This window comes from Callorhinchus milii, unplaced genomic scaffold (assembly GCF_018977255.1).
Source record: "Callorhinchus milii isolate IMCB2004 unplaced genomic scaffold, IMCB_Cmil_1.0 Scaffold4, whole genome shotgun sequence".
NCBI classification, from domain to species: domain Eukaryota; kingdom Metazoa; phylum Chordata; class Chondrichthyes; order Chimaeriformes; family Callorhinchidae; genus Callorhinchus; species Callorhinchus milii.
In genome coordinates this window covers 79674617-79818019 of record NW_024704745.1, presented here as the reverse complement: position 1 = coordinate 79818019, position 143403 = coordinate 79674617, and the positions used below count along the sequence as shown (strand labels likewise).

Here is a 143403-nt window from a genome sequence, read left to right as displayed (position 1 = left end):
CTCCCTGTTTTCCAATCCACCCCTTGGCAAGCAATCCACACGTTGATTAATCCAGGACCTTGAATTTTCAACAGTTGTCTGTCTTCATCTCTCAGTCCTTCCATACTGAAATTGCTTGCAGTAACCAAATCAGTTCTCTCCTTACATCTTTTGAATGGCTTCCCCTTTGCCTTTCTTCAAAGGTTCTTTGATCCTGTATACCTAATTTCTCACAAACTCCTCAACAGTATCCCCAACTCCACCATTCGCAAGGTCTAACTTATCCAGACCGCCACAGTTCACACCCTCACCTGCACCAAACTCCGTACACAGTATGGCTCCCCAGGTCCTCGCCACACTCCACCGGCTCCAACACTCCCTGCGGATCAATTTCAAGCTCCTTACCCAACCTATAAATGCGTTCAGTAAACCCATGACTGTTTGTGGGACGCTGCTGGGCACAATTGGCTTCCGCATTTTGCCCACAAAATGCACAATCAAATCACTTTGCAGTGAAACGCTTTGAGACGTCTCAACAACGTGATAAGGCGCTATGCCAAATGAAAGGGTTGTTATTAGTAAAAACCTACCTCATTGACCGGGCCTATGGCCACTTCACCCTCCCATCTCCCTTTCATGAGGTCAGGGTCTCGGAGCACTGAACAGCGGTATGGTTTGATGCCGAGCTGCAAAGAGAAGGCAGCTAACCGAAGGCACGGTCAAAGAGGAACGTTTTTAGGTGAAGGTGGCCAAAGAGGGGGGCAAGCCGGAGGGATTCAGGCAGGGGACCCCAGAGCCTCGGGGAGTAGAGGATGAAAGGTGGAGTGGTGGGGATGAGGGACATGCAGAAGACCTGAGCCAGCTGAGGAAAGTGGGGGGGAGTGGGTGTTAGTGGAATGAAGTTATACAGAATGAAAGGGCAGGTTAGTCAGAGACAGCTGGCAAGGTTTGGGCAGTAGGGATTCACGGTTAATAAATCTGTGTACAAAACTCCATCACAGCAGCATCATTGACACAAGGTCTGCAGTGGGTAAAGACATGACACATCACCCCCCCCAAACCCCCACCCCACCCCAATATCGTCACTATGTTCTTAGGGGGCAGCAAGTGGAGTCCTGTAGCTCAGTGGTTAGAGCACTCGCTTTGTAAGTGAGAGACCTGAGTTCAATTCCAGGCAGAGGGCCAAACCTTGGGCAAGTTTCCTTACTCCACACAGAGCCTAATAATAATCCTCCAAAACCAAAAACAATAATAAATTGGTCATTTTCAATCCACGACTGTTTGTGGGACATTGCTGTGCGCAATTGGCTGCCGCGTTCGCCCACAAATATATAGTCAATTCACTCTACAGTGTGTTCTGTGAAGCGCTTTGGGACGTCCTCCCGACGTGAAAAGCGCTATATCAAATGCAAGGATTATTATTATTATAACAAGGAGAATGGGCAACAAACACTGACAAAATGCCACCAGTGTCTTCCTTATCTAGAGATGGTGACAGATTTAGAATATATTGGGTTCCTTTGAGGAAAGTACAGACCTGTTGATGGTGAATGTTCTTTATTCTGATGTTATAATCCTTGCGTTTGATGTAGCCCCTTATTACATTGTCCAAGCGTCTCAAAAGCGCTTCACTGGATTTCACTGTAAAGTGTGTAGTGACTGTGTATTTGGCAGGCCAACAAGGCAACCGATTCATGCACAGCAACGTCCCCACAAACAGCCATAGCGTGAGTGACTCATTTTATCTGGGGGATTGCTGGCCAGGACACCGGGAGAGAGAGAAACTCCCTTCTCTTTTTAAATAGGATCATTAAATGGCCACCTGAACAGGCAGACAGAATCTCTGCAGTTTTAGGTCTCGTCCGAAGGATGGTGCTGCTGTTTACACTGTCGTCCCACAGCACCGTTGTAAGCGCTGCATGGTTAGAGATACCGTCCTTCAGAAGAGATGATTCTCTGTCCATCTCGCTGTTAATCATCGCTCTGAAATAGTTTAGGATTTAGCACCTTCCTATCTCTGCAACCTGCTCACACCCCACTCCTCTATCTACTCCCTTTGCTCATTCAACTCAGGTCTTCTGTGTGCCCCCCAACCCCTCCACTCCACCATCAGTGACTGAGTTTTCAGTCACTATGCCCCAAAATACCACAACTCTCTGCTTCAATCCCTCCTCCTCCGAGACGAGGAAGAGAAACTACATTCTCATCTTGAGTTACAACGCAGGCCGAGTGGAGGCAGCGGGTAGTGGAGTGTGGTGGGGGGTGAGCAGCTCATAGAGGTCGGGAGGTGTCAGGGCATGAAGGGATTTGTAGATGAGTGAGAAGATCTTGAACTCGATCTGTTCTGTGATAGGGAGCCAGTGGGGCCGGGCGAGGGCTGGGGTGATGGGGTACAGGGAGTGTGTGATAGGGAGCCAGTGGGGCCGGGCGAGGGCTGGGGTGATGGGGTACAGGGGTTAGTGTGTGATAGGGAGCCAGTGGGGCCGGGCGAGGGCTGGGGTGATGGGGAACAGGGGTTAGTGTGTGTGATAGGGAGCCAGTGGGGCCGGGCGAGGGCTGGGGTGATGGGGTACAGGGGTTAGTGTTTGTGATAGGGAGGCAGTGGGGCCGGGCGAGGGCTGGGGTGATGGGGTACAGGGTTTAGTGTGTGATAGGGAGCCAGTGGGGCCGGGCGAGGGCTGGGGTGATGGGGTACAGGGTTAGTGTGTGTGATATGTAGCCAGTGGGGCCGGGCGAGGGCTGGGGTGATGGGGTACAGGGTTTAGTGTGTGTGATAGGGAGCCAGTGGGGCCGGGCGAGGGCTGGGGTGATGGGGTACAGGGGTTAGTGTGTGTGATAGGGAGCCAGTGGGGCCGGGCGAGGGCTGGGGTGATGGGGTACAGGGGTTAGTGTGTGTGATAGGGAGCCAGTGGGGCCTGGCGAGGGCTGGGGTGATGGGGTACAGGGGTTAGTGTGTGTGATAGGGAGCCAGTGGGGCCGGGCGAGGGCTGGGGTGATGGGGTACGGAGGTTAGTGTGTGTGATAGGGAGCCAGTGGGGCCTGGCGAGGGCTGGGGTGATGGGGTACAGGGGTTAGTGTGTGTGATAGGGAGCCAGTGGGGCCGGGCGAGGGCTGGGGTGATGGGGTACAGGGGTTAGTGTGTGTGATAGGGAGCCAGTGGGGCCGGGCGAGGGCTGGGGTGATGGGGTACAGGGGTTAGTGTGTGTGATAGGGAGCCAGTGGGGCCGGGCGAGGGCTGGGGTGATGGGGTACAGGGGTTAGTGTGTGTGATAGGGAGCCAGTGGGGCCGGGCGAGGGCTGGGGTGATGGGGTACAGGGGTTAGTGTGTGTGATAGGGAGCCAGTGGGGCCGGGCGAGGGCTGGGGTGATGGGGTACAGGGGTTAGTGTGTGTGATAGGGAGCCAGTGGGGCCGGGCGAGGGCTGGGGTGATGGGGTACAGGGGTTAGTGTGTGTGATAGGGAGCCAGTGGGGCCGGGCGAGGGCTGGGGTGATGGGGTACAGGGGTTAGTGTGTGTGATAGGGAGCCAGTGGGGCCGGCGAGGGCCGGGGTGATGGGGTACAGGGTTAGTGTGTGTGATAGGGAGCCAGTGGGGCCGGGCGAGGGCTGGGGTGATGGGGTACAGGGGTTAGTGTGTGTGATAGGGAGCCAGTGGGGCCGGGCGAGGGCTGGGGTGATGGGGTACAGGGGTTAGTGTGTGTGATAGGGAGCCAGTGGGGCCGGGCGAGGGCTGGGGTGATGGGGTACAGGGGTTAGTGTGTGTGATAGGGAGCCAGTGGGGCCGGGCGAGGGCTGGGGTGATGGGGTACAGGGGTTAGTGTGTGTGATAGGGAGCCAGTGGGGCCGGGCGAGGGCTGGGGTGATGGGGTACAGGGGTTAGTGTGTGTGATAGGGAGCCAGTGGGGCCGGGCGAGGGCTGGGGTGATGGGGTACAGGGGTTAGTGTGTGTGATAGGGAGCCAGTGGGGCCGGGCGAGGGCTGGGGTGATGGGGTACAGGGGTTAGTGTGTGTGATAGGGAGCCAGTGGGGCCGGGCGAGGGCTGGGGTGATGGGGTACAGGGGTTAGTGTGTGTGATAGGGAGCCAGTGGGGCCGGGCGAGGGCTGGGGTGATGGGGTACAGGGGTTAGTGTGTGTGATAGGGAGCCAGTGGGGCCGGCGAGGGCTGGGGTGATGGGGTACAGGGGTTAGTGTGTGTGATAGGGAGCCAGTGGGGCCGGGCGAGGGCTGGGGTGATGGGGTACAGGGGTTAGTGTGTGTGATAGGGAGCCAGTGGGGCCGGGCGAGGGCTGGGGTGATGGGGTACAGGGGTTAGTGTGTGTGATAGGGAGCCAGTGGGGCCGGGCGAGGGCTGGGGTGATGGGGTACAGGGGTTAGTGTGTGTGATAGGGAGCCAGTGGGGCCGGGCGAGGGCTGGGGTGATGGGGTACAGGGGTTAGTGTGTGTGATAGGGAGCCAGTGGGGCCGGGCGAGGGCTGGGGTGATGGGGTACAGGGGTTAGTGTGTGTGATAGGGAGCCAGTGGGGCCGGGCGAGGGCTGGGGTGATGGGGTACAGGGGTTAGTGTGTGTGATAGGGAGCCAGTGGGGCCGGGCGAGGGCTGGGGTGATGGGGTACAGGGGTTAGTGTGTGTGATAGGGAGCCAGTGGGGCCGGGCGAGGGCTGGGGTGATGGGGTACAGGGGTTAGTGTGTGTGATAGGGAGCCAGTGGGGCCGGGCGAGGGCTGGGGTGATGGGGTACGGAGGGTAGTGTGTGTGATAGGGAGCCAGTGGGGCCGGGCGAGGGCTGGGGTGATGGGGTACAGGGGTTAGTGTGTGTGATAGGGAGCCAGTGGGGCCGGGCGAGGGCTGGGGTGATGGGGTACAGGGGTTAGTGTGTGTGATAGGGAGCCAGTGGGGCCGGGCGAGGGCTGGGGTGATGGGGTACAGGGGTTAGTGTGTGTGATAGGGAGCCAGTGGGGCCGGGCGAGGGCTGGGGTGATGGGGTACAGGGGTTAGTGTGTGTGATAGGGAGCCAGTGGGGCCGGGCGAGGGCTGGGGTGATGGGGTACAGGGGTTAGTGTGTGTGATAGGGAGCCAGTGGGGCCGGGCGAGGGCTGGGGTGATGGGGTACAGGGGTTAGTGTGTGTGATAGGGAGCCAGTGGGGCCGGGCGAGGGCTGGGGTGATGGGGTACAGGGGTTAGTGTGTGTGATAGGGAGCCAGTGGGGCCGGGCGAGGGCTGGGGTGATGGGGTACAGGGGTTAGTGTGTGTGATAGGGAGCCAGTGGGGCCGGGCGAGGGCTGGGGTGATGGGGTACAGGGGTTAGTGTGTGTGATAGGGAGCCAGTGGGGCCGGGCGAGGGCTGGGGTGATGGGGTACAGGGGTTAGTGTGTGTGATAGGGAGCCAGTGGGGCCGGGCGAGGGCTGGGGTGATGGGGTACAGGGGTTAGTGTGTGTGATAGGGAGCCAGTGGGGCCGGGCGAGGGCTGGGGTGATGGGGTACAGGGGTTAGTGTGTGTGATAGGGAGCCAGTGGGGCCGGGCGAGGGCTGGGGTGATGGGGTACAGGGGTTAGTGTGTGTGATAGGGAGCCAGTGGGGCCGGGCGAGGGCTGGGGTGATGGGGTACAGGGGTTAGTGTGTGTGATAGGGAGCCAGTGGGGCCGGGCGAGGGCTGGGGTGATGGGGTACAGGGGTTAGTGTGTGTGATAGGGAGCCAGTGGGGCCGGGCGAGGGCTGGGGTGATGGGGTACAGGGGTTAGTGTGTGTGATAGGGAGCCAGTGGGGCCGGGCGAGGGCTGGGGTGATGGGGTACAGGGGTTAGTGTGTGTGATAGGGAGCCAGTGGGGCCGGGCGAGGGCTGGGGTGATGGGGTACAGGGGTTAGTGTGTGTGATAGGGAGCCAGTGGGGCCGGGCGAGGGCTGGGGTGATGGGGTACAGGGGTTAGTGTGTGTGATAGGGAGCCAGTGGGGCCGGGCGAGGGCTGGGGTGATGGGGTACAGGGGTTAGTGTGTGTGATAGGGAGCCAGTGGGGCCGGGCGAGGGCTGGGGTGATGGGGTACAGGGGTTAGTGTGTGTGATAGGGAGCCAGTGGGGCCGGGCGAGGGCTGGGGTGATGGGGTACAGGGGTTAGTGTGTGTGATAGGGAGCCAGTGGGGCCGGGCGAGGGCTGGGGTGATGGGGTACAGGGGTTAGTGTGTGTGATAGGGAGCCAGTGGGGCCGGGCGAGGGCTGGGGTGATGGGGTACAGGGGTTAGTGTGTGTGATAGGGAGCCAGTGGGGCCGGGCGAGGGCTGGGGTGATGGGGTACAGGGGTTAGTGTGTGTGATAGGGAGCCAGTGGGGCCGGGCGAGGGCTGGGGTGATGGGGTACAGGGGTTAGTGTGTGTGATAGGGAGCCAGTGGGGCCGGGCGAGGGCTGGGGTGATGGGGTACAGGGGTTAGTGTGTGTGATAGGGAGCCAGTGGGGCCGGGCGAGGGCTGGGGTGATGGGGTACAGGGGTTAGTGTGTGTGATAGGGAGCCAGTGGGGCCGGGCGAGGGCTGGGGTGATGGGGTACAGGGGTTAGTGTGTGTGATAGGGAGCCAGTGGGGCCGGGCGAGGGCTGGGGTGATGGGGTACAGGGGTTAGTGTGTGTGATAGGGAGCCAGTGGGGCCGGGCGAGGGCTGGGGTGATGGGGTACAGGGGATAGTGTGTGTGATAGGGAGCCAAATTGGAATAGTCCACACTTTCTTGGACAGAGCATTCCACATCTTAAAAACAAGAACATAAAAATTAGGAGCAGGAGTCGGCCATTCGGCCCCTCGAGCCTGTGCCCCGCCATTCGATAAGATCACGGCTGATCTTCAGACCTAACTCTAATTACCCGCCCTCTCCCCATATCCCCTGATCCCTCTCTCAGTCTCAGCCTTGAAGATGTTCAAGAACTGAGCATCGACAGCCTTCTGGGGGAATGAATTCCATAAATGCTTCCTGATCTCAGTCCTGAGGTGGGGCTAAGAGTGTGAGTAAAAGTTGCCTTCCTTGTTGTGTTTGTAGACTGTCATCCAATAATCCCAAGGTTTACTAAGGCACTCATGTTTGCTAAGGAATCTGACAAGGTCACAGGCATGAAAAATAACTTATTGACTTAGGGAAAAGAATAAATCATCAATAAAATGTAAGTGATATTCTCTTTTCCTCACACACATGCTCGCGCACGCACACACACACACACACACACACACACACGCGCACACACGAATACACACACGCACACACAAATGTTCCCCTTATTAACATGACCATACCCCCAAACAACAGGGATTATAGAAAATGCAACTCCAGTGACATTTAATAATACTTAGTTGGCGAGCGAGAGGGTAATCATTTAGTAATATTCCTTGGGTTTGATACAGCTCTCATCACATTGTGGAGACATCTCAAAGCGCTTCACAGAATATACTGTAAAGTGAATTGACTGCGTATTTGTGGGCAAAACGCAGCAGCCAATTGCGTACAGCAGCGTCCCACAAACAGCCGTGGATTGCGCGACCGCATTTATTTTTTGGAGTGATTATTAGGTGAGCAAGCGCGTGTGCGGACTGGGTTTTGGAGGCTGGATTTGGGAGGGAGCGAGAGAGACAGAAAGAGAAAAAAAAAATCGAAATGAAACTATGAACTTTGTGGGATGATTGGAACCATATGAGGAAGCTTTGCAGACCTAATCTATTGGCATCTGCTGCGAATTAGAAATTAAGTTATTCATTGGAGTTTTGGACAGAGATGTCAAGTCTGTGCACCAGATAACAAAGGGGAACAGTGGATAGACCTGCCAATCTCACACTCCAGACACCTGCCAGCGAAGCTTCACAATACACATGGCGTTCAGTCATAATAATAATAATCACAATTCATTAATAATCCTTGCATTTGATCTCGTGCTTACCACCTCCCCGGGCATCGCAAAGCAATGCTAAGGCAGCGACTGCATTTTGTAAGCGAAGTGAATGCCAATTTTTTCCAATTTGCGCACAGCAATGTCCTGCAAACAACCACAAAGTGAATGCCTGATTTGATACGGGGGAACGTTGGCCAGGAAACCGGGAGAGAGAGAGAAACTTCCTTCTGATTTCGAGGATCTTTCACGTTGCATGCGAATAATAATAATAATAATAATAGTAATAATAATAATAATCCTTGCATTTGGTATAGCGCCTTATCATGTCTTCAAGACATCTCAAACAACAACAACAACAACAGTATTGGTGCCTTTCATGTTGGGAGGACGCTTCAGGTACAGATGGGGATTAATGTCTCATCCGCAGGTAGGAACCTCCATACAATGCAACGTTCCCCCAACACTGCACTGAAACTTCAGCTTTGATTGCGTGAGTTCAAAGTCCCGATGTGGGGGCTTGAACCCACAACCGTCTGTCTCAGAGGCGAGAGAGAAAGGGAGACTACCGAATGACACAGAATCCTTGCATTTGATTATAGAACAAACGACAATATAATAATAATAATAATCCTTGCATTTGATATAGCGCTTTTCACGTCGGGAGGACGTCCCAAAGCGCTTCACAGAACACACTGTAAAGTGAATTGACTGTATATTTGTGGGTGAACGCGGCAGCCAATTGCGCACAGCAATGTCCCACAAACAGTCGTAGATTGAAAATGACCAATTTATTATTGTTTTTGGTTTTGTAGGGATTATTATTAGGCTCTGTGTGGAGTAAGGAAACTTGCCCAAGGTTTCGCCCTCTGCCTGGAATTGAACTCAGGTCTCTCACTTGCAAAGCGAGTGCTCTAACCACTGAGCTACAGGACTCCACAATATGGAGCCTTATTATGTCAAAATATCTCTAAATGCTCCTCAGTAAATAATAATTTGATACGATGCTTAGCACATCACCAAAGCACTTCAGGGTATTTACTGTACATTGTGTTTATCAGACAAACGAGGCCGCCAATTTGCACACAGCTGGTTATCTGAGTACGAGGTTTGAGCTGAAATTGTAATTTCATTACTCAACAAATAACAACAGCGCCTTATCACGCCTTTGAGACATCTCAAAGCGCTTCACAGAATACGCTATAAATTATATTTATACACTAATAAGACCTCCTCTCCCTTCCTTTCTTCTTTTCCTCTCTCACCTCCCCCCACCCCACTTCGACTCCTTCCCCCCCTTCCCCCGCCACTCCGTGATGTTTAATAACAGTAGTCCTTGCATTTGATATGGCTACTCATCGTGCCTTTGAAGCACCTCAGAGAGCTTCACATGATTTTACTGGAACATGATGTGAATGTGTGTGTTTTGGGGCGAAATGTTAATAATAATCCTTGCATTTGATACAGCGCTTTTCACATCTTCTCGACATCCCAAAGCGCTTCACAGAACACACTGTAAAGTGAATTGACTGTATATTTATGGGCGAACGCGGCAGCCAATTGCGCACAGCAATGTCCCACAAACAGTCGTGGATTGAAAATGACCAATTTATTATTGTTTTTGGTTTTGGAGGGATTATTATTAGGCTCTGTGTGGAGTAAGGAAACTTGCCCGAGGTTTCGCCCTCTGCCTGGAATTGAACTCAGGTCTCTCACTTGCAAAGCGAGTGCTCTAACCACTGAGCTACAGGACTCCATAAGGCCTCCATAAATAAGGGCAACCCGCATACCTGGCTCATTCCAGTCCAGCAATCTCTCTCTGGGGTTTCCATGTGTAAGTGGGATGCAGGGAATTCTCAGCTTGGTTTGAATACTCTTAAGCAACGGTGATGGGTTTTACATCCGGCTGGGTAATAAAAAAATGGCTGGAGAAACAGGCTGGATGGGCTGAATGGCCTCCTCCTGTCCCTGCGTGATTTTCCTTTCCCCAGCTGATTTATGAAAGGAGCCTATTAAAGTAAATCCCTCCACTTACCCACTACGTTAGTTTACTTTGCTGCTGTCTCTTACGCTGAGTAATGGAGCTGTTTCCTGCGACGGTGGGGGTGGGGGGTGGTGGGGGAGGGTGGGGGCAGGAGGTGGAAAGCCAAGTCCCCCACAGTAGCTAATTGGGTTACAACAGTGATAGTCAGGGAATGAACTCTGGAACTTCAATCTGACCGAGTCCAGTCTAGACACAAGATGGTAATGATTCGTTCTGTGAACTCAGAGCTGTTATTGATGGCACAAGTGAAATTGGCTTTGGCAGGTCTCATTGACAAGCAAGGTCCACAAAGCACAACAGCCCCGGGAACTCACAGATGAATTGCTCTGGGAATTCAATAAACAATAATAATCCTCGGATTTGATACAGCGCCTTTCACATCAGGAGGTCGCCTCAAAGAGCTGCACAGGATTCACGGTGACATGCAATGACTGCGTGTTTTGTGGGAGAATGCAGCAGTCAGTTTGTGCCAGCGACGTCCCCACAAACAGCCATGAAGTGAACGAACGGTTGTATTTGGGGGATTGTTGGCCATTACACCGGCAGAAACCTCCTTTGTTTTTTGAATAGTGCCATGGGATCTCTCTCTCTCACTCTTTCTTTCTCTGGATCATTAAATCCATCTGATCTACCGGGCAGTCTGTTCAGGTGAGCGTTGAAGACCCTATGGCAGGTGGGACCTCAATATGACGTCTATTCCAAAGGACGGAGAGAGAGGTGGCCATCGACTCAGGCAAATGGGTAGGTTTTAAGGTGGGATTTAAAGATAAATATAAGGCGAGAACGCAGAGGGATTGAAGTAGGTGTTAACCAAATGTTAGGGGTGTAAGTCTTAAGGCGGACTTTAAGAGGTGCGCGAGGAGATGGTGGGTGAGCAAGGCAGAGGGATTCCGAGAGTGGGGGTACAATGGCCAATCGGAGGACATGAAGCAGCCTGGTGTTTGGTGAATGGAGTCAGTAGTCAGGTCGATAGTTTTGCAAGCGATCCCAGAGGTAGAGGAGTGGTAGGGGGTGAGGCTAAGCGTGAGTAAGAGGCTGAGAAAGTCCACCCATGTTGAAACGGTCTTGTGGGGAATGGTATTACTTTTTGCTCACTCGGGTGTCCGTCCGACACACACACACACAGAAACCCATCACCGTGCTTAAGAGCATCCAAACCAAACTGAGAATTCTAAACATGACCAACACCTACACTTGGACATTTCCCAGTGTCTAGAATGGAATACACACTCTCTCCCTGGAGGGACACATCCTGCTCCTTATTTCCAGGAAGAATTAGGTACAGGTTGGCAAGAGCTAAGGCTTGGGGACCCCTGAGCGTGTGTTGGGCGTTCAACCAACTAAAACCACTGAGAGTGCCATTGATATCACTGTCTGGCAAGCTTCCCGCTGCTTGTCCAACAAGGACCACCCTCCTGTTAGGGCTTTGGCTGCAGGATCAACAGTAGCTGAATGGGATGACTCACTGCCTCCAGTGACTGGTCGGCCCTTCCTGGTCCTGCCAGGCTGCGCTGTGCTATCATCAGCACTGAGTTCCTTGGAATACTATGGACCCATCTGGCTCAGGAACCGAACTACCGAGAGAAAGAGAGAGAGAGAGAGAAAGAGAGATACAATCAGTCCGGCACAGAGGGTGCACTCAATTACAACATTTGGTTGTAAAGCATGTGATCTTGCTCCAAGGAGAGGAGACTCTGTTTACCTCCACCACCCCCACACCACCCCCAAGAAGGATATTTGTTTTTTCATCTGTTCAAAACAATGTGACTGCAACCAAACGCAATAATGTGGATGTGCAAGCGTTTGGGAGTGCAAAACAAGAGTTACAGAAGCATTAGACAAAATGAAGTGGGAGAAGATCAAACAAGAGTATAGAAATATTATTTACTGTGAAGGGAATGAGGAAGGATGTACTGTCTTCAGTGTGTGGCGGGTGGGGAGCAGAGAAGTGATTTGGCAAGAAGCAGATGACGAGGGCTTCAATAAGGAGGCCTGTAGCTCAGTGGTTAGAGCAATCATCTCACAAGCAAGAGGACTTGGGTTTGATTCCTGGGCAGGGTGAAACCTCAGGCTAGTTTCCTTACTCCACACGCCTCTGTTTCCCTAGCAGTGAGTAGGGACCCAATTGTTAGTCGATTGGCGGATCGCTTTCCAGGGGTAACAATCCCTTAAAAAAATTGGTCACGCAACCCACGACTGTTTGTGGGTATGTATGCAATTAGCTGCTGCTTACCCCCCACAAAATACACATTCATAGAAACATAGAAACTATTCAGCCCCTCGAGCCTGTTCGGAGATATTATAAGACCATGTATGATCTATAACTCAAGGCCAGTTATCCGCTCTTGCCCATATCTCTTAATACTCTAATCACCTAACAAATATATATATCTACCTAAAGTCACTCCACTTTACAGTATATCCAGTGAAGCACTCCGAGACTTCTCAATGACATGATAAAGCCCTATATCAAATGTAAGGATTATTATTCTTATTAATTTTGTGCTCAGTGCAAACATTGCTATTATTAAGGGAATGGACAAGGCAACAGGTTGATAGAGAGGATGAAATCTCATGCCTTCCTCAGCATTTTGCCTGTCTAATCTTTTGCCTGCACTAAGTGTGTAATGATTTCCCCAATTCCACAGTTACATTCCTGTCGTCTGTTGGCAAAACGCAGTTGCCTCAGGGTTGTGTGGAAATGTCCATGTTTCCCGTAACGATAATCCTTGTGTTAGATATAGCTTCTTGTCACATTGTTGGAACATCATAAAGTGCTTTGCGGGATTTACTGTAAAATGAAAGTCACTGGGTTGATTTTTCAGGTGGAATTTGCACACAGCAATCCCGTGCCCCCTCCCTGCCCCCCCCACCAAAACAATTCCTCTGACCAATTTTATCAGGGAGAATTGTTGCTGGCCAGGATCCTAGAAGAACTACTCTTCTCCATATCCCAGCTGTTTGTGGCTGTGGCTCCCAAATCCCTTTGCTTCATTCCTTCTCTCCATGTCATCAAAAGCACCACTTGCAAGCAGTCATGCTCAGCAAAGGAATGACACACTGGAGCCCCCCCCTCTGTGCCGGTCTCTAGTCCCGGTTCCTGGGCCAGGAGGGGCCGCAGTGTCCCAGGGCACTCACTGCTGATGGCAGCACAGCCCGGCCCGGCTCATCAGCAGGACCTGGAAGGGCCGACCAGTCACTGGGGGCCGGAATCCTCCCATTCACTACCTAAGCATTTTGAGACATCTTCTCGACATAGTAAGAACCTACATGAATGCAAATTGTACTGTATTCCTAACCCGGCAAGCCACAATCCTAACGGTAGGGAGGCCCTACTTGAACAAGCAGATAGTGCTCTCAGTGGTTTTAGTTGATTAAACTCCAGCAGACTCTGCGGTCACCAAACATTGGCAATAGCCAACCTGTGCTTAACTGAGTAAGCGTCCAGGGAATGAGAGAGAGCACATTCCATTCTAGACATAGGCTAAATTTTCATGTGTTGGTAATAATAATAATATTAATCCTTGCATTTGGTGAAGCACCTTATCATGTCCTGTAGCTCAGTGGTTGGAGCACTCGACTTACATTTCCTCAGATACATTGGTCACTCACGTCAAGGATATTTGTGGGACATTTGCTTTGCGCAAATTGGCCTCCACTTTCACCCACAAAATACAGTCACTACGCTTTACAGTAAAATCCCGTGCAGAGTAAAATCCTTTGTCAAATGCCATTGTTATTAGTGATATAAAGTAACCTGTCTGGTTGCTGGCCAGGACATTACAGGATGGTACCTTCCCTTTGCTAACAGTGCCACGAAATCTTTATTTTCCACCCGACCATAGACAGATCCTCGGTTTAACGTCTCATCGTAAGGATGGCACCTCTGACAATTCAGCCCCTATCGATTCCTCTGAGCTGAGAATTCCAATCAAGTGGCTTGAACTGGCGTGGAGTCCTGTAATGTATTAGTTTGAGCACTCGTTCGCAAGCGAGAGGACCTGGGTTGGATTCCCGGGCAGGGCTATAACATTAGGCAAGTTTCCTTACTCCACACGCCTCTGTTTACAAGCCGGGGAGAGGGGATAGTGACCGTAGCCACACCCGAAGAGGAAGGTATCCAGAAAATGAGGAAGGAGTGGGCAGGGCAGATGGATTCAGGGAGAGTGCTCCGGGGTTTCGTGGCGTAGTGACTGATAGCGCAGCCACTGATGGTGGAGCGGAGGGCACAAGGGACGAGTAGGTCTCAGCAATGGAAAAGTGTACTTTCCAGCTGTCAAAACTACCAAGGTGAGGAAAACTGTGTGAAGGTGAGAAGCTGTCAACAGGAAAGTGAGGGAGCTGCACGGGATTCATGGGAACAGTTGGGATATGATTTATTATTTCCCTGAGGGGATGGGGAGAGAGTTGGGGGGAGGGTGGGGGCAAGGCCATAACTCACCAATGACAACATCACAAGTTAAATATAGCCAGAGGCACCCTGGGGTAGAAATCAGATCCCAGCAGCCGTCACAATGCATCTCATTGCCCCCCTCACCAGCCCCCACCCCCTGAGTGTCAAGACCCTAGTACGTTGAAGACGTGTTCGCAGTACAGGAGCTAAACTGTAGCTCAGTGGTTAGAGCACTCGCTTTGCAAACGAGACACCTGGGATCAATTCCAGGCAGAGGGCGAAACCTTGGGCAAGTTTCCTTACCCCACACAGAGCCTAATAATAGTCCCTCCAAAACCCAAAACAATAATAAATTGGTCATTTTCAATCTACGACTGTTTGTGGGACATTGCTGTGCACAATTGGCTGCCGCGTTCGCCCACAAATATACAGTCAATTCACTTCACAGTGTGTTCTGTGAAGCGCTTTGGGACGTCCTCCCGACGTGAAAAGCGCTATATCAAATGCAAGGATTATTATTATTATTACACAAGGAAATCTCCAGAGATAGAATATTGGAATGGAATGCGCTCTCCCTTTCTTTCTCTCTCTCTCTCTCTCTCTCCTTGGAGGGACACAACCTCCTTACCGAATTCTGGAGAGTATTAAGCACAGGTTGGCAAGAGGCAAGGCTTGGGGGACCCCAGAGTGTGCGTTGAGATAACTGCTGGAGTCTCAGAGTATCCTCATCAGCTGTCTGACACTCCAATGTAGAGCTGGGGGTATAGTGCATTGTTGGAGGTGCTGTCCTTCGAATGAGACGTTGAGTTGAGATCGCATCTGCGCCTTTTCAAGGGGGATATTAACGACCTCATGGCGTTACTCAAAAGAGAGAGAGGTGTTTGAAGATTACAGATGCTGTAGCAAATGCAGAGATGATTATTACACTGCCCTCATCCACGCATTCATCACATCCAGACTTGATTACGCCAACTCCCTGCTTGTCAGCCATCCCAACTTTTTCCTCCACAAACTGCAGATTATTTTGAAGTCTGCAGCTCATGTCCTCTCCCATACTGGCTCTTTGACCCACCCCCCCACCCTCGCCAGTTTCTCTGGCTCCCTATCCACCAAGAGATACCGTTCAAACTCCTCATCCTTGCGTTCAAATCCCTCCATAGCCTTGCTCCTCCCTACCTCTGTAGCCTGCTAACCCCATATCAACCTGACCGCTCCCTCCACTCAGCCGGCTCCGGCCTGCTCCACTAGGCCCACCCCACCATCGGCGGTCAGGCTTTCAGGCTTTCTGCCCCCACCCTTTGGAACTCCACCCATAGTCCCTTCACCTCGCCCCCTCCCTTGCCTTCTTCAAGGCCAGTCTCAAGACCCTCCTCTTCAACCGCACCTTTGGCCACCCTCACCCTGGGCTATCTCATGTTAAAGGGTTAAAGGGACCCTTTTGCGGCCAACAGGAAATAATATTAATAATCCTTTCATTTGATATAGCGTCTTAGCAAGTCATTGAGACATTTTTATTACCATGATTTATTTTAATTTATTTTATTTTAATGACTGATATGTACGAGCCTGCTTATAATCACAGTTTGCTTAGATTCTCGGCCAAGTAATTTGGAACAATAAATCTGAACCAGATGCAGATATGGTGAGGGAGTGAGTGGGCGAGAGGAGGTGGGGTGTGGTGGTATGGGTTGGGGGCGAAATCAATTAACCACATTACCAAATAAAACCAATCAGTTCCAAAATAACTTTAAGAAGGAATTTGCTCAAGTCAACATTGATCAGAACCACACAAGGCTATAAAGAATTTAGAAGCCTCCATTAGCTGCACAATTTAAGCAGCAATAAACCATAGAATCCAGTAGCGTAGTGGTTAGAGCGCTCGCTTCTCAAGCGAGAGGACCCAGGTTAGATTCCCAGTCAAGCCAGAAGTTTCCTTGCTCCACACGCCTCTGTTTTCCTAGCAATAAGTGGGAACCCGGTTGTTAGTCGATTGGCGGATTGGTTTTCCGGTGGTAATAATCCCTTCAAAAAAAATTGGCCACTCAATCCACAACTGGATTTAATAATAATAATGTAATTAATAATTGGCGTTGAGATACCCAGATCAGCTATAATCCAATAGAATGGCGGAACAGGCTCAAGGGGCTGGAAGGACTACTCCTGTTCCTATGTTCCTATGACTGTTTGTGGGACACTGTGGTGCACAATTGGCTGCTGAGTTTCTCCCCAAAATACATAGTCAATCCACTTTACAGTATATTCCGTGAAGAGTTTTGAGACGTCTCGAAGATAATAATAATAATAATAATCCTTGCATAAAATGTATGTAGAGCAAGGATTTTTATTATCATTGGAGTGTCAGCCTGGATTGTGAGGTCAGAGTCCTTGATGTGAGGGCTTGAACCCTTGACAACGGGATCTTGCACAGAATTGTGAAAAGTCCGGTCTGGTTTTGCCCTTAATGATGAATTCCGCAGTTCCCAGGTGCAGGAACAAGACAGGATCGAAGAGCTGGCTTTCCAAGATCCATAAATTGTAAACCGCGTGGTCTTGAGGTTACAACCTTGGGGGGCTTACAGGATTATAGACCCCCTGCCTCAAATGCTGAGAATAGCAGACCACGGGAGCCTGCATGGACCCCATGGGCAGGCACACCAGTGGATTCCATCTTACCCCCAACACTCGACCGTAAATAAGCCAAATAAAACTGCTGTACGACACATCACAAGAGACTTGTTAAAAAAGTCTGGTTTAAATCCTCAGATTCACTGCAGACCATCTCTCTCTATCCGAAGTGTTCTTGTTCTGGATTTACCTGCCTCAGAGAAATTTACGTGACACCAAAGGAGGCCATTTGGCCCATCGTGCCATTTAGACCCTTTCGTGGAGCCCTCTTATAAGCGCTCTGAGACGCCACCCTGAGTGGAGGGCGCTGTATAAGTGCAAGTTGTTGTTGTCCTGAGCTCAGTGGTTAGAGCACTCGCCTCGCAAGCGAGAGGACCCGGGCAGGGAGAAGCCTTAGTCAAGTTTCCTTACTCCACACACCTCTGTTTACCAGCAGTGAGTAGGATCACGGTTGTTCTTCAATTGGTGGATCGCTTTCTGGGGATAATAATCTCTCCAAAAGAAAATTAAAAATTTGGTTACTCAATCTACTACTGTTTGTGGGACACTGCTGTGGGCAATTGGATCACGTGTTTCACCCACAAAACACTCAGTTATTCAACTTTACAGTGTATTCTGTGAAGCGCTTTGAGACATCTCAACGACGTGTTGAGCCATTGTATCAACTGCAAGGATGTTGTTTATTTCCCCTTACATTCCCGCTCCCCTGCTCAGGACGGTTCATCTGCAGTGAATTTCCAATATTCCTGGTTTATCTCAGCTACTTTTTCCCCCATTGCCTGTTTCCTGCTGTAAGACCCAAATTCCAGACCCCCCCCCACCCCCACTTCACCCCCCCACCACCCACCCCCCACCCCTTAGTCAACCACAGTTTCCCATAAATCTGCTTAAAGACTACATTTTTATCCACCCTCAGGTATTGCACATCGCAGGAATTTATACAATAAATCGCCCCCTTCTGTGCCACGTTTACAGCAGTTTTTATATTAACCAAACCTTTAGTGTGAGGTTCATTATCCATTAAAGGAGAGCTGCCTTAAAGAAAAAGACATCTGTTTCCAAGGGACTCAAAATTGGTCCCTCTCTCCATGGCTGTTTGTGGAACACTGCTGTGTGCAAACTGGCTGCTACATTTCACCCACAAATTGAGGTCAATTCACTTTATGGTATATCCTGTGAAGCGCTTTGAGACGTCTCAAAGACCTGATACGGCGCTGTATCAAATGCAACGATTATTATAATTATATCTTATATATTATAAATGCAGATTGCTGTAGGCTGTGGGGCTTGAACTCACAACCGTGCGTTTGCCTATACAACATACAGCCCTGAACTTCACCGTAAAGCCCTACGAAATGCTTTGAGACGTTCTCCCGACGTGAATGGCGCTGTGTCAAATGCAGGGTGTATCATTACATCAATATTATTGTTTTCTCGAGGCAGTCTGTCTCGATCGTTTTTACGAGATAACGATTTCCCTCTCTCTCTTCTGCTGAATACTCAGAAAAAAATCCAACCATTCGACATAATTTCGACTCTGCATTTCATGCGTTGACTCTGGAGTAACACAATGACCCACTGAAGTGCTTAGGAAAGCATACACTCGCCTTAACACAGACCACATGTAGCTCAGGACAAGTCAGTCACAGTACATAGCCACGAGCTACTTAACCCCACAGCAACCCTTCCTCAACTGTATCAATTTCAACATCAAGAACATGTCATTGATTTCTTCCCGACAAGCGAGTTGCCGAATGTTATTGTTCAATTGAAGTTGAGTCCCGTAGTGTAGTGGTTGAGCACTCGGCTCGCAATCTGTTTACCCAGCAGTAAGTAGGAACCCGGTGGTTAGCGATCAGCTTTCCGGGGGTAATAACGCCTCCCTATCCCCCCAAAAAAATTGGTCACTCAATGCACCACTGTTTGTGGGACGTTGCTGTGCGCAATTGGCTGCCGCGTTTCACCCACAAAGTAGACAGACAATCCACTTTACAGTATATCCTGTGAAGCACTTTGAGACGGCTCGAAGCAGTGATAAGGAGCTCTACATCAAATGCAAGGATTATTATTGTTGTGCGGTCAACCTGATTTTGAGCTTGTGTTTTTATTTGGTTGGGGAGGGGGCGAGCGAATCAGTGAGCGAGGGGATAGGCGTAAGCTCAAGGCAAGTCACTAGAAGAGCTTAGGGGTAGTTTGGAAGAAGTATGATTATTTTCGTGATAAGATCTTTCCTAAGAAAGTGGCCATTGAGACCAGAAGCATAGCGTATTAAAAGGGAATTGGGTAAAGTATTTATAATAATCCTCGCATTTGATACAGCACTTTATCAGTTCTTCTCGACGTCTCAAAGCTCTTCACAGATTATAATGTAAAGTAAATTGACTGTATATTTTGTGGGGATATTTGTACAAAGAAGGGAACGGAGAACAGAGAAGGAATCACAGTGGATCGTTTGGTTGGAGGTGACGGCGCTGTTTTGGGTTGAATTGACCTCTTCCTGTCATTGCTATAATAATGTACAAAAAATACACAACGTAATACAAATTTAGAGCACTTGCCTTGCAAACGGGGTTCGATTCCCAGGCAGCGCAAAATGATGGGCAAGTTTTGTTACTCCACACACACGCCCCTGTTTACCAGCAGTAAGTAGGAATCCGGTTGTTAGTCGATCGGCGGATCTCTTTTCCGGGGATAATAATTCCTTCAAAAAAATATTGGTCACTTCAATCCACAACTGTGTGGACACTGCTGCGCATAATTGGCTGCCGCATTTTGCCCACAAAATACACAGTCAATTCACAGTCTATTCTGTGAAGCGCTTTGAGATGCCTCGAAGATGTGATAAGGCGCTGTGTCAAATGCAAGAATTATTATTATCATATTGATATTAGGAAAGACGTCTCGTCTTCCTGTATAATACTGGGGGTGGGGGCCGAGTGGGGGAGGAGAAAGATGACTGTGTGGTGTACACAACAATACAAGGGAGCAGTAAAGCAGACGCTTGGGATACAATAAAGAGTTATTAATAATATTAATAATAATCCTTGCACTTGATAGAGCACCTTCCCACGTCTTCGAGACTTCTCAAAGCGCTACAACAATTTTACTGTAAAATGTAGTGACTGTATTTTGTGGGAGAAATGCAGCACAGAAGTGTCCCACAAACAGTCACGGATTGAGTGACCAAATTATTTTAGTTTATTTTTTGAAGGGATTATTACCCTCAGAAAAGACTAACATATGAACAGAAGAAAATGCTGGACTAAAAAAAGACCAGGGTCCATCTAATTTGCCTTCCACCTTCCTGGCGGTCACTTGCACATATGTCCCAATCTCCCTGTGTACTGTATCCCATAATCCCAAAACAACCGGGTTACTACTTACTGCAAGGTAAACAGAGGCGTGTGGAGGAAGGAAACTTTCCTAAGGTTTCATCCTGCCCGGAAATCGCACTTGCGAGGCGAGTGCTCTAACCTCTAAGATACAGGACTCCGGACAGAAATATTGTGGGAACTACAACGCCTTTCCTCATTGTGACTGGAGGCAGGAGTATTTGGTGAGAGTTATCGGCCTGGTTAGGATTACTGTATTATTAGTCATCTGAGGACAAATATTAAGAGCAGGGAATCCCTTCTGCCTCCAGCAGGGTTTAATACCTCTATAAAGTGCCTCATTTACTTCACTGAGTCCCACATGAAATGTCACACACGAGTGTGTTTCACCAAGCCTGAGTTTGTAATAAGCCTCAGACGTGCGATGAAACACACATGCGTGTGAACATGGAATCCGGTTGTCAATCCCAGAGCTCCAACAGCTCCGAGCAGTCAACAGCTCTGGTAGCTTAACCTGAGCGAGACTAGGTCAGTCCAAACCATATCTCAGGCCTGAAAATTTCCAATGGTTTAGCCATGAGACCAAACATCATCACCACCAACAACAACATTCCCCAGCTCAGCAATAGTGGTCAGGCCTTCAGCCTCTCCACCCCCATCCTCTGGAACTCCATCCCAGAACACCTCTGTCTCAACCCCTCCCTCGCCCCCTTCAAGGCACGTCTCAAGATCCTCCTCTTCAACCACGCCTTCGGTCACCTTCCTAGGTCCCCCCACCCTCTCTGCTGTTCAGCCCTCTCTAATTCTAACCCCCAGCTCAGGTGCAAGTCCTTCACTATCCAGCGCCTTGGGATGTTCTCCCTATGTGAAAGCCGCTGTGTGTTATTGTTGTTGATGGTTAAACACTGAGACACGATACAACAGCGAAGGTGAAATGAGACCTGATTAAGATCTGTGTGGTCAGCAGGTGTCAACACGTGTGGAAATGCATCATTGTACTCAAACAGATCCAGACCAGACTGAGAGTTCCATATTAACATGCAACCTAAGCATGGATCAACAAATATTGTTTCCCCTCACTTCCCCCTCACCCCGATAAACCATGTCTGCCTACAAAAACACTCAGTCACTCCACTTTATAGTGTATTCTGTGAGTCACTTTGAAACGTCTTCCCAATAATGAAAGGTGCCACATGATCACAAGATTGGTCTGGATGAAGAAGAACCTTCTGATCTGATCTCCTCCCTCCAACCATCCCTCCCCCTCTCCCCATCACAGCATCGATCTGTTTCTTAAACTAGTCCCAATGTCTTGGCCTCAACCACACTGCCTGTCAACCCTGTTCCAGTTATTAATTTCCCTTTGAGTAAAGAAATACTTCCTGGTGTCTGTCCTGATATTTCCCCCTTTACACTAAACTCTAAACCTGCGTCCTCTTGTCCTGCCGTCTCGGTGCTTCTGAAAGTATTGATCTGGGTGTTACTCTCTCAATCCTGGTTGAAATCTTATACACCCCTCTGAGGTGTCTTAATTAATTAATAGATAAATCGTAATAATCCTTCAATTTGATATAGGGCCTCATCATATCGTTGAGACAGCCCATAGCGCTTCACAGAATATATTGCAAAGTGAATTGACTGTGTAGCTTGTAAGCAAAACGTATAGCAGTGTCCCACAAACAGTCGTGGATTGAGTAACCACATTTGTTTTTGGTTTGTCTGATCATTACTCATAGGCTTAGCTCTAACACTGGGGATCCGCCTCGTTGCTCTCCTCTGCACTGTCCCTATGGCCCGAGCAGCCACCAATATATTACAGTGTCCGGAACTGCATGTAGTGTTCAAGGTGTGGCCTGACCAGAGAACCTGAGGGGTCTAAACTCCAGGGATATTATTATTTTATCATCACAAAACTCTAAGACCGGTAGCACAACAGCTGCCTGCAGAGAGACATAAAGGACGAACAGTCTACAAAGTCTATTAATATGAACCGCAAAGCACAGGGCTTGTAAAGCGCTCAGTGACTCCTTTTATGCCCAGTTTTCTCAGCCTCCTGCGTCTGCCACCGCACATTCAATTTCAAGGTCCTCACACTCACTCACGATTCACTCAGTCCCTGGCATCTTCCTACCTCTCTGACCCGCTCACACTCCACTCCTCTAACCACTCCCTCCACTCGGCCTCCTGCATGTCCCTTGTCTTCTCCGCTCCACCATCGGTGGCCGTGCTTTCAGCCACTACGCCCCCAAACTCAGGAATTTATCCCCAATTCCCTGTTGCTTGTCTTCAGATCGATCAGCATCTTTGACTGTGCCTACAGTCGCCTCAACACTCTCCCAGGCGTGGCGTTGTTCTGTTCAGCGCTTCAATATGCTACTCCACATGATGTTGTTTGCTGTTTCCCACACTCTTAGTTTTTCGAAGCATTTGGTGGGATCACGAGCGGTGAACACTGCTGTGGAGAAAAACCTTCCAAGACAATAATAATAATAATACAGAATATACTGTAAAGTGCAGCGACTGTATATTTTGTGGAAGAAATGCGGCAGCCAATTGCACACAGCAGTGTCCCACAAACAGTCATGGATTGAGTGATCATATCTTTTTTTGGGCGGGGGATTATTACCCCGGAAAAGCGATTTGCAAATCGACTAACAACCGATAACAACACAGTGAGAAAATCTGCTTTGAGTTTTGCCCTGCCCGGGAATTCAACCCGTGTCCTCCTGCTTGTGCTCTAACCGCTGAACTACAGGACTCCTGCTTTATTAGCATGTTTAGCAAGAACTTCTTCACACAAAGGGTGGTGAGAATGTGGAACTCACTAGGTATCGGATATATTTTGTCAGAAGGTTGCGGGTTCAATCCTCCACATCGGGACTTTGAGCTCACAGTCTAGTTTGACATTCTATTGCAGTCCTGGGGATGATGAGAGAGATGTATGGTCAGAGGTGCTGTCCTTCGGATGAGATGTTAAACCAAGGTCTTGCACGTGCTTATTCAGGCGGATCTTAAAGATCCAGCAGCACTGTTTGAAAAGAGAAGAGAGTTTCTCTCTCCCGCTGTCCTGGCCAACAATCCTCCAACTTAAAACTGGTGATTCACTTCATGGCTTTAGGTGGGACAATGTTATGTGCAAATTGGCTGCTGTGTTCGCCCACAAACAATATAACATCAATACAACATCGCCTTTAGTACTTTGCCAGAGATACTTGGAACAGCTTGTAGAGTAACTTCCGCCTGGTCTTAAGCCCCGAAGTTCAAAAGAAAGTCACAAAAGTGAGGCATCTGGACAAACTATTAACTGTATAAATTGTTTCAGCAAATGTCTTTAAACGTCTGTGTGCAACTTGGCTGCTGTGTCCACTTACAAATACACGGTATCTACTCATTCCACTCCAGAGACTCATTTAGTCAGTGGCACGCCAAGTCAGAAGACTGTGGATGCGAGCCCTCCGACCCCACCACCCACCCCCCACACCCCTGCCCCTCACATTAGGATTTGAACTTCCTTTAACTAAGCTGCAATGCTCTAACGCAGTGCTGGGGGAGTGCATTGCATTGCTAGAGATTTACTGAGATGTGGACAGGTGGAACACTGTATAATATTAATAATAATCCTTGCATTTGATACAGCGTCTTATCACATCATTCAGACATCTCAAATATACTTCACAGAATGAATTGACTGTATACTTTCTGGGACAAACGCAGCAGACGATTGTGCAAAGCAGCGTCCCACAAACAGTCATGGATTGAGTGACCACATTTTTGGAGGAGGAATTATTTCCCTGGAAAGCGATCCGCCAATCGACTAACAACCGGGTTCTTACTCACCGCTGGTAAACAGGGGCGTGTGGAGTAAGGAAACTTGCCTAAGGTTTTGCCCTGCCCGGGAACTGAACCCAGGTCCTCTCACTTGCACGGTGATGGGTACGCTGCGGGACATTGGAAATGCAAGTTTTTGTTTGCAACTCTAGCTATAGATTCAAGTTGCTGTTGTTGTTCTATCCCATACAGGGAGCTCGCACGTCACCTCCTATTGTGACTTTCTATATGAGTATCTTGCCAACCTCGCTAACAACCTTCCAAATAAAATCGGTTGTTCATTTCACAGCTGTTTATGGAATATGGCTGAGTGGAAACCAGGCCATGTTCGCCTACAAAATACACAGTCACTCCACTTCACAAATCCTGCAAGGAATTCTGGGATGTCCTCCCGACATGAGAGGCGCTCTTCCAAACTACAACAGCAACAAATACCATTTACACGGCGCATTTCACGTCGGGAGGACGTCCCAAGGCACTGGACTATCAAGGATTCGGACCCGAGCTGGGGGTTGGGTTCAGGAGGGGTAGGAGGGTGACCGAAGGCCGCGGTCATAGAGGAAGGTCTTGATACAGGCCTTGAAGGAGGCAAGGGAAGGCGGCGAGGCAAACGGACTGTGGGATGGAGTTCCAAAGGGTGGGGGCAGAGAGGCTGAAAGCCTGACCGCCGATGGTGGGGCAGGTCGGCCGGGGGATATGGAACAGGCCGCTGAGCGGAGGGAGCGGACAGGTCGATATGGCGAGGATTATTATTATCGATCTGCATTTGCCAGTCCGGCTCCCTGTGTAAGGGCATCGCTGGCTCCTCTGGTTCCACAGTGTGTGTAACTGAACAAAGTCAGCACTTTAACAGCACTGATGCTGGCAGTGGGTTTATCCTTTGGCCGTGTGTAGGAACACAATGTTTAGCTTGGAGCACATCACTTATCCTTCTGTGACACGGAACCAGAGAGCAGCCAGAGCTGGCAAAACCACTGTACATGGATTCTCCAAGTATCTGTAGATCCGGAAACCAGACCCACGCACAAGATAACTCAACAAACACTACAGGAAGACATGCTCCACAACCGCAGCTTAAGGCAGCCTGGCTCAGTGGGTAGCATTCCCTCCTCCGAGTCAGAAGGTTATGGGTTCAAGCTCCCCCCCACCCCCACCCACGTCGGGGCTTGGAACGCATACAGTCTAAGCTGACGCTCCAATGCAGTGCTGGGGGGAGCGTTGTGTGGTTGGAGATGTAGTTCTTCGGATGAGACGTCAAAACGAGGTTCTATCTGTGTTTGTCCGGGTGGACATTATAGATCTCATGACACCATTTGAAAAAAGGGAATTCCTCCAGGTATCCTGGCCAACAATCCCCCAAATAGAATTAGTCACTCACTCCACGACTGTTTGTGAGGCACTGCTGAGCGCAAACTGCCTGCCATGTTCGCCAATAAAATATATAGTTAAACCACTTTACAGTGCATCCTGTGAATCGCTATGGGTCGTCTCGACGACGTGATAAGGCAGTAGGTTATAAAGAAAGGGAGGAAGTTAGAGAGGAAGGAATGAGATGGGGAAAAGAGAAAGAGAGAGACATAGGAACAGGAGTAGGCAATTCAGCCCCTTGAGTCTGTACCACCATTCCATGAAACTATTTGGCTGATCTGTACCTCAACTCCAATTACCCGTCCTTGCCCCGTATCCCTTAATACCCTGATCTGACAAATATCTATTAACCTAAGTCTTGAAAATGTGAATGGACAGGGAGTGAGTGTGGGATGGGGGAGGGGAGATCGAGGGTGGGGGTGTGCAGGGAGAGCGAGGGGACTAGGGAATGTGGGGGCAGGGGGGGGACAGAGTTAGGAAAAGCAGCGTTGGCGGGCAGGCTGATATCTGATAGCTGCTCCAGGAAATGAGAGCACAGTCTCAGGAGGTGCTTTATGGGCGAAGCAGGCGATTACTGGAGGCAATTTAATATTTATTACGGAGCAGATAAAAGATGAAAAGTGCGGAGCTGGGGAGGGAACCAGCGGAGAATGAGCAGGCGGTAAGGAATGTGGCTACAAGGAGTAGAGTGAGCCGAGAGCAGATCCTCAACTCCATCTCTCACAGGCAACAAACCAAGCTCCTGTGTTATAACCACCGGCTCCCAGGGAAGCTGTGTCTGGGTTGGTTACTTCCCTCACCTTCCCCCACCTAACTCTGTCTGTCCAGCGCCTTGGGACGTCCTCCCAACGTGAAAGGCGCTGTACAAATGTAATTTTATTGTTTTTGTTGGAGCTCAGTGGTTAGAGTCCTCGCCTCACAAGCGAGAGGACCTGGGTTCAATTCCCGGACAGGACGACACGTTAGGCAACTTTCCTTACTCCACACGCCTCTGTTTACCGACAGTAAATGGGAACCCGGTTGTTAGACGACTGGGGGATCACTTTCCGGAGGTAATAATCCCTTCACAAAAAAATTGGTGACTCAATCCACGGCTGTTTGTGGGACGCTGCTGTGCGCAATTGGCTGCCGCGTTTCACCCACAAAATATACAGTCACTACACTTTACAGTGTATCCTGTGAAGCGCTTTGAGACGTTTCGAAGACGTGATAAGGCGCTGTATCAAATGCCAGGATTATTATTATTACCCATCCGCTCCCTCCCTCACCCACACACCATCACCTCCTCATCCCCCACATTCCCACTGCACCCTCACCCGTCCACCTACCCGGGACGTGAACCCAGACGGTCTAAGCTGACATCCATCTAATTGAATGTCAGTCTGGCTCAGTGGCCATCGCTCTCTCTCTCTCTCTCTCTCTCTCGCCTCTGAGTCAGCAGGTTGTGGGTCCAAGCCCCCAGCATTTGGAATCACACAGTCTAACCTGATGCCTCAGTGCAGCGCCGAGGGTGGGGGGGGGTGTTGCATTATCAGAGGAACCTCACCCCACCCCACCCCCACCTTCTGCCATTTCAGGCACATCTTATTTCCAGCAGCTTAAAAAATGTGATTATCCATCTGTCTGACAGACCAGCCTCTGGTGAACAGGCATCCACATATCTCTGATATCACCTCTTTTTCTTTCGGTGTCCACAGAACCCAAACCAGACTGAGCAGAGTTCCACATATGTACGTCAGCTGTTTGTGGAAATTTCCCAGGGTCTGCAATGGAATACAAATGCTCTCTCTCTCCCCGAAGGGATGCACCCTGCTTACCTAATTCCGGAGAGTATTAGACATAGGTTGGCCAAGACTTGGGGAAACCCCAGAGTGTGCCATGGTGGGGGTTAACTGCTCGAATTAACCCCCTAAAACTGTTGAATAATATTAAGCATTTGGTCACTCAATCCACGACTGTTTGTGGGACACTGCTGGGCATAATAGGCTGCAGCGTTTAGCCCACAAATATACGGTCAATTCAATTTGACCGTATATGGTGGACCGCTGGTGGAGTCCTGTAGCTCAGTGGTTAGAGCACTCGCTTTGCAAGTGAGAGACCTGAGTTCAATTCCCGGCAGAGGGCCAAACCTCGGGCAAGTTTCCTTACTCCACACAGAGCCTAATAATAATCCTCCAAAACCAAAAACAATAATAAATTGGTCATTTTCAATCTACGGCTGTTTGTGGGACATTGCTGTGCGCAATTGGCTGCCGCGTTCGCCCACAAATATACAGTCAATTCACTTTACAGTGTGTTCTGTGAAGCGCTTTGGGACGTCCTCCCGACGTGAAAAGCGCTATATCAAATGCAAGGATTATTATTATTATTTTGAATCTGTGACCTCGAGTCACCGACACTCCCACCAGTGGGAACAGTTTTTCCCTTTCTAACCTATCAAATCCCCTCATGATTTTGAAGGCCTCTATTAGGTCCTCGTAACCTTCTCTGCTCCAATGAGAATAATCCTAACCTCTCCAGCCTTTTCTCATCATCACGGTCCCTCATTCCTGGTACCATCCTCATAAATCTCCTCGGTGCCCTTTCCAATGCCTTAACATCCTTCCTATAGTGTGGGGCCCAGAACTGGGGCAGTATTCTAACTGAGGCCTAACCAGTGTTTATATGGGTTAATCATCACCTCCTGACTCTTGTACTCTATGCTCCTATTTATAAAGCCCAGTATCCCATATGCCCTTTTTACAGCCTTATCTCCCTGTCCTGCCACCTTCAAGGATTCAGTTACCTGCCCCCCCGGGTCTCTCTGTTCCTTCACCCCCTTAAGATTGTATTACCGCCTATATTGCCCCTCATTCTTTCTACCAAAATGCATTACCTCACATTTCTCCACATTGAAACTCCTCTGCCATGTGTCGCCCATTGTACCATTCTGTCTAATAAACTGTAAAGTGAATTGACTGTATATTTTGTGGGCGAAACGCGGCAGCCGATTGTGCACAGCAGCGTCCCACAAACAGCCGAGGATCGAGTGAACAAATTATAATTTTTTTTAAGGGATTATTACTCCTGAAAGGCGCCAATCAACTAACAACCGGGTTCCTACTCACTGTTGGTAAACAGAGCTGTGTGGAGTACGGAATCTTGCCTAAGGTTTGCCCTGTCCGGGAATCAAACCCGGGTCCGCTCACATGTGTAGCGAGTGCTGTAACCACTGAGCTACAGAACTGCACAATAAGCTTTGAATAAGCTTCGAGCAGAGAGAAGCTCAGGTTTCTGCTAAGTGCTATTGTTTCCAATATGGTACAATTTGGATCTGAACGCAGTATCATTGCGCCTGGCGGAGGTGGGGTGGGGAGAGCTGTAAAAAGGATTTACAGAGCGGAACTGCCCATCTATCATTCTGGTCTCATGCAGAACGTAATCGCAACTCAAGCATGAAACATTTCCTGACAGGATATTTATGCTCTTATCACAATGTCATCTGGTCAACTTGACGACACTCGCACAGACAGGACTGAATAAAAACACAGCACTTTGCGGGTTAACCAGACAGACACCAACCCCCGATCGTATGCATCATCCTTCAGGCGAGAAGTTAAACCGAAGCGGATGCTAAAGATCCCATGGCACTATTTCAAAAGAGAAGGAAGTTTCCCTCTCTCTCTCTCCCGGTGTCCTGGTTGACAATCCCCAGATAAAATCAGTCTCTCACTCCATGGCCATTTGTGGAACATTACTGAGCGTAAATTTGACTGTCCCCTACAAAGTACACTATCATCATTCATAATAAATAATAATAATCCTTGCATTTGATACAGCGCCTTATCACTTCTTCTAGACGTCTCAAAGCGCTTCACGGGATACACTGTAAAGTGAATTGACTATATTTGTGGGTGAAACGCGACAGCCAATTGCACACAGCAGCGTCCGCACAAACAGTCGTGGATTGAAGTGACCAATTTATTATTGTTATTTTTCCTGAGGGATTATTATCAGGGGTGTGGAGTAAGGAAACTCGCCCAAGGTTTCGCCCTGAACTGCCGGGAATCAAACCCAGGTCTCTCGCTTGCAAAGCGAGTGCTCTAACCACTGAGACACAGTACTCCACTACACCTGGTAGAAAACTCTTAATAATAATAATAGTAGTAATAATAATCCTCACATTTGATATAGCGCTTTATCATGTTGTCGAGATGTCTGGCCGACAATCCGCCAGATGAAATCAATCATTCATCTCACAGGGTTGCCTGGGGCTTTTGCCCACAAAATACACAGTCACTACACTTCACAGTAAAATGTTGAGAAGCGTTCTTGATTGCCATCTCGACGACGCGATAAGGCACCGTGTCAAACGCAAGGATTATAATTAGATTATTAATAACAATAATAATCATTGTTGTGTTTGATATGGCGTCTCATCGTGCCTTATGACGGTGTGTTATGTGGGCGAAAATTAAATGAAGCACTTGCGTTGGATCCAATGCGAGGATAATTAGTATTACTGTTATTATTTTATTATTATTAAGCTTTCGTTCAGCAAACGGATTGTGACAGAATTGCTCACGCAGATGCTTCTTAATCAATAGCAGGTCAGCTTTACGAGCAGCAAAACCGGTTACTGCTTTGCAAAATAAAGAGAGCGATGTTTCCACACTGGCCTGGATTTCAAATCAATATTCCCCATTCTTGGACTCGGAAGGGGTTTATAGCAGGGAGAGAGGGGAGGGGGGTTGTGTAGGGTGGGGAGGGGGTGGGGTGGGAGGCAAGAAAAAAAGCTCCCACATGGTTCTCCAATCATAAATTCCTGCTGTAATGTTTTGAGTCAAAGCCACCACTTTACCTGTCTCAGACAAGGACGCTCACTTGCTTGTGAGACCCCTTCTGGGAATCGCGTTATTTCCACATGATCGCTCCTGGAAAGTCCATCTGCTGCTGTATCCCAAAAGGCAAGACTCGGAGAGTGTTTATCCCGGATCCTTCAGCAACCAGAATGCCTTCCAGGAGGCGAGCAACAGGTCCAAGGTTCAGGGTAAATGGTCAGGGCAGATGCCAGGAAGTATTTCTTTACACAGAGGTGGGATGATGTGTGTGTGTGTGTGGCCACTGGGGGCGCTCTGTGTGTGTGTGTTGGGGGAAATAATAATAATCGTTGTATTTGATGCAGCGCCTTATCAAGTCATTGAGACGCCTCAAAGCGCTTCACAGAATGTACTGTAAAGTGAATTGACTGTATATTTTGTGGACGAAAATTGCACACAGCACCGTCCCACAAACAGTCGTGGATTGAGTGACCAATTTATTATTATTTATTTTTAAGGGATTACTACTCCCGGAAAGTGATCCGCCAATTGACTAACAACCGGGTTCCTACTCGCTGCTGGTAGACAGAGGTGTGTGGAGTAAGGAAACTTGGTTTTGCCCCGCCCGGGCATCAAACCCGGGTCCTCTCGCTTGCGAGGCGAGTGTCTAACCCCTGAGCTACAGGACTCCAATCAATGGTGCAATATGGGCTATTATCAGGAAGGGCATTAGATGTCAAGATATTTGATTCATCCAGCAGATGGGAGGGGGCTATTTTGGAGGGATGAGACCAAATAGGTAAACGGCCTTTTTCACCCAAATCTTGTGCTCGGGTTGTGGGGGAGAGGGTGGGGGGAGGGTGCTGCAACGTCTGTGGTGCGCTGTTCGGAGAAGAAGTTAAACCGAGGTCCTGTGTGGGACCTACTCCCCTGGAATGCTAATGATCCTGTGGCACTATTTGAAAAGGTTTCTTGTCTGGTGTCTTGGTCGACAATCCCCCAGATAGAATTGGTCACTCACTCCATGTGAGGACGTTGCTGTGTGCAAATTGGCTGCTTCATTCACCTACAAATACAGTCATTGCACTTTACGGTAAAACCCTGTGAAGCACTTTCAGACGTCCTCCCATTGGCAAAGGTTCTGTGTATTAAATGCAAGGATTTCATATCACCTGTGATCACCATATGGCACATTCTCGCTCTCTGCTGTTAGCTCTGCAGCACTGCAAATGAATTCAATTCACGAATAGCAAATGATAATAATCCTGGCATTTGATACAGCGCCTTATCACGTCTTTGAGATGTTTCAAAGCGCTTCACAGGATACGCTGTAACGTGAATCAACTATATATTTTGTGGGCGAAACATGGCAGCCAATTGCGCACAGCAGCGTCCCCCAAACAGTTGTGGACTGAGTGACCAAATTATTATTATTTTATTTTAATATGCCCGAAACAGCGATCCACAACTGGGTTCCTACTCACTGCTGGTAAACAGAGGTGTGCGGAGTAAGGAAACTTGACTAAGGTGGGGGGGGTTGGGGGGGAATAATGAGGGAGAATGAATTCAGGCAAACCAGAAAACACTCAAATTATTTCTAGCTCGGAATTTGTTTTTAAAGAAAAAATGTAAATGAATTGTTAAAATATTCCATATATTTACATTTGCCTCTCGGGTCAGGGGGATGTCTCAAAGCTCTTCACAGGATTCACTTGGACAAACGCAGCAGACAATTTGCGCTCAGCAATGTCCCCACAAACATCCAAGAAGTGAGTGACAGGGTCTGTTTAGGGGATGGTTGGCCAGGACACCAGGAGAGAGAAACTCCCTTCCCTTTTTGAATAGTGCCGTGGGATCTTTAAAGCCTCCTCCACAGGCAACTGGGACCTCAACAACAACAACAAGATTCCATTTATAGAGTGCCTTTCATGTCGGGAGGACGTCCCAAGGCGCTGTACAGTTGGGTCAGGACCCGAGCAGGGGGGAAATGGTCAGGGTGAGGGGAGGGAAGGGAGGGAGCGAGGAGGGGGTAGAGAGTCGAGAGGGGAGCTGAAGGCACGGTCAAAGAGATCTCGGTTTAACATCTCATCCAAAAGGCACCACCTCCAACAGTGCAGCTTTCCCCCAGCACTGCATTGGAGCGTCACTTTATGCAGTGCAGGGATTATTGAACCCACAACCTTCTGACTCAGAGACGAGAGAGAGGGCTACCACTGAGCCAGGCTGACACACGCAGTCGGTCACACACACGCAACAACAACAACAAGATTACATCTGTATAGCGCCTTTCACGTCGGGAGGAGGTCTCAACGCACAGGACTCTGCACAGGAAAAAAGTGTGGATAACACTCAAGGCAACTGCAAATGGAGGAGTGAATTACAGTCTGATATCACCACCCAGTGGCCAAAGATTATTAATAATCCATACATTTCATTCAGCAAAACTACATTCAATTGTCAGTTTAGACTATACCAGTGTCAAGTCTTGTCAAGGCTGTAATATAACAAGATCCAAACATCTCCTCCGGCATTCGCTCTCAAGGTTTTACTTTATTGAAATCCGCAAATTGAGTTTAAAAGTTCAAGAGAGAGAAGACACACAGACTGAAGAATCTGATGAGGTAAATTTTAACAACAATAATCCCTGCATTCAACATAGCGCCCTTACCACGTCGCTGAGACTGGGTAAAGCGTAGTGTGTATTTTGTGGGCGAAAGGTAGTGGCCCAATTGCGCACAGTGTCGCAGAAACAGTCGTGGATTGAGTGACCACATTTTTGCAATGTCCCACAAACCGCATGGAATGGGGGACCAATTTTATTTGGGGATTGTTGGTCAGGACTCCAGGAGAGAGAGAGAGAAACTCCCTTCTCTTTTTGAATAGTGCCTCGGGATCTTTAACATCCACCTCAGTTTAACGTCTAACCCAAAGGAGGGAATCTCTTAAAATTCCCCCAGCGCTGCACTGGAGCCTCAGCTGAGACTGCGTTGACTCCAAGTCTCGATGTGGGGGTTGAACCCACAACCTTCTGAGTCAGAGGCGAGAGAGAGAGAGAGAGAGAGAGAGAGAGAGAGAGAGAGAGCGACACCCACTGAGCCGGGCTGACAGATAGATAATCTAGAATACTGGGTCTCAACCTGGGGCACTGTTCTCTTTTGCGTATAGAGCCGCAGGAGCAATACAATATGGGACTCGACGTGAGATGGAGGGGCAGGAGGGGGCTATATCTTCCCCCCAATCCACTCCCACAGTCTCTGTCCCCCCCCTCCCCCCCCGTTGAGAAACGTCCATGACCCTCGTAATCCTTGCACAAAACATAAATAAGTAGATTAATAATAATAATACTGATTTGGTCACCCGGCCCACGCCTGTTTGTGGGACGCTGCTGTGCGCAATTGGCTGCCGCGTTTCGCTCACAAAATACAGTGACTGCACTTTACAGTGTATCCTGTGAAGCACTTTGAGACGTCTTGAAGTTGTGATAAGACGCTATATCAAATTCCAGGATTATTATTATTGTTATAGGCAATATTTTATCCTGATTTCCCAGTACTGTTGTCGGGTAGAGCCTGAGACCCTGATGACCGTCTCCTGATTGGCTCAGGCGGGCGGGGGGTTAGGGGGAGGGGTTGTGTGTCGCCTGTATTGCTCAGTGGATAATGAAGTGGGGAGTGGCTCGTGGGCCGGATGCGGCCCGCGGGCCGCCAATTGGACCAGGTGATGAAGTCCAGAGCAACAATGAAGCTTTCTGGTAGTTAACCTTCTGATCCAGACTCCTCGTGGCATCCACAGAATGGGAAGGTCCCACAGCAAGGCTGCAGCCAGGGCCTCCACAGGATGTTCCTCCAGGACAGTTGTTGTGGCACCGAGCTCAGGGTCCTGCGGTGCTGCTCCACGGCTGCTCCGATCTCCGCCAGGATTCCCTGGAAATCGGGCTCCGACTCGGACGACAAGGGGGACACCTCCGAGGGGTCCTTTGAGAGATCGAAGAGCAACGGCGGGCTGTGGCGGGTGACCTGGGTGCCCCAACAAGGGCACACTCCAGACTGGTGACACCCGCCCGAGCCATTGGGGCTGAACACGGGAGTGAAATAGTGGGCCTTCCACACGGAGTCACCTGGAACCTCACACACGCGCACCACACATACACGTACATACACCACACACGTGCATACACATACATACACCACACACATGCACATACATGTACATACACGTACATACACGCCACATAAACACACACAACACACACCACATATACCACACACGTGCACACCACATATATACATACACATACATACCACAGACACACACACACATATACACACACACCACATACCCACACGCACCACACATACATACACACACACACAAACACATATCCAAAATGAAAAGAAGGCAAAGGTGAGGTGGAAGAAGAGAACCTTCCTGGTCTGTGTGGACAAGCTTTCAGACCCTCTACCAACCGCCCCAACCTCCACCACCCCCCCACCCCCACACACACACTCAAATGCCTTCCCCATATTTCAAGTCTGTGTCAAGGTTTCATTGCTCGATGATGCTTTCAGTCTGTTTTCTTTTACCCCCACTATACAGACAACCCCTCCAGCTCCTACAGACACCCCCACCTCCCACCTCCCACCCCCCAGCCACATCCCCGACTCGGGCCCAGCCAGTTGTACAAAGCTTTTTGAGACATCCTCCCGACGTGTGAGTGTAATTTGTATTATACTGTAAGGAGGAAGAAAATCAAGTCTTTGAAGACTGACAGCCCAGTCTAGGAATTGGTATGTTTTTAATGGCTGTTTCTTTGTAGTCAATATTAATAATAATCTTTGCAATTCAGCTCCCGTTAACCCTCCAAGCCAAAGCCCTAACAGAAACGGGGGTCCGAGCTGGACAAGCAAGTGGGAGAGCTTGCCAGCCAATGCTCTCAATGTCAAGCTAGGCGGTTTACAACAACAACAACAACAAGATTGCATTTATAGAGCGCCTTTCACATCGGGAGGACGTCCCAAGGCACTGGACAGTTGGGTTGGGACTGATTAGCTGGTTAGACTCCAGCAAATACCCCAATACATCCCCAACCTGAGCCTAATACTCTAATACTCTCTAGGATTAGGTAAGCAGGATGAGTCCCTCTAGAGAGAGAGAGAGAGCGAGTGCACATTCCATCCCAGATATACAGGACTCTCCATGTGTGGGTGGAGAACACACGTGGGAATCTCAGTCTGCTGTGGAAACTCTTAAGAACGGCGCAACACCTGGAGAGAACTAATCCTTGCCCTGAAACTGCAGGTGGGTGGGTCGGTGACCAGGGGACATAGATTTAAGATAATTGGCAAAAGAACCAGAGGGGAGATGAAGAGAATTTTTTTTACTCAGAGAGTTGTTACGGTCTGGAACAAACGGCCTGACAGGGTCGGTGGAAACTGAAAAAGTAACAGCTTTCAAAAGGAAATTGGATCGGGACTTGAAGAGGAAAAATTTGCAAGGATGTGGGGAAAAGCAGGGGAGTGGGAGTAGTTGGTAGCTCTTCTAAAGAGCCGGCACAGGCAGGATGGGCCAAGTGGCCTCCCTCTGCGCTGTAATATTCCATGATATTACATATCATATCCTGTAGCTCAGTGGTTAGAGCACTCATCTTGCAAGCGAGAGACGTGAGTTTGATTCCCAAGCAGAGCAAGTTTCCTTACTCCCCACGCCTCTGTTTACCAGCAGTGAGTAGGAATCCGGTTGTTAGTCGATTAGCGGATTGCTTTTCTGGGGGTAATAATGCCTTAAGTAAAATATAATAATTTGGTCGCTCAAACCACGGCTGTTTGTGGGACAGACGCTGCTGTGCGCAATTGGCTGCCGCGTTTCGCCCACAAAACACACAGTCAATTCACTTTACAGTATATTCTGTGAAGCGCTTTGAGACGTCTCGAAGAAGTGATAAGGCGCTCTATCAAATGCCAGGATTCTTCTTCTTAATATTATTATTATGATTTCTATGATTTTACTCTATGATTGACTTACTTGCTCTGGGGTGCCAGCGGACAGCATGTAACTCGTTCCCACAGTAATGGAACAGGAACTCGTGCTCTGAGCGACGGACTTTGGCTTCCAAGAGTGGCATCAAGTCCCGTCCGTCTATCACCCTAGTGAGGGGCAAACAGCAACAACAACACGTTACGTTTGCAGAATGCGTTTCATTTTACATAGCGCCTTTCACATCCCAAAGGCATCCCATAGCGGGCCATGATCAGACCAATTCTAAAACAGAACCAAAACAAGGGGCATCATCTTAAAATTAGAGCTGGGCCATTTATAATAATAATAATAATCCTTCCATTTGATATAGCGCTTTTCACGTCGGGAGGACGTCCCAAAGCGCTTCACAGAACACACTGTAAAGTGAATTGACTGTATATTTGTGGGCGAACGCGGCAGTCAATTGTGCACAGCAATGTCCCCCAAACAGTCGTGGATTGAAAATGACCAATTTATTATTGTTTTTGGTTTTGGAGGATTATTATTAGGCTCTGTGTGGAGTAAGGAAACTTGCCCAAGGTTTCACCCTCTGCCTGGAATTGAACTCAGGTCTCTCACTTGCAAAGCGAGTGCTCTAACCACTGAGCTACAGGACTCCACTCCACTCCATTTAGGAGTGAAATCAGGGGCAGGTTTTCACCCAAAGGCCGGTGGGGATCTGGAACTCTCTCCCACAAAAGGCTGTGGATTCTGTGTGGATCCATTCACATTGTCCAGACTGAGGGGGAGAGATGTTTGTCAGGTCAGGGGATCAGGGGATATGGGGCAAAGGGGGTAATTGGAGTGGAGGTACAGATCAGCCGTGATCTTATAGAATGGGGGAACAGCCTCAAGGGACTGAATGGCCTCCTCCTGTCTCTATGTTTCTGAAACGAATGGCAGCCTCACTCTCCCCCCACACTCTCCACTGCAATTCACATGGAAAATCACAAATCTGCTCTGAAAATTATCCATAGAATTGAGTGGGAGGGGAAGGAGGAGTTGGATGGACAGTGACAATAAACGTAGAGGTATATTAGTTGGTAATTGAGTGGAATGGATGGAAGGAAGGAGGGATAATATTTAATAATAATAAACCTTGCATTTGATATAGCACTTTACCACGTCTTTCAAACGTCTCAATCGAATAAATTTAATAAATTTAATTCACTTCACAGCTGCTTGTTGGACATTGCTGTTGCCATGTGTATATGTATGTCTGTGTGTATGTGTGTGTGTGTGTATATGTTATTATAATAATCCTTGCACTTGATATAGTGCCTTATCATGTCTTTGAGACGTCTCAAAGTGCTTCACGGAATATAAGGTTTTGCACCTGAGAATTGAAGAGATGGAAGATGGAGGGAAGGATGGTTCGAGGGATGGAGGGAGGGAGCGAGGGAATGAGGGAGGGAAGGATGGAGGTAGGGAGGAGGGAGGGAGGGATGGGTTACAATGATCAGCGTCTGGACAAAGGGGGAGAGGTGGAAATCGAATGAAGCATGTACCTGTCCTGGGGCAGATGGGCACCAGCCAGGTTGGCCAGGGTTGGGTAGATGTCCATGAGGCTGGTGGGTTCATCAATCGTTCGACCTGCAGTGAGGACTCCTGGCCACCGGAATAACCCCGGGACCCGAATACCTCCCTCCCAGCCAGCCATCCCCTTCCCACCTGCAGTGCAGCAACATACGACACAATACTGTACAATTATACAACGCCTTTCACATCGGGAACTGGATCAATACCTAAAAAAGGACTTCCCAAAGCACGTTCACAGTCCTGGCCAGGCAGGGCGAAACCGTAGGCAACTTTCCTTACTCCACCCCACGCCTCTGTTTATCCAGCAGTGGTTGTTAGTCGATTGGGGGATCAAAACCAAATGAAATAGAATTCTGATAGAAATAATATCTGGAGGATACAGTATATAGTTTGGGTCACGACATGTCAAGCGACTGCCAGGTTGGTGGAAGGCGAACTAGATGGATCTTAGTCTTCTATTGCCAGCAAATTCTTATGTTTTTATATTGGAAAGAACAGGGAAATGCGAGTTATACTGGAAGAGAGAGCAGGAAATGGGGTTAGAGTAGAGAGCTCCAGTGGGAGCGAACACCAGCACAGATACGATGGGGGAAAAGATGGACTACACTATGCGTTACCACGTACACACGTTGCTTTGTTTGTTACGCATTGTAGTCTTGCAAAACAACAGGGCAACAACTTTCTTGATCAGTACATTTCCAGCCCAACGAGGAACGAGGAAGGAAGCAGTGCTAGATCTAGTTCTGGGGAATGCAGTAGGACAAGTGGAGCAGGTTTCAGTGGGAGAGCATCTGGGCAATAGTGATCACAACATCATTAGATTCAGAGTACATATGGAAAGAGACAAGGAACCATGTAAGGTGAAGATACTCAACTGGAAGAGGACAAATTTCAGTGACTTAAAAAGGGACCGGGCCAAGGTGGACTGGAAAGAAAGATTGGCAGGTAAAACAACTAAAGAGCAGTGGGAAGTCTTCAAGGATGAGATAGCTCAGGGACAGAATAAATACATTCCCACAAAAGGGAAAAGTAGGGCTTCCAAACCTCCGTGGATGACGAAGGTAATTGTATCTGGAATGAAGCAGAAAAAGGAGGTGTATGACAGATGTCAAACCTAAGATACAGAAGACAACCAAATAGAATATAGGAAGTGCAGAAGAGGTTTGAAAAAGGAAACAAGAGGTGAAAAAGATTATACGAGAAAGGTTAGTGGGTAACATTAAAGGGAATTCTAAAATATTTTACAAACATATCAAGAAAAAAGATTAGTCAAAGGTAGGGTGGGGCCAATTAAGGACCAAAGGGGAAATCTTATTATGGAGGCAGAGGGTATGGTTGATGTACTGAAAAGAGTCAGCCTAACGGGCAGGTAAATGGGACTGAAAGAATCACTCTTAAAAGAGCCGGAACAGACACGATAATAATAATAGCAATAATAATAATTCTTCATTTGATATAGTGCCTTATCACATCTTCGAGACGTCTCAAAGCACTTCACAGGATACACTGTAAAGTGAAGTGCTGTACATGATGGGCCGAATGGCTTTCTCTGGTTCTATGGGGGGAACGTCTCAGACGAGGATTATTGATGTTTCAGGTGAGGCTTATCGATATTGATATTATAATGATATAATAATAATAATCCTTGCAATTGTTACAGCGCCTGATCACATCTTCGAGATGTCTCAAAGCGCTTCACACAATGGAACGTATTGCCTGAAAGGGCGGTCGAGGCCGATTCGATAACAACTTTTAAAAACGCGGTGGACGGGTATTTGAGGAGGTTGGGTTTGCAGGTTATGGGGAAAGGGCCGGAGAGTGGGATTGACATTACATTGCTCTATTCAAAGAGCTGCACAGACTCGATGGGCCGAATGGCCTCTTTTTGTGCTGTACAATTATATGATTCTATGTTTGTAGATGTGGTATATTGTGCATTACAGTTTAAATGGGTCTGGAGCGAATATACCTTTGTATATCCCATTGCAGTCTCCCAGCCTCTCTCTTATCTCCTCAATGCTGCCACCGTGATCCGAGGTGAAATGGATGAGGGTCCTGTTGGCCAGCCCCAGCTCATCGATGGTGTTGACAATCTGACCTGGAGATAACATTGATAATTACTTTTAAGCATTAATCCCAGGGACTTTATCAGGAAAATGAGGGAGAGCTGATTTCGGAGCATAAAGTTTACTCTGGAACTCTCTTCGTCTATCCCTCCGTCTTGCCCTTTCTTTCCCCATCTGCAAGTCGCGTCTGAAAACCTTCCTCTTCGACCATGCTTACGGTCACCTTCTCCTCCCTCCGGCTCAGCATCATGCTCCGCCACTGACAAGCGTTATGGGTTTCTATCCCGCATGAGAGGCGCAATGTAAATGCAAATTGTTGTTGTTGTTAATCTCTACTAATGTAGATGAAATGTCTGTCTGTGTGTCTGTCCGCCAATAACACAATAACCAATTGACGTAGAGACATGATTTATACCTCATCGGCAATGTCTTGTAAGGGGGAGTGTCATGGGCACATTTTTTTTTGTGACTTAAACAAGCTCCTATCATGATCTAAACAAGCGCATCACACATATATGGACTACAACAAGGAGTCCTCCCAACCAGGAGTCCACCCATCCAGGAGTCCTCCCAACCAGGAGTCCGCCGAACCTGGTGTCCTCCCACAGGAGCCCTCCCAACAGGAGTCCTCACACAGGAGTCCTCCCAAAAGGAAGTGTGTGCAAAAATGTGAACAAGGGATGCTAACGAGTTCAACAGCACATTTTCTTAATCTTAAAGATGCCTAAGAAGCGAAATTCAAGCCTTTCAAGCGCAAATAAAAATGCCAGAGAGAGAAGGCCGATTAAATGAAACGGGTTGCAAGCATAGCTTGTATAATATAACAATAATCCTTGCATTTGACACAGCGCCTTACCACGTTGTTGAGATGTCTCGAAGAGCTTCTCAGGATATATTGTAAAGTGAATTGACTGAATATATTTTGCAGGCAAAATACTTACCTTTGCCCTCCGCATAAACACTCCCCAGGAAGGGACTGTGGTGACCTGGAATTCGAGTATTTTAGCTCCATAGCCAGTCAGTGTGGAGGAAGCGAGCAAATGTACTGTGCTCGCACACAGCGAATGGGGCCCAACAACAACAACAAGCATTTATACAGTGCCCTTCACGTGGAGTAACGTCTCTTAACAATGAATGCTTAACAATGGTGGAGCCTGATGCTGAGCCGGAGAGGGAGGGGAGGTGACCGTAGGTATGGTCAAAAGTAAGATCTTCAGATGTGATCTGAAGAAGGGCAAAGAGGGGGCAAGGCGGAGGGATTGAGGGAGAGAGTTCCAGGGTTTTGGGGCGTAGTGGCTGAAGGCACGGCCACCGATGGTGGAGCGGAGGGGACAAGGAACGTACAGGAGGCTGGAGCCAGCCCAGCTAAGGAGGCAGGTAGTGAGCAGGGTGTGAGCAGGGTTGGGGAGGTAAGGAGGTGCCAGGGTGTGAATTTGACTTTGCAAATGTGAAGATCTTGAGATTGATCCATTCTACAGTAGAGAGCCATGGAGCCTGGCGAGGACTGAGGTGATGCCTGTACATTGTAACTGCCGCCTTTAGCTGCCACGATGTTTTTAATGATTATTACAAACAAAGGTAAAGGGACTCACCCACATGCCAGTCCATCTCCTCCACATTGTCTCCGTACAAACCATTCTTGCTGTTCCCAACAAACCCCTTGGTCATAAACAGAGGCGTGTGGACGTGTAGCAGGGACACGAACAGCAGAAAGGGCTTCTTCTGGTTCCTACAATTTAAACACAAAAATTCCATAAGTATGTAAACACTCACTCACTCGTTCACTCGCTCGCTCACTCACACACCCACCCACTCACTCAGTCACTTACTCAGTCTCTCAGTCACTCACTCACTCACCCACTCACTCAATCAGTCACTCACTCCCTGAGAGCAATTTATTTTGAATTACAGAACGATAATAATCCTTGAATTTCACATCATTGGATTCACCGGTGGTGACTTTGGCGAACACACCAGCCCAATATGCGCACTGCATCATCCCACAAGCAGCATGAATCCCATGACCAATTTTATTTGGGAGGATTGTTGGCCAGGACACCGGGAAAGAGAAAAGCTCCCTTCTCTTTTTGAACAGACCCACGGGATCTTTGGCGTCCATCTGAACAGGCACAGAGGGGACCTCAGTTTAACATCTCATTCGAGTGTCAGCTAGAATGTGTGAGTGTAAAGTCTCGACGGGGCTTGAACCCACAACTATCTGACTCTAGAGTCAAGAGTGGTTATAGCTGACACCCAGGTGACAACATCGATTGTAGGGCAGAGGGGTCTGGAGACACGCAGCATGTTCAGCGCCTTTCATGTCAGGAGTACGTCCCAAGGCGCTGAAAGCCTGTGTCTGCTGAGCGAAGGGAGATGTGGGCAGTGGAGTCAGGTATGAGCAGGGGGGGGTCAGTGAGGTGCTGGGATGCAAAGGGGTTAGTACCCTGAACGTGAGGGTCTTGAGGCCGATCAGTTTGGAGAGGAGGAGGCAGTGGCCCTGTTGAGGAGCGTGGGGAGGTGGGTGTGCAGAGATTGCTGTGAGCATTATTACAGTATTAGCGATTGTTGACGTTCGTGATCGACATCACCTCTTGATGAAAGCGAGAGCCTCATGTGTCAGCCGGGTGGGGAAGCTCTCCAGCTGAATTGGCTGTTGGACGACCTTGAAGTCCCTCATGGCTATGCAGTTCCAGAGCCTTATGTAGCCGAAGACGGAGAACCAGGAGATGAAGAAGAGGAGACAGAGGATGGTCAGACACCCGATGGGCCTCCAGCCCAGGCTGGCCAGGCCGAACAGCTTCAGGGCCACCAGGCTCAGGAGTCCCAATGCCAGCGCCTGGTTGATCCTGCTCAGCACAGCTGCCACATCAACCAGTAAATTACTGCCCGCACCAGGCTTGCAGTCCAGGAAGTTGGTGAAGGGAGTACCGTAAAAATAGCCAAAGCCATGGCTGAGCGGGTGGTGGCACCAGTCCTCACGGGATTCACAGTTGACACCCAGGTGCCACTTGCCTGGTCTCAGGGAAGACAGAAAAATATTGGGTCACAACAGTGCCAAACCGTGGCCAGTGGTCCACAAGCTCTCTTATTGTAAGATTATGTCCCCCCTTCTTCTGGATTCCCCCACCCATCAAAGGAAATAGCTTCTCCGTAGCTTCTATTAGAGAAACTATTTCCTCTGTTGGGGAATCCAGAACACGGGGATCATCTTAAAATTAGAGCAGCGCCATTTAGGAGTGAAATCAGGGGCAGGTTTTCACCCAAAGGCCGGTGGGGATCTGGAACTCTCTCCCCCAAAAGGCTGTGGATTCTGTGTGGATCCATTCACATTGTCCAGACTGAGGGGGAGAGATGTTTGTCAGGTCAGGGGATCAGGGGATATGGGGCAAAGGCGGGTAATTGGGGTGGAGCTACAGATCAGCCGTGATCTTATAGAATGGGGGAACAGGCTCAAGGGGCTAAATGGCCAACTCCTGTTTCTATGTTTCTCTGTCGCTGCCTTATCAAACCCTCTTATTAATTTAAACACCTCAATCAGATCAACCTCAACCTTCTAAACTCAAGGGAATACAGACCACGTTTATGCAACTTGTCCTCGTAATTTAACCCTTTAAGGCCTGCTTTCATTCTGGTAAACCTGCATTTCACCCCCTCCAGAACCAATACATCCTTCCTGAGGTGCGGAGCCCAAAACTGAACGCAGTCTCCAGATGGCGAGGGGTGCGTAGGTTGGGGTGGGCGTGGGGTGAGGCGGGGTAATAATGAGTTGCCAGAGAATGGATGGATTTGTAGGCGAAGGTTAAGGAACTTGAAATCGATCGGCGTGGAGGGAGGGATCAGAGACAAAGGCGGAGAGAGGAGGGCGGGGGGGATGTCTCTCTCTTTTGCTTGAGAAGAACGCACCTACGATGCCGGTGGAGTATCCTTCCTGTTGCAGCAGTTTTGCGAAGGTGGTTTCGTTGGGAGGGAGACCCCCTGTACCAGCGTTAAAGAGAATAACTCGCACTCTGTGGCTGTTATCCATGCCTGAAATATGCAAACAAAAGCCAAAATGGGTCACTCACTCCTTGGCTGTCTGTGGTACGTTCCTCCGTTTGCCCACAAAATACACAGCAAATCCACTTTCTAGTATGTCCTGTGAAGTGTTTGAGATGTCTGGACAATGTGATAAGGCCCTATATCAAATGAAAGGTTCACTATTATTATTATCCAATTCAGCCAACTTTATGACAATTGCACTGCCATTGCCTGTTGCCCCCAAACCTCACTTGGCTCTCTTGAACTCCAGCCTTACCCCCCCACCCCACCCTGCCCCACCCACCAATTGCAACCCCCCCCCCCCCCCAAGTGTTCAAGGCTGGTCTCAAAACATACCTCGTTTGACCTCGCTTTTGGTCATCATTCCCTACACCCCTGTTTCTGCTCCCATCACCAGCTCAGAGGGAGGAAAGGAGGGAGAGTGGGTGGGGAAGGAGGGAGGGAGGGAAGGAGGGAGGGAGGGAGGGAGGGAGGGAAGAACAGACAGGGAGGTAAGGAGGAAGGGACATGGAGAGAGGGAGTGAGAGAGAAGGAAGGAGGGAGAGGGAGGGAAAGGGAGGAAGGGAGAGATAAGGAGGGCAGGAGGGAGATGAAGAGGGAAGGAGGGGAAGAGGAAAGGTGGAGAGGGAGAAAGCGGGAGTGAGAAGAAGAGAAGGAACATTAGAGAGAAAAGAGATGGAGCACAGCACTGATGAAAAGCTTTCACTGAGATCTTTCAGACAGTCCTTTCGGAAAGCCAGGCCCAAATAGTCCTGTCACTGTGGGTGGGCTGAAAACCTCTGACGGCTCAACACAACTATAACAACTTATATCTATACAGCGCGCCTCACACAGGGTAGCGTCCTGGAGCACACACGAAGCTGCTCTTACCAGAGCGCACGGGATACCTGCCGGTCATGAAGGCTGCCCGGCTCGGAGTGCACAAGGGGGCAGCAGCGATGTGATGTGTCAGCCTAACTCCCTCCTGTGCCAAGCGGTCAATGTTGGGAGTCCTGCGTGTACGGCAACAACAATAATTACAGAGTTATACACTGTCCATCACTGAAACAGGCCACTCGGCCCAACCAGTACCTGCCGGTGTTTATACTCCACACCAGTCTCCCCCCATTTCTTACCCCCTCCCACACCCTTCTATCCTCCCCTCCCTCATGTGAAGGTCTAGGTTCCTTTTGAATGTATCTACACTCTATGATTCAACCTGCACTTCAGGCAGCGAGTTCCACAATCTCACTGCCCTCTGTGTGAAGTGGTTCCTCCTAAATTCTCTATTAGATCCTAGTCACTATCTTATACTTGTGTCTTCAGAAGAATGGCTGGAAACTCGCCTGTGGATGGACCGGGGGCTTTTTTGGGAGAGGAAGCGGATGGGTTGCAGATGGTAGGGAACGAGGCCATGGAGGGGTTAGAATGCAGGAATCTTGCCTCAATCCACTGGTGGGGTGCGGTGGGGGTGGGGGAAGCCGGTGGAACTGGGTGAGGACAGGGGCAATGGGCTTGTGGAGTTTGATGTGGGTTCTGGAGCTCTGGGTGGTCTGTAGCTTGTGCAGGGAGGAACTCTCTCCCACTACCCTTCACTTGCCCCCTCCCTCCCCATCTTCAAAATCTGCCTAAAGACCTCCCTTTTTGATGGTGCTTACAGCCGCCTTCCCCCTCCCTCTCCCTCCGGCTCGGGGTCAGACTCCACTACTGTCAAGCGCTCCGGGACATACTCTGTGTAAATGCAAGTTGTTAAGTGAAGATATTAAGGGATGTCGTGGGAGGTTGGATCCCATAGGCTGTGGAATGCTCGATGGGCCGAATGGCCTCTCTGTGTTGCTGTCTCACTACACATCACCAATAAGTGAACCTTTTCATCAAAACACCGAGAGACTTTGCTCATCACACAGAGCCAAAGACCCCATACCTCAAGATGTCATTTCCATAGCAACCAACGTCCCCAATGCCAAGGTCGTCGGCCATGATTACCACAAAGTTCGGTTGGGATTTGGAGTCTGTGGACATCACCCGAGTCACCAACACAGAGCTGAGGCCCAGGGCATGGAGCACCAGCATCCTGTACCTAACACAGGGACAGCGCAGTGAGGAGGGGAGGAATGAGAGACACAGAGAGAGAGTGCGTAAAGTAGAGAGAAAGAGAGAAAAGGGAGAGGGAATGTGTGAAAGGGAAAGAGCTAAAGGAGAGAGAAAGAGTGAAAGGGTGAGAGAGGAAGGGAGAGACAAAGGGAGTGAGCAAGAAAGAGAGAGAATGAGAAAGGAGATGAAAGAGAGACAGCACAGGGAGAGAGGAAGGGAAAAACAAAGTAGGTGAATATTCCATTGTCAGTGTGAAACTTTCTCTGTCACCATCCTACTATATCGCTCATCAATCCCTTTTATGCCTGTGTGCACCTCAATCAGATCACACACACACACATACAAACACCCCACACAGCTCCCGCACTAAATACAGTCATTCCTTCATCCAGAGAACTGAAAGTCCACCCAGTCCTTGCCAGTAAAGACCTAAAGTCAATCCGTTGGAAGTCAGGGAGCCTGGCCAGGGTATTGGGGTGCTGGGGCGCGGAGTTCGAAGTGTGGGAGCTTGTGGGCATCAGAGTTTTGGCTTAGCTGGAAGCAGCCTGGGTCAGTTGGTATCGTTCTGTTACCCAAAAATAATAAATAATAACAATAAATTGTTCACTCAATCCACGACTGTTTGGGGGACGCTGCTGTGCGCAATTGGCTGCCACGTTTCGCCCACAAAATACACAGTTTACTTTATCCTGTGAAGCGCTTTGAGACGTCTCGAAGTCGTGATAAGGCGCGACATCGAATGCAAGGATTATTATTATTATTATTATTGCCTGAGTCAGAAGGTTGTGGGTGGATATTGAAAGATCCTGTGGGGCTACACGAAAAGAGGGGGGAGATTTTTCCAGGTTTCCTGGCCAACGATACCCCAATTAAAAATAATTGATCATTCACTTTGTGGCTGTGGATGGGATTTTGCTGTGCACAAATCAGCTGCTGTGTTTGCCTATGAAAATACACAGTCACTCCACGTTACAGCGATTCCGTGAAGCGCACCATCAAGGGAGAAGGAAAAGGTATCCATAGGCACAGACAAAAAGGTAGGTCTTAAAGTGGGCTAAAGACTGAATCAAGAATCTTCAGAAATTCTGCACTTTTTTTTCTCAGCCGGGTGTCTGACACACACGGAAACCCATCACCGTTGCTCAAGAGTCTCCAAACCAGCTGAGAATCCCGTGCATCCCACCTACACACGGAAATCCCAGAGATGGGTTGTTGGAATGGAATTCTCTCTCTCTTCCTGGAGAGTATTAGGCGCAGGTTGGCAAGAGCCAAGGCTTGGGGACACCAGAGTGTGTGTTGGGGTCTCATCAGCCTCATGGGGAAAGACTGAGTGGGTTCTCTGGACTGGTTCCAGAGGGTTGGGGCCTCTTTGCCCCCGCTCTCTGGAACTCCATCCCATAGTCCCTCGCCTTGCCCCCTCCCTTGCCTCCTTCAAAACATCTCAAGATGCTTCTCTTCGGTCACCCGCGTACCCGTACCCTCCTCCCCGCCCTCCACCCCTGCCTGATCCCAACCACCAGCTCGGGTACGGATCCCTGACTGTCCAGCACTTTGGGACGTCCTCTTGCCGTGAAAGGCGCTGCACAAATGCAATTTGTTGTTGTTGGTGGTGGTGGTGGTTGCACCAACTTTCACCCATACTCACAGCCGATTGGTGACGTCCATCTTAATTTTTTTTCTTCTACTCTTTGTTGACTGCACTTCTCTTCACAGAAGATTCTAAGTAAAAAAAACGAACCAGTGTTATCATTCTGGAGACCTGCAACTCAGTGGTTAGACACTCGCCTCACAAGCGAGAGGACCTGGGTTCAATTCCCGGGCAGGGCGAAACTTTAGGCCAGTTTCCTTACTCCACAAGTCTCTGTGTACCAGCCGTGAGTAGGAACCCGGTTGTTAGTCGATTGGCTAATAGTCACTTTTCTGGGATAATAATCCCTCAATTTTTTTAAAAATAGCTTTAAAAAATAATAATTTGGTCACTCAATCCTGGTTGTGTTTGTGGGACGCTGCTGTGCGTAATTGGCTACTGCGTTTCGCCCACAAAATATACAGTCAATTCACTTGCAATATATTCTGTGAAGCGCTTTGAGACGTCTCGAAGATGCGATGAGGCGCTATATCAAATGCAAGGATTATTATTATTATTATTAAAACCATACCCTGTAAGAACCATATAGAAATCCTACATTTTAAATTGTGTAAGTGTATTACTTAATTTCACTACATCTTAGTTACAATGCAAACTGTCAGCAGACAATGCAAAAATTCATATTTTTAAAACAAAAATATACTCTGATCAATAAATTCCAATCATCAAATCCAGAGTAAACAAATGAAAGTGAAATATATAATGAAATTAATTAGAATGCACATAACTTGATGAGCCAGGAGGACGTCCCAAGGTACTGGATAGTCAGTGCTTCGGACCCGAGCTGGGGGGATTGGGGAGGGGGGAGGGCAGGTGGGGAAGGAGGGAGATTGAAAGTACGGGCAAAGAGGAGAGTCTTGAGATGGGTCTTGAAGGAGGCAACAGAGGGGGCGAGGCGGAGGGACTGCGGGATGGAGTTCCAGAGGGGCACAGAGTGGGAGGAGCTGGCTACGGAGTGGGAAGAGCCGGGCACGGAGTGGGGGGAGCACGGGGAAACGGGGGTTGCAGGTACTGAAATCGGGCACCTGGGTCCAGAGAATAAGGGATGGATGGGGGGCATTGATAACTGGGCAGTCTGGGTAATGTGTGCGGGTGGGGGTTGGGTTGTTTTTAGGGACATCATTAAAGAAACCATGGATACTGGATGCGGAGGAAATAGGTTGTGGTCCGGATGCAATCGCCCCCCCCCCCCAGGTCATGGCCGGGATGGCGGTGCCGGAGCCAGGACATTGTTGTTGCTGTTGTTGGGTTTTTTAAAAAATGTATTTTTGTTGAGGCGAGAGCGCTACCAACTGAGCCGGACCGCCTTTGCACCACTTCCTACCCAGCGTAGTTTCTTTGTGAACGACACAAAAGGGGGAAGGGGGCCGGTGGGCGGGAGAGCGAGGAAAATAAGGAACCCGAACACGCGCAGAGGAAGCAATGAGCTTATCGCAAGCATTTTGTTCAGGAACAAAGAACTTTAAAGCGTGTTTGGCAGTCAATGTCTCTGACACATTATACCCTGCCTTCACCCCTCCCTCTCTCTCTCTCCCGCTCACATTCACTGCAAATAACTTACACAACAGCAAAACACACAGAAGCTCCAGAATGTGGGATTTTCCACATTCAAGAGGACAAGTTCCAGAGGCTAGCGTGTGTGTGTGTGGTGTGTGTGTGTGGTGTGTGTGTGTGTGTGTGGTGTGTGGTGTGTGTGGTGTGTGTTTGCAGTGTGTGTGTGTGTGGTGCGTGTGTGTGTGGTGTGTGTTTGTGGTGTGTGGTGTGTGTGGTGTGTGTTTGTGGTGTGTGTGGTGTGTGTTTGTGGTGTGTGTGTGAGTGTGGTGTGTGTTTGTGGTGTGTGTGTGTGGTGTGTGTTTGTGGTGTGTGTGTGTGGTGTGTGTTTGTGGTGTGTGTGGTGTGTGTGTGTGTGTATGTGTGGTGTGTGTGTGTGTGTGACAGAGAGAGAGCGCAAAAACGAGTCATCCCTTGTAATAGTTATCAGGAATCCTGTTAATGCCATTTCTTCTCGTTTCTCCTCTGGACTTCCCATGTAATGAAGCCGAGGCACTGAAATCTGCCCGAGTGAAACTAGACATAGGTGATCTCACCACCGCTGCAACTGTAAGTGTTGCACAAGAGAAGAACAGGAGAACTAGGTAACGGAGAGGAGCTCGGGGGAGGTTTAACTGCTGGGAAAGAGTATTTGCATAGTTATTTGTGTATTGGGAAATATTCCATGTCCCCCACCCGCCTCATCCCATCAGCGGTCAGGTCTTCAGCCTCTCTGCCCCCACCCTCTAATAATAATAATAATAATCCTTGCATTTGATATAGCGCTTTTCACGTCGGGCGGACGTCCCAAAGCGCTTCACAGAACACACTGTAAAGTGAATTGACTCTATATTTGTGGGCGAACGCGGCAGCCAATTGCGCACAGCAATGTCCCACAAACAGTTGTGGATTGAAAATGACCAATTTATTATTGTTTTGTTTTGAAGGGATTATTATTAGGCTCTGTGTGGAGTAAGGAAACTTGCCCAAGGTTTCGCCCTCTGCCTGGAATTGAACTCAGGTCTCTCGCTTACAAAGCGAGTGCTCTAACCACTGAGCTACAGGACTCCACTCTGGAACTCCATCCCAGTCTCTGTGCCTCCCTCTCTCTCCAGCTTCAAGGCCTGTCTCACAACCCTCCTCTTTGTCCGCACTTTCAGTCAACCTCTTACTCCTACCCTCCCTGCCCTCCAAATCCCTGACTGCCCAAAGCAGTGGGACGTCCTTTTGACATGAGGCGCCGTGTCAATGTCAGTTGTTTTTGTTGTTGATGATCGCAGGGAGGATAGAGGGAATTGGGGTGAAGAGAGAGAGAGAGAAGAGCGAGAGATAGAGAGGAAAGGGAAAACATTTCCTTACTCTTTGCCAAGAATAACCCGACAGCCAACATAAGGTGACTTGTGGAGTCCTGTAGCTCAGTGGTTAGAGCACTCGCTTTGCAAGTGAGAGACCTGAGTTCAATTCCAGGCAGAGGGCGAAACCTTGGGCAAGTTTCCTTACTCCACACAGAGCCTAATAATAATCCCTCCAAAACCAAAAACAATAATAAATTGGTCATTTTCAATCTGCGACTGTTTGTGGGACATTGCTGTGCGCAATTGGCTGCCGCGTTCGCCCACAAATATACAGTCAATTCACTTTACAGTGTGTTCTGTGAAGCGCTTTGGGATGTCCTTCCGACGTGAAAAGCGCTATATTAAATGCAAGGATTATTATTATTATTATTATTATGAGGAAAGGGCACTCGGAGAAAAAATAATAACAATAAAGCCACTCAATCCACGACTGTTTGTGGGGACGCTGCTGAGTGCAATAGGCTGCCAAGTTTCGGCCACAAAATATACAGTCAATTCACTTTACTATCCATCCTGTGAAATGCTTTGAGATGTCTCGAAGACGTGATGAGGCGCTGTATCGAATGCCAGGATTATTATTATCATTAATGTTAAAGTTGGAATGTGAGACGAACAGCAGGGAGCGAATACAGCCTCGAGGGCATTTAGCACTGCCATGGAGACAAAGGATCTGTTGTTCATTAAAGTCATGGGCAGTGGAAAAATACTTTAAAGCTCTCTAAGTGCCAACTGCACCTTTCGCACTCGGTCAGCACCTTTTCGAATTTTTTTTAACAGCGAAGTGAGAAGCACAAACACGTCCGCTCCTCTCTCCCTCTCTTATTTAACAATAATAATCTTTGCATTTGCTATAGCACCTTATCAGGTCGTCAAAGCACTTCACAGAAATATACTGTAAAGCGTAGTACTGTGTATTTTGTGGGCGAAAAGCGGCAGCCAATTGCGCACAGCGGCGTCCCACAAACAGTCGTGCATTGAGTGATCAAATTATTATTATTTGGATAGTTTCCTCCCAGTGTCCTGACCAAGATGGGAAATGGGGTGGGGGTGAGGGGGAAGTGGGGGCAAGGGTGAGAGCTGAGGGAGCAGCGTACGTGATAAGGGGCTCTATCAAACGCAAGGATTGTTATAACACAAGCAAAATGTTTTGTGAATCTCTTTTCTTTATGGAGTCCGTCAGCGTAGTGGTTGGAGCCCTCGCCTCACAAGCCAGAGGACCCGGGTTCGATCCCCAGGCAGGGAGAAACATTAGTCAAGTTTCCTGACTCCACACGCCTCTGTTTGCCTAGCAGTGAGGAGGAACCCGATTGTTAGTCGATTGGCTAATCAGTTTCCAGGGGGTAATAATCCCTCAAAAAAAGGGGCCACTCGATCCACGACTGTTCATGGGACGCTGCTGTGCGCAATTGGCTGCTGGATTTCGCCCACAAAATAAACAGTCAACCCATTTTACAGTGTAACCTGTGAAGCACTTTGAGATGTCTCAACGATGTGATAAAAGCGCTATATCATATGCAAGGATTATTATTATCATCATCACATATGTCTCAATTGCACTGTTTCATAGAACAACAACAACAGCTTGCATTTATAGAGTGCCCATCACGCAGGATAGGGCCCCGGAGCGCTTAGAATCATAGATTCATAGAATGATACAGCACAAAAGGAGGCCATTTGGCCCATCGGGCCTGTGCCGGCTCTTTGGAATAGCCACAGAATCAGCCCCACTCCTCCGCTCTTTCCCCAGCAATCTACGTCCTCTGGTTACTGACCCACCCACCTCCCAATGGAAGCAGTTTCTCCCTATCTACTGTATCAAAACCCCTCATAAATTGTGAAAACCTCTATTAAATCTCCCCTTCATCTTCTCTGCTCTAAGGAGAACAATCCCAGCTTCTCTAGTTTATTAGGAATATGTAATAAGTGGTCTACCTCCCACCCCCACACCCCCGCTTCTTAAACAGACTCACAAAAACTCTATTCATCCTGCATCAAAAGCCACGTTTCAGATTTTAACTCCCTTTCCCAATGCGTTTGCCTGTAAAACACACAGCAGGTACACTTTACACTACATCATCTTTGAGACATCGATCAAAACACTGGCTCTGGTGGGTCCGTAACCAGAGGACATAGATTCAAGATAATTGGCAAAACAACAACAACAAGATTTCATTTATAGAGCGCTTTTCACGTCGGGAGGACGTCCCAAGGCGCTGGACAGTTGGGTCGGGATCAGAGGGGAGATGAGGAGAGTTGCTTTACACAGAGAGTTGTTACGGTCTGGAATGCACAGCCTGACGGGGTCGGTGGAAACAGATTCAATAATAACTTTCAAAAGGGAATTGGATAGATAGTTGAAGAGGAAAAATTTGCAAGGATATGGGGAAAGAGCAGGGGAGGGGGACTGGTTGGTAGCTCTTCCAAAGAGCCGGCACAGGCACGGTGGACCAAATGGTCTCCTTCTGTGCTATAATATTCTATGATTCCATGATTCTCTTACCCCATAGCCCAGAGAGAGAGCGAGAGAGACAGCTTGTGAAATATCAGCCACTTTGATGTTGTCGAAGTCCAATGCCAGGTACCAGGCTCACTCAGCACCAGTTGCTTAATCCAATCGGCTTTACAGCAAACAAGTCTATTTACCAACTACTTGTGAAGGGCCTTAGCAAATTGACATGCCCGCTGTGAAGCTGACTCCACCTCCAGGGTGCTCAGCGACAAGTCAGTGTAGGCCGGATCCCTGTTTCCTTTCAGCCGCTTCCCTGTGTTTACCATAAATAATAATAATATAATAATAATCCTTGCATTTGATATAACGCCTTATTATGTTGTCAGGTCATCTCAAAGCGCTTCACAGGAGATAATAATCCTTCCATTTGATTTAGCACCTTATCCTGTGAAGCGCTTTGAGACGTCTCAACAATGTGATAAGGCACTATATAAAATGCAAGGAATATTGTTATCTCACCATTGAGACATCACAACGACCTGATACACTGTAAAGTGAGTTGACTGTATTTTGTGGGCGAAATGCAACAGGCAATTGCGCACAGCAGTGTCCCCACAAACAGTCATGGAGTGAGTGAACAATTTTATTTTGGTTGTGGGGGGGATCGTTGGCGAGGACATGAGAGAGAGAAACTGCCTTCTCTTTTCAAATAGGTTCTTTAACATCAACCTAAGCAGGGGCCTCGGTTTAACATCTCATTTGTTTTAGCCCTGCGGCCAAAGCCCTCAGAGGTAGGGTGGCCCGATCTGGATAAGCAGCGGGAAAGCTTGCCCCACAGTGTCATGAATGGCAAGCCCTGCAAGTTTAGCTGGTTAGACTCCAGCAGGTACCCTAACGCACACTCTGGGGTTCCCCGAAAGCCTTGGCTCTTGCCGATCTGTGCCTAATACTCTCCGGAATTAGGTAAGCAGGATGCGTTCCCTCCAGGGAGAGGGAGAGAGACAGAGAGAGAGAGAGAGCGCATTCCATTCCGACAATCTCTCTCTGGGATCTCCGTGTGTGGGTGGGATGCAGGGAATTCTCAGTTTGGTTTGGAGACTCTTAAGCGACGGTGATGGGTTTCCACGTGTGTCTGACACCCGGCCGGGCAAAAAACAAAATTCAGTGGAACAGAAGAAAGGCTTGTGAAATGCAACACCCCACAGAACTGATTCATTTCCTTCATTGCCTCTCTCTCTCCCACTATATCCCATTTATTTTCCTCCTTTCCCACCCCTCCCCCATTCTTTTCCTATGACTAAGCAAAAAAAGTTATTCTTACACACAAAATACATCCGCAGAAGTTTCTCACAGGAATGAAATATTTGTTCACGCCCAACACTTACACACACAGACACACAAACCTTCTTTCACCCACACAGACATAAGTCTCTCTCCTCTTCCAACCCCTTCGAATTCCCTCAAAGGGTCAAAGCAAATTATTCTCTCTCTCTCACATCTCCACACACAACCCTCACACAAACAGACCAAACGCTCTCTCTCTCACACACAAACAGACCAAACGCTCTCTCTCTCTCTCTCTCACACACAAACAGACCAAACACTCTCTCTCTCTCTCTCACACACGAACAGATCAAACTCTCTCTCTCTCTCTCTCACACACACGAACAGACCAAACGCTCTCTCTCTCTTTCTCTCTCACACACAAACAGACCAAACTCTCTCTCTCTCCCACACACACACACACACCTCACCTGAACAGTACAGGGAATGAGTGCGGGAATGAGAAGCAGTTAGCAGACTACTGCAAAACAAATCAAGCTTTACCTACAGCGGCATGTGAAGTGTGCGAGTGTGCTGGCCTTGACGCTGTGATGTTCTGGGCAAAGTTGTGTGAAAGGAGGAGCAAAGTGCGCCCACAGCAGGTCTGGCCAACATATGGGCAACCACCCTGAAAGGCAATACTATCCTGACCTCAGACTGAATATGCTTCTCTCTCTCTCACACACACAACACACACACCACAGAAATAAACAAACGCAGGAGGAAACAACAACTGCAAAATTACCAGTGTAAAGCGCCTTTCACCTCAGGAGGATGTCCCAAGGCGCTGGACAGACAGAGCTTCAGACCTGAGCTGGGGGTCGGGGATGGGGAGGAGTGAGGGCAGGGGGGGAAGCAGGGAGATCGAAAGTGCAGTCAAAGAGGAGGGTCTTGAGATGGGTCTCTTGAAGGTGGCGAGGGTGGGGGAGAGGCAGAGGGACTGCGGGATGGAGTTCCAGAGGGTGGGAGCCGAGTGGTGGAAGACCCGCCTGCCAATAATGGGGTGAACGAGGCGGGGGATGTGAAGCAGGCCGGAGCCCGCCGAGCGGAGATGGTAGGAGTTTAGGAGGTGGCAGAGATAGTGGGGAGCAAGGCCATGGAGGGCTTTGAAGGTGAGGACCAGAATCTTGAACTGTATCCCCTGTGTGATGGGAAGCCAGCGGAGTTGGGCGAGGATGGGGGTGATAGGGTCGCGGAGCCTGGTGCAGGAGAGGACACGGGCTGCAGAGTTAGTTCTGGATGATCTGCAGCCTGTGGAGGGAGGAGTTGGTGAGGCCGACAAGCAATGAGTTTGCATAGTCGAGCCTCGATGTAATGAAGGCGTGTATGAGGGTTTCGGCGGCCTGTGGTGTGAGACAGTGGCGGAGCCGGGTGATGTTGCGGAGGTGGGGGAAGGCAGAGTGGGTCATGGCACAGATTTGGGGTAGAAAAGATAGTTGAGGGTTAAACAAGACCCCAAGGTTCTGGACTGGCTCTGTGAGGGGGAGAGTGCAGCCATGGACGGTGATGCTGTTGGCGCCTGAGGTGAGGAGGCGCTGATGAGAGCCAATCAGGAGAGCCTCGGTCTTGTTGAGGTTCAACTGAAGAAAATGAGCTCTCATCCAGGACTTGACGCCCCCCCACAACAACAACAGGTGACTATCGGCACAGTCGAGGGATGTAGGGCGAGTGTTCTAGAGTTCCAGTGGGGTGTAGTAGCCGAACCGAGAGAACTTAGGGACAAGCAGGAGGCCAGAACTAGTTGAGCAGAGACCCCATTTACCCATTTCCTCCTCCCCACACACCACCCCACTCTCATTGGCTTTGACACACATTTCAGAGGATGACCAAATGAGTACACAGGGACAGACACTCAGGACATTTTGAATGCTTTATATAAGACCTCAGTACGAGATGTTTTGGAGACTCTTTCAGTCACAACAGTGCAGACTATTTATGACCACTGAACTCCACAACCTAGGAGCAATAGGAGGTTAGGGGAGGAGTGGGGTTCATATGTGCATGTATATATGGGGGTGGGTAGGGGGAAGGGAGAGAAAATGGGAATGCACATCAGAGAAATATATATAAATCTATGTATAAATTCGAGTACATTTGAGTGCAGCAAAATTTAAACTAAATCAGCAAGTGCACCATCAAATGTAAAAAAAACTCATGAAAAAGTACATGTTCATCTGAGATACACGTCTATGTACAGATATATTAAACGTCCCGAATTTTTAAACGAGTTTCGTCTTTAGTGTCCTTGTGAGCGAGAGAGAGAGAGAGCAAGAGAGAGAAACAGAAGCTACTGGAGAAACTGGTCCAACTTCTTCTGAATGTTTGAGAAGGCATCCTTCCCTAGGTAATCGATGTGTCCTTCTTCCCACTTGCGGCGATCCATTCCCTCTCCCCTGGTGGCCTTGGAAGTGGCCGCTGGCCGCTGTGATTGATGTAAAAACAAGACAAAATATAAATCTATAAAAAAAATTTATAAAACGCGTCATTAATAAGGATAATGAAGGGAAAGGGGGGAAGGGGATGCTAGCGTGTGGCATTTCTTTACTGGATTCTTTAACAAAATAATCCGGAGTAGTGGAAATTATTAATAATAATCCTTGCTTTTCACAAAGCTCTTTGGAAAGTCATCAAAGTGCTTCACAGGATTTTGCCGTCAAGTAGGGTGACTGTGTATTTTGCGTAGGCAGATTTGGCCCACTGTAATGCTACCAAACAGTCAGCGAATGTCAGTTTTATCCGGAGAAACTCCCTTCTCTTCTCGAATTGTGCCATTGGGAGAGCTAACTCAGTTTGGTAAAGCAAGGGACTCAATAGTAATAATAATCCCTGCATTTGATACGGCGCCTTATCACGTCTTCAAGACGTCTCAAAGCACTTCACAGAATACACTGTAAGTGAATTGACTATATTTTGTGGGCGAAACGTGGCAGCCAATTGCGCACAACCGCATCCCACAAGCAGCTGTGGATTGAGTGACCAAATTATTATTATTTGCTTACAGAGTGGAATTGCCATGGAGAATTTGGACGGAGGAAATCCCAAGTGAGATTGCCACATGTTAGACCTTCTCCCCCCCCCACTATGGACCCCTCTTCCCCAGCGTTAGTGCAATTGGTTAGTGCTAACACAATCTATTTCAGAGATACCAACATCTCCCATCAGAAAGATCTGCTAATAGTCATCTACTAAGAATAATACCAGTAATACTAAACCAATGCATCGGCTATTACTAGTCTAATACTGTCATGTTTTTGGTGAACTTTTGAGTTGCGAAAAGTGTCCCCCCTGCTCGCTCGCCCCAGCCCCCATCTCCGCGCCCTCCCCCTCACCCCGTTTACTACGCTGGAGGGCTCGCAAGTGCTGGAAAATCTGAAAAGGAAAGAGAAACACGCTGGGAATCCACAGCAGCTCAGGCCGGCACCTGGAAGAGAAAGAAAAGTTAAACGTTTCTGCCACTGACCCTCCCTCAGGGAGGGATGCCCTGGAGCGAGAGACCCCCACCCCAAACCCCCAGAGACGATCCGCCAATCAACTACCAACCAGGTTCCTACTCACTGCTAGGTAAAGGCGTGGAGTAAGGAACTTGCCCGGGTATCAAACCCAGGTCCTCTCGCTTGCGAGGCGAGTGCACTAACCACCACATTACAGGACTCCTATTAAAAGAACAGGTTAGAGGCAGCCCCAATGAGGGTGGTGTGGACACAGCTGCTACCTACAGACCAGGAGCTCCCTGTTGGAATCTCGAGCCCAGGTTGAGTTTGCTGGGCTCAGTGGGGAGTGGGTGCGGAGGCTGAATTCATCCCAGCATTCCCACGGTTAGGAGGGAAAAAACAGTCAGGCTTCCTGCTCTTTGTCCCTCTACAGCACCATCTACTGCTGGTTGGGCACGTGTGTGTGCGTGTGTGTGTATGGCGGTCTGGTGGGGAGAGGTTAGGCTCAGCTGCGACGCCCTCTACAAGCCAGTGAGCTGCTACTCACTGCCGAGGCTCCACACATCAACAACGGCCACTTAGGATGACATGGGGGCGGGGGAGGGAAGTCAGGGCAACCGACACCCCAGCGGGAGGAGGCCAGACCAGGTGCAGGGAGGGGGTGGGGCGAGAATTAGAAAAATACCTGGACACAATACGTTTATATTTCTTAAAACAAAAAGTTAATTATGTCCGGAGAACCCAGTGTTACACAGTTCAATCAGTTTAAAGTCTCAGCTGATGGATGAAACCTCAAGCAACGCAGATCTTTTTTGGAGGCTGGAGCCAGTTGAACCTGCAATGGCTAACAAGTGAGAGGACCCGGGTTCGATTCCCGGGCAGGGCAAAGCATAGGGCAAGTTTCCTTACTCTACACGCCTCTGTTTACCGAGCAGTCAGTAGGAACCCGGTTGTTAGTTGATTGGCGGATCGCTTTTCCATGGATAATAATCTCTTTAAAAAAATTTGATCACTCAGTCCACGACTGTTTGTGGGACGCTGCTGTGCTCAATTGGCTGCTGTGTTTCATCCACAAAATATACAATAAATTCACTTTACAGTATATTCTGTGAAGTGTTTTGAGACGTAATACATGATAAGGTGCTGTATCAAATGCAAGAATTATTAGTACTCTGGGGTCCTTAAGCCTTGGCTCTTGCCAACCTGCACCTAATATTCTCTGGAATAACATAAGCAGCATGCGAAAAAAAAGTGTATTTGAAGCCCTTAATGATTCCTGTAATGAAGGTATGACAAGAGAAGTACAATAGGATTAGAAACTCGTAACCTGATTTACAATTGGACTGGGAGACTGGGCGAGGAGGACGTTTCATTCAAAGTTGCTGGTTCTAAGGAGGTAATGGACCATGAACAAATGAATCAGTAATCTCAAGACTGCATCAAACTTTTAGTTCATGGTTTTCTGCCACAGTGCCTTATTTTATTTTGTGTTTTTTTTGGACCTTTTCTAACTGAATATTTTCAATACACTCTCCTGGGGAGGGAGGGAGGTAAGAGGAGTAGAGCTTTGCTGGCTCCCAGACGATGACATGTCAGAATCGAGCCCACCCTCTGTGGCCGTCTCTCTCGGTTGTCTGGTTCCTCAGCCAGTCTGCAGTACTGCTGATGACAGACGGCCCAGCCCATAAGCAGGATTTTCGGAGCAGACCGGTCACTGGGGGCAGCGATCCTCCCCACTCATCTACAAGCCAAAGCTCTAAAAGGTAGGATGGTCCTAGCTGGACAAGAGGCAGAAAGTGTTTAAGGCTCTCAATGAATGGTAAGCTATGTGGGTTTGGCTTGTTGAACATCAGCAGTTATTCTCAAGCCTTGGCTCTGGAATTAGGTTAATCAGTGTACGTCCCTCCAGGGAGAGAGAGCGCATTCCATTCCAGACATGAGGAAATTCCCAAGTATAGGTATATGGATCTCCCAGTCTCGCTTAGAGACTCTTAAAGTCCAGGGATGGGTTTCACAATCTGATCACATTGCAAGTGGAATGTGGGTTCACCCAATGGCCCAAATATCTGCCTATGAAATGCACAGTCACTACACCCAACAGTTAAAAAAGGAGGAGTTATGTGACGTTTCGACAACGTGTGATAAGGCGGAATACCAAATGCAAGGCTTATTATTAATTATTTACAAACATCACTAGATCAAAGACTTTGTTGCCAATTCTTATATTAGCACATCATAATGGTGAATTCATCATAAAATCAGATGCAGACCATTTGGTGAAACAAGTCTGCAATGGTGCTTTCCTCCACATGTGCCACCTCGTCTCTTCCTGAATTCCTGCACGCTCTTCCCCCGACCTCCCCTTTAATGTCTCTCCCCTTCAAGATTTCATTAATTTCCCCATTGTTCAGCGCTCCGAGACACTCTCTTGTACAAAGGGAGTTTCTCTCCCAGTGTCCTGGCCAATAATCCCCAAAATAATACTGGTTCTTCACTTCATAGCTGTTTGTCAGACATTGCTGTGTGCAAATGGGCTGTTGTGTTCATCTACAGTCATTACACGTGACACTAAATCCTGTGAAGCGCTTTGAGATGTCGTGCTGATATAAAAAGTGCTATACCAAATGCAAGGATTATTCTCGTTATATAAATGCAATTTTTTTTTAGTCAGCCAGCTGACCAACACACACACACTCACACTCACACTCAGCACCGTGCTCAAGAGTATCCAAACTGAACTCCACTCATCTCATCTACACATAGAGATTCCCGTGTCTGGAATAGAATGCACACTCTCTCTCTCATCACAGAGGGATGCATCCTGCTTACCTAATTCTGGAGAGTCTCGGGCACAGGTTGGCAAGAGCCAAGGTTTGGGGATTTATCTACATATTTCCCATCTAACAGAATTTGTGCCCCTCACAGTTTGCGGAGGACAATGTCACATTCCAACCACCAGGACAGGAGGGGACTGTGGCACCTCTTTTGGAGACACATTTAGGATTCTTGCGATTACTCAGGAGCGGAGAAAAGGAACTTGGAGGACTTTCCACTGCTTGTCCAGCTAGGACCACCCTACCTGTTAGGGCTTTGACTTGCAGGGTTAACAGGAGCTGAGTCGGTGGATTCCCTGTGCCTTATGGAAGCTGGTTTGATCCTTCAAGTCCTGCCAACAAGCCAGTCTGAGTTCGTCTGTCATCAGTGGTGCCCTGGAGTACTGTGAGCCTGCCTGGCACCAAGCGGACTAGAGAGAGAGGCTCCCACAGAGGGTGGGCTCAATTCTAATATTCCATTGGCAAGCAATTGAATATTAATTAATAATCTAAATATTAATAATTGTAGTTGAGGTACAGATCAGCCAGGATTTAATTGAATGGCAGATCAGGCTCGAAGGACTGAATGGCCTATTCATGTTCCTATATATAAGCACATCACCTTGGAACCAGCTCAGCTCCTAGGAGACCCCGCTTCCTCCCCTCCCCTTGCCGGAGTCAGTCAGTCAGTCAGTATTCAGACCCAAAGGAGCAGTCAATCTCATTGGTGAGACCAATTTTACTTGCAGAAATTACATGATGCTTTGACACACACCAAGCCATACAATTCCTGTTTTTCTAAAAAAAAACAAGGACCGCTTTGCATTGGGAGGGGCGGAAGTTCAAATGAGAAATAAAAACAGCCTTTGTCGTTGTTTTTTTTGTTTGGTCTGATCTTCAGGTCACAATTTGGATTCTATTAGTTTTGTAAAAAAAAAAGAACGTTTAAATCTCCCATTTCACTGCCCCAGGAGCATCAGCGATCAGCTGTAACACAGGGACCTTGGGGTTTATCACATCGACTGGATGGCTTTATCGAAGCTTTCCGTAGTCCTATCAACATAAAGATACGAGGGTCACAAAAATTGCTGTGTTCTGCAAAAAAAAACAGCATTTATCACGATGGCGAGACGAGTCAAAGCGCTTCACAGGATTACAACTCTGACATGTAGTGACTGTGTTTTTGTAGGTGAACACAGTAGCCAACAATGTGCCACAAACAGCCATGAAGTGGAGTGAATGATTGAATTTATCTGGTAATAATACTTGCATTTGATAGAGACCTGTATTTGATATTGCATTTGATATTGAGATGCCTCAAAGCGCTTCACGGGATATATTGTAAAGTGAATTGACTGTGTAAAGTGATTCTCTTGGCTCAGGTGTCAAGTCAGTTCTGCTAAGTGAAAGGTGCTATAGATGTGTAAATATGTATTGAGTAAATATGTTCATGCATTTTTGCTTAAAATCGCAGTTTCTGGCAGTGAGTTCCACATTCTCACCGCCCTCTGTGTGAAGTTCCTCCTAAACTCTGTTAAGTTCAGTACTGGTTACCTTATAATAATTAAGAATAATGATAATAATAATAGCATCGGATATAGCATCGCATCACCTCATTGAGACGCCTCAAAGCGCTTCACAGAATATACTGTAAAGTGGATTGACTGTATATTTTGTAGGTGAAACACGGCAGCCAATTCCGCACAGCAGCGTCCCACAAACAGTCATGGATTAAGTGATCAAATTATTATTATATATTTTTTAGCAGCTTAACACCACTGGAAAGCGATCCACCAATCAACTACCGACCGGGTTCCTACTCACTGTTGGTAAACAGAGGTGTGTAGAGTAAGGAAACTTGCCTAAGGTTTGGCCGTGCCCAGGAATCAAACTTAGGTCCTCTCGCTTGCGAGGCCTCTAACCACTGAGCTACAGGACTGCACATATTTATACCCTCTAGTTTGGGGCTCACCAAATGGAAACAGCCCATTGACGACCTTATTGGAGATGGAAACTGTCAGAACTTTTCCCCTCCCTCTATTCCCTTCCCCCCAAAAAACACACACACAGACAACCCTGGAATGACCATAAGTGCTTCTTCCACCCCACAGACCAAACCCGGCTACACCAACTTACTTATTGGTTTCACCGGAACTTACCACAGCCTCGCCAGACATTGTGCCCCCGGTTCCCGAGTCTGTTGATGGCAGGGGGATATGGTTTGCTCTCCCTTTTCCCCCCCACCACCACCATAAAACCGATGCATAAACCCCACCCCCCCAAAAATTTACCAAAAATGCAGAGGGCGGGGTGGGGAGAAGGGGGTAGGGGGAGTGGGGGGTAAGAGAGCGCATGCTTCGCTGTACCAGTTCCTTGGATGCCTTCCTCGCCAGGTCGGATGGAAAGAGTGGAGCCAGCAGCTTGACTGGTTCAACCTGTCCCAGTTTGGACATCGATTTATACAGAATAACTGGCTCCTGGAAAGATGGGGGAAACGGACAGTTAGAGTCAAACACTCGGACCTAGACTTACACCTGGTCCACGCTGGGGTTTATACTCCATGAACCTTCTTTATTAGTGTTTGCTCCCCCTCCATTCCCTCCTCCCTTATTCGTGGCATTGTATTTTCTCTCAAATATGGGAGGTCTACACATTCACCACCCTCCTGAAAATTCCTGAAACCCTCCTAACTTCCACTGCCTGTCATATCATAGCAACAGCGTTGGAAGAGTGGCCCTTAGACTAACTCTCTTACCCTCTCCCCCCCTTTACACACATTAACAAAGAGACATCAATCACCCGACATCTGTCCATTCTCTGCCCCTCCATTCATACACACCAACAACAACTTGCATTTATATAGCACCTCTCACGCAGAGTAGCATCCTAGACCACACAACTACAACTACCACACATTGTGGAGTCCTGTAGCTCAGTGGTTAGAGCACTCGCTTTGCAAGTGAGAGACCTGAGTTCAATTCCAGGCAGAGGGCGAAACCTTGGGCAAGTTTCCTTACTCCACACAGAGCCTAATAATAATCCCTCCAAAAAACAAAAAAAACAATAATTAAATTGGTCATTTTCAATCTATGACTGTTTGTGGGACATTGCTGTGCGCAATTGGCTGCCGCGTTCGCCCACAAATATACAGTCAACTCACTTTACAGTATATTCTGTGAAGCGCTTTGGGACGTCCTCCCGACGTGAAAAGCGCTATATCAAATGCAAGGATTATTATTATTATAACTATTACCCACCCCCACACACATCCATTTCCTCCTCCCCCCGCCACACGGACCACATGTCCATTACCCCCTACATACACAAACCTACCTGTATAATCCCCCCCTCCACCCCTCCTGTGTGGGCCGCCAGTTAAATCAATGGTGAGAAATTATACAACAATTGGCAAAATCATAAGAGTCTTACAGCACAGAAGGAGGCCATTCGGCCCATTGTGCCTGTAACAGCTACCAACTATTCCCACTTCCCCCACTCTTCCCCCATAGCCCTGCAAATTATTTTTTTTCTTTTAATAATCCAGGTCAGGTTCCTGAATTTTCTCTCCTGCTCTACCCCACCCCCGTAAAGCTCCAGCTATCACAGGCCTGAAGACGTCCAGACTGAAGTTCATATCTACCATCTCCTTGGGTAACTTGGTCTTTGGTTCGGGAGGATGCAGGGGAGCCAGGAGCTTAATAGGTTGAAGTTTTCTCACTGGTTTCTGGGGAGAATGAGGAACACACCTTACAATTGTAGAATCACTGAATGTTAACACTCCTCATCTCCCTCTTCAACCTCACACTGACCTCACACCCCAGCCCCATCCCGCCCCCTGCCTCTGTAACTCACACAGACCCCACTACTTCCCTTCCCTCAGTCAACATCAACCTGTTTCATATCCACCATCGGTGGGTGACCTTTTAACCAATCTGCCCCCACTCTCTAGAACACCCTCACATAACCCCTCCAACTGCGTCATTCCCTCCTCAAATTCAAAGCCCACCTCAAGGCTTACCTCGGGTTGGCCATCTAGGGGGTGTAAAAGTGCAGGGTTTGGGCACTTTGTATATAAAGACTCATAGCCCAGGCTGACGCTCCAGTTTAAAACTCGTCGGTGGGTGGAATGAATGGTGTGGGAGGTGCCGTCCTTCAGACGAGATATCTGCCCATTCGCGCAGCTGTTAAAAACGCCGTGACACAATTCAAACAAGCAACATCCATTGAACATTTATATCACACTGGGTGGACTTTCCAGAGCAGAGCTGGGGGTGGGAGGCAGCTGAGAGAGGTGGGGAGGGAGGGGTGGGTGAAATCAGAGGGGCTCCGCGATGGAGTTCCAGAAAGCTCGCCCACTGATGGTGGGGGGTATCAGGTGGGGGGTGTTAGCTGAGCAGAGGGTGCAGCAGGGTCAGTGGGGTTGCAGGAGGGTGGTGGAGGTAGGGTGGGGGCAAGGCCTTGAAGGGATATTAAAAAGGAGAAGGGAGTTTCTCGGTGTCCTGGCCAGCAATCTGCCAGATAAACCCAACAGGATTATGGAATCCTGGAGCAACAATTTATGGAGCCACATCTCAACAACAACAACTTGCATCTACACAGCGACCCCTCATGCAGGGTACTGTCCAGAGCGCCTGACAGTGCGGAGCACGACACCAAGTCTGAGAGAGGGGGGAGGTGACCTCAGGCACTGTCAAAGAGGAAGGTCTTCAGGCCCCACCTGTAAACATGGAAGGAGAGGGCAAGGCGGAGGGATAGAGGAAGAGTGTTCCGGAGCTTCGGGGCGTAGTGACTGGAAGTGCGGCCACTCGATGGTGGAGTGGAGGGCACGAGGGACAAGCAGAAAGCAAATCTCTTACAAAGGCTGTGCGACTAGCAGCCCCCGAACACCCCCCACCCCAAAAAAGAGAACCATTGAAGTAATGAATTGCGTGCTGAAGCATTGTGTACCGGTTCTATACGTGGATGTTGAACAGCCTCAGACTGTCCGGAAGTGGAAGAATCAGCATCACTTTCAAAGGCTGACTGTGGGCACAGAATAACACCAATTAATTTCCATCGGATCGTTAATAATAATAATCCTTGCATTTTATATAATGCCTTATCCCATCGAGACGTCTGTATTGACTCTATATTTTGTGGGCGAAACGTGGCAGCCAATTGTGCACAGCAGTGTCCTACAAACAGTCGTGGATTGAGTGTCCAAATTATTATTATGAATTATATTTTATAATATACCAAAGCACTTCACAGGATTTCTCCCACAAAAGACACAGTCACTCCACAATATATTCTGTGAAGAGCGTTGAGACGTCTTGAGGACCTGATAAGGCTTTGCATTGCGTCGAAATCAAGGATTATTATGATTTACTGTCAATTGGAACGATCTTGTGTATTTGTGGGTGAAATTGCCTCCTTCAAGGCCCATCTCAATACTTTCCTCTTGTGTCTTTGGTCATCCTCCCACCCTCACAAATACAGCTCAAGCACAAACCCTGGACTGTCCGTTACAGTGGGACATCCTCCCAAAGAGAAAGGGGATGTATAAATGCAATGAGTTGTTGTCTCAAAGTGTGCAACAACACTGCTGAGCACCAAAGCTGGGGGGTGAAATGGAGGGTGCGGAAGGAGAGAGAGGGAAGGGGACATGACGAGAGTAAAGCCAATGTACCTGTTCCGCAGATGTAGAGCTGATGGATTCAAACTCTCGACTTTCAGAAATGCTGGTCTCAAAGTGTGGCTGTAGAAAGTTAATACAACGCCAGGTTTAGCCCAGTGCCACACAGGGACTCTGCATTTGCTTCAATAAACTGGTCAGGGTTTATTAAACACCACTGGCCCTGACGTCAAGAGATACAAATCTCTCAAAGGCAATGCAGCACTCAATTACAATGATAAATACAATGTCGGGAGGACATTTTAAGCTCTCCGGCACGCCATCCGCCGCGAACAACAACAAAATTACATTAGTATAGCGCCTTTCACGTCAGGAGGACGTCCCAAAGCGCTGGAGGCCACGATATAAATGCAAGTTGTGTTGTCCCAAAGTGCTTCACAGGATCTGCTGTGAAGTGTAGTCACTGTGTGTTCTGGGCGAACGTAGCAGCCAATTTGCGCACAGCAACATCTCGCAAAATAGCTTTGAAGTGAAGGACCAATTTTATCCAGGGGATTGTCAGCCGGGTCATTGGGAGAGAGAAACTCTTTTCTCTTTTCAAGTAGCGCCACAGGATCTGAACATCCACCCGAACATTCACATGCAATGAGCGACATCTCTGACAATGCAGTGTTCCCCCCCCCCAGCACCGCCTCAGATCATCAGACAAGACTATACCAGTTCAAATTCCCCAATGTGGGGCTTGAACTGAGCCAGGCTGATAGTGGAATTTATCCACAAATATGCATCATAGAAACACTCTCCCCGCACTGTCTTCCTATCAATAGGGCCACGCTTACAGATTCTCGTTTGACAGATGTGTCGTTGGAATGTTTCCGGGCTTTCGGAGGGCTTTTTTTACCAGCAGTTGGTCTGATGTTTGTACCACTTCTCTGTCGTTTAAAACAAAAACATTTTCAAAAGTTACCTTTAATAATGAAAAATATCCTTCCATTTGATACAGCGCCTTTTAACGACAATAATCCTTGAATTTGATACAGCGCCTTATCAGGTCATTGGGATGTCTCAAAGCGCTTCACAGGATATACACTGCACTGCATTTTGGGGGCAAAACGCGGCAGCCGAATGCGCACAGCAGCATCCCACAAAAAATAGTGACCACATTATTTTTTAATATTATTTTTAAGAGGGATTATTACCCCCGAAAGCGATCCGCCAATTACAACCGGGTTTCCACTCAGTGCTGGTGAATCCCCTTTTCTCTCATCTCACAGGATCTTTTAACATCTGGCTGAACGGGCACAAACGGGACTTTGGTTTAACGTCTAATCCAAAGGACAAACCTCTTGGCAACTCTGCTCATCTCCTCTCTGGTTCTTTTGCCAATTATCTTAAATCTGTGTCCTCTGGTTACCAACCCACCCGCTTCCATCCTCATTGCTCCCCTCTGCACCACCCGACAAGACTGGTGTGGGTCACAGATGTTAGTGGGACTGACATACCTGTGGTGGAGTCTCAGTGGGCTTGGGCTCTTGTTTCCAGGTAACCTACAGAATATAAACAACATCATCTTTAAGCCATTGGGAAGTCTACTCTCTATTTGTGGGCGAGGAATAGGGAAGGAGGAGCAAAGAGAAAGAAAGGAGGGGAAAGCAGAGACGAAGAGAGGAGAGTATTACGGTAAATTATCTTTCGCTTAGCAAAACAGTGAAATTATTCACCGCGGCAATACTGGCCACAACTAGTATTGGGCTTTGGCTGTGGGGTTACATGGAGCTGAGGGGGAGGATTCCCTGCCCCCAGTGACTGGTCGGCCTTCCAGGTCCTGCTGATGAGCCGGGCCGGGCTGTGCTGCCATCAGCAGTGAGTGCCCTGGGACACTGCGGCCCCTCCTGGCTCAGGAACCGGACTAGAGACCGTCATTCCATTGCCAGGCCTGTCACCTTGGAGCCAGTTCAGCTCCGAGGAGACCCCACTAACTTTTTCCCCTGTAATGTAAACTGGTATTGGGAGTGCACGTGCTTACAACAGGTTCTTTCTTGACAGACTTGGTCTCGTAACGTTTCCTGGGTTTCAGGGGGCTGGAAGGCCTGGGAGATAGTTTTGCAGGTATTCGGTTTGCCTTCCCCTGGGAGACAATAAACAACAACAACAAATGACATTTACGCAGCGCCTTTCACGTCAGGAGGGTGTCCCAAGGTGCTGGACAGTCAAGGGTTTGGACCTGAGCTGGGGGTTGAGATCAGGAGGGGTGGAGGGCGCGGGATTGGGGGGTAGGCGGGTGACCAAAAGAGTGGAATGTCTTGAGATGGGCCTTGTAGGAGGCAAGGGAAGGAACGAGGCGGAGAGACTATGGGATGGAGTTCCAGAGGATGGGGGCAGAGAGGCTGAAGGCCTGACCACCGATGGTGGTGTAGGCCGGGCGGGAGACATGGAGTTGGCTAGAGCCTGCTGAGGGGAGGGAGCGGACAGGTTAATATTATTTATTAGAAAACGTTCATCAATTTCTTTCTGGTACTTAAGCCAGATCCTCTTCCCCTGACTGGACTGTGTGGATCACAGATGTCAGTGGGGCTGACGTACCTGCTCTGGAGGCTCAGGCTCTTGCCTCGAGGCGATCTCAGGTTTGTGGTCAACCTGCTGAACATTAACATCATCAGCTATAAGGCATAATAATAATTATAATGTGATAAAGCGCTTTACAATTCTAATTTTGTTGCTGTATATCAAATGCAAGGATTATTATTATTATTAGCCACTGGCACATCTACTCTCTATTTGCGGGCAAGCACCAGGGAAAGAGTGGGAACAGAAATAATTTGTTTTTTTTGCCCAGCCGGGTGTCTGACACACACAGAAACCCCTCACTGTTGCTTAAGAGTCTCCAAATCAATCTGAAAATTCCATACATGTCACCTACACATGGAAATCCCAGGGAGAGATTGTTGGGATGGAATGCGCTCTCTCTCTCTCTCTCTCTCCCTGGAGGGACGCCCCCTGTCTACCTAATTCCGGAGAGTATTAGGCACAGGTTGGCGAGAGCCAAGGCTTGGGGGGGGCCCAGAGTGTGTGTTGGGGTAACTGCTGGAGTCTAACCGGCTAAACCCACACAGCTTGGCCATTGCTATCACTGTCTGGCCAAGCTTTCCCGCTGCTTGTCCAGCGAGGACCCCCTTCCCCGACAGGGCTTTGGCTGTGGGGTTACCAGGAGGTGAGGGGAGGATTCGCTGCCCCCAGTGACCGGTCGGCCCTTCCAGGTCCTGCTGATGAGCCGGGCCGGGCTGTGCTGCCATCAGCAGTGACTATCCTGGAATACTGTGGATCCACCTGGCTCAGGAACCGGGACTAGAGCCCATCAGAGAGGGCTGGCTTGATTCCGATATTCAGTTGGCAAGCAGTTCAGCTCCAAGGAGACCCGGCTTACCATCCCTCCCACCAAGGAGGTGAAAGCAGAGAGAAGAGCATTAAGACAAGTTATCTCTCTCTCCAAGAACAATAAGTGAAACAATCAATTATTGGTGACAATTCACCAATAATTGCCCAATAATTCTCCATAACTGGCCTGCAGTGTAAACTGGTATTGGGAGTGAATACGCTTACAACAGGCTCTTTCTTGCCAGACTTGGTCTCGTACTGTTTCCTGACTTTCAGGGGACTGGAAGCACTGGGTTTTGCAGGTATTCGGTTTGCCTTCCCCTGGGAGACAACAAATCATTAACATTATCTTTAGAAAATGTTCATCGGTTTCTTTTTCTAAGAAAAAAACGTTGACATTTTATAAGAATACTTTCATTTGATGTAACGCCTTTCACGTCAGGAGGACGTCTCAAAGCGCTTCAAAGTGTAGTGACTGCCTGGGTTTTGTGGGCAAACACAGGAGCCAATTTGCACACAGCAACATCCCGCAAACAGCTATGATGAACTTTATCTGGTGGATTTTCGGCCAGGACAGGGAGGGAGAGAAAAACTCTCTGCTCTATTTGAATAGCATCACAGGATCTATAAGATCCATCTGAACAGATACAGACGAGACCTTGGTTTAATGTCTCACCCAAAGTACGACACCTCTGCCCTGGAGCATCAACCTAGACTGTGAGCTCCAAGTCCAGACTCATAGGCTAGAAAGCCCCTGACGGAGCTAAACTGAGCCCTCAGGCCCTCCTTGAGGCTTCCAGGCACAACTAAACTTGGCAAGCCATGGCTCTGAGATGATATCTAACTACTGAGCTACATGGAGTCCTGTAGCTCTGTGGTTAGAGCACTTGCCTCGCAAGCGAGAGTACCTGGGTTTGATTCCCAGGCAGGACAGGGCGAAACGTTGGGTAAGTTTCCTTACTCCACACGCCTCTGTTTCCCAGCAGTAAGTAGGAACCTGGTTGTTAGTCAATTGGCAGATCGGTTTCTGGGGGTAATAATCCCTTGAAAAAAAAACTAATAGTCTGCTCGCTCAATCCACGGCTGTGTGTGGGACGCTGCTGTGCACAATTGACTGCCGCGTTTCGCCCACAAAATATACAGTCACTACACGTTACAGTGTATTCTGTGAAGCGCTTTGAGACATCTTGAAGACGTGATAAGGCGCTGTATCGAATGCCAGGATTATTATTATTATTATCCACTATAACACAATAGGCTTGAGTGTGACATACTGGTTCTGCAGGCGCCCCCTGGTGGGTGGGTTTGGACTCTCGGCTGCGGGAGCTTTCAGTCGCCATGTCCAACTGCAGGAAAGGAACAAAAACATCCTCAGGTTTAAGCCCACTTCATGACTGCTCAACTTATCCGCTCCGTCCACTCAGCAGGTTCCACCCTACTCCACGTCCCCTGACTGGCCCGTCCCACCATCGGCGGGCGGCCTTCAACCTCTCTGCGCAACACAAGGATTATTATTATTATTATTATTATTATTAGCCAGGTTGACACACTGATGCCCGAAAGCATTGCCAAAGAGGCAAGTCTTGAGATTCAAATAGAATGTACAGCACAGAAACAGGCCACTCGGCCTAACCAGTCCGTGCCAGTGTTTATCTCCACGAGTCTCCCCCCATTTCTTACCCCCTCCCTCATGTGAAGGTCCAGCTTCCTCTTGGATGTATCTACACTCTCTGATTCAACCACCACTTCAGGCAGCGACTTCCACAATCTCACTGTCCTCTGTGTGAAGAAGTTCCTCCTAAATTCTCTATTAGATCCAAGTCACTATCTTATACTGTGTCTCCTGGTTACAGTGGGAACAGCCTGGTTACGTTAACCTTATCAAACGGTTTTGTAATTTTAAACACCGTTATTAGATCCCCTCTTGAATGTCTCTTGTGCAACGTATGAATGGATCAGGTATGAATGGATTTGCTTACAGGATCTTTCTTGATGGATCCATCGTCCTGGTGCTTCCTGTGTTTTGGGGGACTGGACAAGTACTGCAGAGATTTCTCAGAAGTCTGTTTGGCCCCCTGCGCAAAAGAGAGAGAAAAGAGAGAGAGGAGAGAGAAGGGAGAGAGAGAGAGATAAAAAGAAAGAAAGAAAATCAAAGGTTAGCTTTACAAACTATTGGTTAATTTCAGGTCGTAATAATCTGGTCAGGAAGTGGGATGGATTCAGACAAGTCTACAGATACATTGAGAGGGATGACACCCCCACCCCTTTGGGTAAACCCCTGACTGTCCAGCACCTTGGGACGTCCTCCCAACGTGAAAAGCGCTGTGTAAATGCAATTGGTTGTTGAAAAAACAAAACTGCAAATGCTATTATGGGGGTAATATTAATTATGATTATTGATCCTAGCATTTGAAAGACACCATTCTCATTAGGAGGACAGCCGTCCCAAAACGCTTCACAGGCTGCAATATGAAGTGTAGTGACTGTTTTTTAAAGCCTACGCAGCAGCCAATTTGGATACAGCAGTGACCCCCAATTCAGCCATGAATTGAATGATTCAGTTTTGTTTTGGGGGATTGTTGGGCAGATCACCAAAAGAGAGAATGTCCCTCCTCTATTCGAGTGGCACCACAGGACCTTTAATGTCCACCTGAACGAGGCACAGACGGGCCTTGGCTTTGTTTCATCTGAAACATGACACCTTTGACAAGGCAGAGTTTGTCCAGCACTGCACTGGGAGGACTGTAATGTACCAGCTTGGGAGGCCTGGAGGGTTCAGGCTCTCGGAGGCTGGAGACTGGAGCGTCCAGGTCAGACTGTAAAAAATTAACACAACATTAGCAGCCTGAAGTCGCAACGACCCTCGTATTCCAGGGGTTATTAGCAGGGTCTGGGGAATACCCTTCCCTCCCCCCTATTTGGAGTCCTGTAGCTCAGTGGTTAGAGCACTCGCCTCGCAAGCGAGAGGACCCGGGTTTGATTCCCGGGCAGGGAGAAACTTGGGCAAGTTCTCTTACTCCACACACAATAAGTTGGAACCTGGTTATTAGTCAATTGGTGGATCGCTTCTCTGGGGGGAATAATTCCTTCAAAAAAATTAAATAATAATTTGGTCACTTCAATCTACGGCTGTTTGTGGGACGCTGCTGTGCGCAATTGGCTGCCGCGTTTCACCCACAAATATACAGTCAGTTTGCTTTAGAGTGTATCCTGTGAAGCTCTTTGAGACATCTCGAAGACGTGATGAGGCGCTGAATCAAATGCAAGGATTATTTATTATTATTATTTCCGCTGATAGGGGACTCAATGACTAGAGGCCATAGTTATAGAATAGTCACAAAAAGAACGAAAGGAGATTTCTTTTCACACATGGGAGTGGAACGTGAGAGGTAAAGAGATATGAAAGATTGAGGATTGAACGGGTATGGGGATCGCTTCTCTCTGTGTGTGCAGATCTCCCATTTTCGAACCTGTGTGGAGTTTGGGTAAAGTTCCTGGACTATCACTCTCTTGGTGTTCAGCCAAGCTGAAAACTTGTTGCAGCAAGTGACAGTCAATTATTCTCAGGGATTTGTTACGCCAACTCTCTGCCCTAGTCTTCAAGCTCATGTAAAGTGGACTTGCTTACAGTTTCCTTCTTCACCGGCGCGCTCTCAATACGCTTCCTGATTTTCGGGGGACTGGGAACTCGGAGGTAGAACTTCTCCGAGGTTGGTCTGGTGCTATTGCTCTTCTGTACAGAGAGAGAGAGAGAGAGAGAGAGAGGAGTCAATGACATCACTAACCTGAAGGCCATCAATTCAAGGTCATTAGCAAATACAAAATGACATTTACACAGCGCCTTTCACGTCATGAGGACGTCCCAAGGCACTGGAAAGTCAGGGATTTGGATCCGAGCTGGGGTTTGGGATCATGAGGGGTGGAGGGCAGGGAGGATGGGGGTAAGAGGGTGGGTGGGGGGGCGAAGGCGCGGTCACAGAGGAGGATCTTGAGACTGGCCTTGAAGGAGCCAAGGGAGGGGGCAAGGTGAAGGGAATGTGGGATGGTGTTCCAAAGGATGGGGCAGAGAGGCAGAGAGACTGAAGGTCCGACTGCCAATGGCGGGGGATAAAGAGTAGGCTGGAGCCCGCAAAAGTGGAGGCAGTGGACAGATGAGTACAGGGTGTTGGTGAGGTGAAGGAGCTGGACAGACTGATCTACTTCACAACAATCCTTGCATACAGCGGCGCATCACGTCATCAAGACGTCTCAAAGCGCTTCACAGAATATACTGCAAAGTGTAGTGACTGTATATTTTCAAGGATGTTTGCGGGGACATTGTTGCGTGAAATTGACGGCCGCGAAATTCACGCACAGTCACACCACTCTACAATGTATCTTGTGAAGCGCTTTGGGATGTGACGTCCTCCTGACGTACCATAAAGGTATCATAACAGATCATTACCAGTTTCTTGGTGAATACGGCTTCCGGTTCAGGTGGTAACAGAGGGGACAGCAGTTTGATCGGTTCTGCAGATTTACAGGCAATTTCTGATGTCTGTAAAGTCATAAAAGACATTATTATTATAATAAAGTTATGCATAAACCCTCAACTCTGTCCATCTGACACACAAAATCCTCATTTCCCCCACTGCCCATTTGAGTTATCAACTGACTTGAGCATGAATCCTCCCAGCGTCAATAGTTTGCTCCTGGAATTATATTTTAATAATAATCCTTGCATTTGATATATCGCCTTATTAGCCCTTTGAGACGTCTCAAAGCGCTTCACAGGATATACTGTGAAGTGGAGTGACTGGAACAGCCATGACGTGAATGACAAACAACACTGTTTAAGGGAAAAAATGTGTAATGTTTTACATTTTTTTTGTATCAATCTTACATTAATGCTCTGATTATAATAATAGTTGCATTTGATATAGTGCCTTATCATGCCATGGAGACACCTCAAAGCGCTTCACAGATTTTGTGGGCGAAACATGGCAGTTTATATACTGTATTATGATTATAATAATTCCTTGCTTTTGATATCAGGATTATCAAATAATATGCATTTGATACAATACTTTTCACGTTAGGATGACAGCTCAAAGTGCTTTGCAGAATTTTACTGTGAAGTGTAGTGGCTGTGTATTTTGCAGGGGGGGAGGAGCCCACTCTGTAAAGCGCTTTAAGACATTTGCTTACGTGAGCTGTAAACTGCTGCGTTCAACAGCCCAGTGAATGCAACTCTTGCATTGGACTTGGCAGCTTATCAATAATATCCTTGCATTTCCCCCACTTATTATGTTTTCTATACGTTTCAAAGCACTTCACAGAATACTCTATAAAGTGAATTGACTGTATATTTTGTGGGCGAAACACAGCAGCCAATTGCACAGAGTTGTGTCCCACAAACAGCCGTGGATTGAACGACCAATTATTATTTTTTAAAATTTATTTATTGTGTTGTTGAAGTGTCTCAAAGAACTTCAGAAGATTTTACTGGAAGGGAATTTTCACGTGTAGGTGGGATGTTTGGAACTCAGTTTGGTTTGGATTATCTTGAGCATGGTGATGGGTTTTCGCATTTGTCAGATACCCAGTGAACACAAAAAAGTGTAGTGACTGTGTTTTGTAGGTGATCGCAATAGCAATTGTGCATAGCAGTGTCCCACAAACAGTTATGAAGTGAATGATTGATTTTATCTGGGGACCAGTTGGTCAGGATACTGGTCTTTTCCAATAGTGCCATAGGACTTGGAACTCATAGACATAGGTTGACAGCCCAATTCAGCGCTGGTAGTGGATGGGGAGAGCAAGAAAGCGTTGCAATATTGGATGGCAAAGCCAAGGGCCTGTCCAGGTGGATGTTAATGATCCTGTGCAAGGATTGTGAAAGTGTTCTGAGATGCTTCCCTGTGTGAGGGGTGCTATATCAGCCCGTCCGTTCCCTCCGCTCGGCAAACACCGGCTGCTTCAGGTCCACCCACACTTCCCACCACACGTTGGTGGTCGGGCAGTCAGCATCTCTGCCCTCACCCTCTGGAACTCCATCCTGCAATCACCCCACCTCACCCCTTCTCTTCCCTCTTTCAAGTCCAGTCTAAAGATCTTCCTCTTCGACTGTGCCTCCGGCCACTCTGCACAATACAATACCATACAAATACAATAGCACAATACAGTACCCGGCTCCCTATCCATATATGAGCATATGTCCCCACTAATCTCTGATTCAACAACCAAGTTGAGTGGCCAAGAAAGAGATTATTCGCATGAGATTAGAGGACCTTCTTAAAAAATAAGAAGTAATAATAATCCTTGCATTTGATACAGGAAGGAGTTTCAAAGCGCTTCACGGGACTCAGCCTTTCTGCCCACTCCCAAACTCTGGAACTCCATCCTGGAGCCTCTCCATCTCTCTTGCCTCCTTCAAGGCCTATCTCAATCTTTTCTTCTTTGACCTTGCCTTTGGTCATCTTCACACCCCCCCCCACCCGCACCACTGCCCACCACCCCTCTCTGATCCCAACCCCCAGTTGGGTGCAAACCTCTCATTGTCAAAAAAAACAAACAATTTGAGAAATTATTACCCCTGAAAAAGTGATCCGTCAATCGATTAACAACCAGGTTCCTACTTACTGCTGGGTAAACAGAGATGTGTGGAGTCAGGAAACATGGCACTCCAGACCCTCCCCAACACCTTAACAGTGGAACAGGTTGGTAAAATAAAGTCACAATGTAATACATTAATATTTTAAACCACTGATTATACTGTTTAAAAGCACATTGCTGGGTGGATTGCGATCAAACACACTCAGGGTCTCACGCACCAGTTCCCTGGATGGCTCATTTCTGCACTTGGACAGTGGGGCTGGCACTTTATCAGGTTCGAACCGTCCTCCATGCACGGCTGACTTGTAGACATCTCCTGACAACTTATAATAAATAAATAAATTAGTTTCTACTCTCGGACACCTGCACCACATCATTCTGCTCAAGTCAACTGGAAACTCATTACCTCATTGGTATCTCGTTTATTCTTGCGGGAAATACTTCATCGACCAACCAAACAATCACCAACAACTTGGATTTGTATAGCACCTTCTGAGACGCTGCCTGCGTGAAGGGCGCTATGCGATTGCAAGTTCTTGTTCCCCAGCTCTGTGACCTGCTCTCTCCATATCAACCTGTCCGCTCCCTCCGCCCAGCAGGCTCCATCCCCACCCTTTGGAACTCCATCCCACAGCCCTCCACCTAGCTCCCTTCTTCAAGGCCCATCTCAAGACCCTCTTCTTCAACTACACCTTCAGCCACCCTCTTATCCCCACCCTCCCTGCCCTCCACCCCTCATGATTCCAACCCCCATCTCGGATCCAAATCCCTGACCGCCCAGTGCCTTGGGATGTTCTCACTAAGTGAAAGGCGCCGTGAAAATGTAATGTGTTGTTGTTGGCTCGGAGTGCTTCACTGTGTCTGCATTGAAAGACGAGACAGTGGGGTGGGGGGGATTAACGCAGGAGACGACCATAGGCAGGGTCGAAGAGGTGGGTTTCAGAACAGGACTGAAAGATGGGGTGGTGGGGGTGGGGGCGCGATGGAGGGGTCGAGACAGTTAACTTATGCAGCCCCTCATTGCTATCTTATACTCTACCTTTTAGATTTTCCTCCCCAACCCACCCCGGTCACTATTTTCACAGCGGAGTGAAGCTGACATACCAGTTCTGCGGATGGCCCTTTGCTGGGTTCAGGGTCAGATTTTGCCTGTGGACAATAATTTGCACAGTCAGGGGGAAGCCCTTGGGATTACCAAGTTGAGGCAAGTCCGTGTTCGATCTTTATATTTTCTTGATTGAATTAATAATAATAAATAATAACGTTTGCATTTGAAATATTAATTAAGAACATTCATTTTGTTGGCCGATGATAAAGGTTGGAGAGTGTCGAGAGGTCTATGGCACCCTCCACAGACGGCTGACCTGCTGACACTCGTTGCCAAGACTCACACGTGATCATTAATAATAATTACCCTTGCATTTATTAAACGACTTATCGCGTCTTCGAGACGTCTCAAAGCGCTTCACAGAATATACTGTAAAGTGAATCGACTGTATTTTGTGGGCGAAACTCGGCAGCCAACTGCGCACAGCAGCGTCCCACAAACAGCCGTGGATTGAGTGACCAAATTAATCATTTAAAAATATTTTTAATGGGCTTATTGAAGGGTAGAAGAGAGGAAAACTAAAGAGCATCATAATAAGTGGACTTGCTCACAGGATCTTTTCTGACCGATGTGTTGGCGTGACTCTTCTATGTTTTGAGGGACTGAACACAGTGAGACCGGACTGGCCAGGGCTGAGCTCACTGGCTTTGGTGTGTCCATGTTGTTTATGCACCGAGGAGAGAAGGTTATCTTCAGGGAACTGCAGTCAACTGTAGCCAATATGTTAGATTATATTTGTGATATTTGATGTATTTTTTAAGGCTTTTAATTACTCTTTATATACTTTTAGCTACTGATTAAATGGCTACAGCATCAACACCTGCCTATCTCAAGGCTGAGAAACAAGCCGGCTGTCAAAACAGGTAAAGAAAAGCCACTCTCCCTCCCTATTAACCGCTGCCAATGCTTGACTGGCTCTGGCCTCCCGCTTGTCCCTCGTGCCCTCCGTTCCACCATCAGCAGCCGTGTTTTCAGCCGCTACTCCCCAAAACTCTGGAACACTCTTCCTCTATCCCTCCGCATCACCTCCTGATCTTCAGGTCGAACCTGAAGACCTTGCTCTTCGGCTGTGCCTACAGTCACCTCCCCCTCCCCCCGACTCGGTGTCGTGCTCCACCACTGTCAAGCGCTCTGGGACTCTGCCCTGCGTGAGGAGGCGCTGTGTAAACGTGAGGTCTGCTTCCCGGATGTTAACAGCAGAACGAGCTGCAGTGACTCACCAGTTCTGCAGGCGACCATCTGGTGGTCTCAGGGTCTTGGCCACTGGAGACCGGAGTGTCAAAGCCCGACTGGAATAAAATGAACATGTCAGTCTGTAGCCACATCCACTGCTGCTCTCCATTCAAACATCTCAAACATGGATGCCTGATCCATTCACATTGTCCAGACTGAGGGGGAGAGATGTTTGTTAGGTCAGGGGATCAGGGGATATGGGGCAAAGGAGAGTAATTGGAGTTGAGGTACAGATCAGCCATGATCTTATAGAATGGTGGAACGGGCTCAAGGGGCTGAATGGCCTCCTCCTGCTTCTATATCACACATCTTGAAGTACTCTTCTCAGGATTTACTGTAAAGTGCAGTGACTGTGTGTGTATTTTGTAGGCAAACGTGGCAACCAATTTGCACACAGCAATGCCTCACAGAGAATCATACAGCGAGTGACCAATTTTATTTGGGGGATTGTTGACCAGGGACACGGCAGAGAGAAACTCCCTTCTCTTTGTGGAGTGGGGCCGTGAGATCTTTAACATCCATTTGAACCTCGGTTTGACATCCAGATAAACACAGAAACAGGAGGAGGCCATTCAGCCCCTGGCTGATCTGTACCTCAAGTCCAGTTACCTGCCTTTGCCCCCATATTCCTTGATCCCCTGACCTGACAAATATCTAAAGGGCGGCATCTCCGATAATGTCGGGCCACACCCCAGTGCTGCACTGAAGAGGGAATGAACCACAAAGAGAGGCTGACGTACCACGTCTAGTGACCGCCATCCAATGGGCTCAGGTGAGCATCTGGTGGGCTCAGCCTCTTGGCTACCGGTGATCTCAGGCTCATGGTTGATCTGGAGAAAATCAACGAGATTAAAGCCACCAGCACATCTACTCTTTATTTACTAGTGGGTGGGGTGGTGGGCGGGGGGGAGAAGAAAAGGAAGAGGGCAGAGTCCCTCATTTCCTAATCAGTTAAGAGTTAGGATAAGCCATCAAAAAAAAAGTCCTCCTTTACATCCTCTTGTTCCATTCCTTTACCACCTCTCTTCAATCGTGTTTTTGGTCAGCTATCCCATCCCCACTCCCCTCGCCTCCCACCCTCCTCAGATCATGCCCCCGGCCAGCAGTGGTAAGGGTTTTGAGATGTCCTCCAAATGTGAACAATGCTGTAGAAATGTACAGGGTGATCAAGAAGTTGTGATACCATTACAAAGTCTAATAAGTCTGAAAAAGAAATTATGATATATATATACTTTTAGATAATTGGGGGAGATCAATTTTGGTCAGCCCTCGACCCAACTCGTCAATCGATTCAAACCCAGATTAAAATGCGGACTTGCTCACAGTAGTTTTGTGGGACGTGCTGTCACTTCGCTTCCTGTGTTTCGGGGGGCTGAAGTTACTGAGACGAGACTTCTCCGAAGATGGTCTGGTGATTTTCGTATTCCCCTGATAAAAGAAAAAAAAACACACAAGATTGAAGGTTATTTTTTGAGAAACAAATCGCCAATTTAAAGCCATCACCAAAAATTTACCAGAATGATACCAGGGATGAGGCACGTGAATTGTGTGGAGACAAGAGAAACTGGGATTTAATAGAGGGGTTCAAGATTATGAGGGGTTTTGATAAGAGTGGATAGGGAGAAACTGTTTCCACTGACAGTGAATTAAAATAGTTGGCCAAAGAGCCAGAGGGGAAATGAGAATTTTTTTTTTTTTTAACCCAGAGAGTTGTTACAGTCTGAACGCATGGCCTGAAAGGGTGATGGTGGCAGAGCAGGTAGATAGGGCAGTAAAAAGGGCATTTGGTGTAATGAGCTTTATTAGTGGGGCATAGAGTATAAGAGTAGGGGTTATGGGTTAATCTGTACAAAACACTGGTTAGGCCTCAGCTGGAGTACTGCGTCCAGTTCTGGGCACCTTACCTCGGGAAGGACATTAAGGCACTGGAAAGGGTGCAGAGGAGATTCACGAGAATGATACCAGGAATGGGGAACCTTAGCTATGAGGACAGTGGAGAAGTTAGGACTTTTCCCATTAGAGCAGAGAAGGTTACGTGGGGACCTGATAGAGGTCTTCAAGATCATGAAAGGTTTCGACAGGCGAGATAGGGAAAAGCTGTTTCCGTTGGTAGGTGTGTCTGTGACTCGTGGTCACAGTCTGAAGATATCACCAAAAGAAGCAGAGGGGAGGTTAGAACAAATGGTTTCACTCAGCGACTTGTTAGAATTTGGAATGATCCGCCCGAAAGAGCAGTGAAGTCCGATTCGATAACAGCTTTTAAGAGAGAACTGGACAGGTATCTGGAGAAGACGGGTTTGCGGGGTTATGGGGAGAAAGCTGGTGAGTGGGGTTAATAAAAGTCAGTTGCTCTGTCAAAGAGCCGCCACAGACTCGATTGGCCGAATGGCCTCCTTTTGTAACATTCTAGGATTCTATGGTGAGAGAGGGGGTGGGAATAGAAAAAGGACAAAATGCATCATAGAACCATTGAGATTTCAGCCCATTGTGTTTGTGTTCCCTCAGAGAGGGATTCAGCCCTGTTCATCTGCTTTTCTCCCTCCACAGCCAGGACACCAGGAGAGAAACTGCCTTATTTCCGAGCAGTGACGCAGAATCTTTAACGTCCACCTGAACAGGCACAGGAGTGACCTCGGTTTAACGTCTGCAGCGAAGGGCGACGCCTCTGACAGTGCAGCGCTCCCCCCAGCACTGCCCTGGAACATCAACACAGACACTGGGGCTTGAACCCACAACCTCTGACTTGGAGGCGAGAGTTCACCACTCAACCCATCTCCCTGAGGCATGGACACATCTTCACAGTGAAGGGAGAGGTTGCACTGGTCAGCCGGGTGTCTGACTGTGCAGAAATCCATCACCATGTTTAAGAGTCTCCAAACCCAACTGAGAGTTCCCTGCAACCAACGTACACATGGAAATCCCAGAGATAGATTGTTGGAATGGAATGCACTCTCTCTCTCTCTCTTCCCCCCCTGGAAGGATGCCCCCTGTTTACCTAATTCCAGAAAGTATTAGGCACAGGTTGGCAAGAGCCAAGGTTTGGGGGGAGCCCAGAGTGTGCAATGGGGTAACTGCTGGAGTCTAACCAGCTAAAACCATATAGATTGTCATTGATATCACTGCCTGGCAAGTTTTCCTGCTGCTTATCCAGCGAGGACCACCCTCCCCGTTAGGACTTTGCTGCAGGGTTAACAGGAGCTGAGGAGGAGGATTCCTTGCCCTCAGTGACTGGTTGCCACTGTTTCCATCATCGTATCTTCCATAACACAACAGGCGCGGGTGGTACAGTGAGAACGAGGTCTGCTTCCTGGATGTTAACGGCAGAGCGAGCGACGGTGACTCACCAGTTCTGTGGACGGCCGTCTGGCGGTCTCGGAGTCTCGGTTGTAGGACGCCGGCGTGTCAAAGCCCGACTGTAATAAAATTAACACATCAGTGTAAAGCCAGGTTGGCTACTCCTCTATTTGAACGTCCGCTCATTTGTTAACCTGTGATTTCTTAACCCTATCCTTTCAGCCTCATTTTCCTACATTTTTCCTGTACCCCTGACACCCTCTCGCTGTGTCTGAATTCTGGAATTGCTTTTCTCCCCAAGCGCTGCCCCCTCCCTCTGAAACATCTCCGGCCTACCACGTGCAGAGGCCGCCATCCAATCGGAGATGACTACCTGCTGGGCTCGGCTTCTTGGCTACTGATTATCCCTGGTCTGTAGTTGATCTGAGAGGAAATGGACAACATCAGGTTTAAGTCGACACACGGTTTGCTGGTTTGGCTTGGTTGGGGGGGGGTGTGGGGCTGTGGGAGCGTGTTGGGGCAGGGGTGAGGGGAGAAGAGTTCTAAGTATTTCACGCTTTTCTTATGCTGCGTTCATCATGAGAGGACATCGCAGAATTTTACTGTAACGTAAGCGTGGATTTGTAAGCAATATGAGGTGGGGGTTGTCAGCCAGGACACCAGGAGAGAGAAACTCCCTTCCAGGAGTTTGTTTGTGAACAACACAGCGGGATCTCTAATGTCCACCTGAACAAGATATAGAAGTGCTCTGGGACGCTAACCTGTGTGAAGGGTGTTATAAAAATCAAGTTGTTGAGACCTTGATTTAATGCTTCAACCTAACTGACCTGCTTACCTTCCACTCCACTACCCACTCCCTCCGGCCTCCTGCACATCCCTCATCCCCTCCACCATCAGCGGCTATGCTTTCAGCCACTGTGCCCCGAATCTATGGATCTCTCTACCTCAATCCCTCCCCCCACCACCCTCCCCGGCTCAACATCAGGCTCCGCCATTGTTAAGCAACTCCAAGACATTACTCCAAGTGAAGTTCGATGTATAAATGCAAGTTGTTGTTAATGTACCAGCTTCTTGGATGACATGTCCTCGGTTAGGCAGTTGGAAAGAGGGATAACAGTTTAACGTCTCTCCAGGCCTCTCTGCGTGAGCTGCAGATTGTACAGGCAAGTTCTTGCAGCTGAAACAATAAGAAAAATCAGTTGCAAGTCTCAACTTCTGCCATTGATACACTGCAATTCATAGATTCATAGAACGTCACGGCACAGAAGGAGGCCATTCGGCCCATCAAGTCTGTGAGGCTCTCTGACAGAGCGTCACTTTCACTAACCCCAGTCACCAGCTTTCTCCCCATAACCCCACAAACCCGTCTTCCCCCAATACCTATCCAGTTCTCTCTTAAAAGCTGTTATCGAATCGACTTCACTGCTTTGGGCGGATCATTTCAAATTCTAACAACTCGCTGAGTGAAACCATTTCTTCTAACCTCCCCTCTGCTTCTTTTGGTGATATCTTCAGACTGTGACCACGGGTCACAGACACACCTACCAGCGGAAACAGCTTTTCCCTATCTCGCCTGTCGAAACCTTTCATGATCTTGAAGACCTCTATCAGGTCCCCGCGTAACCTTCTCTGCTCTAATGGGAAAAGTCCTAACTTCTCCACTGTCCTCATAGCTAAGGTTCCCCATTCCTGGTATCATTCTCGTGAATCTCCTCTGCACCCTTTCCAGTGCCTTAATGTTCTTCCAAAGGTAAGGTGCCCAGAACTGGACGCAGTACTCCAGCTGAGGCCTAACCAGTGTTTTGTACAGATTAACCATAACCCCTACTCTTATACTCTATGCCCTACTAATAAAGCTCAGTACACCAAATGCCCTTTTTTACTGCCCTATCTACCTGCCCCACTACCTTTAATGATTCGCTTACTTGAACACCCAGATCTCTCTGTACGTTCACCCCCTTATGATTGAGCTCCCAAGTCTATATTGCCTCCTATCATTTTTCCGACCTAAGTGTATCAGCTCACACTTATCCACATTGAAATCCATCTGCCACATGTCAGCCCATTCCACCATTCTGTGTATGTCTGTCTGCAGTTGGTTACAGTCCTCCTCACTATTTACTACCCGACCTAACTTGGTATCATCTGCAAACTTGGAAATAGTGCTCCCTATGCCCCAGTCCAGATCATTAATATATATTAGAAAGAGCAGTGGTCCCAATACCGATCCCTGGGGGACACTGCTCAGCTCCTTCCATTGCAAGAAACAGCCATTAACCACCACCCTCTGCTTTCTGTCACTCAGCCAGTTCTTAATCCAAACGGCTACTGTCCCCTTAATACCGTGGGCCTCTAATTATTTTATTAATCTCTTATATGGTACTGTGTCAAAAGCCTTTTTGAAATCCATGTAAATAACGTCCACCGCATTTCCCTCATCAACCCTCACAGTCACCTCTTCAAAAAATTCTATTAGATTTGTTAGGCAAGATTTGCCTTTAACAAATCCATGTTGGCTGTCTCTAATTACCTCGTGTTCCTCTAAGTAGAGATTTATTTTGTCCCGGATTATGGTCTCCAGTAGTTTTCCTATTACCGAAGTTAGGCTGACTGGCCTGTAATTTCCGGGTTTGTCTTTCTGCCCCTTTTTGTAGAGGGGGTAACATTAGCCACTCTCCAGTCTCTTGGCACCACTCCTGTGTCCAATGAAGATTGAAATATAATGGCCAAAGCCTCCGCTATTTGAACCCGTATCTCCCACAGCAACCTTGGGTGAAACCCATCTGGTCCTGGTGACTTATCAATTTTGAGCCCAGTCAATCTTTTCAGAACTTCCTCTCTGTCTATAGTAATCTGATCTATGTCCTCTACCCTCTCATCCAATACTGCGGCATTTGGGGCATCCATTTCCGTTGTGAAGACAGATGCAAAGTACTCGTTCAGTACATCAGCCATGCCCTCTGCCTCCACAACAAGATTGCCGTCATTGTCTTTGATTGGCCCCATCCTACCTTTAACTAACCTTTTTTCCTTTATGTGCTTGTAAAATATTTTAGGATTCCCCTTTATGTTACCCGCTAACCTCTTCTCATGCGATCTTGTAGCCTGTCTTATCACTCTTTTAAGATCACTCCTGCATTCTCTATAATGCGCTTTGCTATCCTCAGTATCTTGCGTCTTCCAATTGTTGTACGTCATCTTTTTCTTTTTCATCCTAGACAGATTATCCCTGGTCATCCAGGCCGGCTTGGTTCTTGCACATTTCCCTTTTGTGGGAATATATCTATTTAGACCTTGAGCTATCATATCTTTGAAGATCTCCCATTGCTCATGAGTCGTTTTACCTGCTAGTCTTACTTGCCAGTCCACCAACTCTAGGTCCCTTTTTAGCCCATCAAAATTAGCCCTTTTCCAGTCAAGCATTTTCACCCTTGACTGTACTTTGTCCCTGTTCATGAGTAATCTAAATCTAATAATATTATGGTCACTGTTACCTCGATGCTCCCCTACCGAAACCTGTTCAACCTGACCTATTTCATTCCCCAGGACTAGATCCAGCAATGCTTCCTTCCTCGTAGGACTGGAGACATACTGCTCAAGAAAATTTTCCTGTACACAGTCTATGAATCTTTCTCCTGCCTTGCCCTTAGCGCTGAGATTTTGCTACTCTATATTGGGATAATTGAAATCCCCCATTATCACAACTCTGTTCGCCTTACATCTATCCGCGATCTGGTTGCAGATCTGCTCCTCTATCTCCTTCCCGCTGTCTGGTGGTCTATAGTAAACTCTATCAGTGTAACCACTCCTTTCTTATTTCTTATCTCTAACCAGATGGATTCTGTTATCGGGCCCTCCAGAGCCTCGTTCCTTTCTACAGCTCTAATTGTATCCTTAACTAACACTGCCACCCCTCCTCCTTTTCTTCCTTCTCTATCCTTCCTGAACACATTATATCCTGGAATATTTAACTCCTATTCCTGTCCTGAGCCATGTCTCGGTTACTGCCACCACATCGTAACCCCCTACGGCCAGTTGAACCTGCAGCTCATCAACCTTATTCCCTAAACTACGTGCATTTAGGTACATGCATTTGAGGAAATGGTCCGCTTCTACCTGCTCTACACTTCCCACTTGTCTTTTTGCTCTAATCTCTAATCCAGTGTTTATCCTTGGATTCCCTTCCCCCCTCGAAACTGGTTTAAATCCGCCCCTACAGCATTTGATAATCTCTTGGCCAGGAAGCACACCCCTGCCTTGCTTAAGTGCCGCCCATCCTCACGGTAAAGATCCCACCTCACCCAGTAGTGGTCCCAATTGTCCAATGCAGCAACAGTGCACAATGGAGCATCAACAACAAATACAGTGCACCACATCCAAGTCCCGTTGTGGAGTCCTGTAGCTCAGTGGTTAGCGCACTCGCCTCGCAAGCGAGAGGACCCGGGTTCGATTCTCTGCAGAGAAACATTGGGCAAATTTCCTTACTCCACACACCTCTGTTTACCCAGCAGTGAGTAGGAACACAATTGTCTGCCATGTTTCACCCACAAAATATACAATCAATTCACTTTTCGTTATATTCTGTGAAGCGTTTTAAGATGTCTCTAAGACGTGATAAGGCGCTGTATCAAATGCAAGGATTATTACTATTGTAATGCGGGGCTTGAACCCACAACCTCTGACTCAGCAGCGAGAGTGCTCCCGGGTGACACACACCTATTCCTAAACATACTCTCATCCCATATAGTTACTTACAGCAAAGGGAATACCAGGGAATAGCAGCTAAAGAGCAACATTGCTGTGGTCAGGGGCTGTGGGTCACACACTGAAACACTTTGGTGACGTTACAAACATCTCCTTCAGTATCCCTTCGTGATGCCACAATAAGACCTTCAGTGACAACACAACAGACCCCTCAGTGATGCCACAATAACCTGTCTCTCACACCCCCCCCAGCGCCCACCTGGAGACCCCTTCACACAGGCAGATATAATAATAATTTGGTCACTCAATCCACGGCTGTTTGTGGGCCGCTGCTGTATGCAATTGGTTGCCTCGTTTCACCCACAAAATACACAGTCAATTCACTTTACAGTTTATCCTGGGAATCGCTTAGAGACTTCTGAACCACGTGATACGTAAAATCACGTAAAATCCGGTGAAAAGCTTTGAGATGTCCTCCTGGCATGAAAGACACTATAAACGCGTGGTCAAAGTGGAGGGTCTTGAGACAGGCCTTGAAGGAGACAGGGGGCGCGGGGGGAGTGCACGGGGAGTGTCAAAGCTAGTTTTTACACCAAGTTCTTATATTTTTCAAATATGTAATTAATGTGTTAAATAATATCGCAAGTTATATTAGTGACATTTAATCATTCGAGACATGTGATCGATGTCATATGAGGGTTTGACTAGCTTCACAGGAGGAACAAAAGACTGTTTATAAATAACAAACTGTTTTCATTCCTTATCAGTCATTTTCTCATGGAAAAAGGGTCTTCAGCTGGAGAGAGCCGTGTGCAATCGGTTTTACAAAGGAACCATCTTGCAAAAGACAATAGGTGAAAGGTCACCTAATCAACAGTATAATAATAATATAATAATAATCCTTGCATTTGATACAGAGCCTTTTCACATCTTCTCGACATCTCAAAGCGCTTTACAGAATATGCTGTAAAGTAAATTGACTGTATATTTGTGGGTGAAACGCGGCAGCCAATTGCGCACAGCAATGTCCCACAAACAGTTGTGGTTTTGAAGTGACCAATTCATTATTGTTTGGTTTTGGAGGGATTATTATTAGACGCTCTGTGTGGGGTAAGGAAACTTGCCCAAGGTTTCGCCCTCTGCCTGGACTTAAACCCAGGTGTCTCGCTTGCAAAGCGAGTGCTCTAACCACTGAGCTACAGGACTAACAACAACAACAGAGGACATTTACACAGCAACACATGACATTTAAATAACAACAAGAACGCATGAAATTTACACAACGACAACAGAGGACATTTATACACCAACAATACATGACATTCATACAACAACACGCGACATTTACACAACAACAACAACAACAAGATTCCATTTATAAAGCGCCTTTCACGTCAGGAGGACGTCCCTACACGTATAAACAACTACACGTATAAACGGAGATTGATTCGACAGAGAATCAGAAGAAAGAATTGAAGGCGAGGGGTTGAATTGGACGTGCCATGATACCTGGATACCTTTGGGTGATCGAACTGAGAAACATACAACAATCCTTGGATACTTTTGGATGCACATAAATTTGGATTAAAATGGACATTAAATTGGATATTGCTCCTGGATCTCTCCCGCAGCATTTGGTTTGGTCAACTTAAATCATCGTGAACAATTCATCGATATGTAAGCATTATTGTGATGTATTCTTTTAATCACTTATCACTATTACTAATCTGAATTAGTAAACATCTATATTTTTGTACAACATTTGTGTCAGTCCTAACTTTATTTAAGGATTTAGATCCTCACACAAATTTAAATGAACCCTTACAGAAATCAAACCTTTTTATGTGGAGGTGTGTTGGGAGTTGAGGGAAACAGGGTTAGGATGTGCTTTGGGTATGTGGAATACCTGACCAAGTAAGGTGGTACGGTCAGTGAATCCATTTTGGGTTTCAATGGGAATGTACAAAGGTATACAAACATAGGCACCACAGGCTACCTACCACCATTGCCAGGTTCCCATGATGGCCTGGTTGATGAAGGGCCCAAGGCAATGAAGTGAGAGGCAAGAGGAGACTTGTTTTTCACACCACTGGGGGATTCAATGGGGAATTAGATGGTCACATGCAGAGGAAGAGGATAAGGAGGATACAGAAATTTGGGATGATAATATAATAACAACCCAGGCATTTGACTTAGCGCCTTATCACACCATCGAGACGCCTCAAAGCGCTTCACAGAATGTACTGTAACACAGTTTGTCGGTGTACTTTGTGGGAAAAATGTGGCAGCCAGTTTGCACACAGCAGCGACCCACAAACAGCCATGGAGTGAGGGACCAGTTTTATTTGGGAGATTGTTAACCAGGATGCCGGGAGAGAGAGAAACTCCCTTCTCTTTTCCCAATAGCATCACGGAATCTTTAACATTCGCCTGAACAGGTACAGACGGGACTTTGGTTTAACATCTCATCAGAAGGACGGCACCTCCCACAATACAACACCCCCAGCGCTGCCCTGGAGCCTCAGCTTAGACCGTGTGATTCCTAGTCCTGATGTGGGGCTTGAACCCACAACCTTCTGACTCAGAGGCGAGAGAGAGAGAGAGAGAGAGAGAGAGATACGTACTAAGCCAGGGCTGACACACTTGTGTTGTGTGTTTCTGTGGAGAGAACGAAGCCTTGTTCTTACCTTCAACTCCAAGGGATGAGGTTCCATCACTCCTGCCATCTGCAAAACGTCCAGCATCGGATACACCCATCAGCCTCTGGCTCTCCACTTTCAGTCGGCAAATTGGTCTCTCTTGCAAACAGTCACTTTCACTGTGTTGTCTTCTTACCTTTCAGTCTCTTTGACTCTTCTGTTGTCCTCTGTACGCTTAAGTTACACTAAACCTCCCCCCTCCACCGACTCCTGCCCTCCTCCCACACCTGCCTCCCCCTATCCCTCCTCCCTCCCTACTCCCACCTCCCCCACTTCCCCCTTCCCACCTCCATCCCTGGCCCCCGCCTCCCCCTCCCCCCGCCTCCTCCCTCTCCCCCTCTCCCCCCTCCCCCACCTTCTCCCTTCCTCCACCCCTCCCCCCCCTCCCCCCTCTCCTACCCACTTCACCCTTCCTCCACTACCCCTCCCCCCGCCTCCCCCACCTTCCCCCCTCCTCCAAACCTTGCTCCCCACCTTCCTTCACCACTCCCCCACTTCTTCTCCCTCCCACCCCTTCCTCCTCCCACAAGCCACCCCTACATGCCCCCACTCCAACCCCCCCCTCTGTTGCCCTGATCCAATTTGCTACCAAAACATCACCGCTGACTATTCTCAACAGTGGATATTGAAAAAAAATTCCACTCCATTAGTCAGGAATCCCCACTGCCCCCCAGCTCTGGGTTTTCCACGATCGCCGCTTCAATCTAAACCAGGGTGGGGGTGGGGGGAGGGGCAGGAGGAGGGAGAGGAAGAGAAAGAAAGGGTGGGGTGGGGGAGAAGAAGAGGAAGTTTCATCCTTGTATAGAAGGCATTTTTCCAGTCCTCGTTCAGATCCTGTGATGCTCCAGGTCAGATGCAAGAGATTCCCCCCTCTCTCTCAGTTGCCTGTTGACCTACAGTGGACTTCCAGCCTTTCCGATGTTTTCCAGCACCTGCGATATTTCCCACTGCGTCTGCAACCCCCACTCAACCCCTGACCCCCACCAACACAACCCCGAACACACCTCCTGCTCTCAATTTGATTCAAAAGATCCCCAGAAACGTTTCGCTCGCTCACTCGCTCGAATGCTCACCAGACAATCAGACTGAAGCCCTAACGCTACCCCACATGAAGGGCGCTGTGTAAATACAAGTTGTTGTTGTTGTCCACCCAGGAACCCTTGGGTCTGAGCTGACAGAAACCACTGTTGCCTAACAGAGTGAGCGAGCGAGTGAGCCAGTGAGCGAGCAAGCGATGACACCAATCCCGTTACCTCAGTCTCTTGCTCAGTCACTGGACATCGGAGCTCGCCCAGCTCACCTCTGCTCGCTATGAAAGCCGGATCCTGAAAATCACAGAGAGAGAGAGAGAGAGAGAGAGAAAAAGAGGGGCCAGAAAAGGGCAACATTTATCAGTTAATGACAATAATATTACATCATGAGACATCTCAAAGCGCTTCACAGAATATATTTTGCGGGCGAAATGCGGCAGCCAAGTGCGCGCAGCAGCTCCCCACAAACAGTCGTGGATTGAGCGATGAAATTTATTTATTTTATTAAAAATGGATTATTAAACCCGGAATGCGATCTGACAACTTACTGCTCGGTAAACAGAGGCGTGTGGAGTAAGGAAACTCGCCGAAGGTTTTGCCCTGCCTCAAAATCGAACCTCAGTCCTCTCGGTTGTGAGGCCACTGAGCTACAGGACTCAAAATAGGTAAAGGACCGGTAGGGAGTGGGGTATCTCCATGAGACCACAAAAGAGGTGGCTGCTGAACACGAAAGGCAGGTGAGGCTAAACACTATTTTTGGGGCAGTTTCTTACCGGTTGGGGCACGTAATTCTCCCCGAAAATTTGCGTTTCAAGTTTGGGACACTCTTCAATCGAAGCCAGGGATCCACGAGGCGTATACTTTTCTGGGTGTTGACCCACATTTTGCTATATTTGAACCAAAAAGAAATGGAATCATTGACAGGAGATGTGTAAATGTCATCGACTGAGGACAGCAAATTCAACAACAACAAATGACATTTACACAGCGCCTTTCACATCTGGAGTGTCTTGTTTGACCCTGAACTGTCCTTTCTTCCCCACATCCACACCATGACCGGCACTGCCTACCACCACCTCCGCAACATTGCCAGACTCTGCCACTGCCTCACCCCTCAGGCCTCCAAACCCTCACCCACGCATTCGTCACCTCAAGGCTCTATTACGGAAATTTCCTCTTGAACAGCCTTCCCAACTCTTCTCAAGTTGCAGATCATCCAAAACTCTGCAGCTTGTGTCTCCTCATGCACCAGGCTCCGTGACCCCATCACTCCCATCCTCGCCGGACTCCACTGGCTCCCCACCCCCCAGAGGATCCTTGTCATCACCTTTAAGGCCATACATGGGTTTGCCCCCTCCTACCTTTCTGACCTGCTGACTCCCTACCAACCTGCCCCCTCCCTCCGTTCATCGGGCTCCGGCTGCCATGTCTCTCGCCCGACCCGCCCTACCATCAGTGGCCGGACTGCCCCCACACTCTGGAACTCCATCCCACGGTCCCTTCGCCTCACTTCCTCCCTCGCCTCCTTCAAGGCCGATCTCAAGACCTTTCTCTTCGGCCGTGCCGTTGGTCTCCTTCCCACCTCTCTGCCTTCCCTCACCCCTACACCATACCCCATGCTCAGGCCCCGACACTTGACTGTTCAGCGTTTTGGGACGTCCTCCCGATGTGAAAGGCGCTCTATAAATGTAATGTTGTTGATGAGATGCTATATCAAATGCAAGGATTATTATTGTTATTAATTATTATTGTTGTTGTTATTATTATTCAGCAATTGTACATTTCATAGCTCTCTTCTCTTCCTCCCACTCCCCACCGACATTTCACCAGTGATAATAAAGTCACAATGACAATTGGAACTCCACACAGAATAGATAGTAATAGGCAGTTTTTCCACAGTAGTGGAGCAGTCACTGCAGAAAAAATACCTCCACATTTCTAATAATAATCCTTGCATTTGATATAGAGCCTTATCACACCATCAAGGTGTCTTAAAGCGCTTCACAGGATATACAGAACTGTAAAATGGAGTGACTGGCTGCTGAGTTTCGCCCACAAAATATACAGTGTGCGCACAGCAATGTCCCCACAAACAGCCAAGGAGTGAGTGACCAATTTTATTTGGGGGATTGTTGGCCAAGGACAACGGGGGGGGGGGAGAGAGAGAAAGAGAGAAACTCCCTTTTCTTTTCAAAAGACTGCCACAGGATCTTTAAGGGCCACCTGAGCAAACAGATGGACCTCGGTTTGACATGTCATCCAAAGGGTGGCACCTCTGACAATGCAGTGCTTTCCCTCCAACACTGCATTGGAGCGTTAGCGTAGACTACACAAGCCCTCAGAGGTCTTGTATGGTCTAAGCTGATGCTCCAATGCGGTGCTGGGGGAGGTGGAGGTGGGGACGGAACACTGCCTAAATGGGACCTCAGTTTAGTGTCTCACCCTACTTGTGATAGGTAACCAGTGCGTCCTAACAGCTCACCCACTTGGCCTCCTTTGTATGCTTGGAAGACCTCACCTTCATGGTGATCAGTGAACTGCGAAACCACGCTTGGCTGAGCTCCATTGCAAGGCGAGAAATTGTGAAACTTGACTTCACCAATTCCCAAGAATTGACCGTCATGGACCATTCAGCAGCGCTCACCCAGTTGGTGCTCAGCGAATCCTGAGACCTTGGCCACGTAGTGGGAAGAATGCACCCCTCCTCTGGGTTTGTGAACAAAGGCATGACCGAAGAGAAGTAGACATCCCACCACAATTGGAGAAGGTCCACTATGTGGGGCTCCTTGGGTTTCCCAGTGTCCGTCAGCACTAGGTGGGTGTCCGGTATGAACGTGTAGTGCCAAGGCTTCACTGGTCCCAGAAAGTGGATCACTTTGGCCTGGGAACCAAATCTGTAATAAAGAGGGAAGAGATGGTGATGGGTGAGTGTTGGTCTGTAAGTGGCCAAACACATCTCTCTTTCTCTCACTTTAACCAAAAGGAAAATAAAAGAGAGAGAGAGAGAAAGAGAGAAAAAGTGAGAGAGATGATACTTGAATAATAATAATACTTGTATTTGATAGTACTTGCTCTGCCTTCCCTCACCTCCGTAACATCGCCCAACTCCGCCACTACCTCACCCCTCAGCCCGCTGAAACTCACCTCCAGGCTTGACTATGCAAACTCCCTGCGTGTCGGCCTTCCCAACTCCTCCCTCCACAGCTGCAGATAATCCAGAACTAACTCTGCAGCTCATGTCCTCTCCCGCACCAAACTCCGTGACCCCATCTCCCCCACTCTCGCCATCCCCTTTAACCATGACCGCATCCTCTTTGACCATGCTAACAGTCACCTCCCCCCTCTCCCCGGCTCGGAGTCAGGCTCCACTACTGCTAAGCGCTCTGAGACGCTGCCCTGCGTGGAGAGTGCTATGTAAGTGCAAGTTGTTGTTGCTGCTAAGTAAACAGAGGCGCGTGTGTAGAGTAAGGAAACTTGCCTAAGGCTTTGTCCTGCCCGGGAATCAAACCGTGTCCTCTCGCTTGCGAGGCGAGCGCTCTAACCAGTACACAATGCCACAGGTGTGAGTTTTACTCTAGTGCCGCGTTTCACCCACAAGAGTCATTTCACTTTACAGTATATCCTATGAGGAGCTTTGAGGCGTCCTCCCGACACGAAAGGCGCTGCACCAATATTATTATAGTAACATCAGCAAACTATGAATGGGGGTTCACACAATTTAAATATCTGGGCGCCCGAGGGGAGAGGGATAAAGCAGTGCTTACCTTTTGAAGGCCGCAAGATAGTTGTACACAGCAACGCTGCTCAGGTTGTAGAGGAATGGAAGGTGCTTGTGGATGTCCTTCGTGGCCCAGTCACTAAAGAAACTGTTCAACAGGCCTTGGTCACCTCCTAACACACAGCGAAAAGGGACACATGTTTACGACACTAGTAATAATAATAATAATTATCCCTACATTTGGTACAGCATCTTTCACGTTAGCAAGGTGTCCCAAAGCTTTCCACATGACATACTATAAATAGTAATAATAATCTTTACATTTGATGTAGCTTCTTATCATTGAGACCTCTCAAGGCATTTCACAGAATATACAACAACTTGCACTTATACAGCGCCCTCCACGCAGGGTAATGTCTCCGAGTGCTTAACAGTGACAGAGCCTGACTCCGAGCCGGTGGGCGGAAGGTTGCTGTAAGCACGATTGAAGAGAAAGGTGCTCTTCGACTGTGTGACCGTAAATTGTAAAGTGTAGTGACTGCATAACATAACATGTAGGAGCAGGAGTTGGCCATTCGGCCCTTCGCGCTGCCCCGCCATTCAATCATGGCTGATCTTCTAATCTAACTCCAGCTAATAACCTGACGCTGCCTTATCTCCATATCCCTCAATCCCTTCTGCATTAAGAATTCTATGTATCTCAGTCTTGAATATGTTCGAGGACTGAGCGTCAACAGCCCTTTGGGGTAGTGAGTTCCATACATTCACTGCCCTTTGAGTGAAGAAGTTCTTCCTCAACTCAGTGCGAAAGGGCTGCCTCTGATTTTAAGGTTGTGACCCCTGGTTTTAGTTTTTCCAACCGGGGAAACAATCTCCCACTATCTACTCTATCATGGCCTTTGATGATCTTATAGGTTTCTATAAGATCCCCTCTAATTCTTCTATATTCTAGAGAATATAGGCCCAAATTGGTCAACCTCTCCTCGTAACTCATCCCCTCCATCCCTGGCACTAACCGAGTAAATCTACGCTGCACCCCCTCCAAGGCAAGTACATCCTTCCTTAAATGAGGATATTTTGTGGGGGATCACGTCAGTCAATTGCGCACAGCAGTGTCCCACAAAACGGTCGTGGATTGAGTGACCAAATTATTATTATTAATTTTTGGAGGCATTTTTACCCCTGGAAAGCAAACCACCAATCGACTAACAACCGGGTCCCTAATTACTGCGAGGCAAACAGAAGCCGGTGGAGTAAGGAAACTTGCCCAACATTTCGCCCTGCCGGGAATCGAACCCAGGTCTCCCCCTTGCGAGGCGAGCGCTCTGAGCTACAGATCTTATCCCTTAGAATACCAACATCCATGTCTCACAAAGGACCATGAGCTGAGTGACTGATTTTATTTGGAGGATTGTTGGCCAGGACACCAGGGGAGAGAAACGCCCTTCTGTTTTTGAATCGCCCCATGGGATCATTAACGTCCTCCTGCAGACGGGACCTCGGTTTAACATCTCATCCAAAGGACAGCACCTCCGACAATGCCACACTCCTCCAGCACTGCACTGAAATGTCACCTTAGACAATGTGATCCCAAGTGGGGCTTGAACCCGGAACCTTCTGACTTGGAAATGAGATAGCTACCGACTGACAGGCATTGACATCAATTGAAGGGGTGGGGGTAGGGTGGTTGGGGGTTTCCTATTTTATTTTACTAACACCTAAACAAGAGGTGAACGAGACAAGACCTTACCATCAAAGCTGCCATAGTCCACTGCAAAGTCCAGCAATCTGTGGTAGGTGTCCATGGAAGGCCGGAAGACAAAGACCCCCGAATTGAAGCAGTCTGGCCAGCCGGGGTCAGGAGCTGCCGACAACTCTTCCCTCTCAAACAGATTATCAATGTTATTAAGCACCTGCCAAACAAAAGTGACGTTTGTACAAAGTGAAATGACCCTTACATTTGGTATAGCTTCTTTCAAGTCTCACAGGATATCCTGTAGAGCAGGGTGGTCCAACTGGCGGCCCGGGGGCCGTATCCGGTCCAAGGATGACTTAAACTGGCCTGCAAACCATTTAATAATAATAAGTATAATCCTTGCATTTACTATATCACCTTATCACGTCACTGAGATGTCTCGAAGCGCTTCACAGAATATACTGTAAAGTGAATTGACTGTGTATTTTGGGGCAAAATGTGGCAGTCAATTGTGCACAGCAGCGTCACCACAAACAGTCCTGGATTGAGTCACCACATTATTATTGATTTATTAATGAAGGGATTATTCACAGACAGTACCCCGTGTAAAGGGTGAGTTGTTGCATTGATAACCCAAGCCTCCTCACCCTGCCCGGCTAAAACATCACTGAAAGTCTCCCTCTACTCACCAACGTGTCAGCGTCCATGAAGACGCACTTGGTATACTTAATGAGGCACCAACTGTGCAGTTTGGTGAAGGTGACCCCAAGCTCCGGTCTTCCGAGCAAAGCCAAGTGAGCGGAGTCTCTGCTGTCCATGACATCCACCACGATAATCTCGTCAAACACGCAGGCCAGAGCAGTCCTGAATAATATTATAATAATAATCCTCGCATTTGATACAGCGCCTTATCACGTCTTTGAGACGTCTCAAAGCGCTTCACAGGATACACTATAAAGTGTAGTGACTGGTGTGAAAGATGCTATCCAAATGTAATCTGTTGTTGTATATTTTGTGGGTGAAATGTGACAGCCAATTGCTCACAGTAGTGTCCCACAATATCATAGAATTATACAGCACAGAAGGAGGCCATTCGGCCCATCGTGTCTGTGCCGCTCTTCGAAAAGACCCCACTCCCCCGCTCTCCCCATCGCCCCGATCAACCCCACTCCCCCGCGCTCTCCCCATCGCCCCGATCAACCCCACTCCCCCGCTCTCTCCCCATAGCCCTGATCAACCCCACTCCCCGCGCTCTCCCCATAGCCCTGATCAACCCCACTCCCCCGCGCTCTCCCCATAGCCCTGATCAACCCCACTCCCCGCGCTCTCCCCATAGCCCTGATCAACCCCACTCCACCGCTCTCTCCCCATAGCCCGATCAACCCCACTCCCCCCGCTCTCCCCATAGCCCCGATCAACCCCACTCCCCCGCGCTCTCCCCATAGCCCTGATCAACCCCACTCCCCGCGCTCTCCCCATAGCCCTGATCAACCCCACTCCCCCGCTCTCTCCCATAGCCCTGATCAACCCCACTCCCCCGCTCTCTCCCCATAGCCCTGATCAACCCCACTCCCCCGCTCTCTCCCCATAGCCCTGATCAACCCCACTCCCCCCGCTCTCTCCCCATAGCCCTGCAAACTTGTCCTCCCCAAAATAATTATCTACTTCTCTCTTAAAAACTGTTATGGAATCGGCTTCCACCAGCCTTTCAGGTAATATTTTTCTCAGTGAAAATGTATTTTGTCCTGAATTATAGTCTCTAGAAGTTTCCCCACTCCTGACGTTAGGCACTGGCTGTAGTTCCTGGGTTTATCTTTCTGCCCCTTTTTGTACAGAGAGTAACATTTGAACCCTCCAGTCCTCTGGCACTGCCCCGGTGTCCAAGGAGGATTGAAAGATTGTGGCCAGAGCCTCCGTTATTTCCACCCTTATTTCCCTCAGTAACCCTCAGGATGTATCCCGTCCAGACCGGGTGACTTATCTACCCTTGAGCACCGACAACCTTTTTAGTACCTCCTCTCGGTTTATTCTTATCCAATTTCTCTCCCCTCTCCTCCAATACTGTGGCATTGGCTGCATCCTCTTCTTTTGTGAAGACAGATGCAAAGTCCTCATTCAGTACATCAGCCGTGCCCTCTGCCTCCACAAGAAGGCTTTCTCTTTGGTCCCTAATTGGATCCACCCTACGTTTGACTAACCTTTTATGTTACCCGCTAATGTTTTCTCATACAATCTTTGCCTCTCTTATTTCCTTTTTCAGTTCTCTGTACTTTGTATATTCTATTTGATTATCTTCTGTATTTTGGACACAACATTTAAAATAATAATCCTTGCATTTGATATAGCGCTTTTCACGTCGGGAGGACGTCCCAAAGCGCTTCACAGAAAACACTGTAAAGTGAATTGACTGTATATTTGTGGGCGAACGCGGCAGCCAATTGCGCACAGCAATGTCCCACAAACAGTCGTAGATTGAAAATGACCAATTTATTATTGTTTTGGAGGGATTATTATTAGGCTCTGTGTGGAGTAAGGAAACTTGCCCAAGGTTTCGCCCTCTGCCTGGAATTGAACTCAGGTCTCTCGCTTGCAAAGCGAGTGCTCTAACCACTGAGCTACAGGACTCCACGAGTCATAAGCCTCCTTTTTCTGTTTTATTTTAATCCCAGTTTCCTTAGTCTTCCGGGGAGGTTTGGATGTCCTACCTTTCCCATTTGTGGAAATGTATTTGTTCTGTCCCCGAACCATCTCCTCCTTAAAGGCTTCCCATTGCTCATTAGCCAATCTTTCTTTCCCTGTGCTTCTGACACTCTCTGTAGGATCTCAGCCCATTTTTCCCATACGTCATGAATCCCAACATAGACCAGGACTTCTGCATGTTCCCCTTCCCCCTGTAGAATGTTTTGCACCCATATTATATATGGGTTATTATTATGTACATATAATATTATACATAGCAACAACAAATTACATTGTATAGCACCTTTCATATTGTGTGGATGCCTATTATTATAGATATATAAAAACAATCTGTACCTGACTCTTTGGCTGACCATGGGTGAAATGAGAATGACAAGGATTCGTGTCGTCTGGCTTCCCCTCAGGGAGCTGCCGAGCACCAGGGCACCTTGGCCATAGCCATCACTGGTAGCCAGAGTCACGAACGCCTGGTCTGTTATTACTAGAACACGGGAAGAGCAACAAGAAATAGATCAATACAGACAAGTCAGAAGCAAGACCGTTTCTCAAGAGAGGTGCAGGAGAAAAAGAAAGATTTTTTGGCCCAATAGATAATAATAATAATAATTCTCGCATTTGATACAGCGCCTTATCACGTCTTCGAGACATTTCAAAGCGCTTCACAGGATACACTGTAAAATGAAGTGACTGTATTTTGTGGGCGAAACCCTGCAGCCAATACAACATCCCCCCCAGCACTGTGCTGCAGCATCAGCCTCGACCATGTGAACTCAATGCAGGTTAAGCAATGTTTATTAGACTGGGGGGGGGGAGGAGGGTAAAAAGGTGAAGGTTTAAGAGTCCTTCCATGACATACAGAAGTCACTGAGCATGTTGTGTTCTCCTTATCCCAGTGTCCTGGCCAACAATCCCCCAGATAAAATTGATCACTCATGTCGCTCTACGATTTCTTTTAAGCTGACGCACAATTTAATTGATCAGTCAGTGTGTTGGATCTCGGGTTATTGACCCCAGGAACACGGTGGATGTTGGTGGTGGGTGGGGATAGAGAGGGGGCGTGATGGAATACTGTTCAGAATACATTTCCCAGGATTGGATCAGAGGGCAGTGGGCCCGGTTGGGGGGGGTCTGTGTGTGTTTGTGTGTGCGTAAAATTCAATACTCTGCTGCCCGGATTCTCACCCGCACAAAACTCCGTACCCCATCACCCCAGTCCTCACCAGGCTGTGGCTCCCAATTACCGACCAGATCGACTTCAAGATCCTCTCACTCGTTTTCTAATCCCTTCATGCTCTGGCATCTCCCTACCGTTCCGATCTGCTCCCCCCCACCCACTCCACCACCCGCTACCTCTGCTCGGAGGCTGCGGCCTCCTGTGTATGCCTCGTCCACCTCCACTCCACCATCAGTAGCCGTGCTTTCAGCCACCGTGCCCCCGAAACTCTGGATCTCTCTCTCTATCCCTCGGCTTTGCCCCCTCCTTCCCCACTTTCAAATCCCGCCTGAAGACCTTCGTTTTTGATTGTGTTTACAATCACCTCCCCCCTCCCTCTGGCTCAGTGTCAGACTCTGACTCGGTCAAGTTTCCAGGACACTACCCTGTGTGAAGGGAACGATATAAATGGCCAATGTTGCTGTTATGTGGGTGGAGGGGGGCGGGGGGGTGGGGGCAGTCTAAACAACCACAAAGCTTGTGATATGCGCTCACAATCAGCCCCCTCACAACCATCTTAACCAACAGGTACAGCGGGCAGGAGGAGAAAGGAAGAGAGGGCCAACAACAACAATAAATTATATTTATATAGCACCTTTCACGTCGGGAGGTGGGAACAATAATAATCCTTGCATTTGATATAACGCCTTACGAGGTCATCGAGACATCTCAAAGTGCTTCACAGAATGGACTGTAAAGTAAATTGACTGTATATTTTGTGGGAGAAACACAGGAGCCAATTGCACACAGCAGCGTCCCACAAACAGTCGTGGATTGAGTGACCAATTTTTTTTATTGTGAGGATTATTACCCCGGAACGTTATCCGCCAATCGACTAACAACCAGGTTCCTACTTATTGTTAGGTAAACAGAGGCGTGTGGTGGAAGAAAACTTGCCTGAGGTTACGCCCCTCCCGGGAATTGAACCTGAGTCCTCACTTGTGAAGCGAGGGCTCTAACCACTGAGCTACAGGAATTCATAAGCAGGAAGCGACCAAACAGGGACAGAAAATACTGGTAATCAGATTCACGGTTTCCTTAGCAACCACAAATATTAGATGAACTGCCAAACTTGAGGGGGGGGAGAGAAATAAGGTCACAACCCTCTACCAGAAACACGACAGGAGTGGGCGGAGGGGGAATTATACCCAACAACAACAGAATTACAGTTGTAAAGCGCCTTTCAAGGTGGGAGGACATCCCAAGGCCCTGAACAGTCAGGACCCGAGTGTGAGGGGGCAGGTTTGGGGTGAGGGAGGGCAGAGGGGTAGGAGGGAGGCTGAAGGTACGGTCAAAAAGGAAGGTCTTGAAGGAGGCAAGAGAGGGAGCGAGGGGAAGGGATTGTGGGATGGAGTTCCAGAGAGTGGGGGGCGAGAGGCTGAAAGCCTGACCGGCGATGGTAGGGTGGGTCGGGCGGGAGACCTGGAGCAGGCTGGAGCCCGCTGGGCGGAGGGAGAGGACAGGTCCAGAGCTACGCTTACTCTTAGCATTTTACAAGGCACAGAATTAGGAGGCTTTTTGTTTGTTAGGGTGGTGGGGGTGCAGGCAGGTGTCCTGACATGCGGAAAGCTGTCACTATGCTTCAGAGTGTCCAAACCAAACTGAGAATTCCATGTTTCCCACCTACACATGGAAATTCCAATTGGAATTATTTTACTTCCCCTCCACACACACACACACACACACCCCACCTCCAACCCAATTGATATCAAATAAAATTGAGCCCCAAAGAGGGGATGGGGGTGGGGGGGGGGGGGAGGAGAGACTTGTTTCCCCACCCTCTGAAATGCTTAACAAAAAAAAACATGTGTTGAAAGTTCTGCACCCTTAACCCACTGCCCCCTTCCAAAAAAAATGGGGCAATGTGAAATTTCACCCCCCTCCTGGGTTGCCGACAATCTGCTCAGAAACGCCCCCACCCCTCCAAACACGCAAGCAATAAAGCTATTCCCTTCCCACCGCCAACAACAGCCACATGCAACAAATTCAACATAGACTTGTTAGTAAAGTACTCACCGGCCATAGTATAAACACGCTCTCTCTCTCTCTCGCTCTCTTTGGGGTAATGACAAACAGCTCTCTCAAAAGGTTGGGTCGGGGCTGACAGGGTCAAGGGGAAAAGCCCGGGGCTCGTTGCAAGTTGCTCGGGGCAAGATCATAATTCCTCCTTCCCCAACGTTATTGGGGCTGGGATCTTTAAACTGGGGGGACAGCTACACATTTCACCCTCTGTTCAGACGTGTCAATTTCACAACGTTTACTTGCGCTCTCTCTCTCTCACACACACACACAAACCACACACAGACTTATAAATGGCTTTAAACCCCTCTGCTCATGGGGGCAAATCAATTCCTGCCCAATCACAATAGCCCCAAAGCTGAGTAAACACCCCCCACCCCANCCCCCCACCTGGATTTAAATACACTCTTGACCAACGGGATATGTTTTCTTTCCCTTCTAACCCACCTCTGCTTTTTTTTAAAAAAAAAGAAACCTTTCATCTCAAGCAACCGGGTCCCTAATAATTGTAGCCGCCAAACTGGGCACGTATGATGAATTTCAGGTGTTATTTTTGGGGTAGTGGGGATAATAATAATCCTTTCATTTTATGTAGCGCCTTAGCACTTTGTTGAGACGGCTCAAAGCGCTTCACAGAATATACTGGAGTCCTGTAGCTCAGTGGTTAGAGCACTCGCTTTGCAAGTGAGAGACCTGAGTTCAATTCCAGGCAGAGGGCGAAACTTTGGGCAAGTTTCCTTACTCCACACAGAGCCTAATAATAATCCCTCCAAAACCAAAACCATAATAAATTGGTCATTTTCAATCTACGACTGTTTGTGGGACATTGCTGTGCGCAATTGGTTGCCGCGTTCGCCCACAAATATACAATCAATTCGTGGATTGACAATGTGTTCTGTGAAGCACTTTGGGATGTCCTCCCGACGTGAAAAGCACTATATCAAATGCAAGGATTATTATTATTTATTACTGTAAAGTGAATTGACTGTGTATATTGTGAGCGAAACGTGGCAGCCAATTGCGCACAGCAGCGTCTCACAAACAGCCGTGGAATGAGTGACCAAATTATTTTTATTTATTTTGAAGCGATTATTAGTCCTGGAAAAGCGATCCACCAATCAACTAACACCCGAGTTCCTACTTACTACTGATAAACAGAGATGTGCGGAGTAAGGAAACTTGTCTAAGGTTTCACCCTGCCCGGGAATCAAACCCGGGTCCGCTCACTTGCGAGGCGAGTGTCTAACCACTGAGCTACAGGACTCATTATTTATTATTATTGATTGTTGTGAGCGAGTACAAAGCTGAGGTCTTTGCTGCTTGCCTCCCGAGTCCTGCACCATCTCACCTCTGCCTCCAACAATATCCATCTCCACGACCTGGCACACACCTTGGTGTCTCACTTAAACCTCCTCTCTCCTCTGAGTCTTTCACCACCACAGTCCTTGACCAAGTCCCCTCTATTCCTCTACCCATCGCAGCTGAAGCCCTCAGTTGTACCATCATCTATCATCTCTGGACTCCAGTTTAGTCGCAAGGCTTTCCCAGCTACAGCTTACCCTGACCTCCATGATCTCTACTACCCACTTACCCACATGGGGGTACATCCCGTCAGCCCATCACCCCGCACACCGGCCAGAGGATAGATTTCAACAACCCCATTCCTCTCCCGTCTCTCTCCCCTTCCCTGGCTCACTCGAACCAGATATATTTACTGCACAGAAGACATCCACCATGTCAAACCAGCAACAACAACAACATGCATTTATACAACGCTCCTCATGCAGGACAGTGTCCCAGAGCCCTTGAACACCCAAACCAACTAACAAACAGTCGGCTGTCTCGCCAAATCGTCCCACCTCGCACGATCCCTCCTACACAACAAAAAGACCTATTTGACCGTTCGGCTCCCTCCAATCTGCTCGGACGAGGGTGGAGGGTGAGATGTAGGGACCAATCCACATGCTACAATTGACCCCTCCCCCCCCCCTCCTCCCCCCACACTCAGAATGGCATTGAGAAACAGAGACACACTTACACATCCCGCAGTTCTTTCAAGTGGAAATAAGTGAACTGTGTCCAATCTTTGCCTTGCATTTCCTCAGTGCTTCTGACGCTCTGCTTTGGTCTGTGTCCCCCCAAAAAATCCACCCCTCCACCCAAATTGAGACTGCGTCATATACCGTGGCTAGAGGAGAGGGTGGGTAGGTTTATTAAGAGTCCAAAGTGCCCCCTCCACCCCCCTTTGAAACAACGAGATTAACTCAAGGTACCAGTGAAATGATGCGCAGTGAAACAAGCCGAGGCCCTGGGAGATCAGTGACCATGATCCAACCCTTCACTGGAGAGAGAGAACAAGGAAGAGGAGGAGATAAGGAAGATGGCAGAAGGGCAGGGTGGGGGGCTTTGGGGGGTGGGGGGGGCCGGGAAGGATGGAGCTTGGTCGAGGGTTTCTGCTTTCGAATCTAAGCAGAGGTGTTAGGGCATTCTGTCTCCGCGGCGACCAAAGAGGAAACAAAACAGTCGATCGGTCAAACGTGACAGATTTCCTCAACACGTGTGTTCAGAGCGATGGCAACATGTCATGGTTTTAGGGGATTTTTCCTCTCTCCTTCCTCTCTCTCGCTTGAAATAGGGGGTAACGGACGATACAGGAAAGTGGGTTTGATTGCTCTTGTTCCCCTCCCTCCCTCCTCTCCCCCCCTCGCAGACCGGTTTGGGCCGGGGGAACCGCTGAGGTCCACGTGTCGGTTGAGGCGGTTGGAAGTCAAACGAGGATGAGGGTCACCGTGGAATGTTTGGGGCGGAGACGACTGTGATGCAAGAGTGCGCGGCCGGGTGGAACCCTAACCATGTCACACACACGGGGAGAAGGGCAACAACAACAACATAAGAACATAAGAATGTGCTGGCGAAAGGAGACCAAGTGGTGGACTAGTTTGTCCACCACCATCCTGGCCGTCGCTTGTCATGTCGTGTCCCCGGATATTATTTTCTATCAGAAATTTATCTCATTTGTTCTTGAAACATTCTGCTTCCGCCGTCTGTCTGTCTCCTTTGGGGAACCTGTTCCATACGTTTCTACTTGCTCACTGAAGCAGTGTTTCCGCAGGTCAGTTACGAACTTACCCCCTTTCAACATCAACGACAACATCCACAACACAACCTAATGGTTCTCACTTTGCTTTGCAGATTTCCTCCAGAATAATAAGCCTTGTATTTGACACAGCGCCTCATCACGTTGTTGAGACCTCTCAAAGCGCTTCACAGGATACACTGTGAAGTATATTCTACGTATTTTGTGGGAGAGATGTGGCAGCCAATTGCACACAGCAGCGTCCCAGAAACAGTCGTGGATTGAGTGACCAATTTTTTTGTGAGGGGATTATTACCCCCGAAAAGCGATCCACCAATCGACTAACAACCGGGTTCCTACTTACTGCCGGTAAATAGAAGCGTGTGGAGTAAGGAAACTTCCCTCAGGTTTCGCACTACCCAGGAATCAGGTCTCTTGCTTGCGAGGCGAGGGCTCTACACTACAGGACTCTCTCAAAACTCCTCATAATTTTGAACACCTCATTCACAATGATCGGTTCAGCATTGTAGATTTCCCCTATCCCCCTCCCCACCCCCCACCACCATCCACCCCCCTCCCCCTTCACAAAGCGAAGACGGTCAAAGAGCCACTGATAAGCTGTCTCCCAGGATTATCAAGGGTTATCACAGGGTAAATAAATTAGATGATTTACGCTGACCGACAAGTTAGTAACTGAAGGCCACACAGTGAAGATAACCACTAAAAGAGGAGGTTAGACAGAAGGAGGTTTCTTTGTGCAGAAAGATGGTGGATGTTGCATTTTGGAGTAAGGACTCTTGCCTAAAGTTTTGCCCTGCTGGGAATCTAACCCGGGTCCTCTCGCTGGCGAGGCGAGAGAGCTGACAAAAACACTACGGGACTCCACAAAAATGAGAGCAAAACATCAGTGGAGGCTTGTTTGTGGGAGAGGGGTAATCGAGTGGTCCTCTGCTGGGCTCGGAATGAGTCTATGATCGCGTTTCTCATTCTAAAGATTTATTTTAATAAAAAAGGATTTTTTAGGATTCTCCTAAATCACGTCAGAGAGCTGGTCCCACAGGACAGTGGATTAAGTGGCCATTTCTTCACAGGTTCCGACAGGTTAGTTAATGTCCGTAATGCTGTATCTCATTTCCTTGCCAATGTCCTTCCTACTCCCTTTTCTCCTAAAAAGCCATCTGACTGTCAATTTTTTTCTCCTGGCGTTGTTGGAGGTGACTGGGAACCCTCAGCAGGTCAGGCAGCATCTACGGAGGGAGGAAAGTGAGTTAATGTTTCAGGTTGATGCTACTCAAAAAGAGAAGGGAGTTTCTCCCTCTCTCCCGGTGTCCTGGCCAACAATTCTCCCAAATAAAACTCATCATTCACTTTGTTGTTGGATGTGGGGCATTTGCTGTGCAAAAGGTAGCTGCCATGTTTACCTACAAACTCTATAGTCACTACACATCACAGTAAAATCCTGTGATACACAAAGAAATGTTTCAATAAGGCACTAATATGGACTATTATGTGGCTGTTTGCAGGATGTTGCTGTGCATAAATTGGCTGTTGAATTCACCCACAGCAATACACTGTACCCTAAAGTCCTACAACAACTTGTACTTATATAGCACCCTTCCCTCGCAGGATAGCGTCCCAGAGCGCTCAAAAAGTGCTTTCGAGTCGTTTCGACCGTGTGAAAAGTTGGTGTATCAAACACAAAGCTTAGTCACTGTACAACTATGAAGGGAAAAGATAAACAAGACTGATGCATATGTGTATAATAATCCTTACATGCCAAGTAAGATGGTAAAGGCTGTATCTATCGTGGGGTTCAAGAGGGAAGTATTGAAAGGGTTATTCCAACACACTGGAATATGTGTGTCCCAAACTCCCGGTGTCCTGGCTAACAATCCCACAAAATAGAAAATTGGTCGCTCACTCCATGTTTGTGGGGACACTGCTGTGCGCAATTGGCTGCCGTGTTTCACCCACAAAATACAGTCAATCCACTTTACAATATATTCTGTGAAGCTCTTTGACACGTCTCAGCGATGTGATGAGGCGTTATGTCAAATGCAAGGATTATTATTACTGAATCCAATACAGTGTATTCCAATACACTGGGATTTCCATGTGTAGGTTGAAGCCATGGAATTCTCAGCTCGGTTTGGATACTCTGAAGCATCAGTGATGGGTTTCGGCGTCTGTCTGACAAAAGTAAATGGTGGTAAGGCAAGGCAGTGGGATTGGATGGACAGCTTGCTCTGAATGGCCTCATTGTGCGCTGTAGGTTTCTGCGATTCTCTGTGAGGCTTCTTGTGAACTCTCCCTGAGCAAAGCCCAGCCCAGTCCAGATAAACCCTTTGATTCTGAAAGGAAACGTTGTAAGCTGAATAGCAAACGTTATCAAAACCAAACACTGCTTCAGACAAATTGACTGCTCAGGTCCCAACGGAGTGAAGAAATACATCGAGATAGAGGGAGCAAAGTGCAGGCCTTGGGTTCCTCACCCCATCCCACCACCAACTCCCACGCTCCAGGGCACTCACTGCTGATGGCAGCACAGCTCAGCCTAGTTATTGGCAGGACCTGGAAGGGCTGACCAGTCACTGGGGGCAGGGAATCCTCCCCCTCAGCTCCTGGTAACCCCACAGCCAAAGCCCTCATAGGTAGGGTAGTCCTAGTTGGACAAGCAGCGGGAAAAGCTTGCCAGACAGTAATAATCTTTGCATGTGATATAACGCCTTATCATGACATTGAGACGTCTCAAATCGCTTCACAGCGTTTACTGTAAAGTGAATTGAATGTGCATTTTACGGGTGAAATGTGGCAGCCAATTGCACACAGCAGCGTCCCACAATCAGTGGTGGATTGAGTGACCAAATTATTTTTTTCCAGTCCTATCAATGGGAAGCTATGTGGTTTAGCGGGTTAGACTCCAGCAGTTACCCCAACCCACACTCTGGGGTCCCCCCAAGCCTCGACTCTTGCCAACCTGCGCCTAATACTCTCCAGAATTAGATAAGCAGGAAGTGTCCCTCCAGAGAGAGAGAGAGAGAGAGAGAGCGCAGTCCATTCCAACAATTTATCTCTGGGATTTCCATGTGTAGGTGGGATGCAGGGAATTCTCCGCTTGGTTTCGAGCAACGGTGATGGGATTCTGCATGTCAGACAACCAGCTGGCCACAAAAAAATGGACACAGCAGCCTCGTGGTGGAGAGAATTAAGCAATTATTATTATTTTATATATTTATTACTTCTTGTTGGGAGGGATTATTATGCCCGGAACGAGATCCGCCAATCGACTTCCTATTGACTGCTCGGTAAACAGAGGCGTGTGGAATAAGGAAACTTGCCTGAGGTTTCGCGCCACCTGGGAATCGAACCCGGGTCCTCTCGTTAACTTGTATGTATACAGCGTCCTGTGTGAGGGGCAGAGTCTCAGTCGCACTGAAACCACAGTGCAACTGGAGTGAGATGGTGGAGGGTGTGGGGGAGAGAAGAGTAACGGACACACAGCTGACCCGAGACACCCGTTTCGCGAATTGTGTGCGTTTCTTTTAATCATGTCAGTTCATACGTGTCATTTCATACATGTGTCTCGCGAGGCATATTGCTACAGCTCTCCATGTTACAAACCCCCCACCCCCGCCCACCCACCCCCAGCCCCTCCTCACAAAAAAGTACAGCAATTACAACAAGTTTGTCAGCATTCACATTTCACCCCTCCTTTACCCATTGCCTTCTCTCCCTCAGAAAATAAAAACTTGAAACGCAGTCACACCCTGGGCTCTCTCTCCCCCTCCCCCCCCCACCCCCCACCAGCAATAAAAACACAAGGAACATTTCAGAAAGGGTTAACTTCTTTGCCCTCGATAAGCAAACTCTATACTAAAAGCTGTCGGTTAGTTTCATTCGATTAAACGTGACTACACAGTTACACAGCAACGTCAGCACCTTTCGTGTTGGGAGCACGTACCAAGTCACTGGACCGGACAGTCCAGGATTCGAGCTGGGAGTCCGAGCCGAGGGGATGGGAAAGATAGCAACAACAACAACTTGCATTTACACAGCGCCCCTCAAGAGGGTAGCGTCCCAGAGCGCTTGACAGCGGCAGAGCACGACTCCGAGGCGGGGGGGAGGCGCGACCTGAAGATGGGGAAGGAAGGGGCAAGGAAGGTGGAGGGGAGAGAGAGAGAGAGAGAGAGACGGTCCAGAGTTTCGGGGGGTAGCAGCTGAAAGCGTGGCCACCAATGGTGGAGCGGAGGGCACGGGGGACAAGCAGGAAGCTGGAATCATGCAGCAACAGTGCAGAGGAATGTGACTGGTACATCGCCCAACAACAACAACAACAAATTACGTTTGTGTAGCAACAACAACACAATCGCTCACGTGCTCACACATTAAGTTGTGGGGGCACGGACTGCCCTGCCAAGGAAGGTGGTAGAGTTTGAATCCATTGTGGGTTTGCAGCAGGGAAGCAGACAGCAGGTAGAAGGTGGAAGGATGGCGGCTCGAAGGGGTGTGAGGATGGGGCAGGGCAGTGGGATTGAACGGAAAGCTCGCTCCTAGACATAGTGTGGACGCAATGGGCCGAATGGCTGTTAATATCTACCATTTATTATAACAAGAGGCAAAGACTTATATTGTAAATAAAAAAAATCCCCAACATTCGGCAGATCCCCCCCACCCCCCCCCCCCCCATCAAAAACCGGCAAAGATTCAGGACGGCTCTTTTGTGAATTTCTTAAGCAACGTAAAGAGGATTTTCATACCTTTTTGGTTCTTTTTTTTTATATAAAAAAAAACATCCACCGACTTGCTGGCTTTGCAATACCGTACAATTCGACATTCACACACAGCGCCGGTCACGTCGGGAGAACGTCCCAAGGCACTCGACCCTCCAGCCTGGACACGCGAGCTTGGTGGGGGGGGGGGGGGGGGGGTGGGGGCGAGTTGGAGGGACTCAAGGATCGAGTTTTAGAGAGCGGGAGTCGGGGGGGCAGATAGGCTGAACGCAGGACTGACAATGGTGGGGCAGGTGAGGTGGGTTTCTTTTCATAAAAAAAACACTAACAGAATTTCTAACCCCCCACCTCCCCCCCCCCCCCCATCCATGTTTTACTGCATATATTAAAAAAACACACCCTGGTCGGCAGATTCTGTGTAGTTTCAAACAACGATGATGACGACGACAACAACAACAACAAAAAACACAAAAATGAATCGATGGCGATTTTTAACCCATTGGAAAAAATTAAACTAGAAAAAAAAAAGGAGTGTGTTCACGAGAAAGAGAGACACAGCAGTCAGGAGAATCGTGGTGTCGTCAGACTTCTCTCAGCGTCTCTGTTCCTTACTAGTTGCCTCCAGCGGATTGTGACTGCAGTAGAGTGCTGTAAGCTGTAGTTTGGAGAGGGTAGTGAGGGGTGGGGGGGAGAGAGAGAGGGTGAGGGGGGGGGGTGGATTAGGAACACAGAGGGTGTTGAAGGAAATGAGGAGGGTGGAGAGAAACATGGGGAAGGGAGGAGAAAGTGTATGGGGTGAGGAGAGGGGAAGGGAAGAGAGAAATAATTTGATTAATGGGTTAATTCATTAATCGATTAATTGATCAAAGTATGTTCGGTTCAACAACCACCACCACCACCACCACCACAGGTTATATTTACGAGGGACTTTCAAGTCAGGAAGATGTCCCAAGTCAAGGATTTGGTTCGCGTCGCAGAACACGTGCGCAAACATCACAGCAAAGCAAACCGCGCACAATACGCAGCTCCGGGAACCGACCCCGCGCTATACAAGCTCAAGTTGTTGTTGTTGTGAATACTCTGGAATTCAGCAACCAGGGCTTGTCCCTCCAGGAAGAGGGAGAGAGAGAGAGAGAGAGAGAGAGTGCATTCCTTTCCAGCCACAAGGAAATTTCCACGCATGGGTGACATACATAGGGGTTCTCCCCAAATCGAGGTTTAAGCCCCACGTTGGGTCTTTGAACTCACTGGTTTACACTCCAGTTTAGTGGTGATTAGGGGGAGGGGGGAGGAGAGGGAGTGGGTGGTGGGTGGGGTTGGAGTTAAACCGAGGCCCCTTTCTGTGACCGTTCCAGTGGACGTTAAAGATCCCGGGAAAAGAGAAGAGATTGTTGGCCAGGAAGCTGGGAGAGAGAGAGAGAGAGAGAGAGAGAGAGACTCCCTTCTCGAGTGTCAATCTCTTTCAAAATCTCATCCGAAGAACGACACCTCCAATAATGCAACGATCCATCGCTCCATTTCCAGCTCATTCTCTCCCCCCCCCCCCACCCCCTCCTCAGTACTGGACTGTGAGAGGATATACGTCGTTGAGACGTCTCAAAGCGCTTTACAGAATATAATGTAAAGTCAACTGTATATTTTGTGGGCGAAACATGGCAGACAGTTGGGCCCACAGTGCCCACAAACACTCGTGGATTAAGTGACCAAATTATTCTTTTGTTTGAAGGGAATTGTTTTGAAGCGATTATTACCCCCGAAAAATGATCCGCTAATTGACTACCAACCGGGTTCCTATTTACTGCTCGTAAACAGGGGTGTGTGGAGGCAGGAAATTTACCTGAGGTTTCGGTCTCTCGCTTGCGAGGCGAGTGCTCTAACCACTGAGCTACAGGACTCTATGAATGTGGAACAGAATTGGGGACATTTTGCTGGTGTGATGGTGGGGGAGCTGTTGGGGGTGGGGGTGTTGTGGGTCAGGGGCAGAGGCCAAAATGCGCAGGTCAAGCCGAAGAGCAGGGAGGGGTCCAGGGGCAAGAATCATAAATCATGATTCTTTATACAACAACAACAACAACTTCATTTACACAGTGCCCCCTCATGCAGGGCAACATCCCACAGCGCTCAACAGTGGAGAAGCATGAGATCGAGGGAGGGAGGGAGGGAGGGGGTCAAAGAGGAAGGTCTTAAGGCGCAACCTGAAGATGGGGAAGGAAGGGGGCAAGGCGGAGGGTTTGAGGGAGAGTTCCAGAGATTCGGGGGTGTGGTGGCTGAAGGCACGGCCACCGATGGTGTAGCGGAGGGGTCGGGGTACAAACAGGAGGCTGGAGCCAGCCGAGCGGAGGCAGCGGGTTGTGGGGTAAGCATGTCGGAGAGGGAGGGAGGTGCCAGGGCTTGAAGGGATTTGAAGGCGAGACAGTTTAAGGAGGAGAGACGTGCTCAGGCTGAGACTGTCGAGCGTTGGACTGACACCATTATTACATACACTGAGGATCCTCTTTCTGGTTCTGCACATTCTCCTGCTTGGTGCCCTGCTCAGCCGTGTTTCCTGCCGACGTAGAAAGAAAAATATCGGTAAAACCATACAATGCACCAATACACAATTACGTTCACACTCTGTGCAGAGTGGCTACTTGTCGAGTAAGGACACTTGCCCAAGGTCTCACCCTGCCAGGGAATCAAACCCAGGTCCGCTCGCTTTCGAGGTGAGATCTCTAACCACTGGGCTACAGGACTCCACAATTGGCCAAATCTCTGGCTGATACAGTGACTGAGCCATTCGGAGTGAGCAATCTCACCTTGTATCTTAAAGCACAGCTTCTTCTTCTGGTAAGTGAAATAGCCCCCGGCAGCACCGACCAGAGCCATGGCAATGCCACCAACAATTCCAGCCGTCGACCCTGCGCTCTGACCTGGAGAGTCACACAACACAGAAACACTCACTAAAATCTCTGCTCAAGAAACTAAGATATTTACACATACGCAGACACAGTCACACACGCAGACACACACACACACAACACACACAGTCACACATGCAGATACACACACACGCGCATACACACACCCGCATACACACACACATGCGTGCACGCAGTCACACACGAACACACACACAGTGACCCACACACACACATGCACGCGCACACAGTGCCCTGATTTCGACTCCCTTTTCCTTGCATATGTTGTATTGAAGCAAACGAGACTGACTGCAGACTGAATGAATCCGTCTGACCACGGGGTGGCAGCAGTCCACAGCCTTACCGCCCGTGTTATGTTTTGTGAAACAAATCAACAGGATCCTGGGGTTAGACGCAGCGCCTTTCACGTCAGGAACACGTCTCAAAGCGTTTCACTGGAGTTTACCATAAACTGCAGTGACTTTGTGTTTTTCAGACAAACGCGGCAGCTAATTTGCACACGGCAACGTCCCTCAAACAGCCTCGACGTGAATAATATTAACAATACTCCTTCAGTTTCATCTAACCCCTTACCACATCGTCGAGATTTGTCTCAAAGCGCTTCACAGAACACAAAGTGGCTTTGACTGTGCAGCGTGTGGGCGAACGAGCGATATTATCTGGGGGATTGCCGGCCAGGACACAGGGAGAGAGAAACTCTTCTCTTTTTGAGTAGCCTCGGGTGATCTTTGGTATCCACGCAAACAGGATACTGACGGGACCTCAGTTTAACGTCTCACCCGCTGGTCGGAACCTCCACCAATGCAGGGCTCCCCCCCAGCACTGTGCCGGAGTGTCAGCCTAGACTATCCGAGTTCAAACTTCCCCGATGTGGGGGGGGGGGGGCGCGGAACTCGCAACCTTCTGAATCGAGATGACTAACCGCTGAGCCGGACTGACACCAAAAGAGAAAGAATTGCAGCCATACCTCCTCCTCCTCCGCCTCCACTGTTTCCGTTGGTGTCTGAAAGGGAATCGTTTAAAAAAAATGAACATGGGAACGAAAACTCTTGTTACAATTGCAAGTCGACGTCTCATTTCACTCTCTTTCCCCCGTGATGACAAAGAGGGAGAGTTGCAACACATTCCACGCTGAGTGAGGTTAGTAATAGGCTTAAGAACAAAAATTTGCCCCAATAACAGATACCATTTATGGCCGCGATAACTATTGGCTCTAATCACCAAGACCAAAATAATCATTAGAGATACTTTCACGAAGAATATCACCCCCCGCCCAGTCTACAAAATGCTTTCAAGCTTTAGGAACAGGATGCTACTCATTTGATCGCGTCTGTGCTGGGGCTCACTCCCCCTCTGGAGCTCTCTACTCTAACCCCATTCCCCCGCACTTTCAAATATTGATAAAAGTATTCATAACCGTGCCGTTTTCAACCCGTTAGTATGGATTCTGCTTCAGCAGTTTGAGCTAAAAGATTCTGTGCTCTAACCAGGGTGAAATAAAATGCTTTCTACCTCCCCCTCTTTTTCCCCGGGTGATGATATATCAGGCCGCGCAGATAATTGTGCAACTTGGCTGCAGTCGAGAAAGGAATTAAGTACGACATCATTTCTTTTTATGACTAAATGCATCACCTTGGCTCAAGACCCCATTAACTAGCCGCACTGACACTCAACAGTAAGAACCATTAGCAGCCAAATTGAGGTCTTGAAACCGGACACGCGACAGGATCCGTGAATCCAAACACGGAGGGCAAGCGGGAGAGTCCGTGACTGGAGGCCAGCGAACGATGATAATTAGCAGAGGAGCAAACTGGGAAGAACAGGAGGATTTTTTTCTCGTCGACTCTAGTCTACACACACCCACAATATAATAATAATCCTTGTATTTGATACAGCGTAGTAGTATCACGTCTTTGAGACGTCTCAAAGCGCTTCACGGGACACACTGTAAAGTGAATCGACTGGATATTTTGTGGGCAAAACGCGGCAGCCAATTACGCAGAGCAGCGTCCCTACAAAGAGTCGAGCCCGGGTCCTCTCGCTCGCGAGGTGAGCGCGCTAACCACTAGGCTACGGCACTCTACAATATACACGCGCACACAGACGCAAACGCATGCAGACAGAGAGACACAGGGGAGGGAGAAGGAGGGCAAGAGAAAGGTGGGTAAATGGGACTGAATCGATTGCTTTTTCAAACAAACGATGAGCCAAACAACAACAATATAATCCCTGCATTCGATATCTGCGTTGAATGCAAGGATTCTTTTTTTTTTAACAGTATGGATTCATCCAACAAAGTTCTAAAGAACATAAGAATTACTGGACGGAGAAGGCCAAGGTCCATCCTTGCAGTCGTTTGGACAACAAGTCATGTCCCAAACTATACACGGTCTCCCCCCGGATATTATTTCCTAAGAGAAATCTAACTCATTTGCTTTTGAAAGAAAAATTGCGATAAGAATTGTTATTTTATGAGTTAATTGCTCTCACCGGCTGAGCCTCCGCTTGCCTTGCGACCTGCACCAAACGAGAGGAAGGACAGGTTGGGTTAGACACGGGGCTGAACAGAGGGTGAGAGAGTTTCACCGCCAACAGCCCCTGATATCACCAGCAGCTGCAAGAGGTTCTATAAGCTCTACTGCAGCAGATTGTCGGGGGAAAGAGAGGAGAAAGACAGAGAGAGGACTTCAGAGGAACTGGCTCTGACATATACCAGGGGAAGGAGATGAGGTGATGGGTGGGAGGGATGGAGAGGGAGAATGGGAGTAGGAAGGCATGTCAATACGACTGAACGACTCCACACCTGGGCAAAAGCCACTTGGGGATTGCCCTTTGCCAACACCTTGGGACGTCCTCCCGATGTGAAAGGTACAGATGTATTATTTTTGTTGTTGTTAGGGAGAGGTGTGTGTGTGTGTGTGTGTGCGCGACTGTGTGAGTGGGAGGGGGAAACAGTAGGCTAGCGAGAGGAAGTTAGACTGTAAGCAGAGTAAGACAGACCAGCGATGGGGAGAGAAGAATGAATGGGCGGGGGGGGGGAGTGAAAAAAATTGGGACTCACAAAACCAAAAAGTTTTGAAAACAAAAGAACATTTAGTTACAGGGTTCCACAGAAATCATTATTTTGCCATGATTGAAACCATTTCTCGTGCGGAAAGCCAACATCTGCATACAATGACCCCAGGAGGCGGTGAGGGAGGGGGAGCTGGGGGAGGGGAGGAGGGGGGTTAGGGGGGAGGTGAGGATGGGGGGAGGAGGTGGGGGAAGGAAGGGAATAAAAAAAAAGCACCTTGAGTTAAAGCCCGTGGGTTAAATCCAAAACAAAGTTTGGAGGAACTTTGGCTAATTTTGGTGTTAATCATCTTCGAGGACAACTCCTGTCTTTATAAATCCCTCAGAGCCTGACAACGAGCTGGGGGGGGGCGGAGGGGGGAGTGACCGGAGGCGAGGTCGAATAGGAAGGTCTCCAGGCGTGACCTGAAGCGAGGAATCAAACCCAGGTCCTTTTGCTCGCGAGGCGAATGCTCTAACCACTGAGCTACAGGATGGTGTTACAGAGATGCCGTTAGTGGGTGCTTTTTTTTTTCCCTCTTCCGCACCCAAACTCCCTTCTCTTTTTTTCCCCCTCCTCAGAAATTAGTGAATTAGGTTAAAAAAAAGCTAAACCCCGACACAGAGCATCACATGCAGGTGAGAACCACTGACTGACTGTCAGCGACAGCAACAGCAACCAGCCCGGCACAGGGCTCCGCTGTTACCACCCACCCATCCCCGCGGAGCAAGGCAAAGGCACCCGTCAAAGACCCCCCCACTGCAGACAGTCGAGGGAAACTTACCAGCTGACCCCTCATACGTGTCTTTTGTTATCGAGAAGGTTCGGGTGGGGGGGGGGGATGGAGGGGAGGAGAAGGGTGTGTGTGGGTGGGTGGGGGAAGAAAAGAGTGAGTGGGGAGCAGGAGATAGATGGGAGAGGGAGGGAGAGAGGGAGGGAAAAAGAAAAGGGGGAATAAAATTTATGTAGCATCCATTTGCAACTCATTGACCTGCTTCCGCAGGTTCAAAGTTGCCAGGATTAGTTAAACACTGACAATATATAAATCAGGTGAAGCTAATGTTCTGTTGCCTTCAGCAGCCACTTTCCAAACCAGACCGAGAGTTCTACATACGTCTGCCACCAACACACGCAGATTTCCCCGTGTCTGGAATAGAATGTGCACTCTCTCTCTCTCTCTCCCCTCGTTTATCTAATTCAAGAGAATAATAATAATCCCTGCATTTGATACAGCGCCTTATCACATCTTCGAGATGTCTCAAAGCGCTTCACAGGATACACTGTAAAGTGAATTGACTGTATATTTTGTGGGTGGAATGTTCTATTAGGCGCAGGTTGGCGAGAGCCAAGGCTTGGGGGGGGGGCCCAGAGTGTGTGTTGGGGTAACTGCTGGAGTCTAACCGGCTAAACCCACACAGCTTGGCCATTGCTATCACTGTCTGGCCAAGCTTTCCCGCTGCTTGTCCAGCGAGGACCATCCTCCCGGTTAGGGCTTTGGCTGTGGGGTTACCAGGAACTGAGGGGGAGGATTCCCTGCCCCCAGTGACTGGTCGGCCCTTCTAGGTCTTGTCGATGAGCCATGGACCCATTCACATTGTCCAGACTGAGGTGGAAAGATGTTTGTTAGGTCAGGGGATATGGGGATATGGGTAATTGGAGTTGAGGCACAGATCAGCTTTGATCTCATAGAATGGGGGAACAGGCTCGAGGGGCTGAATGGCCTCCTCCTGTTTCTATGTACTCCATTGACCACCCCCTTCCCTCTCTCTTCCCTCCTCCTGCAGTGCCCATTTGGGCAGGAGCACAGCCTCCCCCGCAATGCCATCTCCTGTGCCAAAGAAGCCAGACTGTTGGCACTCACCATCTAGCATGGCAAACAGCAAGTCAGCAAAGTACTGCATGGCAGAGCGCACCCAGGGAGCTGCTGTACTCCAACACCAGTCAATATCTTCAGCAGAGAGAGGGGTGGGGACTGAGGGGAAAGAGAGGGGGAGGGGAAAGAGAGGGGGAGGGGAAAGAAAGGGGGAACGGGGGAAGAGAGGGGGAGGAAGGGAGAGAAGGAAAGTAGAGAGAGAGAGACGGGGAGGGGTGGAATGGAGATCAAGAGGGGCAGAAGTAAAAGGGAAGAGGGGGGACATAGAGTGGGAGGAAGGGTGAGTGAGAGATGGGGGTAAGGGAAGAGAGACGGGGGTAAGGGGAGAGAGACGGGGGAAGATAGGGGGGAGGGGGGAGAGACGGGGTAAAGGGGAGAGAGACAGGGGTGAAGGGGGGTGGAGAGACGGGGGGGGAAGGCGGGAGAGATGGGGGGGAAGGGGGAGAGACGGGGGGGAAGAGTGAGAGAAGGGGAAGGATTGAAGGAAGGAGGGGGAGAGAGAGGGCGGGAGAATTGAGGAAGGGAAAAGGAGAAAAAAAATGGACTCAATAAGACAGCACATGATCTTTGACCTTTTCGGTTCCCTCCTTTTTTTGAATAAAAGTGACCGAAACGTAGGAGAGAAAAGGAGCACAAAATGGGAATTACCCTTGGAATTGGTCTGGTCAGGTTTGTAGTCACCATTCATCAAATCCGAGTCCTTAAGATCAGTGTCTGAGAGAGAGAGGGGGGGAGGGGGAGAAGAGAGAGAGAGGGAGGGGGAGAAAGAGAGAGGGGGAAAGAGAAAGAGAGAGGGGGAAGGGGAGAGATGGGGAAAAGGAGGGATAGAGAGGGAGGAGGAGAAAGGGGGAGGGAGAGGGGGGGGGGAAAGGGGAGGGCAAGGGGGGGAAATTGGGTAAGGGAGGGATAGAGGGGGGAAAGGGAAAGAGGGAGAGAGAAAGGGGGAAGAGGGAGGGAGGGAGGGAGGGAGGGAGAGGGGTGGTGGGGGAAGGGACAGAGAGAGGGGGGAAAAAAAGAGAAAATGGAGAGAGAAGAGGAAAAGAGAAAAAAAGGGGAAAAAAAGAACAATTTCAAAATTAAGCCAAAACATGTTATCAATGCGAAGCAAACAACAACTACTACTTGCATATATATAGCGCCTCTCACACAGGGCGGTGTCCCAGAGCACTTGAACCCAATGGTGAACAAACCATTGTTTGATGGGGGGGGAGTTTGGGGGTTTGGGGTAGGAACCGTGTGCTCGGACACTGGGAGAAACTCCTTTCCCTTCCAGTAACGCGGGAACAATAATCCTCGCATTTGTTGCACCGCCTTATCACATCTTCTCGACGTCTCAAAGCGCTTCACAGGATACACTGTAAAGTGAATTGACTGTATATTTTGTGGACGAGAGACAACTTTCTTCAGCTCAACGTGCGCAAAACTGAGGCCCTCCTGATTGGGTCGCGTCAGCGCCTCCGCACCTCAGGCGCTGACAGCATCAGCTCCGCACTCTCCACCTCTCAAAGCCATCAGGAACCTCGGGGTTCCCCTCGACCCTGAGCTGTCCTTTCTCCCTCATATCCGCACCACAACCGGCACCGCCTTCCATCACCTCCGGAACATCGCCAGACTACGGCACTACCTCACCCCTCACGCGGCTGAAACTCTGGTCCACACCTTTATCACCTCATGTGGACTATGGAAACTCTCTCCTCGTCGGCCTTCCCGTCCCTCCCTCCACACTGCAGGTCATTCAGAACTCTGCAGCTCGTGTACTGTCCCGCACCAGACACCGCGACCACATCACTCCCACCCTCGCCCTCACTCCTACCCTCACCCTCACCCTCGCCCTCACTCCCACCCTCACCTTCACCCTCACCCTCACCCTCGCCCTCGCTCACCTCCACTGGCTCCCCATCCCCCAGAGGATCGAATTCAAGATCCTCATCCTCACCTACAAGGCCATTCCCGGCCTCGCTCCCTCCTACCTCTCCAACCTACTATCCCCCTACCTACCTGCCCGTACCCTCCGTTCCTCTGGCTCCGGTCTGCTCCACGTCCCCCGCCCCAACCGCCCTACCATCGGTGGCCGGTCCTTCGGCCTCTCAGCCCCGAGGCTCTGGAACTCTATCCCCAGTGCCTTCGCTGCTTCCTCCCTTTCCTCCTTCAAGGCCGGTCTCAAAACCTTTCTCTTTGACCTTCAACCTTCAGCTCCCCTCTCGACTCTCTACCCCTCCTCGCTCCCTCCCTTCCCTCCCCTCACCCTGACCATTTCCCCACTGCTCGGGTCCTGACCCAACTGTCCAGTGCCTTGGGACGTCCTCCCGACGTGAAAGGCGCTCTATAAATGGAATCTTGTTGTTGTTGTTGTTGGGCGAAACACGGCAGCCAATTGCGCACAGCAGCGTCCCACAAACAGTCGCGGATTGAGTGACCAGATTTATTTTTAAAAGCAGATGTTTAACCCCGGAAAGCGATCCGCCAATCGACCAACAACCGGGTTCCTACTCACTGCTGGTAAACAGAGGGGTGTGGAGTAGGGAAACTTGCCTGAGGTTTCTCTCTGCCCCGGAATCAAACCCAGGTCCTCAGGCTTGCGAGGCGAGCGCTCTAACCCCTGAGCTACAGGACTCCAGTATCTCGGCAGCATTTACTGATGTATTTATACACAAGCCTAACGGGCTGCTCCAATTACTGTGTGACTGAGCCCTTGGGGGTGACCGGTTACGAGGGATTTTACTGTACATCAAACACCTTTGGAAACATTGAATGCTTCCCCTCCCTCACCTTGATTTCCTCCTCCGCGAGCAGGAACTCTGGGTTTCTTTGTCGGGGTGAGTTTATCTGTCGGAACAAGACATTTCCACTTGAGACGTAGGCTCAAAAACCAATTGCGCTCTTGCACGATTTACCGGGAGCTGGTGATTAATCACACTGCCCCAATGCAAACAAAAATACCTGAGCACCCCACCCCATTTTAGACTCCCCCTCCACTGTAACAAACACAGCACCCCCACATTACAAACAGGATACTAACTGTTGTCATTTGTAATGATGACCCCACGGAAACAATTAACAGAAACAATTCCACTTAAAAGGACAATATTAACAATAAAACAAAATTACCGTCTCCGAAAAGGGCGTCCTCTAAATTAAAACCTGAAATGATAAAAAAGAAGTTTTTAAACTCAAAGTTTTCGTTTAATCACATTAACAGCCACCATTTGTGTTTCTCAGCGCATCAATCATTCTGCCTCCAAATACCAGCGAGACCCGTAATATAATAATCTTTGCATTTGGTGCTTCACTGGATTTGCCTGTGGAGTGACTGTGTGTTTTGTGGGCAAACACGGCAACTCACTTGCGCAGAGCAACGTCCCATGAACAGTCACGTATCAATCCACGACTGTTTGTGGGACGCTGCTGTGCGCGATTGGCTGCCGTGTTTCACCCACGCCTTTCGCATTTCATTCCGCTGAGGTTAATATTCGCATGAATTGCTTATTTTCCCAATTCAGTAGCTGCCGCCGTTCCCTTAATGGTAGCGCTCACGCTGAATATTTTATGGTGCCATTTAGTATCCGCAGCCTATCAGTGCGGGCGTTTACACAAAGTGGAATGGGTTCTGCGCAGTGGCTGATACTGATTGCCCGTCAGCCTGGCTCAGTTGGCAGCGCTCTCGCCTCCGAGTTCAGCTCCGGGTTCAAGCCCCCACATCGGGGACACTGAGCTAGGCTACCACTAGCACCCCCTCCACGCACGCACACACACACACCGCACAGGTGACACACTCACCATCATCCGATCCCTTCGGCTTGTTGCCAACGCGAGGCGGAGTTGGCTTTGGTTCATCGAAATCCAAACCTGTGCATTTAGAACATTTCTGGCGTTACTGTCGAGTTAGGAGATTGGCGCAAATTTGCAACAACAACAGAAGCGATATTTGTAAAGCACCTTTCACGTCGGGAGGTAGTCCCCAGGTGCTGAAAGGAGGCCATTCGGCCCATTGAATCTGCATCGGCTCTCAGAGCGAGCTGTCCATTCCACCTCACTGCCCTGTTCCCACACCCCTTCAAACCTCTATCCTTCATGTACCTGTATACTTCTCTCTTGAAACCCACAAGGACTCGGCCTCCACCACCTCACTTGGCAGCGAGTTCCACATCGCAGCAACTCTCTGTGTTGTTGGGTCAGCAGGCTCTGGCCTGCTTCACACCCCCCACCCAGCCCGCCCCACCATCGGTGATCGGGCCTTCAGCTTCTCTGCCCCCACCCTCTGGAACTCCATCCCACAGGCCCTGTGCCGCGCTCCCTCCCTTGTTTCCTTCAAGGCCGGTCTCAAAACACTCCTCTTCGACTGCACTCCTGGTCACCCTTCTACGACCACCCTCCCTGCCCTCCACCCCTTATGATCCCAACCCCCAGCTCAGGTCCAAATCCCTGACTGTCCAGCACCTTGGGATGTCCTCCAGACGTGAAAGATACTGTGTAAATATAATAATAACCCTTGCAGCTGATTCAGCGCCTTATCACATCTTCTAGACGTCTCAAAGTGCTTTAAAGTGTAGTGACTGTATGTTTTGTGGGCGAAAGGTGGCAGCCAATTGCGCACAGCAGCGTCCCCACAAACAGCCGTGGATTGAAGTGACCAACTTATTTTTTGTTTCTTGAGGGATTATTATCAGGCGTGTGGAGTGAGGAAACTTGCCCAAGATTTCGCCCTGAACTGCCGGGAATCGAACCCAGGTCTCTCGCTTGCGAGGCGAGTGCTGTAACCACTGAGCTACAGGACTCATTAATTTGTTGTTGAAATAAATTCTCTTAAGCTCTCCTTTCTCTCGTATAACTATGGCCTCCAGGTACTGATTCCCCTACCAGTGGAAACAGCTTCTCCCTATTCATCCAGCCAGAAAACAACTGAACAATAATAATAATAATCCTTGCATTTGATGCACGTTGTTGAGACGTCTCAAAGCGCTTCCCAGGAAGTATTGTAAAGCGGAGTGACTGTGTATTTTGTGGGTGAAACGCGGGAGCCAATTTCTCCAATCTCTCCTCACCGCTAAAACCCCTCATCCCTGGGATCAATTTCTCTGCCCACCTCCCCACCCCCTCCAAGGCCTTAATATCTTTCCTGATATCTGGTGCTCAAAAAATATTTGATTTGTTAACCGAACGAAGAAGAATAACAGCAACAAATTACATGACCCAAGGTTGTTGGACTCCAGTGAAAAATGGGTGGAAGATTTTCTTACCCAAGTCAGGTATTTCTTTATCCCCGTCCTTTGGTGCGTCTAAACCAACAAATAAAAAGACAACACATTTACAGCACTGACAAGCAAAATGCCCCAGAGATAGAAAACACACGAACGATCAATACGTCGTCAACTTGCCCTGTATTCCCACCATTCCATCCCAACAATCTAGCTCTGGGATTTCCATGTGGAGATGGGGGGGGGGGGGTCATGGCATTCTCGGCTGGGTTTGGAGACTCTTAAGCAACGGTGAGGGGTTTCCGAGCTTGTCAGAAATCTTGCTGCCCACTCAAAAAAAATTCTACACCCACCAGTCACGTCACGTAGGAAAATGTCTTGGAACGCTTCACGCAGGCCGGGTCGGACACTGAGCAAGGGAGAGGGTGGGTCAAAGGCGGTCACTGTGGTCCTTGGGAGTTGGAGTGTGCATTGGGCTAAGATCGTTGGACAATAGGAAGCGGCATAAGGGTGGGCAACCAGGCAGGAGGGGGTCCCAGGGCAGGGGCAGGCGCTCTCTCTCCCTCCCTCTCCGTCTCCCCCTGCTTGAGGGGAAGTAACACAGATTACATAAAGTCGCACTGTGTGTATGTGTGTGTGGGGGGTGGTTGGTGGGGGTTGGACATGCAACTGAGCTGGATGTTGGGTAAAGGGGGGGTAGGATGTGTGGATGCGTGAACAGAGGAGTGAGGTAGAAGGTAATAATAATAATAATTGATTGTATGCGTTGTGGGCAAAACGTTGGTGGCGCGAAAAGGTTCACAAGTGAGGAGCCTGAAGTGGATCCGTTGGGATCCAGTGGATACAGAACGAGACATACCTGGGATGTCCGGATCAGGGCCAAGAGCATCACCGAGATCCAGGTCACCATCGTCACCTGTAGAGAGGAAAGCCAAGAGGTTAAATCCACCATAGATCCCAGCTCATTACAGCCTTCACAATTGGGTGCCGCGTTTCACCCACAAAATTCACTTTACAATATATCCTGTGAACCACTTTGAGACATCCAGCAATATGACAAGGAGCTATGGAAAATCCTGCAGCTTGGTGTTTTAGAGCTCGCTTCGCAAGCAAGAGGACCTGGGTTTGATTCCCGAGCGGACGGAGTGTGCGGGTTTGTAAGGTATAACGACATTTTAAATAAAAAAAACTATTTCCGACTAATACTATTTGAAAGGGACAAAAATGTAAGCAACAACAAACTGACTTTGTTAGCGCCTTTCATATCAAAATTTTCATTGGAAATCAAAATATAATAATAATACTGATTTGATTTAGCACCTTTCAATCCATCGAGACGTCTCAAAGTGCTTCACATGATATACTGTATATTTTGTGGGCAAACGTGGCAGCCAGTTGCGCACAGCAATGTCCCATGAACAGCCATGGAGCAAGTGAACAATCTTATTTGGGGGATTGTTGTCCAGGACACTGGGAGAGAGAGAGAAACTCCCTTCTCTTTTCCAATAGCCCCGCGGGATCTTTAACGTCCACCTGAACAGGCACAGACGGGACCTTGGGATTAACGTCTCATCTGAAAGACGGCATGGAAAAATATAGTCCTGATGGGGAAAAAAAGTCTTGTTACAGCGAGTTCATCTGTCCGGGGAAACTTGGCACAAACTGCCCACGGACTGGTGACTTGGCTGGCCTTGTCAAGTCATCTTTGCTGTCAAACAACTTAAGCCTCAACAAGAATTGCCTTGTTACTAGGACTGGGAGGCTGCTTACACACAACACACACACAGCCAGGCAGAGGGACAACTTGCATTTACACAGCGCCCTTCACACAGGGTAGTGTCCCGGAGCGCTTGACAGTGGTGGAGGTCTGACCCCGAGCCGGGGGGGGAGAGGGAGGGGGGAGGTGACCGTAAACACCATCAAAAAGGAAGGTCTTTAGCGGGGATTGGAAGGTGGGGAGGGAGGGAGAGAGGGAGGAAGGCGGAGGGATTAAGAGAGAGTTCCAGTGCTTCGAGCGGGGGAAGTGGCTGAAGGCACGGCCACAGATGGTGTAGTGGAGAAGAGGGAGGTGGGTGGGGTGGGGGGGGGGGGGGGGGGGGGCAGAATGCATAATAATAATCCTTGCATTTGATACAGCGCCTTATCCCATCTTCGAAACGTCCCAAAGCCCTTCACAAGATACACTGTAAAGTGAATTGATGAAACCCGGCAGCCAATCGCGCACAGCAGCGTCCCACAAACAGTCGTGGATCGAGTGACCAAATTATTATTATTTATTCGCTCAGTTTCACTGTTAGCCCCAGGTAACTGCTGTAATACAGCGTGAATGAGTCATTCGCTCAGTCTCAGGACTCTTTCAAGACGACAGCAATGTGCAGCAAGCCAGACAGAGACCTTAAAGCAATGGAATAAGGATCTTAAACAACAGTTGGCCATGGGAGGGGGTGGGTGGGTGGGCGGAGTGAGAGGGGGAGTGGGGAGGAGGAGTGGGAGGGGAAGGAAAGTGTGCTGGTGGAGAACGAGGGGGGTGGGGGAGGTGGTCACTACAGGTTGCTGTAGCCCAAGGGATGTGCTTGCAGCTGGATTCCCACAGGCGGGCTGCCGCGCAGGTGCTGGAAATGGGACAAGTGCAAAGTCAAGGCCAGGCAACGCAGCAAAGGAACATTCCTTGGCTCCTGGCCTCAATCCCATCCCTGAAAATCTGCAACATCCAGCGTTACTTAGAAACAAGTCAAACCCCCACTGGCTTCAGCCAACTCCAAAATACAAGACAATACAAACTGACATTGGTTGATGATCTCACTGCACTATTGGCGATGTGATCCCTCTCTTTAAGGTTCTAGGAGGCTGGACCGTGCAGATCAGGACAGGCTGTTTCAACTTGTCCAGAATAGTAAAACCAGAGGTCACAGCCTGTGATTGAAGGGGTTAAATTTACACAAACACTATTTCAGTGAGCGAATGGTGAACCTGTGGACCGGGCTCCCTGGGGAGAGGCTGAAGCAGGAAATGTTGATTCTTTCAAACACAGATTACATAGTTTTCTTTTAGGAAATAACATGATAGAATACAGTACTTAGGGAGTTTGGGACACACGTGCATACGACCGGCAGGAAGGTGGAAGGCGGACTAGACCTTGGTCTTTTTCTTGTCTAACATTTCTTTTGTTCTTATATTGGAGAAGAGTTTACCCGGCATTTCTGGCAACCAATATGATAATAATAATCCTCGCATTTGATACAGCGCTTCAACACGTCTTTGAGACGTCTCAAAGCGCTTCACAGAATATACTGTAAAGTGAACTGACTATATTTTGTGGGTGAAATGCGGCAGCCAATTGCACAAGCAGCGTCCCACAAACAGTCCTGGATTGAGTGACCAAATTATTATTCTTTTTGAGGGATTATTACGCCCGGAAAGTGATCCGCCAATCGACTAACAACCGGATTCCTGCTTACTGCTGGTAAACAGAGGCGTGTAGAGTAAGGAAACTTGCCGGGAATCAAACCCGTGTCCTCTCACTTGCGAGACGAGGGCTCTAATCAATATGCTACAGGATTCCACTGTATGAGGCACATCGTTGGCTCGGCACCAAGTAAATAATCGTGCGAGACCTTTCGGAGACGATTCCCGACACGATAGAGCAAGGCATCAACATCAAGTGTTATTCTCCTTATTTTGTCTGCTTTTCCTCGGTTCTCCTCTCTCCTACCTCTTTCCTGCTCCTCCTCCCCCACCCCACAACACTTTAATATCTCCCACAAAGGTCTTGGTTGGAAACTCTTCTTGCTTAAGCCTGACATTGTTAGTCAGTTTGTGGGACGCTGCTGTGCATGTTTGGCTGCCGTGTTTCGCCCACAAAATATACAGTCACTCCACTTTACACTATAGTCTGTGAAGCGCTTTGAGACATCTCAATGATGTGATAAGGCACTGTATCAAATACAAGGATTATTATTAGTATTAATCGAAGACGTGATCAAGACAAAAATGTGCCGACTGAACGACCTTCCTCTTTGACCATCCATTCGACCACACTCCCAACCCCTACTCCCCTCCAACCCACTCGATTCCGACCCCCAGCTCGGGCGCAAACCCTTAACTGACCAGCACCTCGGGACGTCTTTCTGATGTGAAAGGCGGGGTGTAAACTTAATTTGTCGTTGTTGCTACGGTTCGGCTCTGAGAAAAATTATTCAAAGGTTCTCGTGATTTTATGGTGTATTTTTTTGCCCTGAAGATTACAAGATCCAACTCAGCCAGACTGACTGTTAAATACCCATCCTAACATTCGACACCTTTCATGTCAGGAAAATGCCTCAGAACACTTTGCAGGATTCACTGTAAAATGCAAAGTATTTGAAGGGGAGCAAGGCAGCCGATTTGTGCCAGAACAGCTTCGGGGGAGGGCGCGGGGGAAGTGAAACTGGTGAGAAAAAAGTTTCAGCAACAGTTTCGAGAAAGATAGCATGTTCTCCGATACAGTGCCCTTTCTGCTGCGTATCAGAGTCAGAGAGTACCTCACACAAACTGATGCCAAGTCTACTCGTTGAAGTTGGCAGCCCCAGTCTTTTCCCACTGATGAACAAAGGCCAGGGTTACAGAGAGGGGAACAGCAGGTTGTCCTCAATCCTTGGGGGCAGGGAATCCTCCTACAGAGCCCTGACTGGTAGGGAGATCCTCGCTGGACAAGCAGCGGGAAAGCTTGGCCAGACATCGCTCTCAATGGCCAAGCTGTGTGGGTTTAGCTGGCAAGACTCCAGCAGTTACCCCAACGCACACTCTGGGCTCCCCACAAGGCTTGGCTCTCGCCAACCTGCGCCTAATACTTTCCAGAATTATGTAAACATAATTGTGTCCCTCCAGGGGGAGGGGGAGAGGGAGAGAGAGAGAGAGAGAGAGCGCATTCCATTCCAATCATCTATCTCTGGGATTTCCGTGTGTAGATGGGATGCAGAGAATTCTCAGCTCGGTTTGGCGACTCTTAAGCGATGGTGATGGGTTTCCGTGTGTGTCAGACATTTGCTACAAGCACCAAGTAACTGCACCATGTGTTTTACAGCAAATACTTTGAAGCGGAGCAGACTGTGTATTTTTGTATAATCTGTATATTCTGTCCTTCTGATGAGACGTTAAACCGAGGTCCCGTCTGTACCTGTTCAGGTGGATGTTAAAGATCCCGCGGGGCTACTGGGAAAGAGAAGGGAGCCTCTCTCTCTCTCTCTCTTTCTCCCGGTGTTCTAGACAACAAATCCCTCCAATATCCAAAAATTAGTCACTTCAATCCACGACTGTTTGTGGGACGCTGCTGTGCGCAATTGGCCACCGCGTTTCGCCCACAAAAATACACAGTCACTACTTTACAGTGTATCCTAAAGCGCTTTATAATAATAATAATAATAATCCTTGCATTTGATATAGCGCTTTTCACGTCGGGAGGACGTCCCAAAGCGCTTCACAGAACCCACTGTAAAGTGAATTGACTGTATATTTGTGGGCGAACGCGGCAGCCAATTGCGCACAGCAATGTCCCACAAACAGTCGTAGATAGAAAATGACCAATTTATTATTGTTTTTGGTTTTGGAGGGATTATTATTAAAGCGCTTTGAGACGGCTCTCAACGATGTGATAAGGCGCTGTATCAAATACAAGGATTATTATAATATTATTTAATATTATTTAATAGGCAAACGCACCAGTTAATGAACAATATCCCCAAAATAGCCGTGAAGTGAATGAATATTTTGGGGGTGGGGGTGGAGGCGGACGATTGTTGGCTGGGACACTGCGAGAGAGAAACTCCTTCCTCTTTGCGATGCGCCAGGGGACTAGTCAGAGCTCTGGGTCGTCCTCCTGACGTGAAAGGCGGTAACTGCAATACTACATTACAAACACCTCACGAGGTTGGCAGACACAAACAGACTAGGGGATAATTCAGGTTCTTCCTGTTTTGACTACGCATCACAGCTGCTCAGTCAGGCCAGCAACCAGGGCCTCGGGTGCGAAGCTCAGCAACAGGAACAACAACATAAACTGCATTTGTTTTTTGCCCGGCCGGGTGTCAGACACACGCAGAAACCCATCACCGGAGCTTAAGAGTCTCCACACCAAACTGAGAATTCCCTGCATCCCACCCACACACGGAAATCCCAGAGAGAGATTGTTGGAATGGAATACGCTCTCTCTCTCCCTGGAGGGATGCATCCTGTTTACCTAATTCTGGAGAGTATTAGGCGCAGGTTGGCAAGAGCCAAGGCTTGGGGGGAGCCCAGAGTGGGCGTTGGGGTAACTGCTGGAGTCTAAGCAGCTAAAACCATATAGCTTGCCATTGAGAGCGCTGTCTGGTAAGCTTTCCCGCTGCTTGTCCAGCGAGGACCCCCCCTCCCCAAGTTAGGGCTTTGGCTGCAGGGTATACAGTGCCTTTCACATCAGGAGGACCTCCCAAGGCACTGGAGACGCACAAGAAACCTACACGTGTGGCTGAACTTGGGAAGTGCACGACGAGTTGACTCAGGGCTGTGCACCACCCACAGCCGACGTCAAACGTTGCACATCTGGAAGAAACCACGGGAAGGAAACACTACTTCAGTGAATGAGTCGTCAGCTTATACAACAGGCTCCCCAGAGAGGCAGACGGTGGAAGCAGAAAGTGTTGTTTGTTTCAAGAACAAGTTTGGTAGATCTCTGTTAGGAGATAATATCTGGGGGGGTGGGGGGTTACAGTGCATAGTTTTGGGACATAACATGCCAAGCGACTGCCAGGATGGCGGTGGACAAACTGGAAAGGTCTTGGTTTCTTTTGCCAAGCAAATTCTTATGTTCTTATGCATTTTTTTCCCCCAATCCGAGGCTACCTACCCCCACCCTCCCCACCCCACCCACACACACTCCCTTGTGTCGATCACGAGACAGACAGCCACACTGCCACTAATCTGCCATCCAACTGTTTTGGGTTCCAAATTTCGCCAAAGTTTCTTAGGCTGTTTTGCAGCAAAAAAACAGCAAAGGCTGGTTCCTCTGTAAATGCTAAACCACATTGGAGTTCACAAGCAGCTGTGAGGCTTCCAGATCGCTTTAATGAGCTGCCAACTGCACCACATTCAGTTCCTCCCAAGCTCTCTCTCTCTCTCTCCCTCTCGCTCCTCTCCTTTCTCCCCACCCCTTCCCTTCCTCCCCTCCCCAGAGCACAGCAACTCTAATCCAGGACCACGTCTGAGCATTTATTCCCTTCTGTGATCAAGACGGATTGCACCACCCAGAGCACAATCCCAATCCAATTAGCTATTGGATCCCAACCAGAGCAGGGCGCACATCTGGAGCACACCCACGAGCCTGATCTCATTCGGTAAACATCTGGATCACAACCAGAGCAGGATCTTACTCTGACACCATACGGTTCGGGGTATTTATAATAAATAATAATCCTGGCATTTGATACAGCACCTTATCACGTCTTTGAGACGTCTCAAAGTGCTTCACAGGATGCACTGTAAAGTGTAGTGACCGGGTATTTTGTCGGCAAAACACGGCAGCCAATTGTGCACAGCAGCGTCCCACAAAACAGTCTTGGATTGAAGTGACCAAATTATTATTATTGTCTCCCTCCTTCCCTCCCGCCTATATATTATATAATGCGCCCACAAAACACACAGTCACTCCACTTTACAATACATTGTGTGAAGCGCTTTGAGACGTCTCAACTACAAGATAAAGTGCTTTGTCAAATGCAAATATTATTATTATTCTCACTTCCTCTCCCCACAAAAAATAATCCCAGGATGAACAAATACACATCAATGTATATCCTTCCTTGGGGGTTATTGGGCGGGATGGGGGGAGGGGGGGGGTGGTGTCACCCTGGCCAACAATTCCCCCCCGCACCGCGCCCGCCACCAAATGAAATGGTTCACTCACTCCATGGCTGTTTGTAGGACATTCGGTGGGCGTAAAATTGATGACAGCGATCGTCCACCAAAATACACAGTCACTACACTTTCTAGAAAACTCTGAAGTGCTCATTCGATGCTACGTTACCCACGTGACCCCCACCAACCCACTCTGCCAACTGAAGACCCAGAGATGCCAACAAGGGCTCTGGGTTTACAGGCCCCCAGACCACCCCCCCCACCCCCGCACCGCCCAACCCCAACCACCAGAGAGAGACAGCAATGCGGATCAGAAGGCTGGACACTTACCCGTGTCATTGGCACCCAGTGTAGGAGCCGCTGCAGGGGAGGAAGACAAGACAAAGCCCATTACTGCAAGCGCAGGAGCAACAGACAAAGGTAAGCAGTTTACACCACAACCCCGGGGAAACACAGCCACTCAGCACCGCAACCCCACCAGTACACGCACACACTGCACACCGCGCACACACACTGCACACCGCGCACACACACTGCACACCGCGCACACTGCACGCACGCACACCGCGCACACACACACTGCACACCGCGCACACTGCACGCACACACCCTACACACCCCCTGCACAACCCTACACACACACTGCACGCACACACCCTACACACCCCCTGCACAACCCTACACACACACACTGTGCGTACGCACACTGCACGCATATACACGCTGCACGCGCACACTGCACACGCACATACACACTGCACACGCACACATTGCACACGCACTGTACACACCCACACCCCCTGCACAACCCTACACACACCCCGCACACCTCCTGCACTACACACACAGTGTACACAAACACAGAGTATACGAGTATACACACGCGCGCACACACAGTAGACACAGATATGCACACGCACGTGTACACGCTCACAAACACATGCGCACACACGCAAACAAACATGCGGGAACGCACAAGCGCACACACACGCGCGCACACACACACAACAGGTTTAAACAGTCCGAGCAGATTAAGCAGCTAAAGCACAAGAGGCAGAAGCTCACACCCACATTTGAATAAAAAGAACAGATTAATTTTTAATTTTTTTTAAAGTTTAAAAAAAAGCAGCGACAAGATAAACTCCAACACTAGCATCTCCTTTAAATACCGCAGCGTCAAACGGGGAAAGCAAGTGCTGGTGACAGCAGAGCGGGCAGCAGAGAAGGGTTTTAAAAGGTATGTTGAGACTCAAATCTCCTTCGAGGTGTAAAACCCAGCGGGTAGTGCACAGTCAGCAACTTCACAACCATTCGAAAGAAAAAACAAATGGGTAAAAGGGCTTTAGTGGCATTTTGGTCTCCGCATCTACGACACTTCTTCTGCCCCTTCAATAATAATAATCCTTGTAATTGATACCGCGCCTTATCGCGTCTTCCAGACGTCTCAAAGCGCTTCACTGGAGTGCAGTGACTGTGCGTTTTGTGGGCCAAACGCGGCAGCTGATTGCACCCAGCGACGTCCCTACAAACAGTCGTGGATTGAAGCAACCAAGTTATTACTCTTACTTTTTCCTTAAATAATAATAATAATCCTTGCATTTGATCCAGCGCCTTTCGAATCACATCAGGTGGAGGTCAAGAAGGCTGTGAAGCGTAGTGACTGGACTCTGTAAACGAATGCGACGGCCTAGGAATGCCCCTCAAACAGCCGCAAGACACGAGCGAAAAGATTTTATTATTTTATCGGGGGGCGTGGGGGGGGGGAGGGCTTGTCGGCGAGAGAGAGAGAGAAATTCCCTTTTCTTTTCCAACAGCGTCACAGGGTATTCAACGTCCACCTGACAGACACCTATGTGACCCTCGGTTTAACATCTTAGACTCCACAAGCTCAAAGTCTCGACGTGGGTGGGGGGATCGAACCCACAACCTGCTGACTCAGAAGTGAGAGGGGCTACAACTGCACCAGACTGAGAGTTTGAGAGCTCACCCGGAGCTCAACGCAATTTAGATCCACACAGAATCCACAGCCTTTTGGGGGAGAGAGTTCCAGATCCCCACCGGCCTTTGGGTGAAAACCTGCCCCTGATTTCACTCCTCAATGGCGCGGCTCTAATTTTAAGATGATCCCCGTGTTCTGGATTCCCCACCAGAGGAAACAGTTTCTCTGTAGCTGCTCTATCCAATCCCTTTATTATGTTAAACACCTCAATCAGATCACCGTCAACCTTTTCAACTCGAGGGAAGACAGACCAAGTTGACGCAACTTGTCCTCGTAATTTAACCCTTTAAGCCCCAGTTGCTGCGAGACGCTTAAGCTTACAGAATGTAGTAATAATCCTTGGCTTGACGCAGCGCCTGTCACAAGCCTGGAAGACGTCTCAAAGCACTTCACAGGCTTTATTGTGAAGGGTGCGTTTTGTGGGTGAAACGCGGCAGCCAAGTATAGCAATACTGGTTCAGGCCGGGAGCATTTTATTGTACACACACCCCATTTACTGTATGTTCTGTACACACTTGGTTGCCAGGCCAACAGGTTGGAATTAAAGCCTCATCTGTCTGCTTAAGAGATGATTGTTTTGGAGACTTCAGGCCAGAATAATGTAGGGCTTTATCCCATACATTCACCAACTACAGTGAGGGGCGTGGGGGGGAGGTGGGGGGAGCAAAGGAAAGAGTGAGATGAAGACAGATAGCTCTGATGGCAAATTCAGTGCAAATAGGGAATTTTTTTTCCAATATAACGATCCTTCTATTTGATATAGCATCTTAACACATCTTTGTGACGTCTCAAAGCGCTTCACCAGGTTTTCCGCGTAATGGTTGTATTTAGTGAGTGAAAGCAGCAGCTATTTCGGCACAGCAATATAATAATAATAATAATCCTTGCATTTGATATAGTGCTTTTCACGTCGGGAGGATGTCCCAAAGCGCTTCACAGAACACACTGTAAAGTGAATTGACTGTATATTTGTGGGCGAACGCGGCAGCCAATTGCGCACAGCAATGTCCCACAAACAGTCGTAGATTGAAAATGACCAATTTATTATTGTTTTTGGTTTTGGAGGATTATTATTAGGCTCTGTGTGGAGTAAGGAAACTTGCCCAAGGTTTCGCCCTCTGCCTGGAATTGAACTCAGGTCTCTCACTTGCAAAGCGAGTGCTCTAACCACTGAGCAATGTCCTCAACAAACAGCCACGATCAATTGTTGACCAGGACACGGGGAGAGAGAAAAACCCTTTGCTTTGCAAACAGCACCCAAATTAGGTCACGGCAGGACCCGGGTTCAATACCTCAACGATTGTTTGAGAACCACTGGCCAAGACTATGTAAGTAGTTGTGGAGTCCTGTAACTCAGTGGTTAGAACACTCCCCTCGCCAGCGAGAGGACCCGGGCTCGATCCCCGGGCAGGGCGAGACCTTAGGCAAGTTTCCTTACTCCACGCACCTCTGTTTACCAGCAGTAAGTACGAACCTGGTTGTTAGTTGATTGGCGGATCACTTTTCAGGGGTAATAATCCCTTCCAATAAATATACATATATAATATAATTGGGTCACTCAATCCACGACTGTTTGTAGGACGCCGCTGTGTGCAATTGGTTGCCATATATCGCCCACAAAATAGTCAATTCACGTTACAGTATATGCTGTGAAGCGCTTTGAGACGTCTTGATATAAGGCTCTATATCAAATGCAAGGATTATTATTATTATTGTTGGTATAATAAAACCCTGACTTGTCACTTGAACCACAACCTTCTGACTCAGAGGCCTATATACATATAACACTATTTAACACATCGACGTGTAGACAATTCTCCTCTTCTCTCATGACCTCACATGCCCCAAACCCCCTCTTCCCCCTTCTCTCCCCATCTCAAGGAAATCCATCGCTTTCCAATGCACCGACCACCTTTGTTTAAGCAGGCAATTGAAAGAGTGAGAAGCGCGAGAGAAAGAGGCGAGAACAAAAGGAAAAAAACAAGACGAATAAAAGGGAGAAATAGAAAAGAAAGCTTTCAAACTGCAGAATGGAATTACTCATGTGTGGTTTGATGTGCAGTTTGATACCACATTGATGAATCTCTTTCTTTTTTGGGGGGTTGGGGTGGAGGAGGAAACTTGTGCGGGTGGAGCATAAAACTAATGTCAATCTCAAGATTCAGATTAAAGAAGGGATGAACGACAGCAACTCTGATCCTGACCGGGCATTAAGTACATAAGAATTTGCTGGACAAAAGGTCCATCCAGTTCACCTTCCACCATCCTGGCAGTCGCTTGCGCATGTTGTGTCTCAAACTATACACCGTCTCCCCCAGATATTATTTCCTTAAAGAAATCTATCTCATTTGCTTTTGAAAAAAATCAACACTTTCTGTTTCCACGGTCTCTCTCCCTGGGGAACCTTTTTCCACAAGTCGATGACTCGCTCGCTGAAGTAGTGTAACCGCTGATTTATTCTGAATTTACCCCCCATTCAATCGCAGGCCGTGTCCTCTGGTTCTACTGTTCAGTACAAGATAAAACAGCTTAGTTTTGTTTTACATCAGATCCCCTTCGAATCTTATTAGCTTTGGGATGGAGATCCCGAAAAGTGGTGGCGGGGGTCAAAGAGCGGAATGGCTGAAAGTTCGCTCACCAGATACATATTTGACCCGTCCCTACACACACACACATAGATTCTCTCCTTCTCTCACTTCCCCCCTCCCCACAAGGGCGTCCCTTTGCAAACTGACCCAGGGCTTTGTCCCCACCCTGGTGGGGAGCTCATTGTGAGCGCGGCAAACGTAAGCAGATGATTCACAGCAGCCAACCTTGGATTGAAATGACTGAAGAGTTTTGTTTCGCCTTTGTCGCTCAGCAACTTGGGTCAATGACATCTCCCATCTCCCACTTTCCCTCCCATTTACAATGAACATCATTCACATAGTTAAGGGTTCTACCCCTCTCTCTTTCTCTCTCTCTCTTTCTCTCTCACCCCCCACCTCAATTTCTCCACGCAAGCATTAACTAGAAGGACAAAGGACGATTCTTCAGAAAAACATCCACGGTTAAGACGTCGATTTCATACTCATTACCCGAATGACACCACAGTCAGGGGGTGATTAACAGCGCCCGGGCTGCTAAACGGGTAACGTCACAAGACCCGGCTCCTTTAATCTTCTATAAAACGATAATGTTTGTCTGTGTGTGCACTTCAAGAAAGATCGCAATAACCGATTGACGTAGAGACATGATTTACACCTCATCGGAAAGGTCTTACGTCTGGGAGCGACATGGGCATATTTGGTTTCGGGTATCTCCTATCGTTCATGAGTTATGACCTAAAATGTATTTCAGTTTTGTGTTTTTTGCTGCAGTTACACCTGATGGCCATCAAGTCAAACTATCATTGTGGCATCGTGCGCAGAGCACAAACATATGTGTACACATACTGCAGTTACACCTGGCGGCCATGCCGGCTGACCGTGTCGCTGTGGCATCCTGCGTCACAGAGCACGCACGTAGCCAAGCGGCGGGAACAAAATAAAGAACACAGATGAAGCTAAGCCACGGAAACAACAACAATAAATTGGATTTATATAGCGCCCTCCACGCTGAGAGTGGGAGGAGAAGCCGTTTGTGCAGATGTAGTGCTGGCGGTTTGTGAGGTAGGACTCGAACCGGGCGAGTGCGGTCCCACTGAGGTGGATGATGGAGGAAAGGCGGTGGAGGAGGATGGCGTGATCGGCTGTGTCGTACGCCGCTGAGAGGTCCAGGAGGACAAGGAGACAGAGGGAGACCTGGTCACAGATAGAGAGGATGTCGTTTGTGACTTTCATAAGTGCATTCTCTGTACTGTGGGCGGAAACCGGACTGGAGGAGTTAGAAGAGGAAGTGAGAGGAGAGGTGTGTGAGAAGTTGGTTGGCAACAACGCGTTCTATCGGGTGGGATTGGAGATGGTCCTGGATTTCAGGGGGACGAGGGAGTTGAAGGTGGAGGAGAGGCGGTCATGGAGCAGCTGGACGGCTGCTTCAGGATCTCCACTGGTGGAAGGCCAGAGATAGGATGTTTGATGATGAGAGGGCCTTTGTGAGGGTCTCAGGGGGTAGTCCTTTCCAAGGGCGGTAGAGGATGGTTGAGGGCTTGGTGGAGGAGAGAGGGATATGAGAGGAGAAGGAGATGAGGAAGTGGTCCCAGATGGCCTTGTCCACTATGCTGAGGTCGGAAATATCAAGGCCATGAGTGATAACGAGGTCGACATCAACAACTTGGATTTATATAGCGCCCTCCACGCCGGACGGCGTCTCAGAGCGCTTTACAGTAATGGATCCTGGCGCCGAGCCGGGGGGGGGGGGGGGGGGGCAGGGGGAGGAGCCAAGGAAGGGGGAGGAGCCAGGAGGAAGGGGAGGAGCCAGGAGGAAGGGGAGGAGCCAGGGGAGGGGGGAGCCAGGAGGAGGGCGGGGAGCCGGGGAGGGGGGGAGCCGGGGGGTGGGAGGAAGGTGACCAAAGGTGCGGTCGATAAGAAAGGTCTTCAGCAGAGACCTGAAAATGGGAAGGGGGCGAGGGGAAGGGAGTGAGGAACGCAGTTTCAGAGCCTCGGGGCACAGCCACAGAGGGTGGAGCGGAGGACTCGGAGGAGGCCAGACCCGGAGGAACGAAGGCAACGGGTACTGTTTTGAGGAGAGAGGAGGTCAGAGAGGTCGGGGGGTGCAGAGACTTGAATACGAGGGTGAGGATCTTGAAGTCGATCCTCTCGGGGATAGGCAGTGAGTGCAGTCTGACCAGGACTGGGGGGATCGGGGAGTGGGGTTTGGGTGTGGGGGAGAGGGCCAGGACTGGGGGGATCGGGGAGTGGGGTTTGGCTGTGGGGGGAGGGCCAGGACTGGGGGATCGGGGAGTGGGGTTTGGGTGTGGGGGGGAGGGCCAGGACTGGGGGGATCGGGGAGCGGAGATTCGTGTGGGTGAGAATGCGGGCGGCAGAGTTCTGAATGATTTGGACTTTATGGATGGTAGTGGAGGGGAGGCCGGCGAGGAGGGCGTTAGAGTAGTGCAGCCGAGAGGTGACAAAGGTATGGACCAGGGTTTCAGCGGCTTTTGGGGAGAGGTATTGGCAGAGACGGGCGATGCATCGGAGGTGGAAGAAAGCGGTGCTGGTGAGGGACCGGATGTGGGGGAGGAAGGATAATTGGGGGTCGAACCTGACCCTGGATTGTGTACGGGTTCGGAGAGGTTTAGGGGGAGGTCGGGTAGGTGGAGGAGGTAAGAGCCGTGAGATTTTAGACGTTGACGAGAGCCAAAGAGTATGGCTTCCGTCTTGTCAATGTTCAGCTGAAGGAAATTTGCGCTCATCCAACCCCTGAGATCTGACAGACAGCTGACAGAACATCAGGGGACTGGGGGTCACAAAGAGAGGTGGAAAAATAGAGTTGGGTGTCGTCTGCAAACATGTGGAAGTGTACCCCATGTCTGCGGATGACATCCCCAAGAGGGAGCATGTAGATCAGAAAGAGGAGGGGGCCCAGGATGGATCCTTGGGGTACCCGCAGGTGACCGGGTGAGAGCGGGAGGAGAAGCCGTTTCAAGGGCTTGACTATGGTTGTGGTTAGGGCAACGACAAAATAACATCTTTAAAGCTCCTTCCACGTCGGGAGGACGTCCCAGTAATTATAAATTATACATTTATATTCATCATTATAAAGATGCCTGAGCAAAAATCAAACCTTTCAAGGATACGTAAAAACACTAGACAAAAGAGAGAAGGCCCATTAAATGAAACTGAAGAACAAAGTTCTTTCACAGGAGGCCTCCCAGATGAGTGTAGATAATAATAATCCTTGCATTTGATATAGTGCCTCATCACATCTTTGAGACGTCTCAAAGCGCTTCACAGAATAAATTGTAAAGTGAATTAACTGCGTATTTGTAGGGGAAACGGACAGCCAATTGCGCCCAGCAGCGTCCCACAAACAGTCGTGAATTGAAGTGACCAAATTATTATTGTTTTTTCTTCTTGAGGGATTATTATCGTGCGTGTGGTGTAAGGCAACTTGCCCAAGGTTTTGCGTTGTCGGGAATTGAACCCAGGTCTCTCGTTTGCGAGGCGAGTGCTCTAACCACTGAGATACAGCTATAAATTTCTAGATAATTGGGGTAGATATCATGACTTTTTATCTCAGCTCTCGACCCAACTCGTCATTCAATTGAAACCCATAATATAATAAAGATGAAATGTCTGTCTGTGTGTCAATCTGCATTCCACATGGGATCCCTTGGTTCCAAGCGTAGGTGCAATGGTACAGCTAGAATATAATAAAATACTAATAATCCTCGCACTCGATACAGCGCCTTATCATGTCTCTGAGACGTCTCAAGGCATTTTACAATACACTGTAAAGTGAATTGACTGTATATTTTGTGGGCGAAACGGGGCAGCCAAGTTTACCCAACAGCGTCCTACAAACAGTCGAGATGTGATAAGGCACTCACATCAAATGCAAGGATTATTTTTATTATTATTATTTTACGGTCAGGCTCTCTTGGCCTGGATTCCCTGGCCAGCGTAGAGTAAGTGAAGTGTCAGTATTGACTACTATATTTACATTGCCAGGAAATATTCATTATTTTTATTCTTAGCTCAAATCGAGGAAACTCTGGAACTGAAACAACACAATATATAACTATATATTTATAACTATATTCCTTGGCAGTTTCTGAATGTAAAGTATTTGTAGACACTGAAAGAGAGAGAGCGAGAAGCACTCGTTCACACATTAAACACCCACAAACACACACATTTGAGGCACAGAAAGGGAGACTGGTAAACATATGCAAACAAACATTTACACACCTTAGCGACACAGACATGGGGGCACGTGAGCACTCAGGCGCACACTCACACACACGCGCACACACGAGTGACTAAACACACACAGAGACACATCAAGAGAGGGAGTGGTGTGTCACGTACACACACACGCGTGTGTTAGAGGCATGCAGAAAGAGAGAAAAATGCAAAGACCGACAGAAAACCTAGCGTTGTTGAGAAGACAGTGAACTGAAGATATTTGGGCGTTGTGGCTCAGCGGTGGATCCCAGCAGCCTGTAACATTCCAGCTGGTGGATGACTAACCCGAGGGTGTGGCCTTCAACAGGCGAGAACGGAAATCAAATCCAGCTCCTCTGAAGGAACTGACTCACTTTTCTTCTCTCCCTCCCGCCCTTGAAAATGCACTGAATCAAATTTTCAAAGTCCACCCCTTTCGGTACAGAGGATTCAGTAGGTTGTGGGTCAAGTCCCCCCATTGGGATTTGGAATCACGCAGTCTAAGCTGATGGTCCTGTGCAGCGCTGGGAGGGGGGGCGTTGCCTTGTCAGAGGTGCCGTCCTTTGGATGAGACCTTAAACCGAGTTCCCCGTCCGTCTGTTCAGGCGGACGTTAAAGATCCTGCGGTGCAGTTTGAAAAGAAAGGTGGGGTTTCTCTCTCTCTCTCTCTCTCTCTCCCTCGGAGTCCTGGCCAACACTCCCCCCAGATCAAATCGGTCGCTCGCTCTGAATGACCTCCACCAGCACAGCACTGAAGTGCGAGCCGAGGTCAAATTCCAACGTGGGGCTTGAACCCACACAACCTTTTGTCTTGGAGGCAAGAGAGAGAGAGAGAGAGAGAGAGAGAGAGAGCGATACCCACTGAGCCGGGCTGACACACTGGACACACAGAGGGTCAACTCCTACAACAAGGTTCATCAGGGAATGAAGTGAACGCTGTGAGGCAAACATGGCAAGCGATCTGGGTCGGGAATACCCTGAAAATAATCCCAACAGAAATGGCCCAGGACACAGAACGGGCCCCACCCTCCCCCAAAACACAGATTCATTTTCATAGAATGTTACGGCACAGAAGGAGGCCATTCGGCCCATCGAGTCTGTGCGGCTCTTTGGCAGAGCGTCACTTTCACTAACCTCACTCACCATCTTTTTCCCCATAACCCCACAAACCCGTCTTCCCCATAACCCCACAAACCCGTCTTCCCCCAATACCTATCCAGTTCTCTCTTAAAAGCTGTTATTGAATCGACTTCACTGCCCTTTCGGGCGGATCATTCCAAATTCTAACAACTCGCTGAGTGAAAACATTCCTTCTAACCCTCCCCTCTGCTTCTTTTGGTGATATCTTCAGACTGTGACCACGAGTCACAGACACACCTACCAACGGAAACAGCTTTTCCCTATCTCACCTGTCGAAACCTTTCATGATCTTGAAGATCTCTATCAGGTCCCCGTGTAACCTTCTCTGCTCTAATGGGAAAAGTCCTAACTTCTCCACTGTCCTCATAGCTAAGGTTCCCCATTCCTGGTATCATTCTCGTGAATCTCCTCTGAACCCTTTCCAGTGCCTTAATGTTCTTCCGAAGGTAAGGTGCCCAGAACTGGACGCAGTACTCCAGCTGAGGCCTAACCAGTGTTTTGTACAGATTAACCATAACCCCTACTCTTATACTCTATGCCCTACTAATAAAGCTCAGTACACCAAATGCCCTTTTTACTGCCCTATCTACCTGCACCACTACCTTTAATGATTCGCTTACTTGAACACCCAGATCTCTCTGTACGTTCACCCCCTTAAGATTGCTCCCAAGTCTATATTGCCTCCTATCATTTTTCCGACCTAAGTGTATCAGCTCACACTTATCTACATTGAAATCCATCTGCCACATGTCAGCCCATTCCACCATTCTGTGTATGTCTGTCTGCAGTTGGTTACAGTCTTCCTCACTATTTACTACCCGACCTAACTTTGTATCATCTGCAAACTTGGAAATAATGTTCTCTCTACCCAAGTCCAGAGCGTCCCTCCAGTAACAGCACAACCCTCCCAGTAACACAGCTTTCCCACCCCACACCAGAGACACAGAACGCTCCCCTCCCAATCACAAGAATGCACCCCATTGCCATATCAAGATGTCCACTGCTTCCACTCAGCAAGCTCCGGCCCCCTACATGTCCACACTCCGCCCTGCCATCCACCTTCCTGATCCCAACCCCCAGCTCGGGGCCAAATCCCTGACTGTCCAGCGCCTTGGGACGTCCTCCTGACATGAAAGGCGCCGTGTAAATGGCATTTGTTGAAATGTCACAGACAGACAGACAGACAGACAGACAGACAGACAGACAGACAGACAGACAGACAGACAGACAGACAGACAGACACACACACACACACACACACACACACACAGATAAGAACGAGGGCAGTGGTTGAGATGAGCAGCTGTGTTGTTGCATTTCCACTCACCGTCAATAGCAGCCGACAAGAGCGGAGTATTAGTTTACAAAAGGGGCTTCCATTCCTCGCCTCGGGCAATGCTATTGTCACCGGGTTTAGCCAAGGCTTGGCTTTCTCATTAACATTGTCATTAGAAGTGGATTTACTAGGAACTGCAGAGTGTGTAGGTGGAGGCACTTGTTTAAGCCAAAATAACTATTCACCTCAAGTCGAACCTGAGAAAATTAACCCCAAGATGTTTGCACAACCTCTACACCCAAAATGCCACCACCCACCCTCCCCAAAACACACACAGCAACAAGAACTTAGGGCAGCGTCCCAGAGCGCTTGACTGCAACCTGAAGATGGGGAAGGAAGGGGCAAGGGGGAGGAATAGAGGGAGAGTGTCCCAGTCCCAATGGTGGAGAGGAGGGGACAAGCAACAACAACAACAACAAGATTTCATTTATAGAACGCCTTTCACGTCAGGAGGACGTCCCAAGGCGCTGTACAGTTGGGTCAGTACCCGAGCAGGGGGGAAATGGTCAGGGTGAGGGGAGGGAAGGGAGAGAGCGAGGAGGGGGTAGAGAGTCGAGAGGGGAGCTGAAGGCTGAAGGTCAAAGAGAAAGGTTTTGAGACCGGCCTTGAAGGAGGAAAGGGAGGAAGCGGCGAAGGCACTGGGGGATGGAGTTCCAGAGCCTCGGGCTGAGAGGCTGAAGGCCCGGCCACCGATGGTAGGGCGGTTGGGGCGGGGATGTGGAGCAGACCGGAGCCAGAGGAACGGAGGGTACGGGCAGGTAAGTAGGGGGATAGTAGGTCGGAGAGGTAGGAGGGAGCGAGGCCGGGAATGGCCTTGTAGGTGTGGATGAGGATCTTGAATTCAAGCAGGAGGCCGGTGCCATCGAGCAGAGGCACGGGTTGTGGGTTGGGGGGTAAGCAGGTCGGAGAGGTAGGGAGGTGCCAGGGCATGAAGTGATTTGAAAACGAGTGTGAGGATCGATCAGTTTGGTGACAGGGAGCCAGTGGAGCCCGGCTAGAACTGATGTGATGAGGGGGGGGAAGTTTGGTGGGATGAGCAACATGCAAATGGATGTCCCAAGGCGCTGGACAGTCAGGGATGGGAGTTGGGGGTTGGGATCAAGGAGGGGTGGAGGGCAGGGAAGGTAAGGTGGGAGGGTGACCGAAGGCATGGTCGAAGAGGAGCCTTGAGACTGCCTTGAAGGAGGAAGGGAAGGAGTGAGGTGAAGGGAATACAGGACGGAGTTGCAAAGCATGCGGGCTCAAGCCCTGACCTCCAATGGTGGGGTGGATCACAGATGTAGGGAGGAGGCAAAGCCATGGAGGGCTTTGTAGGCAAGGATGAGGATTTTGAACTCTATCCTCTGGGGGTAATGGGGAGCCAGTGGAGCCGGGCAAGGTTGGGGGTGATGGGGTCATGGAGGCTGGTGCGGGAGAGGATATGAGCTGCAGAGTTCTGGATGATCTTCAGCTTGTGGAGGGAAGAGTTGGGAAGGCCGACAAGGAGGGTGTTGACAGAGTCGAGCCTGGGTGCGATGAATGCGTGGCGGCCTGAGGGGAGAGGCAGTGGCGGAGCCGGGCGATGTTGCAGAGGTGGGGGAGGCAGATCAGGTCATGGCACATCGGTGAGGTACAGAACTATCAGAGTTCCCAGCCCTGCGCTCATTACAATAATAATTTCAAAAGCCTTAGGTCTGATGCAGTGCCTTATCATGTCGTCAAACACATCAACGCGCTACACAGGATTCACTGTAAAGTGGGGCGAACGTGCGGTTTGTAGACGGACACAGAGGACAGTTTGCGCACAGCAATGTCCCAGAATTTGAGACGTCTCAATGACGTGATAAGGTGCTATATCAAACTCAAATGCTTATTGTTATACGGTCACTGGGTGAATGATTGTGTGGATCAGGGGGATTCTTGACCAGGGCACC

At 48.8% G+C, this 143403-nt stretch overlaps 4 protein-coding genes across 14 annotated transcripts; all 4 read right to left on the bottom strand.

Moving 5' to 3' along the window:
* Nucleotides 1-33715: 33715 nt before the first annotated feature.
* arsh (arylsulfatase H) lies at nucleotides 33716-54900 on the bottom strand. 7 transcript variants are annotated; one of them, XM_042334696.1, is made up of 11 exons: nucleotides 54766-54900; nucleotides 47598-47671; nucleotides 45783-45938; nucleotides 44750-44871; nucleotides 43745-43867; nucleotides 42430-42853; nucleotides 41434-41570; nucleotides 39745-39873; nucleotides 37745-37907; nucleotides 36243-36364; nucleotides 33716-34195 (listed from the first exon to the last, which is right to left on the bottom strand). In XM_042334696.1, the coding sequence occupies exons 2-11, from the start codon at nucleotides 47615-47617 to the stop codon at nucleotides 33822-33824; spliced, it is 1770 nt and encodes a 589-aa protein (XP_042190630.1). In that variant the 5' UTR covers nucleotides 47618-47671; nucleotides 54766-54900; the 3' UTR covers nucleotides 33716-33821. The 7 variants fall into 7 exon arrangements, with proteins under 7 accessions (XP_042190630.1, XP_042190634.1, XP_042190632.1 ...); XM_042334700.1 differs by lacking the exon at nucleotides 54766-54900 and adding an exon at nucleotides 54689-54756; XM_042334698.1 differs by lacking the exon at nucleotides 54766-54900 and adding an exon at nucleotides 54256-54447.
* A 1219-nt stretch (nucleotides 54901-56119) lies between these two features.
* Nucleotides 56120-89364, bottom strand: LOC103189209 (proteoglycan 4). 5 transcript variants are annotated; one of them, XM_042334467.1, is made up of 22 exons: nucleotides 89111-89364; nucleotides 82784-82896; nucleotides 81770-81838; nucleotides 79749-79853; nucleotides 79166-79255; nucleotides 78413-78481; nucleotides 77189-77233; nucleotides 76303-76407; nucleotides 73935-74027; nucleotides 73119-73223; nucleotides 71470-71565; nucleotides 70765-70836; nucleotides 69716-69811; nucleotides 68699-68755; nucleotides 68142-68243; nucleotides 67618-67662; nucleotides 66955-67047; nucleotides 66170-66238; nucleotides 65449-65523; nucleotides 64142-64225; nucleotides 62868-62978; nucleotides 56120-56679 (listed from the first exon to the last, which is right to left on the bottom strand). In XM_042334467.1, exons 2-22 carry the CDS (start codon nucleotides 82799-82801, stop codon nucleotides 56545-56547), a joined length of 1734 nt encoding a protein of 577 aa, XP_042190401.1. In that variant the 5' UTR covers nucleotides 82802-82896; nucleotides 89111-89364; the 3' UTR covers nucleotides 56120-56544. The 5 variants fall into 5 exon arrangements, 4 of the variants coding, with proteins under 4 accessions (XP_042190401.1, XP_007907730.1, XP_042190402.1 ...); XM_007909539.2 differs by having other exon boundaries at nucleotides 68699-68752; XM_042334469.1 differs by lacking the exon at nucleotides 56120-56679 and adding an exon at nucleotides 61334-61554.
* A 2979-nt stretch (nucleotides 89365-92343) lies between these two features.
* On the bottom strand, nucleotides 92344-101503 carry LOC121848900 (glycogenin-1-like). Its single transcript, XM_042334437.1, has 7 exons — nucleotides 101497-101503; nucleotides 98621-98748; nucleotides 96257-96403; nucleotides 95622-95784; nucleotides 93918-94044; nucleotides 92798-93047; nucleotides 92344-92376 (listed from the first exon to the last, which is right to left on the bottom strand). Exons 1-7 carry the CDS (start codon nucleotides 101501-101503, stop codon nucleotides 92344-92346), a joined length of 855 nt encoding a protein of 284 aa, XP_042190371.1.
* Nucleotides 101504-109657: 8154 nt separating this feature from the next.
* cd99 (CD99 molecule) lies at nucleotides 109658-130600 on the bottom strand. The gene is made up of 12 exons (XM_042334436.1): nucleotides 130540-130600; nucleotides 123203-123259; nucleotides 122386-122424; nucleotides 120926-120994; nucleotides 120257-120289; nucleotides 119918-119974; nucleotides 117797-117862; nucleotides 114714-114740; nucleotides 113191-113226; nucleotides 112101-112214; nucleotides 111788-111850; nucleotides 109658-109960 (listed from the first exon to the last, which is right to left on the bottom strand). Exons 1-12 carry the CDS (start codon nucleotides 130598-130600, stop codon nucleotides 109917-109919), a joined length of 666 nt encoding a protein of 221 aa, XP_042190370.1. The 3' UTR covers nucleotides 109658-109916.
* Nucleotides 130601-143403: the final 12803 nt, after the last annotated feature.

What these genes read in the sequence shown, in the direction of transcription:
- arsh (XM_042334696.1), bottom strand. Translation starts at nt 47,617, where the DNA reads ATGGACGTCACCAATCGGCT. An exon ending in CAGGTATCCCGTGCGCTCTG is followed by an intron (nt 43,868 to 44,749) that starts GTAAGAGCAGCT and finishes TGCATATTTCAG; the next exon opens with GCATGGATAACAGCCACAGA. An exon ending in CTGCAATGGGATATACAAAG is followed by an intron (nt 37,908 to 39,744) that starts GTATATTCGCTC and finishes GCTGCACTGCAG; the next exon opens with GTGGGAAGGGGATGGCTGGC.
- LOC103189209 (XM_042334467.1), bottom strand. An exon ending in GATGGTCGCCTGCAGAACTG is followed by an intron (nt 77,234 to 78,412) that starts GTGAGTCACTGC and finishes TATTGTCCACAG; the next exon opens with GCAAAATCTGACCCTGAACC. An exon ending in AGGGGGCGCCTGCAGAACCA is followed by an intron (nt 69,812 to 70,764) that starts GTATGTCACACT and finishes GTTGTCTCCCAG; the next exon opens with GGGAAGGCAAACCGAATACC.
- LOC121848900 (XM_042334437.1), bottom strand. An exon ending in TATCTTGCGGCCTTCAAAAG is followed by an intron (nt 93,048 to 93,917) that starts GTAAGCACTGCT and finishes TCTTTATTACAG; the next exon opens with ATTTGGTTCCCAGGCCAAAG. An exon ending in ATTCGCTGAGCACCAACTGG is followed by an intron (nt 92,377 to 92,797) that starts GTGAGCGCTGCT and finishes CTGTTTGCTCAG; the next exon opens with GTGGCCCTTAAAGATCCTGT.
- cd99 (XM_042334436.1), bottom strand. Translation starts at nt 130,600, where the DNA reads ATGGGCTTTGTCTTGTCTTCCTCCCCTGCAGCGGCTCCTACACTGGGT. An exon ending in GGCAAGCGGAGGCTCAGCCG is followed by an intron (nt 113,227 to 114,713) that starts GTGAGAGCAATT and finishes ATTCCCTTTCAG; the next exon opens with ACACCAACGGAAACAGTGGA. An exon ending in GCTGTGCTTTAAGATACAAG is followed by an intron (nt 111,851 to 112,100) that starts GTGAGATTGCTC and finishes CTACGTCGGCAG; the next exon opens with GAAACACGGCTGAGCAGGGC.